This window comes from Mizuhopecten yessoensis, unplaced genomic scaffold (assembly GCF_002113885.1).
Source record: "Mizuhopecten yessoensis strain PY_sf001 unplaced genomic scaffold, ASM211388v2 scaffold8183, whole genome shotgun sequence".
In the NCBI taxonomy this organism is placed as follows: Eukaryota; Metazoa; Mollusca; class Bivalvia; order Pectinida; family Pectinidae; genus Mizuhopecten; species Mizuhopecten yessoensis.
In genome coordinates this window covers 375,545-477,582 of record NW_018407420.1, presented here as the reverse complement: position 1 = coordinate 477,582, position 102,038 = coordinate 375,545, and the positions used below count along the sequence as shown (strand labels likewise).

The 102,038-nt window shown below is 36.7% G+C and overlaps 4 protein-coding genes across 6 annotated transcripts in view; 3 read left to right on the top strand and 1 right to left on the bottom strand.

The window, feature by feature from the left end:
- The window catches only part of LOC110455239 (MOB kinase activator 3B-like), a 24,168-nt gene extending 9,816 nt beyond the window's left edge, over positions 1-14,352 (top strand). The window contains exons 3-7 of the mRNA XM_021505239.1: positions 1,536-1,629; positions 4,801-4,934; positions 9,222-9,337; positions 10,298-10,384; positions 12,143-14,352. Coding sequence (XP_021360914.1) covers positions 1,536-1,629; positions 4,801-4,934; positions 9,222-9,337; positions 10,298-10,384; positions 12,143-12,175 — 464 coding nt within the window. The 3' untranslated portion in view covers positions 12,176-14,352. The remainder of the gene's footprint in view (positions 1-1,535; positions 1,630-4,800; positions 4,935-9,221; positions 9,338-10,297; positions 10,385-12,142) is intronic.
- Positions 14,353-21,290: 6,938 nt separating this feature from the next.
- On the bottom strand, positions 21,291-49,929 carry LOC110455220 (dnaJ homolog subfamily C member 5-like). 2 transcript variants are annotated; one of them, XM_021505206.1, is made up of 6 exons: positions 49,803-49,929; positions 44,977-45,058; positions 44,398-44,454; positions 34,110-34,262; positions 31,437-31,577; positions 21,291-27,068 (listed from the first exon to the last, which is right to left on the bottom strand). In XM_021505206.1, exons 1-6 carry the CDS (start codon positions 49,823-49,825, stop codon positions 26,835-26,837), a joined length of 690 nt encoding a protein of 229 aa, XP_021360881.1. In that variant the 5' UTR covers positions 49,826-49,929; the 3' UTR covers positions 21,291-26,834. The 2 variants fall into 2 exon arrangements, with proteins under 2 accessions (XP_021360881.1, XP_021360882.1); XM_021505207.1 differs by having other exon boundaries at positions 31,446-31,577.
- A 253-nt stretch (positions 49,930-50,182) lies between these two features.
- On the top strand, positions 50,183-83,704 carry LOC110455225 (nodal modulator 1-like). The gene is made up of 31 exons (XM_021505217.1): positions 50,183-50,373; positions 51,014-51,149; positions 52,540-52,640; positions 53,937-54,043; positions 54,842-54,917; positions 55,165-55,242; positions 55,852-55,926; positions 56,628-56,762; positions 57,410-57,499; positions 58,081-58,137; positions 59,019-59,218; positions 60,525-60,702; positions 61,250-61,391; positions 61,950-62,017; positions 62,656-62,719; positions 63,382-63,518; positions 64,147-64,295; positions 64,740-64,838; positions 68,131-68,256; positions 68,717-68,799; positions 69,385-69,544; positions 70,284-70,410; positions 71,854-71,970; positions 72,863-72,990; positions 74,029-74,170; positions 74,599-74,682; positions 75,513-75,623; positions 76,301-76,402; positions 76,651-76,770; positions 78,203-78,295; positions 80,308-83,704. The coding sequence occupies exons 1-31, from the start codon at positions 50,218-50,220 to the stop codon at positions 80,455-80,457; spliced, it is 3,591 nt and encodes a 1,196-aa protein (XP_021360892.1). The 5' UTR covers positions 50,183-50,217; the 3' UTR covers positions 80,458-83,704.
- An 11,332-nt stretch (positions 83,705-95,036) lies between these two features.
- The window catches only part of LOC110455248 (myelin regulatory factor-like), a 119,961-nt gene continuing 112,959 nt past the window's right edge, over positions 95,037-102,038 (top strand). Inside the window, exon 1 of one of the 2 annotated variants that reach the window (XM_021505252.1) lies at positions 95,037-95,198. In XM_021505252.1, coding sequence (XP_021360927.1) covers positions 95,156-95,198 — 43 coding nt within the window. In that variant the 5' untranslated portion in view covers positions 95,037-95,155. The remainder of the gene's footprint in view (positions 95,199-102,038) is intronic. The other variant, XM_021505250.1, reaches the window with a different exon arrangement.

Sequence of the window (102,038 nt, the reverse complement as noted above, 5' to 3'; positions counted from 1 at the left end):
GTCACCAGCCCGGTGTCCCACCACTAGACTACTGTGCCTCCCTTCTGTCACCAGCCCGGTGTCCCACCACTAGACCACTGTGCCTCCCTTCAGTCACCAGCCCAGTGTCCCACCACTAGACCACTGTGCCTCCCTTCTGTCACCAGCCCGGTGTCCCACCACTAGATTACTGTGCCTCTCTTCGGTCACCAGCCCGGTGTCCCACCACTAGACTACTGTGCCTCTCTTCTGTCACCAGCCCGGTGTCCCACCACTAGACCACTGTGCCTCCCTTCGGTCACCAGCCCGGTGTCCCACCACTAGACTACTGTGCCTCTCTTCTGTCACCAGCCCGGTGTCCCACCACTAGACCACTGTGCCTCCCTTCTGTCACCCGCCCAGTGTCCCACCACTAGACCACTGTGCCTCCCTTCGGTCACCAGCCCAGTGTCCCACCACTAGACTTCTGTGCTTCCATACAACTCTCTGTATATGTTGAGTACATTACACATGCATTATGGTAATGATCATGAAGTTTGATATCTATTATATTTATTTCTGTACATGAAGTAACGTACAGAAACCTGATAAACAAGCCTAAATAGCTGTATATTAAATATATTTGGCAAGACAGATCACAGGCACCGTAATATATAAAAGGCATTTAATATCAAACGGAAGGATGAAAAATCTAGGACGACCCAACTTCCTGACTGGAGCGTTGCCTTGGACCTCCAAATTTCTCAAGACCAGGAAAAAGATGGCAGATATATGCATTTTATTGTGACAAGAAATAGGAGTTTTTAGCTGCATGTCTAACTAGACATATATCTTGCTGTAAAACAAAATGAGATCATCATGTATTACACTGTAAATGTCGCTAATTCAATGAGCTCAGCTAAATCTGTCTGTAGATGAGTTATTCCTTAAAAAACTGTACTGGTACATCATCTTACACGTGAACACATAAAGATAATTTTTTTGATAAATATTGTCAATCATCCAAGCGGCATGTATGCATGCATGGAGACATAGATATTCCTGTTCAAATGTGAAGCACAGTGTTGGCAAATAGTGATACCATTATCAATTTATCTGGTAAAACTTCAATGGAATTTTCTTATCCATTTGATTTGTACGAATTATTTACTAGCTGCAGAAATATATAGAAAGCATGGATAGAACCATTTTATCCCTAGTTTACCCATATTTGGACCTTAACAATTTCGTTATTGCTTGACAGTGCTGGACAGATCTTTCTCAGATTTCAGATGTAGGTTTTAACCCTGTCATTCTTAGCTGTTCATGTTAATTATTATTCAGATTGATCGCAAGAACAAGATGGCTCCCAGCTGGCATCCATCTTGGATTGACATAAGAATTCATTACATAAATTCAAATCCTCACCTTAAAAATGCTTAAAACATAATTAGCAGATATATTAACCATACACAAAAAGAAATATTGTGCTGTAGTATTTAATCAGTGGTGTTAACAGTGGGCACTGTTTCTTGTATAAGTGTATAGAGTTATGGAGTATTCTCTTGTTTTTGCAGTGGTGGACTTCTTCAACAGAATCAACATGCTGTATGGTACTCTGTGTGAGTACTGTACGGAACAGACCTGTCCTACAATGTCAGGGGGACCAAAGTAAGTCATGAATGTCGGGGGGACAAAAGTAAGTCATGTCAGGGGGCCAAAGTGAGTCAGGTCGGGGGGACAAAAGTAAGTCATGCCAGGGGACCAAAGTAAGTCATGTCAGGGGACCAAAGTAAGTCATGTCAGGGGACCAAAGTAAGTCATGCCAGGGGGACAAAAGTAAGTCACGTTGGGGGAACCAAAGTAAGTCATGTCAGAGATGGCCAAAGTAAGTCATGTCAGGGGGACAAAAGTAAGTCATGTTGGGGGGACAAAAGTAAGTCATGTTGGGGGGACAAAGTGAGTCATGTCAGGTGGACCAAAGTTTGTCATGTCAGGGGACCAAAGTAAGTCATGTCAGGGGGACCAAAGTAAGTCATGTCAGAGAGGGCCAAAGTGAGTCATGTCAGGGGACTAAATTAAGTCATGTCAGGGGACAGGGAGGGCCAAAGTAAGTCATTTCAGGGGACCAAATTATTGTAAGTAATGTGAAAGAAGGCCAAAGTATGTCATGTCAGGGAGGGCCAAAGTAAGTCATGTCAGGGGACCAAAGTAAGTCATGTCAGGGGGACCAAAGTAAGTCATGTCAGGGGACCAAAGTAAGTCATGTCAGGGGACCAAAGTAAGTCATGTCAGAGATGGCCAAAATAAGTTATCTCAGGGAGGGCCAAAGTAAGTCATGTCAGGCGGACCAAAGTAAGTCATGTCAGGGGACCAAAGTAAGTCTTGTCAGGGAGGGGAAAATTAAGTCATGTCAGGGAGGGCCAAAGTAAATCATGTAAGGGAGGTCAAAGTAAGTCATGTCAGGGGGACAAAAGTAATTCATGTCAGGGGACCAAAGTAAGCCATGTCAGAGATGGCCAAAATAAGTTATGTCAGGGAGGGCCAAAGTAAGTCATGCCAGGGGACCGAAGTAAGTCATGTCAGGGGACCAAAGTAAGTCATGTCAGGGGGACCAAAGTAAGTCATGTCAGAGAGGGCCAAAGTGAGTCATGTCAGGGGACTTAATTAAGTCATGTCATGGGACAGGGAGGGCCAAAGTAAGTCATGTCAGGGGGACCATAGTAAGTCATGTCAGGGGACAGGGAGGGCCAAAGTAAGTCATGGCAGGGGGACCATAGTAAGTCATGTCAGGGGACAGGGAGGGCCAAAGTAAGTCATGGCAGGGGGACCATAGTAAGTCATGTCAGGGGACAGGGAGGGCCAAAGTAAGTCATTTCAGGGGACCAAATGATTGTGAGTAATGTGAAAGAAGGCCAAAGTATGTCATGTCAGGGAGGGCCAAAGTAAGTCATGTCAGTGGACCAAAGTAAGTCTTGTCAGGGAGGGGAAAATTAAGTCATGTCAGGGAGGGCCAAAGTAAGTCATGTAAGGGAGGTCAAAGTAAGTCATTTCAGGGGGACCAAAGTAATTCATGTCAGGGGACCAAAGTAAGTCATGCCAGGGGACCAAAGTAAGTCATGCCAGGGAGGACCAAATTATGTCTTGTTAGGGGGACCAAAGTATGTCATGTCATCAGGGAGGGCCAAAGTAAGTCATGTCAGGGGGACCAAAGTTTGTCTTGTCAGGGGGACCAAAGTAAGTCATGCCAGGGGACCAAAGTTTGTCTTGTCAGGGGGACCAAAGTTTGTCTTGTCAGGGGGACCATAATACATGTATATCATGACTGGGACATGAAAGTTATTCCAAAATTAGACATGGTTAATGGACTAAAGTAAGATTATTGTCATCAAATGTTTTTGTTAGTTATGCACTTGACATTGATATTTAATACAGATTAAGACAAATGCCTTGATAAGGAACACCTTGTGAAACACAATAATGAATTAGATTTCCTTGTGAAGTTTAATTAATCATGCGCTCCGGTCCACTTTCTGACGGAATAATTATAGGGCCTTTAGCACGATGTACAACATAGTAGATCATGTTCAGTAATTAGCCAGCATAACGTAGTTAACTAGATATATAATGACACCATTTAGACAACTTGGCATGAAGGATAACTCATCATTTATGCATATACATGTATATACACACCATGTAAAAATGCAAACAAAGCTTCTCACTATGGTAACCAATTCAAATTTTCTAAAATATTTGTAAATAAATTTTGATAGTCGGTGACGGGTAAATGTTAATTCTAGCACAATTTTTCCTTCAATTTTCACTGGTGCTTCTTGTGTTTGCATAGGTACACATTATACTTCAGAACATGCTGTTATATACAAGGCCATGATCATGATGCATATATAATTAGGTGGCCCCGTACTGATGTATCTGGAATTAATTCTGAAGGAATTACATAAAATATTTGCTTAAAAAGATTTAATAACTGTTTTAGACAATATGTAGTAAATTTGTAATGCCATAAGGGGGTTTATAGTCACGTTTCCCCTTTCTCCTTTCTCTTAAGACATGAATTTCATTTTGATCCATCCTTAGCACTATATCTCAGAAAATATTAGAGATTATTCTCTAATTTCATACCAAGATGGCACTCCTAGTGTGTTTAAACATATTAACATTGCATTAAAAATTGCTTATCACCTTCATGTACATGTAGATGCTTTCCAGTCATCTTGACTTTGACTATAAAAAGTACCTGTAATGAAATTGAAGGGCAGAAAAGATAAAAGATCAATCTTTTGTAGATCTGATAAGGATCCTATTGTAGTGGATGCCAAGATCCTTTTGGGATCTGTGATTTGCATATATAGGATCTTACATGAGTTTCCATTTCATATGAGATTTATGAAACAAATTTGATGACAAGTTTCATAAATTTCATATGAAATGATAACAAGTGTAAGATCCTTTTTATCACATAACCAAAATTTGTGGTATCTATTCGTGTAAAACGACAATTTTCATGTAACCCTCAAATTTAAAAGCTGCCATTTTGACTTCAGTGTGTAAGCCTGTGACGTCATGTACTTGTCATAGGCGTTACGAAACAATTGAAGCTTACAATGCAACCAATCACAGGGCTGATAGGTCATATGACATGGGTTTAATACGCAAAATAATATGACATGGGTATAGCCACTGGATAACACAGTACACTATGTGATAAATGTAATTACTTGCTGATTCAAGAGAATGTTTAACTGGTACCCATAGATCTAGATCTGAACATGATATATCATGGACATTATAAAATGTGCATAATCATTTTTATTTTAGGTATGATTATTATTGGTGTGATGGTATAAATTACAAGAAACCTACAGCCCTACCAGCCCCCAAATACATCTCCAATCTCATGGAATGGGTAGAGGAACAGATCAATGATGAAAACATATTCCCAGTAAAAGTTGGTAAGTATATACAAGATAAATATATATGGGGCAAAGAAGTAATTCCAACAGTGTGGACAAGTTTAGGTTGTCAAATTTTCGGAGCGATCCACTCCTTTATCAAGACACAGTGAAACAGAACAGTTACATCCACATATACATCATATTACAAGAAGATAGAACTGCTATACTATAATTAGAAATATAGCTATTATAAAAAAAAAAACAATAGTGCCCTCGGCTAAAGACAGCCGAAGGCAGCAATTAAAACGAGAACATCGCGGACAAGGAACGCTGATGAAGAGGACCCATTCTTGTGCAAGATGCACTCCACTTGACAACCTAAACTTGCATGTCCACACTGTTGGAATTACTTCTTTATAATATAATAAACAATAAAGGTTACCGGTATATACTGTGAAGTGGGAAATTTTCACTGCAGTTTAATTTTTGCCTTTTTCTCCCTACGTAATAAGAGCGAATTTATCATTACAGCGAATTTAAGAAAACAGCATGATAAATAGAGGATATCTAACAGTGTCTTCAGTAATACCAAATATATTTCACGAGTTGGGCTAATATTTTGATGTCTTTCACAAGTGCGCAGCGTTAAGTTACAAACCGTCTTTTGACAGATCATTTACATATGTATAATTATACACTAACGTATTTTATATATTTTCTGTGTATAAACGTCGTCACATGCTATTGTGCTGTTAATATCTAACAAAACAATGCAGGAAATGTCTATCTGACCAAATGTTACTGTCAGTGTGATTGTCTTTAACCATAATTCTGCCATGTTGGTTTATTTAATTACCTGAATAGGTGTTATACGTATCATATGTATTAATATGAGTCTCATTGTCACTCATTGTGCTTGTTTTTCTTCAAAAACAATTCGGAAAACAGCATTTTACTTGTGATAAGCTCAAGGGAGCTGGTCTTCAAAGGAAGTACTGTAAAAGCATAATATTTCGTTGGGGATTGAGTTTCGTGCAATTCTTGGTTTTATAACAACCACGAAAATAGTAAATAAGCTATTCATTTTATTGCAAATTCATGGTGGATTTACATTTAGACACAAGTCATGATAAACGGTGTAATTATCGTCACTGGCACAGAGGTAAACACTTGTAGCAACAGTGGGTCAATCAAGCATTGTATTTGTAACAGTTATTGAATCGTAACACAGGTAATGTCAGCACATGTCAATATCTATATAAGCTACAGAGCGTGACGGATTTGATCGATACCCATCACATTTTAAGATATTAATTCCACGAAATATAATCCCCACGAATTGGTCCCCATACAAAAACAACGAAATTTAACTACAGTAAATGGTTACTGAGTGTATTAGGGCCCAGCAACAAGAGACCTATTTGGGTTCTATATCAACCACTGTCTGGCTGTCCAGTAATTTCTTTCCTGATCATAGAACTCTAGGTTTGCCAACTGCTTTCAAACTTCACTATGTTGATGATCAATGAAATATATTCACTTTCTTATCCAGATGAAATTTACAAGTTCTGGAATCACTTTCGATACATTCCTGTGTATTAAAAAAATTAAAGTGGACAGGCTTAGTCAGAAAACAGAAATATAGCAATCCCAAATCAATAACGCAGGATATGTTGGCGGTAAACGAGGTGGCAAATGAATGGCAGTAAAGGAGGTGGCATATGAATGGCAGTAAACGAGGTGGCAAATGAATGGCAGTTAACGAGGTGGCAAATGAATGGCAGTAAACGAGGTGGCAAATGAATGGCAGTAAACAAGATCGCAAATGAATGGCAGTAAACGAGGTGGCAAATTAATGGCAGTAAACGAGGTGGCAATTGAATGGCAGTTAACGAGGTGGCAAATGTAAACGAGGTGGCAAATGAATGGCCATAAACGAGTTGGCAAATGAATGGCAGTAAACAAGGTGGCAAATGAATGGTAGTAAACAAGGTGGCAAATGAATGGCAGTAAACGAGGTGGAAATTAATGGCGGTAAACGAGAACGAGGTGGCAAATGAATGACAGTAAAGGAGGTGGCATATGAATGGCAGTAAAGGAGGTGGCAAATGAATGGCAGTTAACGAGGTGGCAAATGTAAACGAGGTGGCAAATGAATGGCCATAAACGAGTTGGCAAATGAATGGCAGTAAACAAGGTGGCAAATGAATGGTAGTAAACAAGGTGGCAAATGAATGGCGGTAAACGAGGTGGCATATGAATGGCGGTAAGCGAGGTGGCAAATGTATGGCAGTAAACGAGGTGGCAAATTAATGGCGGTAAACGAGAACGAGGTGGCAAATGAATGACAGTAAACAAGGTGGCAAATGAATGGCAGTAAACGAGATCGCAAATGAATGGCAGTAAACGTGGTGGCAATTGAATGGCAGTAAACGAGGTGGCAAATGAATGGCCATAAACGAGTTGGCAAGTGAATGGCAGTAAACGAGGTGGCAAATGAATGGTAGTAACCAAGGTTGCAAATGAATGACGGTAAACGAGATCGCAAATGAATGGCAGTAAACGAGGTGGCAATTGAATGGTGGTAAGCGAGGTGGCAAATTAATGGCGGTAAACGTGGTGGCAATTGAATGGCAGTAAACGAGGTGGCAAATGAATGGCGGTAAACGAGGTGGCAAATGAATGGCCATAAACGAGTTGGCAAGTGAATGGCAGTAAACGAGGTGGCAATTGAATGGCAGTAAACGAAGTGGCAAGTGAATGGTGGTAAACAAGGTGGCAACTGAATGATAGTAAACAAGGTGGCAAATGAATTGCGGTAAACGAGGTGGGAAGTGAATGGCCATAAAGGAGGTGGCAAATGAATGGCAGTAAACGAGGTGGCAATTGAATGGCGGTAAGCGAGGTGGCAAATGTATGGCAGTAAACGAGGTGGCAAATTAATGGCAGTAAACGAGGTGGCAATTGAATGGCGGTAAACGAGGTGGCAAATGAATGTCAGTAAACAAGGTGGCAATTGAATGGCAGTAAATGAGGTGGCAAATGAATGGCAGTAAACAAGGTGGCAATTGAATGGCAGTAAATGAGGTGGCAAATGAATGGCAGTTAACGAGGTGGCAAATGTAAACGAGGTGGCAAATGAATGGCAGTAAACGAGGTGGCAATTGAATGGCGGTAAGCGAGGTGGCAAATGTATGGCAGTAAACGAGGTGGCAAATTAATGGCGGTAAAAGTGGTGGACATTGAATGGCAGTAAACGAGGTGGCAAATGAATGGGAGTAAACGAGGTGGCAAATGAATGGCAGGAAACGAAGTGGCAAATGAATGGTGGTAAGCAAGGTGGCAAATTAATGGCGGTAAACGTGGTGGCAATTGAATGACAGTAAACGAGGTGGCAAATGAATGGTAGTAACCAAGGTTTCAAATGAATGACGGTAAACTAGATCGCAAATGAATGGCAGTAAACAAGGTGGCAATTGAATGGCAGTAAATGAGGTGGCAAATGAATGGCAGTTAACGAGGTGGCAAATGTAAACGAGGTGGCAAATGAATGGCCGTAAACGAAGTGGCAAATGAATGGTGGTAAGCAAGGTGGCAAATTAATGGCGGTAAACGTGGGGGCAATTGAATGGGAGTAAACGAGGGGGCAAATGAATGGTAGTAAACAAGGTGGCAAATGAATGGCAGTAAACGAGATGGCAAATGAATGGCAGTAAACGAGATGGCAAATGAATGGCAGTAAACGAGATGGCAAATGAATGGCAGTAAACGAGGTGGCAATTGAATAGCAGTAAACGAAGTGGCAAATGAATTGCGGTAAACGAGGGGGGAAGTGAATGGCGGTAAATGAGGTGGCAAGTGAATGGCAGTAAACGAAGTGGCAAATTAATGGTGGTAAACAAGGTGGCAAATGAATGGTAGTAAACAAGGTGGCTAATGAATGGCGGTAAACGTGGTGTCAAATGAATGGCGGTAAGCGAGGTGGCAAATGAATGGCAGTAAACGAGGTGGGAAGTATATGGCCATAAACGAGTTGGCAAGTGAATGGCAGTAAACGAGGTGGCAAATGAATGGCAGTAAACGAGGTTGCAAATGAATGGTAGTAAACGTTGTGGCAAATGAAATAGGGGGCATTATATTGAGGTTTTACTGTACTTTTTGTGAATGCACATGACAGGGCACTGACATGTCCTATATATGTAAAGTCCCTTAAGCTTCGATACAGGAAACTCTTCTGTCTTGGTAAAATGTGTTTAACAAAGATGATCTTATGACTAACTCTTATCTCTAGTAGTGTAAATAGCATTGTACGTTTATAAACAATGTGTTCTCTACCTTTTACAGGTGTGCCGTTTCCCAAGAATTTCACCCCCACAGTAAAGAAGATCCTGACAAGACTGTTCAGAGTCTTCGTCCACGTGTATATCCACCATTTCGATAAATTACTGGCACTTGAGGCGGTAAGCTACCCTGAAAATTATTGAAATCTTAACAGGGATTTTGCTAGGGCCTTTTTGGGGGGTCTGCAATAGAATAGAACCATATTCATTCTGAATTGAAGCAAAAAAATTAGATCTGCTAAAATAAGAATACCTTATTTGAAGGTTTTTAAGATATAATTATATATTATTAAATTGTTCAACTACAAATAAACATTGCTGTTAATATTATGTTTGTATATTTCAATTTTCAACTTAATACAAACACTAAACCATGTTTAAAATGAGTGGGAAGTTCTTGTATTTCATACTAAAATATTGTTTATATGAAACTAATGGGAATATTATTTATATAATATAATGTAACTTTCCATAGGAAACTGTTTTTCTGGCATGACTATAACTTTGATAAATCTGGAGAGAAAACCACACCTTGCAGGACTTTTATGGGGGGGAAAAAAAGAAAAAAAAAGAAATATACAAAATAAAATCGCCAAGAGTATTTTGAGTGTAATTGTCCAGCAGGCCTAGACTGGGATTTGTACATTGGATTTTTGCTTGTTACACTCTTGCTCTAACCAATTGAGCTTAACCTAGTCAACAGAAATGTCCTCGCCCAACTGTGCTCTAGTAATATCCAAAAGGAAATTAAGGGGAGGTTACTGATTAATGCAGTGTCCTATCCCAGTTGTGCTGTAGTTATATTCAAAAGGAATTAAGGGGAGGTTACTGATTAATGCAGTGTCCTATCCCAGCTGTGCTGTAGTTATAATCAAAAGGAATTAAGGGGAGGTTACTGGTCAGCGGAAGTGTCCCGGCCAAACTGTTATATCCAAAAGGAAATTAAGGGGAGGTTACTGGTCCAACTGTGCTTTAGTTATATCGAAAACAAAATTAAGGGGAGGTAACTGTATTTATGAAAAACTACACTGCAGTGGGACAGGGATCCTGAAGGATTAACTGGTTATTTCTCATTAACAGGAGGCTCATGTCAACACGTGCTTCAAACACTTCTACTACTTTATCAAGGAGTTTGAACTGGTGGAGAAGAAGGAGCTAGAACCACTCGTAAGTATTCCTCTCAGTCATTAATGCTTATAATCGTAACTGGTTGATGAAATGTTTTGTTTTACTTGATTATCCCCTCGCAAACAAAGGGCGAGGGGATACAGTATTCAGCCCATACAAATGTACATATGTATGTATGCATGTTACACAACGTCGAAGGTCAAGGTCACCGTTACTATTTTTAGAAAAACTTTGTCATCGATCTAGCAACTTTATTCCTCAATGGAATTTCATGAAACCCAATACAAGTGTTTGATATGACTATGCTCTGCGTCCGACACAATTTGCCTTTTTCTGCTTCTGGAAGATTTCCATTCCAACATGGCGGAGGTAGCAGGGGCGATTTTGAAATGCGGAGATTGCGGAATGTGTTGCTACACATTCTCCGCGTTTAACAACTGTCGTATTATTATTATGCGTTAAATATGTATGTTTCGCAGTTCGTTATCCAACACAATTCATAGTTATTCAAATGAGGTGTTTACAGAAAATAAGCATAAGAAAGCCGGGCGTTCTAATGGAAGTGTAACGTGTTGGAAAAAAGCGCTGTTCCAAGACCCAACTCAATATTGAAATAAGTTTACTAAAACCTATTGATATATAACATACAGTGCCGTGCCATATATATGGTCTTGCACGTTTTGTCATTTTCAATGGAAACAAAACGATTCCTGATACAATTCTTATCAATGCATTTATATCTTCTAATCAAGCAAGTGTTAGTTCGTTTATGTCTGCCATATTGGAAGTCTTCCGACTGCTGGATTGTCATATATACCCAAAATGCTCATTTCTGAAAGTATCTTCCTCTTCCAGAAGACGGCAAATCGTGTCGGACTTTGAATAAGTTCGTGTTACAGCTTGCTACATTGAAGGTCAAGGTCACTGTTACTAAAAAAACTTTGTAATCCCTCTATGGATTTCTGTAATCCCTCTACAGATTTCTGTAATCCCTCTACAGATTTCAGTAATCCCTCTACGGATTTCTGTAATCCCTCTACGGATTTCTGTAATCCCTCTACGGATTTCTGTAATCCCTCTACGGATTTCTGTAATCCCTCTACAGATTTCTGTAATCCCTCTACAGATTTCTGTAATCCCTCTACGGATTTCTGTAATCCCTCTACGGATTTCTGTAATCCCTCTACGGATTTCTGTAATCCCTCTACGGATTACGGATTTCTGTAATCCCTCTACGGATTTCTGTAATCCCTCTACGGATTTCTGTAATCCCTCTACGGAATTCTGTAATCCCTCTACGGAATTCTGTAATCCCTCTACGGATTTCTGTAATCCCTCTACGGATTTATGTAATCCCTCTACGGATTTCTGTAATCCCTCTACGGAATTCTGTAATCCCTCTATTTCATGAAACTTGATACAAATGTTAGGTATTTAGTACCTGCAACACATTCACGTTTCTGCGTTAAAGGTCAAGGTCAAATACTGATACATCATTAAATTTTCTATTAATTTCCTCATACACATGGCACACAATGTGTGAATGCGAGGGGATTTGTATCACTTGTGATGCCTTATTACGTCTGTTTTGATTCAATCTATGTTATGGACTCTACATTACCGTATTTTACCGGCAATAAGCCCCCCGCCCCCTTACCTTACCTCTTACCTCTACTGTAGACACATTCTTTTAGCCTCATTTTGAAAATAATCCGCTTACCACGGTATCTGATTGATTAATGTGCTATATCAAGTTATATGCCTAATATATACAGAGAATGTTGTCTTTGTTTCCAGCGAGAAATGACCGAAAGGATGTGTCACTGCTAACGGGCCTTCAAGCAGTGGAAAAGGCATGGTAGGGTAATTGCATGCTATATCTCCACTTTGTGCTAGGAGGGGAGGGAGCGGCACCCCAGGGTATAGACAGGAGACTTGGATTCGTAAGACAAGGAAGGAAAAGCATTACAAATCCAAGAGTAGCAGAGAGACAAACCTCCGTCATGGACTTCATAGCAATGCAGGGAATAATATTGACTCATTTTTGTCGTCATCATCATCATCATCATGATCATTATTACAATGGTTTCAACATATAATTAGGTGTTTAGTGGAGGAAACCGTTATGTATGGTCCTCCGAAACCCAAACAGTTACATGCATATATAGACTTCCTGTGTGTGGAATAGACCTATCGCCAACTAACTGACAATTTGACATAACAGATTTCTGGTTCTCATTGATTTGATTATGATGTCATAATCTAATCTGTTAGGATGTCGGCGATCGTGGTGATAGATCAGCTGACAATTACGGATTGTGATTATTTTTGCTAGCTAGACTATTATATTAGCTGTCTAATTTGTTGAGAAATTTTACAATGCGAACACCTTGGTATGTTTATACGTTCATGAGCAGTTATCCCTATATTATATATCATTAATAAATTATGTCATTTTCATCATTATCAGGGGTACGTTCAGAAGCAAAGTCGTTCATAGAGAGTGTTCTGTAGCAAGTCACTTTCAAATTAAATCAAAGGACAAGTAAAAGAGTTTTTTTCCACAAATGTTGCAGAACGCTTTTTGTTCTGAACGTACCCTAGTTCTTAAAAAATAATCTATATTTGAAAATCCAGCTTAACTTTTTTGTCCATACTTTTCCGAGATAAGACTCTTGTTTCGATTTCATAACATAAATTGTATATGCAATTATATAATTGCTTTACATTTGGAAAAAATCTTCCAGTGTAGTATATGGCATATTTTTTTGCTTTTTTGATAGATGGTGGATAACATTTGAATTTGATAGATATACATGTTTTACAGTTTTGTAATAAAACGATATTTCCGCTTCCTGTACTTTGTTATTGCCCCTTTCGTGGTGTCGAAATTCAAACAAGTTCGTCTACCCTGAACCCCAAAACATTTTGATTGTACAATATCTAATGATGTTAAGACTATACATGAATGGTTGTAGCATAAACTGTATTCATTACTTTTTCTATGAAAGCAAAATACTTAAAATGCATCTTAATTATAAAGTTTGTTTCCCTTATACATCAAGCATAAATTAATTATCTTATTACTGTATACTTCAAACAATTTTATCTCAAAAATTTAGAAACATTTAAATTATGTTGAAGAAAATTGGAAAATGGGATCTGAAAATGGGTTCGTTCGGTTTTGTTTAACATCGGTCACACTTCGGGGTCAGGTATTTTTAATGCACATATTTCAAAAGAAAAACGAACATTTCCAAATATTCATCAAGTTCATTTGCTTTCAATTTAGAATATAATTTTGTTAAGTATTCACATTCTCCCTTTGCAAAAATGATAACAACTTACTGTGTCATTTTTAGGTTGATTTTGTTTCTGTCTGATTTACTTAATTATAACATTGCCTTTCAGGCAAATGGTTTTGTCGCTTCTACTTATTTTTTTTCTTCTGATTTTTAATTTGCAGCATATATGACGGCTGGCATTCCTAATTTTGATTAATATTGTTATGAATTTTGTTAATTGTTTGTTAATGTATGTATCCATTTTAGCTGGTCTAAATTTTTTTGAAATCTTTCTGTAAATTGTGTTAATCTGTTGGTATCTGAGGCCGCTGTAAAGCACAGTCTCTTTATTATTGGTTCAACAACATTTCAGATGATTTTAAAAAAGTGCTTTTATTATGCTACACCTGATTGTACATTTTAATTTTCTTTTCTTTATGAATGTGCCAATGTGGTAATATGAGTATGTCATTTGATAACTCCAGATTTTCTCCAATGTCAATATCAAACTTGCTTTGATTTGTGTTAATATTAAATAATTTAATCTTGCTTGCAACAAGCATTTTCATTGGCTTACAAATTTATGTTATCAGCCCATAATGTAAAAAAAAAAAAAGACGTTGCCGTTTGTAACATCGCTTTTGATTTGCTGATACAGCAGCGCAATAATTTCTAAGAGAAAAGAGAGCATCAATAAAAGAGTATTTCCACAGGGATTGTGTATAGTAGATTAAATTATAAGGATTAACTTGAATATATTTTCATGTTATGGAGCTATAACACAAAAAAACGGAATGTACTCTCATCATAAACCGCTTCGCGGTTTATTTAGAGTACACTCCGTTTTTTGGTGTTTTTTTAAGTCCTTAAAAATCCTTAATCCTTAAATTTTATTGATGTGATTAATAAATATCAATTAAGGAGGTTTTTCATGCGATGTCATTTTGATTACAGATCGAAATTCTGTTCAATTTTAGAACCCATCAAAGCATAACAAACTTTTCTAAATCACACATATGCTGATCTTTACAAGAAATTTCCAAAACAAAACATACTATAAAACAGTAAAGGGAGATAATCCAGTGAACAACTGGAAATTTTCTAGTCAACACACTCTAATCTTATTTATAAATTAGAAAAAAACCACTAGTTGCTTTGTAAGTTATTGAATAGGTGTAGAATACAGGACGAGTTAATTAGTTTGTTTGTTTGATAGATGAAAAATATTACTTGCCATTAGAAAATTTCACTTGAATTCTTAAATGGACTGAATCTAATTGTTTTGTAAATAAATCGTTTCGTCCTTGATTTCATAAACATACTGTACATCTACACTGTGTAAATGTTAATGTTAATCATATTTTAATTATTTTTTTGTTCAAGTAAATGTGGAGAAGTCAATTCATATTTAAAAGTATTTGTCCTTCCAAATCCAGCGAAAGGAGAAATCGAAATAAATGAAATTTCTTTATAACTCAGATATGTTTAGTGATATGTCGGGGGGAAAAATGACCTCAACTAAAGTTTCAAAATAAATCTCTTCTGTCTATGGTTAAGTTTTTCTACCCATAACATTTATATTGTATATCAATGTGGTTTAAATTCAGATTCTATATGAGGTTTATGTACTCTTGAGAGGGACTAGATGTTTAAAGAGGGGTAAACCTGGGTCATCTCAATTCCGACATTCCCCCCTCCCCCTCCCCCCACCAAAAAAAAGTTTGGGAAATAAAATCTAACTTTAACCTTTAAAAAAACGTGTTCTGCTTACTACATTTATTAATACATTGTACATCGATGGGATTATATTCAAGTCAGATTCTATGTTAGAAAGATGTACAACTACAAAAATGGAGTTCTGGAGTGGCGTTTATCTAGGATCTACGCTATATATTAATTTCTTTACTTGATTTCATTAGCACTAACGAATTATACACAGTGTAGGTGTTTGAATATACAAACAAACACACAAGTCTTGTACAATGAAATTGAGTTTTAGTGTACAGACTACTTTACAAGCCATCGCTGAGCCTCAGTGTGTACATAGTTTGTAGAATAGTATTATTTCCATGTTCATGTTATGTACGCTAACAGTTTACAATGATTTTATTTTTTATAATCTGTCTCAGAAATTTCCAATTCCAACCGAAAACTCAACATTCAGAAAGTTTCACCCATGATGGTATGCACAGACTATAAGACAAAAGTTTATTTTTAGTTAATATATGTCTTTTTTTTATAATAAAAGCAAATCTTATATTGTATATCAATTATAAATGCAAATGTATTAAAGTAAAAACAGTGTGTGTTAAGATTTTCCTTTTAAGAATGGCAACCATCGTACAATTTCCAGAAAAGCGCCATATAATATTATGTAAATTAAGTGTTTAATTTACGAACTGTTGATCGCACTTGCCAACTTTTTGAAATTTCCATGGGGGAGATTACCTGTGCTCAGAATTTAAAACATTTAAATAAAATTATACATTAAGGGGGAAAATAACACTTCAAATGACATATTTTGAGCTGTTCTTTCAGATATAAATCATCAGATCTTGGAAAATAGAAATAATTTAGCAAATTCACTGGTTAAAAATGCTCAGTTTCAGGGTCTTAAATCGAGAGTCTCCCTCCAAAATAAGGAGAGTTGGCAAGTATGGTTGTAAGAAACATATATTGTGTTAGTTGACAACAGACCCTGAATGTCCATATTTTTCATTGTTATATCCGAATACATTATAATATGTAGTTACAATCTACAAACCATCTCCATAGATTGATCTCATATACCTGTTTAAGACTAATCAACTTTCATACATTGTGTATGGAGAACTATTTTTCGACGTTTTGTTCGTGAATCTTCAACTTTCGATAAATATATACTAGTACATGTACAGTACTTACTATTCAAATGATATGAAAGACTAACACACAAAGAAGGTTCAAAACAAAATGTGGACAACTCCAGCTGTATATAGGATAGAAGTAAAAGGAAACATGTTTTTTCAGTTATTGGAGACCAATATTTGTTTAAAAAGTGTATATATTTGACCTATAAATGGAGGAAATTGCGCGAAAAAGTTCTTGAAGGTAATTTCCGTAAATATTATTGATTTGATTGTTAGGGGGAGGGCAAATTTTGTGTGAATTCCCCACCACCCTCAATTATCTTGGGATAAAATGTAAAATCTGAAAGTGATACTCAATTTCTTTTCTTTTTTGTTTAACGTAAATGGGGTATTTATCATTTGCTTTTGTTTGTATTATGCTTTCTGTTCGTGGGGAATTATCAACTTATTTTGTGTGTTATTTGATTTTCTCTTAATTTTTATACTACTACTCATATAATCAAAGGATTTTGATCACCTCATAACTATGGTCTGAGGACAAGCAGTTGTGAGTTTGACACGGATAGAAATTAAGATCAATCCTGTGTTCACAAAACAGTTCAAGTATTTGGTCTCTTGAATGAGTGTCTTAAAAGTTTTGTTGGAAAGTACAAGTAGTAAAAGATTTGAAATTAATAGTAATATTTTCGTTGCAGTGAATTTAAAAAAATATAAAATGTGATATTTTTTCTAATGATGATATATAGTTGAATTTTACATTACAAGTTCGACATATGAATGGGACTCAAATTTTCTGATTCATTTTTATCCAAGAAACTTTTTGTTTCATCTTGTCCCAATAAACGAGACTCCACTGTATTGCTGCAAAACTTTTAATGTCCTTCTAGGTCATTTGTCCTGAACAGAATGTTAATGAAAATTGTAGCTTAACACTGTAGAATTGTATCCTTACTTAGCTGAAAATCATTATCAGCATTGAGCGGTGTACTTGGTCTAATATTGGAAGTACTTTCTGTTTGTAATTAAGATGTGAGGCTTACTGTATGTTGCCTGTGATAAGCCTTGGTAATAAACCCATTCTATGTTAAACAGTTCGTCGGTGGGCAATGCATGGTGTCATCGTGTTCAGAAAGTTTTGGTTTTGCTAAGTCTCCCAGCCAGAAACAATGCTTCCCCTCAAGTGCTCTATTTTTCCCAAAATGAAGAAAAACTGAGCAATATCTTCCACATTTTAATAAAAGAAATAAAAAAGGCGGTATTTTCCCAGTTCATGTAGGAACATGCTTTGTAAAATTTTGAGAGAAATAAAAACTTATTTTAATTTAGTTCATCGACAGACCCACTAAAGCTGAGATCAGGATTTGTTGATTTCGTAACAGCTGTACTCGTTTTGAGGATAACACCCCCAGGCTTGTTGCAGGTAAAACACAGCAGGTTTTACGGTGCTGTTATATTGTTATACAGGTGCCGCCTGAAATGTTTTATGGTGCTCTATGTACATCTGTTCAAATCCTTCCTGGTAATTACAGTTTTTCATTACCGTAACTATGTATGTCACACGGTTTTCTCATGGGGTAAATTGTACTCTACATTGTTCAAATGTTTTTCTAGAATCAATATGTCATGATATCTAAGTTTCTGATAAAAATCTTTTTTGCATTTTTGAAATTGACTGATTACTGAAAAAAAATAATATATATATATATATATATTCTATTTTGGGCTATTCCAGTACAAAATCTACCCGACCTCAAGGCTCCAAAATAAATCGTGTCTATCCATGGATGGGTTTTCTGTCTAATTCTTAGTATGAGTTTTTTGCAAATTATTTAATGAAATTAAATAGGTGGTGTACCTAAACTAAAACAACATAGAGTCCTAGGTTTGATAGATGTTTATTGGAAGAGCACATAATAGTTATGTATCCTCAAATTATTGAATTATAGTATAAGCTGGTTTATATATAAAAGACTGCTTCATTTGCTTTTATCCAATGTATTGTCAATCGGAAAAAAAAATGATATTAGCCCGGAAAGGTTTTATTTGGAATACCAGAATATTAACACAGTGTATAAAAAATTGTATCTGTTTTCGGATTTTAAAATTGAAATGTAGTATATTTCAAGTTTGATATTAATATTAAAAGTTACTACTGTTAAAATTTACTTATGTCTTCAAATGTCCTGTATGGCAGCATACTTGCCAACTTTTTGAAATTTCCATGGGGGAGATTACGCATGCTCAGAATTAAAAACATAAATAAGGTCACATATACACCTTAGTGAAAAAAATAACACTTTTAAATGGCATCTATTGAGCTGTTCTTTCAAATGAAATCATCAGATTATAGAAAAAGGAATAATTCAGCAAACTAGCAACTATTACTGGTGTATATGTAAGTAACTCAGGTGCCCATGTTGCCACAAAGGTATGTTTGATTTTAATTTTCTAATTTCTAAAATGAAGAAAATTATGGAAAATATATCATCAGTTATTATATTAACAGACTTCAGGTCCCACTCTGTCTGATGTCTTTTAGTAAAGTGCAAATATTGTGTTAAACTAAGTGCCGATGTTTACCACCGACAACTTCTTAATGGATATATAAAGCATAAATACAATGCTGTACTTTACCCTTGATAAGCCCATGGCCAGTAATAGGCCCATGTGGTATTTTTTTATTATTTATGTACATGTAGGTCAAATCTGTCAATAAGCAGTTATTAGGATGAATTTCAGAAACATTAAACTCTGAAGTTGGTGCTCATTTTACTGTTTCTAAAGATTAGGATTTTTTTAAAACTTTTCTACAAACTAGAGGCACAATTGGTTTATCGAGAATACAGTACACTTTGTTGGCCTGAGTTTACCAGTAATGAATATGGTATGCCGTTACAAGAGTTACTAAACCTATGTACAGTTTACTTGTGTATGTCTCTATAGTTCTGTTATGAGTATGGAAGATTTTGTATAAGAGACTGGATCTCTCGCAAGACCACCTCAAGATTTCAGATTCTTGGACGGTACTGGTAACTGTATCTGCTCGTGTAAATAAAATTATTTCAAGGAACTACCGTTTTTGAGAAACCTTCAGTTTTAGAAGCATAACAAGACAGATTTTATTGTATGGTAATGTAGTGCATTGTTATTTAGGAAAGCATATCTGGTAATATTTTCCTGAATGAATCTGTAGAAGTAATTGATGTGCAAAAATATTTGACGTTAATGAATTTTTATCACAGGGACCTGGAATACCTGGGGTCTTTGTTAATTAACAATTATCTAAAATATTTAAAACTGAAGTGTCATAGTCATTAGGTTTATTCTTCTGTGTTTAATTAGGCTCTACCCTATGTAATACACGTGTTATTAACAAATATCATCCAAGACGTTGCATCAAGTCTCATTAGAGATATTACTGTGTGACGTGAATTGTTGCCTTCAGTATTGAAAAGGCTATCTTAATATTTTAATTAATGTTGAAGTTTTAATTAAAAAAATTCTCCCAATGACTGCCTAGGCCAATTATGAGGTCCCTGTGATTATATTTTCATTGCCATCCGTTAACATAGATTTATTCATCAGTATGATACTTACGAAATCTATACAAAACCTTCGACTGTGAAATGGACATAATTTCCCCTAAAAGCTAGATCTGTTCATCATATATGTATTACCCAACGTAATTCATTGTCGATCAAAAACACACAATAAAAATACTTTATCGTTTCTTGACTTTTTTTCTGTTATTTATGAACAAGTTATTGAAAAAAATGATCTTATATTTGAGCTGAAATAATATATACCTGTACAATGTTTAAATACATTTAGTAAAAGATGGTACATGGCCACAGATGCTACACGGCAGTTGAAGCCCACAAATGCAAGTTACAATACATCGTTTGCGAAATACAAGTTTCCGGAACAAAAGTCACATGATTTGGTAATCACGTGGTTCATGAATGGGGGTATGTATACTCCTGGTATGAAGGTAAATCGCTATTAACTCATTCACCCCTGAAGACACATTTGAACTCTTCCAATTCAAAGGTTGGAATAGTGCATTAGGAAACTTCTGGGGTGAATGAGTTAAGCCAACTTCATTGCAGTTTACGATTGGTTAAATTAGTGGAAACAGCTGAAATTTCACATCCTTCATCAAAAGGATGTCTACTGACGTCCGATATGCAGTTCGAAACTATACACCAGTGTTTTTTGCATATTGTTTGAACTGCTGTCATATTAATCGCTGTTTACAGGAATATACATATGCCCCCTTTTCATGTGACATGCATATCTAAAATCCGGTCAAATTGGGAGAGAAAGAGTAGATCTCGAAAACAACACGAGAACCGTGGCCCCTAGATCATGAAATGATCTTCAAGTCAAAAACTGTCTGAAGTTTTGACTTCACCAATCACAGATATCGTAATGAAAATTGATGTCATATGTGATTGGCTAAGCAAATTGTTAAGTCTAAGATTGTTTCACTTTCCCGGGAACCTGGACTCCCAAACTTGAGGCTGACAATTTTCCCAAAAATCCAGTTTCACTATAATTCTACCTACACTCCTACACTCTCTTAGTGCACATTTAAGCTAGATTCAGATATTATAAAAATTCTATGAAGTTGATGATTTCCCCCCCGATTTTCTCCGGGGCCTGTAGTATATGATGTATAGCCTACATCTGTGATTGTACAACATGCCATGTCAGGAACGTCTGTCTTGTTCTTTGTGATGCTCTTCAATCCTCCTTGGAGTATTAACATCCAGCCTTGTGACGGATAATGACTTAAAACAGACCACAACATTGAGGATGATTGCAATTTATTGTAAGGTAAACAAATTCATGAATAATGGACTATCATGTATATGTAATAAGTATATATATAACTGCCCAGCGTAACACAGATACTAGTTACATAACGCTTTAAAATGGTATCTCCATGTAGTCAAGGAAGTTTGGGTGGTCAAATCATTAATCAACTTCAAATGATTTTTTTTTAGAACTTTTGACTGTGCTAATAGTTTGGATAACTTTTTCAGATACAAAAGCATGGAATAATACAGATTTTCTTTATTTCACAAATTAACTTTACCAAAACCAGGGTCTAGGTCTTTTTGCATTTAATGTCTAAAATTCCAATTTCAAATTTTTATATACATTTCATACATGTTGGACTTTCACTTCCTGGTTATCAATTTTTACCTACTGATTATTGACAAGTTTTTTTTAACCAGCTTTTTATTTGTGTACAAAATATTGCTGGTTTCGAAAAAATCTTTTGAAGATTTTTTTTTGTATGTTTTAGAATGTCATACATTGTGTGTTAGTACATTATATACTTGAATGATCATGTACCTTGGAAGAGCAGATTTCACAACCTTTGCTCCAACACAAAAATCAATTATACCTCATCTACTTCACAATATCAAACATTATTTTACACTACTTCTGTGAACAACTTGCAATCTAATCCATATAATATATCTTTGTAATTATTCTTTTTCACTCTAAATGCATTTAACCATTTCAAATACCACCAGATAAAATCGAATAATTTAATTTAAAAACTTCATGATGAGGACTACTATCATATATATACCACTGTTAAATATTTGTTCACAGGCTCAAAAGAATATGTTATTTTTTTCAGATGTTACTGTTACACAGTGTTGCAGTTTCATGAGTGAATAGGAATTTAGTTTGATGTTGATTACGCCAATAAGATTTAGGAACGAAATTCTAAATTTGAAAAATAAAAATTAGCAGTATAGTGGTTTTACATTGTGCGAAGGATATATAGTGCTATACAGATGTTTCAGTGCCCTTAATTGCTAATGACAAGATTATTACACTATATGTATATCAATTAGCACTAAGAATAAATGTAGAGCACAATTTTGATAACCTTTCACCCCATGTAACTTTAATGAACTCTACCATAACTTGATCTGGATGAGTTCATTATGGTCTACGGTGTTGAAAGGGTTAAATCTAGGACAACTGATCTATCACCATGGAGTATATTGAAAAAGTATCAATGATCGACTATTACAAGACATTATCATGTTGATGTACAGGTATAGTGTCACTATCGAAAGCTCATTTTGTACTAGGCCCTGCTGGTACGAAATTTCTTAATTTTTTAGTTCTCAGTTCTCAATTCTCAGACTAAAGTAGGTGCTAATTAGCTGAGAAGTTCCTAAAATATTGACCCATTCTTATGATAAATCTAAGAATTGAGAATTAAGAATTTTGTAGATAGCCAAAAGTGAAGCATATGTTTAAAGTTCAGCATATACTTAGAGTTAAGCATCCAGTATACTTGCCAACATTTTGAAATTCGCATGGGGGAGATTACACATGTTCGAAATTTAAAACATTGATGATATGTGCAAATGTACACTCTAGAGAAAAAATGACACTTTTAAAAGGCATATTCTGAGCTGTCCTTTCAGTAAAATCATTAGATCTTAGAAAATAGGAAAAGTTTAGTAAATTCACTGGTTGGAAATGCTTAAATTTAGAGTCCAAACTCGGGAGTCTCCCTGCTAAATCAGGAGTGTTGGCAAGTATAGAACTCCAAAAGGAATGAAGAAGATTCGTGGAAGCAGGTTTCTCATACATTTTGTTTTTACATACATCAAGGGAGAGTGCAAAATAATTCCATATAACAGCAGTGCTATTGTGAATATTTCTTGTTAAATGGCAGATTTACTTTAAACTACATATATTGATGAGAGTATAAGTGCTATCTGAAGAGAACAATTAATTTGAGAAACTGTTGCCTGTGCGATGTATGTCACAAACATTGAAACAGTGTTACAAGTGATGGGGAAATCAACCAATCACAAACAGTGTTACAAGTGATGGGGAAATCAACCAATCACAGACTACTGCGATACATTGTTACAAGAAATACGGAAATCAGAATCACAGACTACTGCCGAAAATCCAACAAAGAATACATTCTAGGATCTTCTGATACAGCAAATATCTGTTTTGTCCAGTTTAAAACATTTGGGAACTTATGAATACTACAGAGTGCCATTTCCTAATATACAACTGTACGATAAATCCATTTCATTATAAACACAGGAGACACACAACAAAACAGATAACACATTGGCAAATTCTCATGATCTTACTAATTCATAATGACTTTGATGTTTGTGGAAAATTTCCAGAATAAGAAATTCTGGCTTTTTTCCAAATCATTTTTGAAAATTGAACACATGAATGAAAAAATATTGACCATTAACTCATTCACCCCTGAAGTAACATTTGAACTCTTCCAATTCAGAGGTTGGAATAGTCCATCATGAAATTTCAGGGGTGAACGAGTTTAAGAACCAGAGCTGGATTGTAGATTCAAGTGCATATGACTATTTTGAAAGTCATTTTATTTTCAATCATACGTTAAAGATTTTATCTTGAATAGATAGTTAACTGTTTCAGGAGAATCATTACCGATGTAGAACCATTCAAGTATCATCGGTACTGTTTGGTTTGTTTTTTTAATTTGTTTAACGTCATTTTAACAGCTAAGGTCATTGAAGGACGTTCTGTAGTCTACTATCAAATTCTTAACAGTTATACACATGAGACATACACAAATGACGCATTTTGTATAATATTTACAAGATGAGAGTTTTGTAAGAAGAAAAAAACAGATATACAAAGTAAATGTTTATACATGTTTATAGCAAATTTGCTAAAATTTCTTCTAAAAGACAAATTTCGAAATGAAAAAAGAGTATAAATACAGAAAAGATCAATCAAAATCTGATATTTATGAAGATTTTTGAATAGAAAACAAAATTAATGCAACACAGCCAGAACCATGATTTTCAAACACTGACAAACATCAAGGCTTGCTTATGTTAAACTCATTCACCCCTGAAATTCCATAATGAACTATTCCAAACTTTGAATTGGAAGAGTTCAAATGTGTCTTCAGGGGTGAATGAGTTAAATTTGCTCAAAAAGGAATTCAATGTCTAAAGGAAATTTTTTAACATTTCTGCATTCAACACATGAGAATCCATTGCATCACACAAGCTTCCAGAGTACAAACACTCTAGTTTTTCATAACTAAAGTGTATCATGAAACCTCTCTAAATTTGACTTCTCCAATACATGCATCACGTATCGTGAAATTTCTCTCAGACTCGGCCTGAAAACTCACCAACGTAAAACAATAACAGCATCTTCAATTTCTTATTTTCTGACCCAAAAGCATAAAGTTATCAAATAAAAGCACTATGTCTTGTCAAAAACCTCTAATCTTGACTTTTCAAATAAGCACATCACACGTATCGTGAAATTTTTTCTCAGACATCAGCATGAAAACTCACCACCTCAAAATAATAACAACAACAACTTAAATGGTTATTTTTGGTCTAAGAAGAAGAAAATTGAAAATATTTTTTTGGAAAGAACAGTATTTCAATGAGCCAAAACTCTACGGAGTTTATATACTTGGTGAGATCCATTTGAAATACTACTTTACATATATGTTGCCGTGATATGAATGAAATCGGTAAATAAAAGGATTATAAGGAGCATACAAACTGTCTTTCACTCGTCGTTCACACAAAAGCAAGTAGAAAATTAACAGTACACAGGAATGGTAATAAAATGGAATTGCTAGTATTAGGGACGTTTCTCTATTAAAACTCCGTAGTCAAGAATATTTTCCAAAATAAATATAACAATGATCTGTCAATCAAGTTAAATATCAAGATATTTTAAAGGCGTTAATGTTACCATGGCAGTCATGCAAAATTAAAATCACAATCAAACTGACACCCCTGTCCTCCCCCTTACCCCGAAAAAAAAATTAAACAAATAAAACTGGTCCAAATCTTAACAATTGATACATCAGCATACAGTATTTAGGATGGACATGCTTACTTGAAACAGGAAAGTTGAAATCAAAAGTTAAGAAGACAGCCTTTGATACAGATGGCAGGTGCTTCCTGTACCGATTAGGCTCCACTAAAGACTACATTCTTTAAGTGTTTTAACATTAAAACTATTCATAAGCTATACAAAGCAACACCCCCATAAAACAAAAAATAAATCAAATTTGTTTAGCTTAATATTTCTTAAACAATGCCATCAGCTTTTGCATTTTGACCAAATACTCTTCATTTCAAAACTGTTTGCTAATTTTGCAAAGTTTACAATGAAATTTTAAATAAAGGTACAAAATCTTATATATAGCATTTTTTATGATGAACATTTTGTAAATTTCCTTAGAAAAAAAAATTACGAAGAGAAATATTAATTATAAGATGTATGAAAAAACATCTGAAGTAACTTTCATCAATGGAAATACAACAGGAAAAGAGACTGTTTAGTAAAAACTAGGTCTGAACAGATTAAGTAAAATTCAATACAGCAAGTCTTGGTCACTAGAGCTCAGGTATTTATACTCATAGTTAACAAACGTGTTAGCCTGTACTCTACCTTGTAATTAAAAGTGAATTAGTTTAATTGTTGTTTGTAAGGTGTTGGATTAGTAAACAAAACCATCAGTAAACAATTTATTATGTAATGATGAACTATGAATAATATGAGGCAGTGCAAACCACTATAACAAAACACCTTAACCTGACCTTCAGAAAAGGGTCATAAAATTGAAGTGTTAGAATTGCCTTAATCTTCAATTGTTCTTGAACACAACTATATAATCTGACTTGCAACTGACGGACTGACTTAACTCTAAAATCCTGTCCTGAGCCAATTCAATGGCCCATGAATTACGAGGGAACAAAGAACAAGAAAGACAGCTGCTTTTATAATTTCAAATTTCATATTTCATAATTTCATATTCTCAATAATTTTTCGTATTTTCGTTAATTTTCCATAATTTCATATTTTATAATTTCATTTTCAATAATTTTTGCTAATTTGGAAAGTCCCTAGATTTTAAAACAGTTCGATCCTCCCCTAGCCCTCCTGTCTCCATCGTTGATCAAGACCCTAGGTTAGTCACAACATCACATCAGACAGGGCAGGATTTTACAGAATGACCAGCTAGGACTTTGGTGCTTATACATTTTTGGTCCAGGATCTGGTACAACCTGTTTCAGAACACTTTTTGCTGCTTGGCAGTTTTCATGATGGATTATGCTGTTAATATGTCCGCAGACATTTTATTAAGTAATACATATGTATATATAACTGATAACGTCCTACGTTCAAGTTTTAAATGCTATGTTAGTAAGTCTCTCTTACGTCGAGATATTAGCATGTATAACAGTCACTCTGTGGCGACGCACTGCGCCCATACATCCATATCTCCAATCTTAACAGTAAACAAACACCTAGATATAACAAAAACTAGCTGTCGGCCATGTCATCATCAAACAGCGGGGGCCTCTGTCGCGTGTGTTGTTCATTTTGATTGGTCGGTTCAATTTCCTTTCCATCCACTCCGTACGTTGGCTTGGAGTCCGCGTTGAGGCTTGTCGTCTCGTTTGCGTCCGATGGAGGTGGTCCCATCACGATGGCACCGGTCCCACCCTGGGGCTGGGATGTCACAGGGGATTGGTCCTCAGGACTACTGAACTCATCCTGTAAATCATATGTAGGCAATGAGTATATCATTTGATTATATATATGTACACGCAAATGTCAAAGTATGTCACATTTATCGACAGGTAAATAACAGGTGATGGTATGTAAGATGTGATTCCAAGAGAGGTAAATCATGGTGCCACTATGTGTGTCACCTGTCCATTCAAAGTTTTGTTTGTGTTTTACGTCCTATTAACAGCTATGGTCATTTAAGGACGTGCCAGGTTTTGGTGGTGGAGGAAAACCGGAGTTCCCGGAGAAAAACCACCGACCAACGGTCAGTACCTGGCGACTGCCCCACGTCGGCCTCGAACCCGCGACCCAATAGTGGCCAGTGGTAGCAGAATGTCAGATGCCTTAACCACTTGGCCACCGCGGCCCCTTCCATTCAAAGACAGGTAAAATTCAAGTGGCGTTCCCAGAGAGATAATTCATGGCAACACTTTATATGTCACCTGTCCATTCGCAGACAGGTAAATTTCAGGTGAGGGTATAAAAATGTTCATTTCCAAAGCGATATTCATGGTGACAATATATGTATTATGTCACCTGTTCATTCAAAGACAGATAAATTTCAGGTGACAGTTTGTCATTAAGCTGTTCATTCCCAGAGAGGTAATTCATGGCGACACTATATGTCACCTGTCCACTCAAAGACAGGTAAATTTCAGGTGATATTATTTCACTGCAAGTCTTGAAAATCTTTGTCAAGGCTAATTAAAAATTGATATAAAAACTCCTAGGTCCATATTTAATAAATACACAACTGAACTCTAACTGGTCAAATTTTTCGGACTGCAATTAAGAAAATCGACCATGGCATCTAAGCCAATATCATATTTCTAATTTCTTACTGACAAAAGGAGAGGTTGAGATTGTTTTAATCATTTGCATCTTCTCTGAATTCTTCGTCGGCTATTAATTAATATAGGCTGATTAGCATGAGGGATTTAAAGTCCTTATACAAAAAAATTGTAACATTTGAAGGAGAATTGAAGACGGGTGCCTAAGTATTTGAAGATTCGGACAAAGAAAAGAGAGTAAGAATTAGATATAACAAGAGTCCCAACGGGCCTGTATCCCTCACCTGATAACAAGAGCACCGCTAACGGATGCATAATACGCCCGTCTGACCCTATCCAATGGTTCTTGTTTGTTAAATTAAAAATAAGGACAATAACACATGATCTGACTGAACTGTAGACCACTGAAGAAACTTGCACCTAAACTTTAACCAGACAGACGGACGGACGGACGCAAACGCTATACCATAATATGCCTGTCAAATTTCGACGGGCGTATGAAAAATTAGAAGATATTCTTGAAGTGTTTGTATATAGACAATGAATACAGGATAAACAACTGTATAGCAGAAAGCTGTTATGCAAAAACATTAAAACAATAACAAGAGGCCCAGTGGGCAGGTATCCCTCACATGGATATATAAGCAATCATGGGGAAAATGTTCTCAATAAAAGTAACTCAAAGATATTGAGTCTCTTTGGCTTAGAGTGTTCCAGACTAAATGATTGAGATCTCGTAATCCGTACTGAAGGAGGAATTCAAAGATTATTTTCCTGTTAACCTCTACTGAGACCCGTTCTGCTGCTCTTCGGGTAGCCAGACCCTCCATTTATACTGGCTAAATATACCAGTACTGTGGGCTTCCAGGTTATTCAGAATTTTTTTTTTTTTGTTGATGTTGAAAGTAGGTCAAGCGCATTTCTTTGATGAAACTTTGAACTACTCTATCCCAACATGCTTCTTGGCAAACTATCATCACCCTGGCACTTTCTGTTATAAGGAAGAAGTTGTTTAAAAGATTTATACACATTTGTCCCTATGACCTTAAAAGTAGGTCAAGGTCATTTACTAGAGGAAACTTTATACTACTCTATGCCTGCATGCTACTGATCAAACAGCATCATCCAGGGCTTCCTGGACATTAAAACAAGTATCATGTCTTATCACAATTGATATTTACTTCTTACTTCAGCTGCTGAAACCTTATTTTAAAAACATTTTTTTGCAAATTTATTGACAGTGATCAATATTGTGCCTTAAGGTTAATTGTTAATCTACAATTACTCAGACTAGCAGGTAGAATACAAAGGTATAGGATTGGTTATATGTCATATAGATTATGTACATTACAAAAAAATTAAACTTAAGGATCCCTGTACCACTACCAAAAACTGTTATTAAATGTTGGACACAATTTTTTTTCGGCATTACTATTGCTTTGATAAAGTGTTCTGAATATAATCAACAACAGTGATCTGAGTGGAACAAATTCAGCTAGACTGGGGTTTGTACACCGGACGTAAGATTATTACAGTGTACTATATCGCTCTAACCAATTGAGCTACCTGGTCAACGGAAACATCCTAGTCCGACTGTGCTACAGTTATATCCAAATGGAAGTTAAGGGGAGGTAACTACTGTATATAGGAAAAACCAAAGTGCAGTGGGACAGGGATCCTAGTGAAGTGGTACACAGCGAAACCTACTAAATACTACTTAAAGAAGTCTAGCTAGCTAGGCTGGTCCACCTGTTCTACGTTATATGCTGTTCAAATGTTCGAAGTTGAAGAATAAACAAATTGGTCTAAATAACATTTTAGATCAACAATTTCATTGATCATTATAATTTTTCACTGATGTTAAAAAAGTTGAAGAAATGAAATGCAAGTTATATGATTGATACAGGAATTGCAGCATTAGTGTTGTCAATTTAAACCTGAATCCTAAGCACACTCATCCCAAAAGGAATTAATCATCAGAGCTATTTCAGGATCATCCAAATTACTCTTGTAAACAAGATGTGAAAAGACATTTTTAATGAAAACATAAATTATTCAGTTTTTTACAAGATGTTTAAAGCTGCAATAGAAACTTGTTTTACAAAAAGATGGAAAGCTTGTAAAGAAAGAAACTTAACAGTAATAAAAAAAAAAAAAAATAAGAATTCCACAGAAGAGAATTGTGTTGCCTACCCCCAGCATAAGTGATGACTCGATACTATACAAATAAGAAACAAATAAAACATAAACTATGTGACTTTTTACAAAATCTAAGATGGCCACTGGCAGCAATGGTGATTTTAAGATTTGGGTCAATTTTATTGAACTTGAGTATTATAATTGACACTATAGGGATGTGTAGAAAGTTTCATAAAAATGAAAGCATTTGTTGTGCATGGAAACCATGTGACGTGCTTTTTACGAAATCCAAGATGGCCACTGGCGGCAAAGTTTATTGTCAGATTTGGGGTGAAATTGAGCGGTGTTTGAGACTAATTAACCGGTGCAGAAAGTTTTGTGAAAAAAAATCAACGTATTCCTACAATAGTGCTAATGGACTTCCTTAATCTAAACTTTGCTTTTGCAGGGGACACAAAAACCGCCGATTTTGTTTGTTGAGTGGCTCTGCTTTCAACCTGTAGATCAACCTGGTCTCCAAGTGTTAGTAGTTATAGGACCCCGCAATCGCACAGTGGTGGAACCTTGTTAATTTGGACTTCAATACTCAAGGAAATTTTCTTCACAATATCCTTGTTAAACAAAATTTGTTGGTGTCAAAATAGATGATTTTTAATGCCTCTGCCATCAGTCAAACTAGGGACTATTTGCGTTTATACCTAGTCAAGTTTTCCAATTTAGCTAAAGAAAACGCCATCTAACTGAATCAGAAACAAGCAACTAGACGGTTCAACACTATATCAGGTGCACACTTCCCCTCAATAGAAAACCTTGTTCTTGATTCTTCCAGATCAGTACAACAAAATATTCTATATCAGGTTATTTATACGCAACGCAAATTTCCCAAATTCATTCAAAATCTAATTTCCACATTGGATTATTTGTGATTTTATCTCCATATTTATGAAAATCTCCATATTAATTATGCATGACATTTTTTGGTATGTGACAAAAAGTTTTGTTTTGTGGGTTTTTTCATCATTTTTGTATATTTCATCATCTCCCGAAAAGTGAAAATTAGATACTCTAGAAAATATACCTAATATATATATATGGTATTGGTTGTAAGTGCAGGACTCCAGAGAGTATTGTACATAGTGCCCAAGTCACTGAGCCTTGACATCAATGTCACATAGGAAATTTTCCTTAGTCATGTTCTACAGAATGAGCTACAGGGAGATTTTCTCTACCCTAGTCGATAATAAGACTAAGACACATTTCTGATTTTTTCGGCAGAATGAAAACAAAGTCCAAATTAATGAAGTGCCACTGTATGCGAGAAGAAGTCCTCCTGTTAGCCATAGCCTGTGAGTGGGAAGCTGGTTACAGACAGACTGAAGCGTGCTGTATAGGACCAGCTCGTAAACGGTAGTAAGTTGTTTACTTTATTTACATGTAGGTTGGCATACTCTCCCTCCTCATCCGGAGCACGCGGCCTGCACTTTCCGCAGCAGAAGTTACAGCAGCAGCAGCAACAACAGCAGCAGTAGCAGCCGGTGATCAGCCCACAGACAACAAACAACGCCTGGAACGAAAATAGTACAAATCTCATTGTATGTAAACCTACATGTACATACTCAAATTTACTTGTATGTAATACTACATACTCAAATTTACTTGTATGTAATACTACATACTCAAATTTACTTGTATGTACCCTACATACTCAAATTTACTTGTATGTAAACCTACATACTCAAATCTCATTGTATGTAAACCTACATACTCAAATTTACTTGTATGTAAACATACATACTCAAATTTACTTGAATGTAAACATACATACTCAAATTTACTTGTATGTAAACCTACATGTACACACTCAAATTAACTTGTATGTAAACCTACATGTACATACTCAATTTTACTTGTATGTAAACCTACATACTCAAATCTCATTGTATGTAAACCTACATACTCATATGTAAATCACTGCATTTACTTGTATGAAAACCTACATACTCAAAATTTACTTGTATGTAAACCTACATACTAAAATGTACTTGTATGTAATACTACATACTCAAATTTACTTGTAAGTAATACTACATACTGAATGAAAAATTACTACATACTGAAATTCACTTGTATGTATTACTACATACTGAAATTTATTGGTATGTAAAACTACATACTGAATGAAATTTTACGTCATACTCAAATTTACTTGTATGTAAACCTACATACTCAAGTTTACTTGCATGTAAACCTACATACTCAAACTTACTCTGCTCCTTGGCAGTTGCCACAATATGTACACACAAATGTTAGCTGTTATTTACAAGACCATAACTCCTGAATGTGATATAATTACCATTGTGACGACATAAACATTAAATAGGATATTGCTGGTCTCTCAAATTCTAAAAACCTAGGTACAAGTTTTATGAGCAAATATTACAAAATTTAGATATCAATTGATGTAAAAATTAAACAAATATTTAGATTGTAGAATTCAAAATCTACTCCAACTTTGAAGATAAAATATAAAATTAAGATACTGATATCAGTAAATTGGAAAATTAATCAGTTATAAATTTTCAAGTAGCAAACAACATTCTGTTCACGTAATTCAGAGCAGGATAACATGTCAGACATATTGTTTATAAATTGAAAGTGCAACGACTTATATTTTTTGATTTGTCTATGTAAGTAACCCATTACTTTAATATACCACCACAAGTTTCATAAATAGATCTGACCTTGACCTAGACCTATGACCTAATTTTACATTAGGCCAAAACTATAATCTAAAAAACATGTTTCACAAAATTGATATGACCTTGACCTATGACCTAATGTTACATTAAGCCATGACCTTAATCTATCAAAACCATGTTGGATCCATAAACACAATATAGATCTGGCCCTCACCCAAGACCTTATCTAACGTCGGCTAATATGCTTCGTACAACAAATTTAAATGTCCTTGATCATGACCTGTGTCATATATATATGCTAATGGTACATTAGTTATACTGACAATATTGTGTCTGACCTTGACCTATATAACCATACCATACACCAGCCACTGAGACAATATGGTGTCTGACCTTGACCTATATAACCATACCTTACACCAGCCACTGGGACAATATGGTGTCTGACCTTGACCTATATAACCATCCCTTACCCCAGCCACTGGGACAATATGGTGTCTGACCTTGACCTATATAACCTTACCTTACAACAGCCACTGGTGAGGGTGAGTTACATTAGTTGTATTGACAATATCGTTTCTGACCTTGACCTTTATAACTACAACTTACACCCGCTGCTAGGACAATATCGTGTCTGGCCTTGACCTATATATAACTATACCTTACACCAGCTGCTAGGACAATATCGTGTCTGGCCTTGACCTATATATAACTATACCTTACACCAGCTGCTGGTGAGGGTGAGTTACATTAGTTGTACTGATAATATTATATCTGACCTTGACATATATAACAATACATTACACCAGCCACTGGGACAATATCGTATCTGACCTTGACCTATATAACCATACCTTACACCAGCCACTGGGACATTATGGTGTCTGACCTTGACCTATATAACCATACCATACACCAGTCACTGGGACAATATGGTGTCTGACCTTGACCTATATAACCAAACCATACACCAGCCACTGGGATAATACGGTGTCTGACCTTGACCTATATAACCATACCTTACACCAGCCACTGGGACAATATGGTGTCTGACCTTGACTTATAAAACCATACCTTACACCAGCCACTGGGACAATATGACCTTGACCTATATAACCATACCTTACACCAGCCACTGGGTCAATATGGTGTCTGACCTTGACCTATATAACCTTACCTTTCACCAGCCACTGGGACAATATAGTGTCTGACCTTGACCTATATAACCATATCTTTCACCAGCCACTGGGACAATATAGTGTCTGACCTTGACCTATATAACCTTACCTTTCACCAGCCACTGGGACAATATAGTGTTTGACCTTGACCTATATAACCATACCTTTCACCAGCCACTGGGACAATATGGTGTCTGAACTTGACCTATATAACCTTACCTTACACCAGCCACTGGTGAGTGTGAGGTACATGTTGACATTCTCTTCTCCAATTTGGTCGGCCAGGTAGATACCCATAGAGCCATACCTGTCGTAGATTCCACGCTTGGTCGTGTCCGTTAGAACTGTGTGTGCTTTGGCTATATCTTTAAACTGCAAAGACATAAAAAGACAATTTAGTTATCAATAAACATGCATAAAAGCTATGATTTCATACCTCAAGGGTAACGTTGTAGATGCAGCTTAAAGAGTTTAACTCATTCACCCTGAATACACATTTGAACTCCTCCAATTCAAAGGTTGGAATAGTTCATTGTGAAATTCCAGGGGTGAATGAGTTAAATAGCACTGATTTAAGTTATCTCCAATGTAAGGCCATAGAGTTGAGTTGTTAAGTTTTCTTCCTTGTAAAGTTAAGTGTTGGTGTTTTGTCCCATGAGTTGCATAAGTTTGTGGGTTTATTCTCATAAGATCAAGGAATTTTTTTAACTCTGTTGCTTTGATAAAATAATTTGTTAAAAATCCTTACAAGTGACAAACTTGATGTTGATATTGATTGTTAGCTTTAGCACATTCACCCCTGAAATTTCAAAATGAACTATTCCAAGCTTTGAATTGGAAGAGTTCATGTGTGTCTTCGGGGGTGAATGAGTTAACTATTATCACAATCAGAATATCTTAATTATCTGGTAAAACCAGGAGAATGGGACTGGAGAAGATGTATTATTCAGCAGGCATTACTAGTTCTGAAAATCTGACAAAATGTTATTTATTTATTGATAAGATTACATAATGGTCCTTGTAAGAAGCTGCAATATCAATTTTGTGTAGAAATTTCATGCATGAATATTACATGTCCGTCTCAGGATCTAAAGTTTCCACCATTCTATACGCTTACAACAGACAAATCTAACAAGATCCATTCCATGAATCCCGAGGGGACACACAACTGGACCTTGTATTGACCAGCCCCTAGTTTAGAGACAAGAGATCAAAATTAAGGCAGTGAGGCAGGTCCCACTGGGCCAATAGTCACGGTACTTCATTTACCCAGATAAATATTGATAATTTGATATAAGAGAGGACAGACTCTCTTATTCTACCCCACATATTTATACCAATGATGCACCACATGTACATTAGATATGTTCCTCCTGTACCGTACTTGTTCCGGTGAAAAGGGTTTACCGAAACACCTTCGCCCAGTCAAATATTCGCCCTTTACTGGTAAAATCCATGTTCGCCCAGTGTTCATTTCACCTCTCACATGTAATAACTATATATGGTAATGATGTCAAGTTATATCCACTCATATTATGAGTTCGCCCTCATTGGGGTGGGCAAAAAAAGTGAAAATTATCCTGCAGCGAAAATTTCGCTGTATATATCACTTACTCGATCCCTTCCCTATATATACACTTCAACCTGTCCAACCTATGCACTACATGTATATCAGATATGTTCCTCCTGTAATAATAATAATAATAATAGACTTTATTTAAACTTGATTACATATTAAGTCAAAGACTCGTCTCCCATATGGTCAAGCATATTAAAAAATGTACATTATATACAACAAGTACAATATAACTACTGTATACCAAAAAACTCTCACCAAGTCAAATATTCGCCCTTTACCAGTAAAATCAATGATCGTACAGCGTTATTTTGCCTTCCACATGTAATAACTATATGTATGTTGTGCTGTCAACTTATATCTGCTCACATGCTGAATTTACACTCATTGCGATGGGCAAAAAAAGGCGAAAATTAACCTTCGGCAAAAAAATAACCCGGTACACACTACCCATGTCCTGTGTGAATTGGTATTTATATACCTAGTTATTAGAATCAGAGATAATTAAGTAGAGGTGTCAAAAATATTTGAGTTGAAGGTATATAAAACAAAGCCAATTTTATGACATAACAAATTTATTTGGTATTTAATGGAAGGGGGTAATTTTACTATTTACCAGCTAACTACGGTAATGATTGATTATTTTCTAGCTATACTTTAGACTATATTTAACAGGAAGATCCAGAGACTGGAATTTATAGAGGTTCGTTTTTATTTTGTTTGGTTTTACATCTTATAAACAGTTACGGTAATTTCAGGACGAGCCAGATTTTGGTTGTGGAGGAAACCCCAGAGAACCTGGAGAAAAACCACCGACCTGAGGCCAGTACCTTGCGACTACCCTATATACAAGTAAGCCTTGAACCTCAACCCATTGGTGGAAGGCTATTGATCATAGGCAGTCAGACATCTTAACCACTTGGCCAACACAGCCATTGAAAGGTGTTGGTGTGTAAATCTATACAGTGATTTACTAAATGAGAATCCGATCAAAACATGTATCTTCAGTCAGACATTGAAATGAATAGTCTGAATAAATACTTGTACATACAGGGTTTTTTAATATATATATATATATATAAATATATATTAATGTGGATGTCTAAAAGCCTGTACAAAATAAGTTAAATCTCTTCACAGCATTATAATTAATGAGACATACTATTGTGACCAATCCATAATCCCCTATCTTTGAACAAGTGCAGGATTAAAAAAAGGGGCCATAACTCTGTATATACATTTTAGCATACGTCATTTCACCATCCCCAGGGGAAATTACATACAAAATCTTGCATTTTTTTGTAAAAGAAAGAATATTTACGTTTGACATATTCCAGATATAGCAATGAACGCATGGACTGACGTCGCAGGGATGGTGTGCAAACCAAACCTCTTTTCTGGCATTACCGGTGGGGGACTAATTATTAGCAATGAACGTGAAAAATATCATCTTAACCACCTGTAGTGAAGACGTTTAGTTCAGCGTAATGTTAAAATCTTACAAATGCAAAGTACATCACAGGCACTCCCGTGGAAAGTATTGATTTACAATTTGATCTTTAAAGGGGAAATATGTTACAATATCATTACTGCTTATATGTATAATGTAAATCAAATTTGAAGCAGAATGACGGCAAAAGATTACGGACTGTCGAAATTATATATAATGACAGCACCAGCTAGGAGCACATGCGGCCTCAAACAGAAGAAAAGCCCCATATATAGCAAGGACACTTATATGACCAAGCCTCATATATAATGATGGAGGCAAGGATCAGATCCTGGTAATGGGTTCTTATGGTCGTATCTTTGGAGCTTCTTAACTTAATCTCGTTTTTTATGGTAACACACAGAGCATTTCTATCAAACTTACTTTAGGAAAGATATACTTAATATGGATTGGAAATTCTATCAAATATTCTGCTATCTAATTATGTGATGATCACAAAGGATAGCCACTTATCACATAGTCAGGGCTTAAACAAGTTGATAAAGCTTTACTTTATGGCTCAACTTAATATGTCACTGAAAAAAATAAAAATAGATGCACTTGTTTCAAAACAAAAGGTCTTAGGTGACCAAAAAACAAACCAACAACATTTTACAACAATTCTGATATTGTAATCAAACACCCTGTTACACTGAATTTTTTAACCCTTTCACCCCTATAGGTAACTTTAGTAGAATCTACCATACATTTATTTGGATGAGTCCATTTTGGTCTACAGTGGGGAAAGGGTTAACTAGAAATTATACAGAATGAAGGAAGTGTCTTTTCTAGCTTAAACACGGGGCAATTTACCAAAATCAATTACCTATACAGAACTGTACTTCACCGTAACACAGGATAACAGATCTACATGTAGAAAGCTTTCACATTATTGGGTACATGCAGTGCTAAGATGGGAGTTCTGAATATCTGCCCCAATGCATTTCTTATAACATGCATGTCAGTAAATTAATTTGATGTTAAAAGACTTAAAATCATTATTTTTTATTTGTTTCCTTGTAGTTAATTACAGAATGCAATAAATATACAGAACTTCCTTTTTTTTTCAAACAGGAACCTACATGTATATACATACTTCCACTAAAGGAACATGTAACTATATAGATCACTTGTATAAATCACCTACAACCATATAGTGTTAATGATCTATAAAAAGCTCTGATGATTTACATGTTTTGGGATGAGTGTGCTAAAGAACAAAAAGAACAAAATTCAAGTTTTTATTGATAACACTAAGGCTGCAATTCCTGCATCAATCATAACATGCCTTTTAATTTATTTCTTTGACCTTTGAACATCAGCAAAATGATTGATGACATTGGTATTCTAGAAGGTTATTTAGACTAATTTGTTTATTCTTCGACTTTGAACATTTCACTTGGAACAGCATATATAACTTAGAACAGGTGGACCAACCCAGCTAGCTAGACTTCTTCTAGTAGCGAAAAAAGTATTTAGTAGGTTTCATTGTGTACCACTAAGGATCGCTGTCCCACTGCACTGTGGCTTTTCCTATATATACAGTAACCTACTCTCAATTTCATTTCAGATATATTTACTACTGCATATAGTGGGTCCAGGAATCTTCCATTGACAAGGAAGCTGATTGGGTTAGAGCAACATAATACCAGGAATCTTCCATTGACAAGGTAGCTTGAGTGGGTTAGAGCGACATAATACATGGAATCTTCCACCCAAGGAAGCTGAGTGGGTTAGAGCGACATAATACCAGGAATCTTCCATTGACAAGGTAGCTCAGTGGGTTGGAGCGACATAATACCAGGAATCTTCCATTGACAAGGAATCTGAGTGGGTTAGAGCGACATAATACCAGGAATCTTCCATTGACAAGGTAGCTCAGTGGGTTAGAGCGACATAATACCAGGAATCTTCCATTGACAAGGTAGCTCAGTGGGTTAGAGCGACATAATACCAGGAATCTTCCATTGACAAGGTAGCTGAGTGGGTTAGAGCGACATAATACCAGGAATCTTCTATTGACAAGGTAGCTGAGTGGGTTAGAGCGACATAATACCAGGAATCTTCTACTGACAAGGTAGCTGAGTGGGTTAGAGCGACATAATACATGGAATCTTCTATTGACAAGGTAGCTGAGTGGGTTAGAGCAACATAATACCAGTAATCTTCTATTGACAAGGTAGCTCAGTGGGTTGGAGCGACATAATACCTGGAATCTTCCATTGACAAGCTAGCTGAGTGGGTAAGAGCAACATAATACCAGTAATCTTCCATTGACAAGCTAGCTGAGTGGGTAAGAGCGACATAATACATGGAAACTTCTATTGACAAGGGAGCTCAGTGGGTTAGAGCGAAATAATACCAGGAATCTTCCATTGACAAGGTAGCTGAGTGGGTTGGAGTGACATAATACCAGGAATCTTCCATTGACAAGGTAGCTCAGTGGGTTAGAGCAACATAATACCTGGAATCTTCCATTGACAAGGTAGCTCAGTGGGTTAGAGCGACATAATACCAGGAATCTTCCATTGACAAGGTAGCTGAGTGGGTTAGAGCAACATAATACCAGGAATCTTCCATTGACAAGATAGCTGAGTGGGTTAGAGCAACATAATACCAGTAATCTTCCATTGACAAGGTAGCTGAGTGGGTTAGAGCAACATAATAACAGTTTGAGGTCTAGGATTCGAATTCTGGTCTAGCCTGACACTAATATTTTACACTCTGAACAATAAATTTGATTATTTTTTCTTTGTTTCATCTCTGTTTTTCCAAAAAAGTCCTGCAAAGAATATATTTTTATTTTCAGAAATATTTTTTTCAAACCTATAGTACATGTACTAGTCATGCCAGAAAAATAAATTTATTTAATCAGTCTTACAGGGATCTTTAATCTGAACTGGACAATACGATAATTTAAAGATCTGCCACCAAATAAACAAAACCTGCACAATTACATTTATATTAAGTATATATGCACACGTGCCAGGAGGTATTGAATACAACAAGCATATTAAGGTTCAAATATTGTCAAATGCTTTTGACGTCATGGCAGACTGGGGCTGCCACAGTTTCAACCGAGGCCTAATTACTACCTGTATGTCTGTATTCCTCAGTGACACATATCTTTGTGTGCTTTTAGAGAATATAATCAACAAAATAAGCTTGTCTCATTCTTTTTTATGCCTATATCTAGCCAACCATTAATAACTGCCTAGGTGGTTTTTTTTTATCTGTGTAACAGGAGAATTAGGTGAAAATGTAACGACCAGACCGGGGTTCGAACCCGGACCCTACGAACTCTAGACTGACACTCTACCAATTGAGCTACCTGGTCACTGACGATCGACCCAGTCCTGTTCTGCTACATCTGCAACTATAACTTTGCAATATTTTCCTTAAAATCCAGTAATAAAACCGTTTATGATATATAGGTACTTAAGCTCACAACACATTTAACCAATTCCTTCCGAAAATAAACCACCTGTCAGAAAACTAAGTAGGAGCATTGAGCATGTGTACTCCTTACTGACTACCTAAGACCAAAACAAAATCAATTTTGATTCCGCTATCATCCTCAGGAAATATAGGGTAGGTACATGTAGGTAGGTAGGCAAGAGTTTTTGGAAAATATTTTTACTATGCTGATATAGAGCATGAGTTTTACTTTAACCGTGCATATCACTAAATGCCAATAACAAATTTTGGGTAAGATCAAAAATCTAAGGTTGGTATGTTTAATTAGTGGAAACACAGGTTGTTTTTATTTGGCCTAACGGACATATCTTGAACATATGCATTTTTGTCCCCCTTGGACCCCCTCTTTCCTATGTTTCTGTCCCCCTTGGAGCCCCCCAATCCCCTCCTATGTTTCTGTCCCCCTTGGAGCCTCCAATTCCTTCCTATGTTTCTGTCCGCCTTGGAGCCCCCTCCATCACACTATGTTTCTGTCCTCCTTGGAGCGCCTTCCCTTACACTATGTTTCTGTCACCCTTGGACCCCCCTCCCTCCCACTATGTTTCTGTCCTCCTTGGAGCCCCTTCCCTTACACTATGTTTCTGTCACCCTTGGACCCCCCTCCCTCACACTATGTTTTTGTCCCCTATTGAGCCCCCTCCCTCACACATTGTTTCTGTCCCCCTTGGAACCCCCTCCCTCACACTATGTTTTTGTCCCCTATTGAGCCCCCTCCCTCACACAATGTTTCTCTCCCCCTTGGAGCCCCCTCCCTCACACAATGTTTCAGTCCCCCTTGGAGCCCCCTACCTCACACAATGTTTCTGTCCCCCGTGGAGCCCCCTCCCTCACACTTTGTTTCTGTCCCCCTTGGACCCCCCTCCCTCCCACTATGTTTCTGTCCTCCTTGGAGCGCCCTCCCTTACACTATGTTTCTGTCCCCTATTGAGCCCCCTCCCTCACACAATGTTTCTCTCCCCCTTGGAGCCCCCTCCCTCTCACAATGTTTCTGTCCCCCATTGAGCCCCCTCCTTCACACTATGTTTCTGTCCCCTATTGAGCCCCCTCCCTCACACATTGTTTCTGTCCCCCTTGGAGCCTCCCATTCCTTCCTATGTTTCTGTCCGCCTTGGAGCCCCCTCCATCACACTATGTTTCTGTCCTCCTTGGAGCGCCCTCCCTTACACTATGTTTCTGTCACCCTTGGACCCCCCTCCCTCACACTATGTTTTTGTCCCCTATTGAGCCCCCTCCCTCACACTTTGTTTCCGTCCCCCTTGGAGCCCCTTCCCTCACACTATGTTTCTGTTCCCCCTGGGGCCCCCTCCCTCACACTATGTTCCTGTCCCCCCTGGAGCCCCCTCCCTCACACAATGTTTCAGTCCCCCTTGGAGCCCCCTCCCTCACACTATGTTTCTGTCCCCCATTGAGCCCCCTCCTTCACACTATGTTTCTGTCCCCATTGGAGCCCCCTCCCTCACACTTTGTTTCTGTCCCCCCTGGAGCCCCCTCCCTCACACATTGTTTCTGTCCCCCTTGGACCCCCCTCCCTCCCACTATGTTTCTGTCCTCCTTGGAGCGCCCTCCCTTACACTATGTTTCTGTCCCCCTTGGAGCCCCCTCCCTCACACTTTGTTTCTGTCCCCCTTGGAGCCCCTTCCCTCACACTATGTTTCTGTCCCCCTTGGAGCCCCCTCCCTCACACTATGTTTCTGTCCCCCTTGGAGCCCCCTCCCTCACACTAATTGTATTTTATTTACAGGAGCTTCCTGTGTGATCTGCCAGCTCAGCATTCTGTAGATGCCCCATACATATAGCTCCATATATAGCCAGCCTCCGTAACCACTAGTCATGTGAGGTATGAATGGGTATTGATTATTTTCAATGAGTGCTCCTACTTACACACACACACACGTTGTAACCAGCTGCTGAAGCACCAACTCCGTATTACTGCTCACATATCGGTCATTACCAAGCTTTTCTATGGACCAAACACACCCTATATAAAACCTAGATAATGCCGCCGGAACATAAATGTTGGAAAAATTTGTGACGAAATTTACAGAGCACTTCACAGAAGAACGATCATCTCATTCCTTTATTACCCAAGTCTTTTATGTTTGCATTACAGTGGTTTTACAATACTTTTCTATACTAGCAGGGATTTCAATGCCATTTCCTATACAACCGAACCTTGCAGAGAAAGCAGTTTGCAAGTTCTTTACAGCCCGTCATGACACGAAAATGGTCAGTGTGACTATCATGTGAACAATCTGACAATTCACTCATTCACCCCTGCATTTTTTAAACTGGACTTGCCCAGTCTTTGATTTGGTAAGGTTCAAATGTGACTTCAGGGGTGGATGGGTTAAACCATCTGAACACTAAAACTGGACAGACTTCTTTGTAGGATTTATTTTATGAGCTTTGAGCCCTGTACAAGAATTTTGAAATTGAAATGAATCACAAATCACCATAGAGGAGAATTCCAAATGCGTTGAGTCCCAACCAAAAAGTTAGAGAACAGGGCCCGCATTCATAAAAAAGGGTCTCGTGCTCAAAGTCAGAGGCTGTGCTCAAGACAAATTTCTTGTTTCATGAATTAATTAATAAAAAAAACACATTTCTTAAGGATCTGTAAGACTTTTGGAAAGGCTTAAAGCTGTAGTTTGTTTAGTTCAAATACAAAATACTGAAATGCCTGCCATAGAGTAAGCAATGCTCAAATGTCAATTGGATTTCTTAAAATGATAACTTATGAGCAGAAAAATATTAGCAACAGTAACAAAAAAGTTAGCATGGCTCAACAGTCATTTGAATATTTGAAAATAATTGACGTGACGAGAAGACAACATACAAAAGCATTTTGTACAGAAATACTGTACCACTTGTGTTTAGACAAAACATATTTCTCGGGGTTTTTTCAACAGCAGATAAATCAGAATTAAAACCTAACGTTACATTCAATGACCAGCTGTGCCAATGATACATTTGTGACATACAAAAAAGCACATAGACAGCTGATTACAAGGCGTAACATATGGTCGGTATATAAAGTATATCACATCTATACCGATACTTCATAAATACACTAACACAACCTACTATATGTATGTGCTATTTGTTATCAATCAAATTGTGCAATGCAAATTTGTATGTGTACCAGAATGTGCATTACTATAGAATTGATATATATAAGTGTACAGACTTATATATATCTACATCTTGGACCTGATAAGGGTTCCAGGCACGGGCAAATGACAAGTATGCACCTTTATCTGTCAGTTTTCCTCAAAACATACCTGGTTTTATTATCATTTTTCACCCTGGAAGTATGTTATGGACAAGAGTGACCTTTGACCCTTTAACCTCTAGACATGACTGACGAACCTGATCATAACTTTATGTTATCATACTATGGCTTCAACATAAAATAAAATCTGTTCACATCTTCAAGACATATCTTGTACACAACCTTTTAACTTCAAAGGTGGTCAAGTGGTATCTTTGACCGTGACCTTTGACCCGTTAACCTTCACTTTTGAACACCAAAATCTAATCAGGAGTAGAACTTGATGTTACCATATACTACGTACAGTGTATAAACTAAATCTGTTCAAAGTGTTTGTATAAGGCATCTTGTACAGAAGCATTTTACTTTAGCAGTATGGACACACATACAAACTGACGGGACACAGAAAGAAATTCCAAGATACTGTATACCAGGAAATGGTCACTGCACTTAAATTTTTCGCCTTTTTCACCCTCCATAATTAAGGCAAATTTATCAATACAGCGAACATTTGCAAACAACCTAATATACATAGTAATGAAATGTGAATGGCTAATTTAATACTGGGCGAAAATGGATGTTACCGTTAAAGCGAAACATTTTACTGGGCGATATACAGTGGTGCACTGCAAAGAGTTTACACACATATGAATAGTTTCATCAGAGTATATATAACATCCCTATAACGTAATACCTTATCTGCTGCTTCTGGATTGTCCGGATTTTTGTCGGGGTGAAACCGCAGTGCCAACTGTAATCAACAGAAATGTGATTTAGAGGTGTTAAAAAACACATATCTATACTTAATACATATTTATTTAAAAAGGACTTTTTGATAAAACTGCAGACATTTCTGTTGAACAAGTATCCCAATCGATTGGAGCAATTGTATACTGTATATATATATCAATCTGAAGACCGGTGTCCAAACCCTGGTCTGGCCTCGCTGATTTTTTTCCCACTCAAAACACTGTTGTTTGATAATATTTTATTTATTTCATCTCATAAAAGTCCTGCAAGGTATAGTTTTCTTTTCAGAAATGATTTATCAAAGCTACATGTATACCATGCATGCCGAACAAAACAAAACAAACGGTTTCCAACACTTATTTGCAGATTTGGCAGTGTGGTACGAGGATCCTTAAAACTAAACACATATATATGTCTCAGTGATTGATAAATTGTTAATTAATGTATATCTTTTCAAAATTTTGAAGAAGAAAATGTTCTTCTGTAAAAAATCTTACACTTAAATATATATTAAGTGACTTACCCGTCTATAAGCCTTTCTGATTTCATCATGAGTGGCCTCCTTCTTCAGACCAAGCAACTCGTACAGCGAGTTCCCGGACTTCCTGCCAAAAGACAGAACGAAATTGATTTTAGTTTAATTTGTAGTCATCAATATTATATTTCAGAGCAACTTATTTATGGCAAGTTAAAATATTGTATGGCCAACTTTACTGTTCAGTTGAATACTGTCCAGGTACTACCAATTACTGCCTGCCTATATATATGTAGCGGAACTGGACTGGGTCGAAAGTCGGCGACCAGATAGCTCAATTGGTAGAGCATCCGTCTAGAGTTCGGAGGGTCCCGGTTCGAACCCCGGTCTGGCCGTGCATTTTTCCTCTCCTGTTACATATATATTTGAATATGAATGTTGGTCCCTTCAAAACGATTGCAATAAAAATCACATGTTCATTTATTACAACGAACCCTTCACAATATGAAAAGTGTCCAATTCATTTCAATGAAGCGCAACAATAAACCTTGTAAAATTTTAAAGCCATTCGGATCGATATGGTAGGCAATCATCCGATGTAATCAAATGATAATTTCCCATAAGTTAGAATGTAGAAAACCTATGAAGTTATCATAGGATGGTCAGGTGGCACAAGGATATATAGTGCATTTGCTTTTCACCTCGATCAGATGTAAAAAGGTATGGGGGTAACCTGCTGACCACAAGGGTTTTCTTCAGGTGCTCTGGTTTCCTCCCACATTAAGACCCCCCCCCCCCCCAAACACATGCACACAAACACACACACTAACATCTGGGCCAACAAGAGTGATTAATATAAGTTGAAATAACTTGTTTCATAATAGTTGTAAAATAAATAAAGTTTACATTAAACCTATGAAGCTGAATTTGGTTGTCATTATTAACTAAACAACAGGTATTGTAATAATATGAATTGTCAATGGGCACACGAACCATACAACTACACTGGCACTGCCAGTACTCCGCACGGAGCTTCAGCAAAAAGTATTTAACAGGAAGTCAAGATAAAAAAGTACTATTCTGACATTAGGTACAGGGATACTATACCCTGTATATTACCAGTCTGAATAAGCATGGAGAATAGTAGGTACAGGGATACTATACCCTGTATAATACCAGTCTGAATAAGCACAGAGAATAGAAAAAGGTGCACTGCCAGCACGATATAGAACATAAATAAGATTGCTACTATATATGTAACCAAATTTATTTTTATTTTGAAGGAGCGAAGGAGATAGGAAAGGAGATACCATATTTTCCTGATAGCGCACAAGACACTTAAAAAATTGGCTTAAAGTGAAGTGCTTATTTTGGTTTATAAAATGTTAGATAGGATAGAAAAGTTGTGCAACTTCAACGTTTGTTATCACCACAGTACATTAGAACATTCCAGTGTACTGGCCAGAGGAAGTCCTCGAGTCATGATCACCAGACTTTTATCTCGGCTTTAAAGTATAAGTACTATTAATCATTGGGCGGGCCTGGTCAGGACTGGGAGGGGGACAGCTAGTGTCTTTATAATTTCAATTCCTCCCGAAAAAAAGGGAGGTGGCACTTTAGGGGAGAGAGCGCGCTCAAGGTGCTAATTACGGTAATTACAGTAGTCAGTTATTTTGGACTACCAGGGAGGAAAGGTAAATTATGCAAAATACAAAATATGGCTTGCATGAATCAAAACACACAATTTTATGACAAGAGGCCCATAGGACCTGGAACGGTTAAACTGTATCATGTTGCAAGGCCAGGGTTGACATGAATGAACAGTTTGCACTAATATAACCTAGTTAAAACAATGGCTAGCCTAAAAGACACAATCCTTTTGTCGGTTTTTGTTTTACAGCCAAGTATCAACCATTCAAGTAATATTATGTCAATGCAAGGCCACATTCAATATCAGGTTTTAATTTGAATAAAATTAGTTAGTAGAACATCATATGTTGATTCATTGACATCACAGGAAAGCATGTGATTTGTATGATGCATGTTCTGTTCTCCATTGTAACACTTTTACATTGATTTTCTAGGATGGTTGATTGTAATTATCATGTTTATCTAACACTCATTAGTTAATTTCCAAATTCTAAAAGACCCTCGGTAAACCTCATGTCTTTATACAATGTGAAAATTAACTAACTCGAGTTAGACAAACCTGATATCTAAATTGCAACTTGTTGGAAAACCTCTATATCTTGTTACATGTGAAAAACATAAAAGTTCACTAACATACTGGACTATACATTCCAAACTAAGGTGTAGTTTGAGTATGTAGCTATTTATACACTGAAGACTGGGTCACGTCTTTGAAAAGTCAGTTCACCGTGACGTATCTATTGAATTCATACATAAAGGGACGGGCAGACTTTTACTTAGGTTGGTTCTATCCTCCAGAGTATTAATATAATAATTCTGGATTTATATACAGATATTCAATACTGTGGCTTACACAGTTTTCTTTAAGAAGATTGTTTCACATTTTAATTATATTACTACCGTAGACATTCTAAACGATTTCTAAAGGATCCCTGTCCCACAGCACTGTGGTTTTTTGTATACAGTTCTAACATTTACACATAATTATCTTACTATCGTTTTGTACATAATTGGGCCAGGACATTTCTGTGAACCCGGAAGCTCAATCAGAATTGAATCCAGGTCTACCTTTACTATTTTTTTTTATTTTTATTCAGAACACTGTTGATGATCATATTTTGTTAATATTTCATCCTTATTATCTTTTCATAAAATTCACGCAAAGTATGGTTGACTATTCAGAAATGATTTATCGCAGCTATATATATAGTCATGCTGCAAAATATTGTGATTCTTACTTTAAGTGTTTGGCAGCGGTACAGGGATCCTTAAATATTTTTGTTTACATCTTTTAATAATGCCGATATCCTTTTCTGAATTGTGAACAGTCTATATCATATCCATCCTTTGACCCATTCATCCCTAAACTCAAATTTGAACCTTACCAAATCAAAGTCTGGGCAAGTCCAGTTTAAATATGTAGGGGTGAATGAGTTAATGCCTGTATTTCAGTGTCTGTAGCCCTAGTATCTTTAAACATTTAAGGTAGAGCTTGATTACTTTTGTAGTCCATGTTCAGGAACTCTTTTTGTGACTCATTGCAATTTGTTGGATGCTTTCTTTTCTAGAAGAGGTTCTAAACATTATTCTATGCAAGGCCAAATAACACAAATCTTGTGTTTCCGCTTACCCTTCCTACATGTACCCTAGATTTTTGTGCCTATACCCTAAAGGTTTTATCGGCATTTGTAATGATACGCACTGTTAAAGTCAAAATTCCTGCTCTATATATAAACAAAGTACATATTTTCCAAAGTAAAATAAAATGCCTACCTACCTACCATAATATTTTTTAGGAGGATGATAGTAGAAACGAGATATTATATTTTTTGGCCTCAACCTATTGATGCACCTTGGGTGATTAATTTGAGTCAATCAGATGTTGTTACAATGTGTCTAATACACTGTACTTTTAACTGAACAAACGTAATTATGTTCAGTCTGATAAAAAAAAATGCTGTCTAGACGTACATGTATACCAGATTGAGCAGTGTAACATTTGTTTATATAATTAGGAGCAGCCATTTTATCAACGAAGATCGATATATTGCATAATTATGTAATATACATGATTCTGCATGAGGATAAATTTAGAAGTGTGCACAATTCACCTATACATGCACTGTCAAAAAAATATTGCACATCATCTGCACATGGACAAAAAAATAATATAAAAATTATTTGAATTTTACCCGAAAAACATAAGAATTTATACCCCATTTAGATACACACTGTGACATTAATGTGCAATTTTGCTTGATACACTTTTTATCTTGTTAGATATACGGGATTTTACTCCTAACCCAGTCTGTTTTGTCATCTGCAGTCAAATACATGAAAGTGTCACATGAAGATTGCTTTGTCTTTTAAATCCTATTTAAATGACTTTTATTGAGAAAAAAATAGGGGGAAAATAATTTACCATCTCACGAAAACAGACATCACATAAAAAAACGAATATCAGTTTCAATTATAAATGAATTATAGAAATTGTGCAGTTAAAAAAATGTTTTGATTAATAAAAGTTGACACTGATCAACAAAACATACTTTAAAATACAGATTCGAAACATTTGTATAATGATGGGCCACAGTGGATATATTTATTTTCTTATTTTTTTTTAGTTCTCTTTCCTTGAACACTAAATTACAGTACCTGTAGCTATAGGTGCTCCAAAACACATACAAGGTATACGTACCAGCCACTCTAGTTAATTACTTTTTGTAGGACAATTTTTGTTGTATATATTTTTTTAACTGAGTTTTCAGTTTCTAGTAATTTATTTCCATTCATGTTAATCACAATTCTCACTGTTAATAGCTAGGTAAATATATTTCCCTCAGTCAATATACATATAATTTAAACAGTAGTCTCAAGTGGAGATAGTGAAAGTACCGGTGCAATGAATGCTAATTAGGGTTGCTAATTTAATCAATGAATTATATTGTCAAACCAATATAAGAATACATAACATTATTGCGAATTATGCTTTCAGTAGAATGAAAATATATACGATATAAATAAAATCGCCATAGAATTTCTGTTGATCATCATCCTTACTCACAGATGAAGCAGTGAAATATGGACAGTCAATTGATCAGGTTATATTTGGCAGTACGGGAACTACTGTACTAAACAAGCACCTGCTCCAACTATATTGTGACATGAGTCTTGAGATGCGTTTGGATGGTAACAGAATCGTTCCTATTTACTATAATACTTACGAATACGCTCTAGGCCTACTCATCTTGATTTCCTTTCTGTTACAGAAAGCCGGTCACTTGCATTCCATTTTGTAATAATTATAATTTATCGATAACTGAGCACAGTGACATCTAGTGGATCTTTATCTTCCCGATGCTTTGTTTTGAAAGCCAATCTATCAAACGCTCAAATGAACCTTAAATGTGCCGCACACGTGAGCAATGTATTATATTTTAATATAACCAATCTAAATTGATGAACAAAATTATGCCAATTTAACCCTTAAATTAAATCGTAATGGCTGTCAATATCTCAACTTTATCTTAATGTTGGATCGTAAATAAAATAGATAAAATGCGGGTGTGGTCACAATCCGGACTTTCATGTCTAAAATTAGACAACCCGGGTTAACTTCCGCTTTTTAAAAGACACGCGATGAGTACCGGTTCAGTTCCAAACTTGCTTTGTTTTAGCTATATATTATTTATTTTTGTTGCTTTATTATGTCCAAGAGATGTAGCTGCTGATGGTGTATTGGGTTGTGGTGGATTTGTCAGGTCAGATGTCGACATTAACTTTTCTTTGGTCGAGGTAGGTTACGCCCTCCCCCCCTCCACATTAGACATAAGCCCATTTTTTGACCCCACATCTACCCTAAATGTCCAAAATAATCTTCAAATCGTTGTGTTTCTTACATTCCTATATGGCGAAGTTATTCATTAAACTGATCGTGAGCATGAACTGTACATTACAGGCATCTGAATTTGTTATGTATGTACTATTTTCTATGCATTTTATTCATGTTTTGTCGTAATAATAGCTCTACAGAGCTAATGTTAATTGTTTAACATGTGCGACTCTAAATACATCTTTTTGTATCTTGTAATGTACGTGTAGATAAATGTTTAAAAAATATTTTTTTGTCACCCAGTTACTCTACACAATAGAAGAGTAAATACTGTTTCATGTTTTCCCTTTAACATACCAAATGCAGATGAATGTATATATTCTAATGAGTGTAAAAATTAAATTTTACAATAATGATGCAAGTACTTTTATAATCTGTCTGATTTTATATAATGTATAACTAGTTCTAACATAATACATTCAACACCCCAGATATCATTTAGGGGAGGGTATACAATACGACCAACATACCCTCCAATACACTTATACTGGAACTAATAAACAACACTTAGATACATAATAATATTGATGTAACCTGTTCCAGGTGAAGCTGTACACTCCTCATGGCAGCATTAAGTATCAGACGGACTGTGCCCCAAACACAGGCTATTATCTCATTCCTCTGTACGAGAAGGGAGATTTCGTCCTCAAGGTGGAACCACCGGCAGGATGGAGTTTTGGTAACTACCAACTTTACTGAAAATTATATCTCCATATGGACAATAACGTGTGGCAGATTTTAATTGTGCATAGGATCACAGTCGCCTTCTACATATTGCTTTGTACTAGAGGGAATTTCCCTTTAGCTCAATCGATAGAGCAGCAGGCTGGGAAGCTGAGGGTTGCTGGTTCGATCCCTGGTGGGAGCACACTATTCTTTTTCCTGTTACAAATGGTGTCTGTGACCCTTCCTGTGGTGACAGGAAGTGAAAACCTTGGATGAGATATTCAAGGGCGAACACATTTAAAAAGGGAGGAATAGTGATTTCAGTTGTACATAGTATCGTGGTCGCTTTCTAGCAGGGAATTTCCCTTTAGTTCAATCGGTAGAGCGGCAGACTGGGAGCTTTAGACTGTCTGTGACGCTAGGTTCTCTTTTTAATTATTAATTATAAGGACTGTTATATAACATGTGTAAAAAAATCTAAACTTGTATGCATGCATGACTGCCATGTTGAACCATTGACTTTTCCATATCTATATATTGACACAGTCCATGATTGGCTTACATATTACATGCATATGAAAGCACATAAACAAATAATATTTAGATGAATTCATATCATGAAAACAATAACATGTCTGGCCAGTTCCTTGGGAACAGGTTTATTGAACGTTAATTGATCTTGTAGTCTGCATATTTTTCCGATTTCCAGCTCTGGTCGATATTTTGGGAAAGTGTTTTTTTATTTTTCTTATGAAAAAGGATTCATTGGTTTATTGAATTCATTGTTTCATCAATGTATATATGCTAATTGTATTAATTATATATCTATGTACTGTAAAGCGCTTTAGAGTGGCTTATGTTAGCTAGATAGGGCGCTATATCAAATGCTGTATATTAGGTATATTATTGATTTAGCCAGAGAATGGTTTACTAAATGCTGACTTGTAATGTATAGCCATACAATGTATTTTGCTAAAGCAAGGTTACTCTTTTACTTTGATCGGCTAGGTAGAATTTCTCTTTAGCTCATTCAGCAGAGGGTGAGACCAGGTTCGACCCTTAGCGAAGGCATTGAAAGAAAAATGACATCTATTACTTTGGTGCCCATGTAGGGATTCAGAAGAAAAAAAAAGAAAAACCTACTCAGCAATACTTTCACAATAATCGCTAGGCTTGGGACAAGTTCTCTTCTGTAGTGGGAGTGTGTCACCCTGGTACAAAATAATACCTGCTTCCTACAGGCTCGGCTTCAGAAGAATTTCTCTTTTAACTCATTTGGTAGAGCTTAAGACTAGTAAACCAGAGGTCCAGAGTTCGACTCCTAGCAGAGGCATTGAGAAAAATAATGACCTGTTACAAAAATTGTATTTAAATCTTATTTTGAATTACCTTGTTTGTCACAGAACCAGAAAGTGTGTCCCTCAAAGTAGATGGCAGCACAGATCACTGCAGTCTTGGTGAAGACATCAACTTTCGTTTCACAGGCTTTTCTATATTTGGAAAGGTAGGTATACAGTTCTATGAGAGAGTGTAAAATCTGTTTTTTTCGCTCCATCCTAATAATTCTTTCCCAGTTTCAACTTTCACAGTCATGTCACCATCATTATTTTAATTTAGTGATGTTTACTGTGTAAATGTGCATTGATATACTGTATACAGGGAAATTTTCCATGCAGTTTAATTTTCGCCTTTTTCACCCTCTGTGGTGGGAGTGAATTTATCATAAAAGCAAATATAAGTAGACAACATAATATACATAGCAATGAAATGTTAAGGGTGTAATTAACACTGAGCAAAAAAGTGGGGTTTTTTTAATGGGCGAAGGGCTGAAGTTTGTCTTGGTGAATATTTCCCAGTATTCAGTAGTAAAGTTTTCTAGCAAACATGAATCAAATCACTCTCCTAATAACTGATTCAAATTCTTTATAAGTGAAACTGTAGCTATTTCTTACGCTTCTACGACATAGTTGAGGAGTTGTCAAGTGTTTGTCTTATCTGTCTGTCGGTGCAACATCTTCGACTTTTGTGTTTAGCTCCATTACCCCAAGAAAGTGAAGTCCAATAGTAAGCAAACTACATTTATGGAAACATCTTGAGGATTACTACACCAATATGTCAAATGTAGGTCATTGTGACCTATTTTTGCTGATTGTTTTAATGACATTAGTTATCTTATTGCGTTTAGCTCCATTACCCCAAGAAAGTGATGTCCAATAGTAAGCAAACTACATTTATGGAACTTTCCTGAGGATTACTACACCAATATGTCAAATGTAGGTCACTGTGACCTATTTTTGCTGATTGTTTTAATGACATTAGTTATCTTAATGCGTTTAGCTCCATTTCTATGGTTAAAGGTCTGTATTTAGTTCCATTTCAGGTGACAGCAGAGACATACAGATGTTTCACAAATTTTAGATATACAATATATATATTAATTAATTCAATTGTTTCCAAAATCACTATTGTTTTTGGTTTGTTTGCATTTTACGTCCTATTAACAGCTATGGTCATTTAAGGATGTGCCAGGTTTTGGTGGTGGAGGAAAGTTGGAGTTCCCGGAGAAAAACCACCGACCTACGGCCAGTACCTGGCAACTGCCCCACGTAGGTCTCGAACCCGCGACCCAGTAGTGGGGGGCTATAGTGGTAGCAGAATGTCAGACGCCTTTAACACTTGGCCACCGCTGCCCCACATTTGTGTGTTTATTGTTCATGTCAGTGATATTCAGACAAACAAAATTGTGATTAACCTAAAGAAAAGGAAGTTGACATATAAATGACTTTGTTCCTGTCCCTAGGTGGTGAGTAAAGGTCAGGACAAGGGACCAACTGGGATCAATGTTATATTGAGGAAGCAGGGCTCCAGTGAAACTCTACTAACAACTGTCACAGGGGAGGATGGAAAGTAAGTAATTTAATATCATCATTTTATTTATTGTTGTTTAATTTTACTTAACTTAGATGTTTTTGCCTCAAAGATCAAAAGATATAATTGAAGCTTGTATTTGATTTTGCAAAAAAAAAACTCCAAGCAGAGTCGCTACTACATTGTATAAGAGATTTGCAAAGAAATATATATAATGTTCTTGCCTTTTTAATCAATTAAAAAGAATAAATGTCCATATGAAGTAGGTAAATATTGAAAAAATATGATCTAACGACCAACTTCCAAACTTGCAGCTTTCACCTTTCGATTCACAGGGCCTGAAGAGCCCTTTGAAGGATGAAAGCCTAGTTTTGAAGTTGGTCTATCTTATTTTTTCCCTACATATATATATATTGAGTTCACGAAATCAGTGTATATATCATTATGTATCATTCAGGTTAAAATATATATTCATGGCTGTCTATATTCCAGGAATATTTTTTTTTGCTGTCGTTTATTTTCTTCTTCACAATGGATTCTGTCCCCAGGCCGAGACATACCAAAGTCCTTAAAAATGGTAGTTGTTATTCCCTGCTTAACATTCAGCATTTAGGGAAATGGCAATAATTGGTTCACCCATTGTCAGTATAATGTGACTGGGCGGAATGCTGTGCTGGGTGCCTTCAGAAAATTAGTAGAAAATGAAATAAAAATAAATAAAAATGGCAACTTTGGGCAAAAAGGGATTTTACTGTTGAAAGGTGAAAATTTGGCCGGGCGAACATTTTCTGGTAAACTGTATACAGTATTATTGAAAAGTTTTGATGATAATTACAGGTATACGTTTGCTGGAGTTTTACCAGGAGAGTATGATGTAAAAGCATCACAGTCCGAAGACTTCAACTTCCTACAGGTAAGTGTCACAAGATGGTCATAAGTGTCACATGATAGTCATGTGATAGTGTTTTACAACAAAAATATCACATGATATCAGTTTGAAAATTAGGAATATATTACATAGGCAAAACTTCTAATTATTCTTTCAGCTATGTCAGAAATATTGGACATCAAAGGCATTCTGATTGGAAAAGTGGCCATAGTATAAAAGCCATTTCTGCTTTGAAATATAAAAGTAACAGTTGGACTTGAATTTTTTTCAGGCCGAGGCTAAAGTGACAGTTACCAATGACAACACCAACACAGGAAACAGTATCGTCATTGCTGGTTATAAAGTCAAGGTATGTTTATACTTTGTATGGACGTTTTATTGTTGGTTAATCTTCTAATCATGACGTCAAGTAACAAAGCTCTGCGACGTCATCTTCAAATTGTGACGTCATAGTTCATGGCAATTTGTTTCCACAATCGGAAACAGGAATAATGCATTACCAAGAAAAACGTATGGTTCTCTAGGTATAATATCTGAACGTTGTGGGAGAAAAAGGTCCCGAAACTCCTGATGGTTGGTTATATTATCATATTATCTAACTCGAGTTAGTTAATATTCAAATTGTTTAAAGACACAAGGTTTGCTGAGTGTCGTTTACAATTTGAAAATTAATTAACGAGAGTTAGATAAACATGACATTATTATCACTCTTTGGGGAACCCCTCTATATACTTTTCCTAGTTTTAATACAATATGTTATACAAATAGGTTTTGTGGACATGAATTAGACATTATACAATTCTTAACTTTTTTAAGGGTTACACCTGAAAACAGAGGACATTCCGAGATACCAAAGGCTGCAGGAATATGGTTTCCTTCTTTAATATAATTAAATATTTTTACAAAACAAATTGCTTTCTGTTTTAGATTCAACTGATGACATTTTCTATGTTTACAGGGAGCTGTACAGAGCGAAGGAGAGCCAATCAAGGGAGTTAATTTTGTGCTGTTTTCCTCTAGTTTTAAGAAAGAGGTGAGTCAACTTGATACAAATTCAGTATTTGAAGTTAAAAATTATCCAATGTCAGTCATTTTGACATGAAGGAAAAACAATGTTTTTGTTTTTTGTTTTCTTTTATATATGTTGTAATAATGCAAAATAATGGAGTCATGATTTCAAGGTGGTATACAAAAAAAACAGAGGTCACACCATTAATCACACAGGACATCTTCATTTTTGCAGAACAACCGGTTTGTCTGTTTTTAAATGTAACATTTTCGGGTATCCTGGGCGGACCTGCAATTGCTTATGCAGGTCTTGGCCTGAAAGGCTTGCTCAAGGTTGGCCTGAAAGGCTTGCTCAAGGTTGGCCTGAAAGGCTTGCTCAAGGTTGGCCTGAAAGCATAATCAAATTATTGGGTCTTACCTTATTTCATAAATGAACAACTGTGTTTTGATCACGATAAACAAGAGTGTCCATGCTTTATTTGTGGGCAGTATCATAAATGATAATTGACCATATTCGACCATACTTTTACTTCTGTAAAGAATATTCATTCACCAGCATCCCTTGGCTTAAAAGAAACAGAACAAGTTTTTCCTTGTCGATTGCAATTCAGCAAAATATGAATTCAATAAAGGTCACTCAGAATTTCATATTTTTTTTAACAAAAAAGGGACTAGTCTAAATTAGTAATGTTATTGGTGTAATTTAAATATTTTTGTGTTTTGTAGGACATCACAGGATGTGAGAAAAGCCCCCTGAAAGGGTTCACCACAACCGACAATACCTCTCCTTTGTGTTACACATCGTCCAGTACAGATGGAAGCTTCACCTTTCCAGCTCTACCCGTTGGGAAATTTTACATTGTATGTACCATACACTGTCTTATTCATCGCTTTATAGTATTTCTACATTGTGTATATGTATATATTGCTGTCCCAGTCCTATATTTTATCATCTCGATAGTGTGGCCATTATTGTGTTCTACTTACAAGTTTTACTCGTAACTTAGTGTTACTTCATTTCAAAGGTGTTTAAATACTTTGTGAAAGAAAAATTGATTTGAAATAACTAAATATGAATTAATCATATATGTTTCCAATTTGAAGCAAAATCTTTATACTAATAGGTAAAAAGAAGTAAACAAAAAAGCAATAAATTAATGTAGGATTTGGTTTGGTTTGTTTGTGCCTTACATCGTAACAGTTATGGTCATTTAAGGACGTGTCAGGTTTTGGTGGTGGAGGAAAACTGGACTAGAAAAACCACCAGTCTGCGGCTAGTACCTAGCTACTATCCAACGTAGGCCTTGAACCCGCGACCCAGTGGTGAAGGGCTAGTGGTAGCAGAATGTCAGACGCCTTAACCACTCGGTCAGCCACCGCAGCCCAGCAAAATTAGAAATCTTTGTTTATATAATGGTTGTATTATGGGTCATTGTAGTCAGTTGACTTTAATATAGTTTTTTTCTTCCACTGTTGATTATTTTTTATTTATTTTTTATTTTTGACAGATTCCATTCTACAAAGGAGAGCACATCAGATTTGACGTTTTACCAGGGCGACTAGATATAGAGGTTCAACATGGACCGGTCACTCTCAAGGTCAGTGTCAAGGTCACTCAAGGTCATAACGCCCAATTAGTTTCATGGTCATTATACAGATATGTTAGTGTTGTCAGTCGGTTCCACAAAGAACTTTAGTCTTTTTCTAGATGTTTATGCTGTGGCTGCCGTTTGAAAAACAAGAAATATGGGGATGACAGGTGGGAGAGCATGTCAACAGTAACTGCTATGACAGTTTGAAATAAGCCCCAGATTTACCTCGCTAAATCAGCACTTCTTATTCCATATTGTAACAATGACAATGTTACTGGATCAAAAGTAGGAAGTTGAAATCAAAGTTTCAATATACATTCAACCTCTGAAAAAGCTACAGTCCAGACAATCGTAAATTGTACATCCTATAATATAAAGGAATGAAATGCATGTCAGGATCTATAAAAATTTTAATTTGTTTACCTGCAAAATTTGTTTTTCTTGACTTTTTTTTTTTGGCAGGAAACTGTTCAGATTTGTGAGGTTTGACTTGTAGCTTTATGCATCGTATAAAGGGCACAACAATTTGTTAATCCCTGTAAATAACCAAGATTGAATATTTAACATAGAATTGTGTTGTGTTTTAGGAGATATTCCAGGTGGAGGGGTTCTCTGTCAGTGGTCGTGTCCTCACCAAAGCCGGGGTAAGTCTGACACAACAAAGTTCTGACATTGCTTTCTATTTTTCTTGTATACGATTGAGCTTACAGCTATAACATGTTATGACTGACTTTCCTGTAAACCATATTAAGTAACTCATTCCACTTAAGTGATAACTGTTGTTGTTTTCTGAAAATTATTGAAGTTTAGCCATAATAATTATTTTTCTTCAGTGGTAGTTATTAATATTAATTAGTGATAAGTATTGCTTTTATTTTAATTTTAGAAATACATTGTTTCTCGATTAACTTGTTTTAAACGAGTGATACAGTTTTTGCAATAAAAGTATTAACTCTTTGTATTTCTTTGAATAAGTAACATTTACATTACTGTTAATCCTTTACATTTAGCAAGTACTGTGAAATCACTAGTTTTTTGTGGGTTTTTAATTTCGTTTATTTGTAGGTAATTTTCTTCCACAAATTCATAGGTCCATGAAGTAATAACAAGTCCATTATAAAGCAATTCTCTGTTTGAGTAGGTACTCGTATTCCACGAATTCATGTACCCTCGAAATGGTGTTTTGTCAGGAAACCACGAAATTGTGGCCCTGCAAAAAATTCTGATTTCACAGTAACATTTTATGAGCAATTCAAGCTATTGTTTGATTCTGATGTATGTTTGAGTCCTAAATCAAAATTTGACTGCCGTGAATATGTCCTGTGTACATTACCCCCTTTCACCCCTATGTAACTTTAGTAGACTCTACCAAGCATTGATATGGAGGGGTCCATTATGGTCTACAGTGGTGAAAGGGTTAACATGAAGCACTGACTCAATTGCTTGTGTATTGACAAACTTAACTTGTGAATACAAAAAAATTGAGGTAATTCAACTGACCTTTGGCATTGACCTTGACCTTCAGGGAGCAGGTGTGTCTGGTGCGACAGTGCTGGTGGGCGGGAAAACTGTGTCCCGGACAGAAGCAGACGGGTTGTACCACCTGGAAAACATGAAGACAGGGACATACCGCATTCAGATCCAAACCGACAATATCTATTTTGACGAGGTCACCGTTAAAATCACACCTAACACCCCAAACCTGCCGGACATCTTGGCATCAGAGTAAGTGAGAGTAGCACTGAAATTCATATTTAAATACATTTTCCGTGGCAGCTTTGTAATATTTAAAGTTGATGTTCATGATCATTATCTCTCAAGGTTCAAATCATTCCAGATGTTTGGTCAAAGGGCATTTATAGGTCACCTGAAACAAACTCACTGCCGACCAATTGATTGGGATCTCCTTTTGTTTGTCGTCATGTTTAAAAAAAGAAACGGTCATTTGTCAACAATTCACATTTGGTAACACTTCTCAAAAATGCTGAACCTTTTTTTATGAAAGTTTGTCGGAAGCTTTCATAGCTGAAGACTTAACCAAAATTGAAAGTTACATGGATCCCAAGGGCCCTAAGGGGCTTAGACTAAAGGGGTCATATTGGCTAAAATTTCAACAGTTTTTCTTCTCTAGACCCAGATATGCTAGAATCAAATCATCTTTATTGAAAGATTCTATGATGAACATGATTTATCAGAATTTCGTTACACGTGAATCATCCATTTTCCCCTTAGGAGAGGATACAGTGATTGAGTGCAGGAGGGTGGGCTATACTGCTTTCGGAGCTATCTTCTCTAAACTAAGGGATGAATATGAATCATATTTTGTTGGATGCATTATTACTTGGTGGGACTTCAAATTTTGCCAGTTAAAGGGCTGACCCCCGGAAGGGGTTCAGGGGCAGGGCCAAAAAAAAAAGTTTAACTTGGAAATTATGAAGACCCCAATGCCATATACAGTTGCTGAGTATAAATAATTTTATCTTTGACTTATTTATGTATGTATAGGAAATATTGTCAAAAGCGTATTTCTGTATGAACTTTTTGCACAGTGGGCCACACCTTAACTAAAAGATTCCAAAACAATAAGTAATCTCTTAAAATTAAAAAAAATTAGGGTTGACCATGTCAGTACCCTTAGTCTATCGCGATACAGGCAAATAAAACAATTCAAAAGATACATAAGAAAGTATCACGATACGATACGGTGTGATATATTGTTGCAGCCCTAGGTTGTACTGTTTGTAAGAAAGTTCAAGGGGAATAGGATATCACCCGTACGTAGGTATGTATGTACATATGTTGCACTCATTGTCATCGCTCTAGCGACTTCATTTTTCAACGGAGTTTCATGAAACTTCATACAAGTGTTTAGTATGGCAATGCCTTGAACAAGTTCACATTTCAGATTTCTACGTTGAAGGTCAAGGTCACTATTATTATTTTTAGAAAAAAACTTTGTCAGCGCTCTTGCGACTTCATTCCTCAACAGAATTTCATGAAACTTTGTATCACTTGTGATTCCTTGCTACAGCTTTAAGATGTGCGGTAAGATCGTGATAAGCCAGCTCCCGGAAACTCTGAGGCAGGTCACCAGTCAGAGACGAATCATCATCATCCCGCAGAGCAAAAACATGGACGCTTCCTCTGCCAAGGCCGATGCTGACGGGAACTTCTGTGCCAAGGTCAAACCTGGCATCCATGTTGTACAGGTACATACAGAGATTTTGTGTTATTTATGAAATGACTAGGATTATTTTGGGGGTTATACTGTATAAACTGAGGTGCACATAGTTTTTTCGGTATGTATCTTATAACCCAAAAAATAATCCTACAGTCCAAATTATATAGCCAAACATTGCATTATATGACGTCATCATTTTTTGTGTTGCCTGGTTTTTTTTAGGTTATAAAAAGAACTGAAAAATTCTAGCATTGGGGGAATAGACAACAGTTAATTATTTTTTGATCACCTGAGAAGTCTTAAAGTCACAAAGCCACTCGCAACTATCATTTTATAGGTTAATCGGCTTTTAAAAAGCCATATTTCGATTGTATGTACATTGTATTGGTTGTTTTTGTCACTTTACAACAACAAATAACATTATTGTATTACAAATGAGGTGACAGTTAAACCCCTTTGGCCTCTTGTTTGTTCAATTTCAATATCCTGTAGGTAAAATGTGCATCCTGATATTGCTGAATGAATCACTTTTTGTAATAAAAAAAAATTGATTTGATATTTTATCTGTGTTGTAGGTCCACATGACTGAAGAAGAAAAGGCAGCAGGTCTGTCCATTGTCCCGAGTGAAAAGACGGTCACTGTTACGGACAAACCAGTTATGGACGTCACTTTCTCACAGTTCCAGGCCAAGGTCACAGGCACAGTGATATGTCTGGGTAAGGTCAAGGTCGAAAACAAAGGTCATATACCTTAAAAGGGTTCATAACTAGGTCACAGACTTAATGTTTACCAAAATGAAGCCAAGGTCTGAATAACAATAATGAATATTCATTAATGCATATCATTTTGTTTAATTTCATGAATATTCAGTGACAATAATACATATTCATTAATGCATATCATTTTGTTTAATTTCATGAATATTCAGCTGATATTAGACAAAGGCTTCAACATCAGTGAAGAAGGCTGCTAGAAGGCAAAAATATTGGGACTTTGAGTGACATTTGCTGTATTGATCTTTTCTCTCCAATGGAAATCAACTGTCATTTATTATATTGCTGAAATGTCAGTTTTATGATAAATAAATAAAAACAGATCATAGGAATATCATAATTGATAGTACTTCTAACTGCACTTTGATTTGAGCAGTACTCCTTATCAAGGAGATACATGTTAAATATTGGCTTGCTTGTAAAGTGACATGAGTTACTTTGTATAAACATATTAAAATCTGGTCAATCTATACAATGATGAATTTGTATCATTTATTGCAGAAAAGTGTGGCCCTGTAGAAATTTCCTTAGAAAGTGACAGACGAGGAGAAGTGAAGCAAATAACACAGGTAAGGTCAGAGGTCAAATACAGGTGAAAGGTCAGAGAGGTAAAACACAGGTGAGTCAAATGCATGCAGGTAAAGGTTAGAGGACAAACATGTAACATGTTACATCAGAGGGGTAAAACACTTATAAAGGTCAGAGAGGTCAAACACGGGTGAAGTCAAACACAGGTAAATGTCAGAGGACAAACATGTAAAGATCAGAGGGGTAAAACACTTATAAAGGTCAGAGAGGTCAAACACAGGTGAAGTCAAACACGGGTAAAGGTCAGAGGACAAACATGTACAGATTAGAGAGGTCAAACACTGATGAAGGCCAGAGATCTAGAGGTCAAACAGACTAAATGTCACAGAATGAATATGTGGAGGTCAAACACTGGTAAAAGTCAAAAAGTGATTATGTGAAGGTCAAAAAGAGAGGTCAAACGTGTATAGGTTAAAGAGTGACCGTGTGAAGGTGAAACTCAGTCAAAAGTAAAAGAGTGGTGTAGGAAAAGCAAGAAACACTTTCCATTCTAGATTTCTGATTCCCATGTGTTCAGATTACAACTTGACCACAGTTCCTTAGTCAGGAATAAATTCAGAAAAACAAAATTCAGTATTCATGTTTTTGATATGAATATACTTATTATTACACTTCACAGGTGAAAGAGGCTGCCAGAGGGGGAACCTTCCAGTTTGATAATGTCTTACCTGGAAAATATAAAGGTAAATATGACAAACCATATAATAGTTTTCCTAATCTGTGAAAAAAATACAAGAATCAAATAACACCATGAAAGATAAGGAACTGTATTCTCACATCAATACAGAAAAGTCACTTGTAAACTTCAGTTATTGTTCAGAATAAAATGTTCCTGAATGCTTGTTTGTATGTAGCGACATGCTCTGTTACCTTTCAGTATGAGTGACAACACCTACAAAATTTACAATCCGCAAAGAGATGTCTGCTCCTGTATAATGTGATCATGGACATTTTTGCAGTATTGAAAACCTCAGTACCAACATGATATGTTCACGCCATGATCATTCCGCTCCTTATTGGATGATACTATGGGGTCATAAAAATGACTCAGTTGGTCCCCCCCCCCCCTCATCTCTGTTCATTGATTCCTCTTCCCTTTTAACCCAGATGGATTATTTGATTTCATCACCTTCCATTTGTCTTCCCTTGCTAGCACTTTTACGGTTGTTCCAGTTTAAAGGGCCATAGTATGAAAATTCCTTATTTTACGATACATTACGATACTGTAATCCAACCGTTCTTAATTAAGTGATAATAGCCAGGTCGTACATGTATATGTTAGATGTTATTTTTGACTGAAGTTTTTGGATATACATAATAACACTGAGCTGTAATTTTGTGGCAGTGACGCTGCTGCAGGACAGCTGGTGCTGGAAGGAGAAGACACTGGATGTTGAAGTGGCTAGTGCTGACCTCTCGGGGATAGAGTTCACACAGACCGGCTACATACTCAAATGTAGCATCTCCCACGAAATCAAACTGGTAAGTACATGTACTGGGGCAGTCAAACTTTGTTGTTTCGAACTTTGCGGGACCACTGTGAAAAAATGAAAAAGTCGGAACTTTGACTTGCGAATGTTGAACATCTAACATCATTGTGATCCCATACATTTAAGACTGAATGTGATTCTTAAGTGACAAATCACAGGCTAAGAATTTTGTTCTTCAATTATAGAAAAAATAGATTTACAGTAATAAGAATTTAACAGTATATCTTGGAAGTGTTTGGTTGAACAAGATTTCCCGTCAGTGAATGATATTGGTAGTGGATACACAAAGTTAACATTATTTTTATGGCATTTCTTAAAAACTAAATTGTTTTAAAAAAAAATTTGATACAGTAGATGTGCTATTTGCTATTGAAAGCATTCAGGTGTGCAAAGAGTTTCTGTTGTCATAGAAACCAGAAGGGGTATAAGTAAATGGAGCCTTTAAAAAAAAAAAATCAGTATATCAACACTACATGATGGACTACATGAAATGGGGCTTGACCAGGATTTGAACCCTGGACCTCGGATCAAAATTGAGTCGCTCTAACCATCTGAGCGACCTGATCAGCTATAGCTTGACTGAAATATGTATATCTATGTCATCTTTTCATATTTTCCAGGATTTTGCTCATGAAAAGAAGGAGGGAACTGTTGGATCATTCCAGCTAAACAAGGGAACTAACCGATTCTGTCTGGCACAGCCGGGCGTGTACCGCCTAACTCCCGACTCCTGTCATAAGTTTGACAAAGATGTGTTCACATACGATACGTAAGTTTCTAAGCCATGTGTTTACTGCCACTCCCCGACTTTTGTCGTCGGTTTGACAAGGACCTGTTTCTTATGACAAACAAATATCTTGACAATATTTTTCGATACTTATCCTTTATTGACCAGCATTCAAATAACCAAAATAATACAGCTCAATACTACAAATAACTTAAAGAGACTGCAAGTAACCTGCTGTTTGCTTATGCAGAGCAACCCGTTTGTCTGTTTTTAAATGTAACATTTTCAAGATATAAACCCTGGCGGACCTGCAAATATTTTGCAGGCCTTGCCAGGCTTTGTCAAGGCTTGTCTGAAACCAGCTTCAAATTGCTAGGTCCGACCATATTTCTTATACGAACAACTCTGGCCCAACTTTTTCAATCATTTGGATCACAATAGGCGAAAGCAGCCCAGATAATACCAATGTATGTTTCTGTTTTCCAGGTCTAACCCAGAGTTACTCACCTTGGCAGCAGTGCGTCACTTGATGGAGGGCACTGTCACCACAGAGGAGCTTGCTTCAGATATCCAAATCACTGTTGTGTAAGTTCATCACCATCCATTCACATACATTCATTTTATGTCTCAAACTTTTGCTGAAATTTTAAGAATTTCTAGTGTTTCTCAACTCTAGGGCCGATAATTTGTATATCTTTAGTCTGATATTAGTTCTAATTCGATCATCGTTAGTTTGTTGTTTGTCACTGTAGATCATCACAAGTCCATTGTTTGTCATAAATATTGTAGTTCAATAATTCTATAATGAGACCTTCATAATTCCAGTCAGTGACTTGTGTAGGTCCGTTGTGACATGTGTACTTCATTTGTGACTTGTGTTCTTCATTTGTGACATGTGTACTTCATTTGTGACTTGTGGACTTCATTTGTGACTTGTGTACTTCCATTTGTGTCCTGTGTAATTCATTTGTGACCTGTGTACTACATTTGTTACTGGTGTACTTCATTTGTGACCTGTGTACTTCATTTGTTACCTGTGTACTTCATTTGTGACTTATGTAATTCGTTTGTGACCTGTGTAATTCATTTGTGACATGTGTACTTCATTTGTGACTTGTGTTCTTCATTTGTGACATGTGTACTTTATTTGTTACCTGTGTACTTCATTTGTGACTTGTGTACTTTATTTGTGACTTTGTGTACTTCATTTGTGACTTGTGGACTTCATTTGTGACTTTGTGTACCTCATTTGTGACTTGTGTACTTCATTTGTGACCTGTGTACTTCATTTGTGACCTGTTCACTTCATTTGTGACTTTGGGTACTACATTTGTGACTTTGTGTACTTCATTTGTGACTTTGTGTACTTCCATTTGTGACTTCTGTACTTCTTTTGTGACCTGTGTACATCATTTGTGACTTGTGTACTTCATTTGTGACTTGTGTACTTCCTTTGTGACTTGTGTACTTCATTTGTGACTTGTTTACTTCATTTGTGACCTGTGTACTTCATTTTTGATCTGTGTACTTCATTTTTGACCTGGGTACTTCCATTTGTGACATGTGTACTTAATTTGTGAACTGTGTACTTCATTTGTGACCTGTATCCTTCATTTGTGACTTGTGTACTTCATTTGTGAACTGTGTAATTCATTTGTGACCTGTGTACTTCATTTGTGAACTGTGTACTTCATTTGTGACCTGTGTACTTCATTTGTGACTTTGTGTACATCATTTGTGACTTTGTGTACTTCATTTGTGACTGTGTACTTCCATTTGTGACTTCTGTACTTCATTTGTGACCTGTGTACATCATTTGTGACTTGTGTACTTCATTTGTGACTTGTGTACTTTATTTGTGACCTGTGTAATTCATTTGTGACCTGTGTACTTCATTTGTGACTTTGTGTACTTCATTTGTGACTTTTGTACTTCATTTGTGACTTGTGTACTTCCTTTGTGACCTGTGGACTTCCTTTGTGACTTGTGTACTTCATTTGAGACTTCTGTACTTCATTTGTGACTTGTGTTCTTTATTTGTGACCTGTGTAATTCATTTGGGACCTGTGTACTTCCTTTGTGACTTGTGTACTTCATTTGTGCCTTGTGTACTTTATTTGTGACCTGTGTCATTCATTTGTGACCTGTGTACTTCCTTTGTGACTTGTGTACTTCATTTGAGACTTCTGTACTTCATTTGTGACTTGTGTTCTTTATTTGTGACCTGTGTAATTCATTTGGGACCTGTGTACTTCCTTTGTGACTTGTGTCCTTCATTTGTGACTTGTGTACTTCCTTTGTGACCTGTGGACTTCCTTTGTGACTTGTGTACTTTATTTGTGACCTGTGTCATTCATTTGTGACCTGTGTACTTCATTTGTGACTTATGTAATTCATTTGTGACCTGTGTACTACATTTGTTACTTGTGTACTTCATTTGTGACTGGTATCATCCATTTGTGACCTGTGTACTTCATTTGTGACTTATGTAATTGATTTGTGACCTGTGTACTTCATTTGTGACTTATGTAATTGATTTGTGACCTGTGTACTTCATTTGTGACTTATGTAATTGATTTGTGACCTGTGTACTTCATTTTTGACCTGTGTACTTCCATTGGTGACATGTGTACTTAATTTGTGAACTGTGTACTTCATTTGTGACCTGTGTACTTCATTGTTGACCGGTGTACTTCATTTTTGACCTGTGTACTTCCATTGGTGACATGTGTACTTAATTTGTGAACTGTGTACTTCATTTGTGACTTATGTAATTGATTTGTGACCTGTGTACTTCATTTGTGACTTATGTAATTGATTTGTGACCTGTGTACTTCATTTGTGACTTATGTAATTGATTTGTGACCTGTGTACTACATTTGTTACTTGTGTACTTCATTTGTGACTGGTATCATCCATTTGTGACCTGTGTACTTCATTGTTGACCGGTGTACTTCATTTTTGACCTGTGTACTTCCATTTGTGACATGTGTACTTAATTTGTGAACTGTGTAATTCATTTGTGACCTGTATAATTCATTTGTGACTTGTGTACTTCATTTGTGACTGGTGTCATCCATTTGTGACCTGTGTACTTCATTTGTGACCTGTGTACTTCATTTGTGACCTGTGTACTTCATTTGTGAACTGTGTACTTCATTTGTGACTTGTGTTCTTCATTTGTGACATGTGTACTTCATTTGTGACTGGTGTAATCCATTTGTTACTTGTGTACTTCATTTGTGACCTGTGTACTTCATTTGTGACCTGTGTACTTCATTTGTGACTTGTGTACTTCATTTGTGACCTGTGTAATTCATTTGTGACCTGTGTACTATATTTGTGACTTATGTACTTCAATTGTGACCTGTGTACTTCATTTGTGACTTGTGTTCTTCATTTGTGACATGTGTACTTTATTTGTTACCTGTGTACTTCATTTGTGACTTGTGTACTTCATTTGTGACCTGTGTACTTCATTTGTTACCTGTGTACTTCATTTGCGACCTGTGTAATTCATTTGTGACCTGTGTAATTCATTTGTGACCTGTGTACTACATTTGTTACTCGTGTACTTCATTTGTGACCTGTGTACTTCATTTGTGACCTGTGTAATTCATTTGTGACCTGTGTACTACATTTGTTACTGGTGTACTTCATTTGTGACCTGTGTACTTCATTTGTGACTTATGTAATTCATTTGTGACCTGTGTACTTCATTTGTGACCTAGGTACTACATTTGTGACCTGTGTACTTTATTTGTGACCTATGTACTCCATTGTGACTTGTATACTACATTTGTGTCCTGTGTACTTTATTTGTGACCTATGTACTCCATTGTGACTTTTGTAATTCCATTGTTACATATCCTTACAGCTCATTGGTCGAACAAGATATAGTCAACATTGGACCACTGACCACTGCCAGAAAACCACCCAGTACGGAGAAGGGGGCCAAACCTGTGACCGGGCCATTTGTCTACAAGTTCACACACTGGGCAAGGTAAGATCCCGACCAGCAACAGTAACCTCAATCTCAGCACACTCAAAAACACACGAGACATGGTCATTTTAATTCAGTGTTATTTTCTTTTTAGAATTAGGATTGGAATTGACTGCAAATATCTTTTTTGCTATTTGCTTGTGTCGCAGATCTTAATTGTACAAAGAATTACGGTCGCCTTCTAGCTTTACGCTATAGAGGATTTCCTTTTAGCTCAGTGGTAGAGCGTCCGACGAGGAAGTCTGGGATCGTGGGTTAGATCCCTCATGGAAGCACACTATTCTCTTTCCTGTTACAACCAGAAAGATTATTATTTTTGCATTGGGTTATATTTCCCTTATCATTTAGTAAGGGAGGATAAGTTTCAGTTTTGTACATTTTATTTTGTAGAACTATTAATAGGAAGACAAAAAATGGAATCAAACAAAGTATTAATTATTTGTGTTTAATCTGCTTCCAGGTCAGGAGAGAGGTTAGAAGTCAGTGCAAAATCTAAGGAGCTGCTGTTCAGTCCTAGTAAAGCAGAGATCCTGGTCCACGGAGGTGAGTTATTTCCCTTCGTGTAGCCCTGTTCGTGTCTAATTCAAGCATTGTCAATTTAAAGAAGATTACTAATAAGAAACTATTGTATTTATTATGTTCAAAAGATATTATGCAGCTTAATAAAATATTCTTACATTCTTTCAAGATGTTAATTGTTTAATATAACGTCAATGAACAAAACCATGAGAGCATGGATAAGTTAAAACTAGTGGTGTGTTCTCTTGTCTTTTCTGACCAAAAATATATTGAAAAATGTCTAAGATTTGTAAGCCCACTGGTTAATATTATACCATTTAGCTAATTATTTTGAAAATGCAAAGAACTTTTGCTAAGGTTATAATTACCGCCAGTGAGCTTCCAAAGATTTGATTGCTTTTGTTACATAATACATGTAATATGCTCATTATACAGGCCGTTTTTCGATCCTCTGTTATAACTTATGAAGGGAAGGAGATTTTGATGAAAAACGTTTTGAACATTTATACTAATTTTCCATATTGCTCTGTATACTTGCTTTCTGATCAGGTATTACTTTTATCTCTGAGTAAAACATTTGAATTGACAGCTGACTTTTGACTTTGACAGATACCTGTGTTGGGGAGGTAGTCAAGTTTACGGGAAAGCGAGGCGTGTTTATCAACGGTCAGATAAAACCAGCACTGGCTGGGGTCAGTGTGACAGTCGTCGCTAAGGATGATTCTATGGACCCAATTGTCATGGAAACCGTTGAATCAGGAACATTCAGGTAGAGAGACTTGATTACGGACGAGCCCATACTGTAGGGAGTGGTAGTGGCAGAGAACATGTACAATTGTCTGATTTTCTGTTCTGTTTTATATTTATTTTGATTTTTTTTTTTAAATCAGAACTACAAAGTAGTTAAAATGAACTTTTCCTGTTTGACATTTACAAGGAGGTAAGTGATGGAGCGTCAACAAAAGCGGATTCCGTAAATGTAAGTTTAGTTAGTTTACATGTTTTGAATGACTGGGAAGGGTTCGTCATCAGAACTAACTGATGATCCCTCTAATGACGAACCATCCTAGCCATCCGAAACATGTAAACTAATAAAATTTACATTTATGGAATCCTTGGTGTTGATGCCCAAACACTTACTCACCTGTAGTTTCCTTCCTTTGATGGAGCTTTAATAGATTTCTTCGGTATCCAACTCGGAATCCTCCACCAGTACAGCGACCGACCACTACCCTCCGGACATTTGATCTTCTCGCCCAATGATTGTATTAGTGAACCAATACCTTTATTTATTTCCACATTGTTTGACATAAAGTTTTCCTTTATTTCTTTTGAACAAATACTAGGATTCTGTATACAAATATGTGGAAACCAATGGAAAAAGTGTCAACAGCGATGTCCTGTGAACAAGTATAATTTGGTTTTTATATCATCAAAATTAAACAATTATACTGCATCACACACTCTTTGTGAAAGAAAATTGATATATTGACCTTTAAACTTTACAGTGTTGGGCCCCTTCACAGCAGTAAGGAGTATAGCGTGTCCGCCGAGAAGACGGGTTACGTACTGGTCAAGGAGGATGGACAGACTGCCTCCTTCAAGGCCTACAAACTTGGCCAGGTATCTGTACAGGTAAGTTTTGTAGCAGCCAATGAAAATATTGAGGGAAAAAATACTGCCGTGTGGCAAGCTAGCTTTTCCAGTGATGTGGTAGACCCAGCGATGTTGTATATCCTAGGGACTTGCTCAATAGTTGAGCAACATTGATTGTGGGTCAGAGGTTTGATGGTGCCCTCATGCATAATGCATTTGGTGCCAGCGACGTGACCTTGGGGTATGTTTTAAGGACAGTTTCCTGTGGATAGGGAAGGTACATTAGTGCAAAGGGAGCACCGACAAGATTCCACTAAGTCTCGGGATGTGACTTCTTGGAGGGGCAATATCGCATACGTATACGTAGCAGCCAAGGAATATAGGAGGAAAATACTGCTGGACTGGCAGCCTTGCAGTAAAACCCATTAAACTTTGACTGCATTCGTTTATCATAATCGAAAAAGATGAACCAGAGTTTTTCATTTATGAAACAAGGACGGACCTAGTAATCTGATGCTGCTTTCAGACGAGCCTTGACAAAGCCTTGCAAGGCCTGCATAAACATTTGCACGTCTGCCAGGATTTATAACCAAAAATATATCATTCAAAAACAAACAAACTGGTTGAAACAGATATGCAAAAGTGGCTTTGCTCAATATAGTTGGACAACATTGAGCGTAGACAGTAGCTTGATGTGTGCCTCGTGCATGTTACAGTATATACTGATACTACTTTCATGGTAGACCAGTCCTTATATTGAGGGCAAAATTGGGGACACATTTCTTTATAAAAGGGTATAATACAGGTCAGTCTTTTTATAGGGATTTAATAGGGCACCATACCTTCCATAGATCAGGGGTATATAGGGGATCATTCACATATAGTGATAAAAATGGTGATCTTCCCTTAGACAGGGCAAAATAGTGTACTTATCCTTCAGACAGAGGTTGAAATGGGGACCAGTTCCAATGAATTCCAAACAAAGGTAAAATACCTAAGGGACCCACATTTTAGAAGGGATTAAAAAGAAAGGGAAGGGTATTTATCAGTTAGAAGTTTCTTTAAGCATTAAGGATATGGATCAGTCCGATAGTTTGTGCCCCTTTATTAAACCACAACGATAGATATGGGGGTCTGATAAATCTAAAAGGAGGAATTTTGCTATCAGTTGAGCCTGCAATAGTATTTCCAGCCAAAGCATTGGTTCCCTATAATTATATACATTTGGATGTAAAATCCGAACGACAGTAATTGAACCGATATTTGTTGTAAAATGGTGTATGACTGTGTTTTACTTGACTCTGCAAGCCACCATTTTGGGTGAACATCTTTGCCATGTTGTTAGCTAAAATTGAAAGAAGTTTCCTAAGGCTGAAATAGTGACATGCTTACTAAAGGAATTTTCATTTCTTCAAAATCAGAGAAATGAAAAATGATGATGTGTGTAGAGTCAGTTGCTAATAACGCCATTTTGTTACCAAGGTGATGAACGAGAAAGACCAGCCCCTGTCAAACGTCCTCCTGTCACTGAGCGGGGAAAGACAGTACCGCAGCAATAACGTCACCGGCGACAATGGCACCATCAACTTTATTGGATTGGTAAGATAACTGGTGAAAGACTATATTTTTTTTGTCTTCAATATTCATTTAACATCAAAAGCTGAACAGCCCAAAGCCATGTCCTTATACGTTTTACCAAATTGAATGTACACTGGAATTTGGGAGAAGAAAATTGATAAAAAATGAAAAACCTTCATAAGAGACCACCTCTATTAAGATACCACCTGTGATAAGACTTTTTGCCCTACAAAACACCATATCGTGGGTACATGAATTTGTGGATTACGAGTACCCACTCATACAGAGAATTGCTTTATATCAAACTTGTAATTGAATTGTTGACCTTTGAATTCGTGGATGAAGATTATCCATGAAACCAAAAAAAAAAAAATTCCATTGAAATAAGTGATTTCACAGTATTTTGTCACAAATAAATAATGAAATTAATTCTGAATGAATTAGACAAGATGGATGCTATGATATTGTCCTGATGAAACAACCTCACATTTTCTATGTAGTTATTCAGCTCGCCTGGCTTTGTGCATCGTTGATTCTTCAGGGGGGAATTGTCATAATAGAATTGAAGGCAAGCAGCAAGCTATTTGAGTGGTCTCCGGGGAAAAAACCCTGACCGATTGCTAGGCTAATACATGTCCTTGAAGATTACAGAGGAGTGACACCTGACTTTGTTCAAAGCCAGTCAATTTTACCGTTATGCGACTGCAAGATTCTCTCGATGTACCTCAATGGATCAAACTAGTCTTCCTGTCTCCTCCACAAGTTGGCGCACACTGAGCCTTCGATTTTGCTATGACACATTCCAGGGGTGTAGAGAGCGAAAATGAGGGTAACCCCTGGACTATCAGGGATGGGCTTTGTTGTGGTATTCAGAAAGTATATCAAACATGTGTATGTTTTTTCCCTTATGTAGAGTCCTGGCGAGTACTACCTGCGGCCAATGATGAAAGAGTACAAGTTTGACCCTGCTTCTCAAACTATCGAAGTCATGGAAGGAACAACCAAGAAAATCACCATCAAGGGACTCCGCGTGGCATATAGGTAGGCTGAATGTTAAACACACTTTCTTCAGAGGAAATTTTGCTTTGCTGATTTTATGCCCTTTTATGGAAATAAAAAGGGGGAAACTAAATAGTTGGCAAAAGATTTATTAGCATACATTTATCGGATCAGATAGTTTCCCTTGATTTAATGACCTCAAGGATTTCTTAAAATGACCTTCATTTTATTTGATTTCATTTACGTGATTGTTTAATCTTAAGGATCCCTGTACCACTGTCGAAAACTGTAATTATACATTGGAAACTGATTTTTCTGGCATGATTATAGCGTTGAAAAATCATTTCTGAGAAGAAAACCATACCTTGCGGGACTTTTATGAAAAAAAATGATTAAGTTGAAATAATCAAATACCATGGTAACGGGGTAGACTGGAATTTGAACCCTGGAATTCAGAATGTTATACAATGTACTATCCCTCTAACTGACTGTGCTACCGGGTAAATGGTCGTGTTCAGGTCCAACTGCATTACAGTTGTATCTAAGACGATATCAAGGGGAGGTTACTGTATGTACAAAAACGGCAGTGCTGAGGGGCAGGGACCCTGAAGTGATAAAGTCTCTTGATAACTGTGGTTAATCTGATATTATATGGGGTAACAATTTTGTTGAGTTTAAATACCTTTATTTAGCAATTTTTGTTTGACAGCTACTATGGTAACCATTATTAGAGAGTATCAACTGTTATATTTGTTTGTTTGACAGTTGCTATGGTAACTTTTATTTGAGAGTATCTATGGAAATCTTTGTTTGGTAATTGCTATGGTAACCGTTATAAGAGAGGATCTATAGCAATCTTTGTCTGACAGTTGCTATGGTAACCATTATTTTTAATGGTATATATAATAATCTTTGTTTGACCTTGCTATGTGGTAACCGTTATTTGAGAATATCTATAGTGATCTTTGTTTGGTAATTGCTGTGGTAACCATTATTAGAGAGTATCTATGGTAATCTTTGTTTGGCAGTTGCTATGGTAACCATTATTTAACGGTATATATAATAATCCTTGTTTGACAGTTGCTATGGCTCTGTGACATCATTAAATGGAGAACCAGAGCAAGGCGTCATTGTGGAGGCAGTGGGCACGGATAAGTGTGGGAGTTTCCAGGAGGAGAGTAAAACCGAGCCTGACGGTTCATACAGGATACGGGGACTACAGGTAAGATATATTTACACAGGTCATACTACCTTCAGAATTAAAGTTGACTGATTTTCAATTTTAAAAGAATATGAAAACACATGTCACAAAAATATTTATACGAAACTCTTTTTCTGCTGAAAAAAATTCTTGCATTTAAACCATTTGTAGACTTTCGGTGGCAGATTGCAATGCCTTAGATCTATTGTTAAAAAAACCCACTGACAGTGATATAGTCTTAACTTAAAATGATGATTTTCTGACCTGATGCGAGGTTGCCAATATGTCAAACATTTCAAGGGTCGACCTAAGGTCACTGTTGTAAATGTCGGGGACTCAAAGGATTTTTTTTACCATCATCCTAAAAACAATACAGATTAATGAAGTTGGATAAGAGGAATCATTATGCCTGGGACAGAAATCTAGATATGTATTTTTCGTGTTTCCAGCCGAAATGTACCTACACTATTCACCTGAAGAGTGATGTTAACCGACACATCGAGAGAGCGGCACCCAAGTCACAACAGATCACGGTAAGGCTCACGATTCCCTCTTCCAATACCCTGTATACCGCTTTGAATTCGACAGTGTTATTTTCGCATCATCTTCAAAAATAAATATTCTTGTAAGTTAGAATTCATTGAAAAAAGAAAGATCTGTTGTGTCTGCTCTTTTTGTTGAAACTGGCTTGAAAAAGTCAATCTGAGCATATATTTGTCCAAGTACTAAATTAATAAATGTATGTGTAGCCCTCCCGTTCTGTTTCAATGTGCATATAACTTGGTAGAGTACAAATAATCCAATATTTCAAACAGGTACACTCTGTCTTTAGACTCGAAGTAGATCAGACAGTAAAGCCTAGAGCTGGTAACTTGACTATATTCAGGTAGATATTCCGTCTTTGCATATTGCAGAGATTTTTTCTCTTGTGAGCAGGTATTGATTGCTACGTCAGTGCTTTGTGTGAGAAAATTACGTCGTTTTCTCAAAAATTGATGACGTTACTCTCCGAAACAAGTGACGTAACAATCAATACCTGCTCACAAGAGCAGATAACTCTGCAATACGAAAAGACGGAATAGGCCACTTTCGTTGATTGCGATCCAAAAGGTTGAACCAGTTGCACCAGTGTTGTTTGTTTATGAAATAAGGTCGGACCTATTAATCTGATGCTGCTTTCAGGCGAGCCTTGACAAAGCCTTGCAAGGCCTGCATAAACATTTGCAAGTCTGCCAGGGTTCATACCTGAACATGTTAAATTTAAAAACAGATAAACCGCTTGTTCCGCATAAATGAACCGGCCTATTGCCATCATATTAATTGTAACAGTCAGTAAATTCACAGTTTTTTGTATTGTTTGCAGGTGGTGGACAGTGACTTCACCGACGTGTCCGTCATTGCCTTCCGTCGAGTGAACCAGATGGACATCAGTGGGAACGTCATCACACAGGAAGAGCACCTTCCCAGTCTTAAGGTCAGTCAGGGTCATCAGGGGACACTACTCTGGGAGTCATCAGGGGACACTACTCCATTTATCCTAATAAAGATTTGCAGCATTACATGAAAATAAAAGAACCTTTGATAATTTGAATTATTTAGTATGGGTTACAACTGATGAGCATTTACTTTAATATTTCTCATGTATGACCAGGGTTTTTTTTCAACAAACTAAATGCATATTGTTTTCGAGCAAAAGGTTTGGTACTGTAAGGGGAAAATTTCAATAAGCCTATTGGTGATTTAAGTTGGTCTTAGAATGGCATCACACAAATGGTTTAAAGGCATTACATTTTTGCCTCATTAAACTTTCGCCCTTTGCCAAGATAATCTATATTAGCCCAATGTTAAATTCACTTTTCACGTTTAATTCACATTTAATTTCTATGCATATTATGTTGTTTAGTATCATTCGCTGCCCTCTTTGGCAAAAAAGGCAAAAGTTAAACTGTGGTGAAATTTAAATAATCTCCGTAGTAAAATAAAAGCAAGCAGTAACAACCTAAATTTAAGTACAAAAGAAAATTTCAAAAATATCATCTTGAACTTCTTCCCTTAACAAAATATTTTCTGGATGCAAATTCCTGAACTTTGATAAGGTTTGCCTTAATTAGAAGCTTGTTTTGTAAGGAGTAACATTTTTCTATTTCACAGGTTCGGCTGTACCGAGACGAGACTCCCGATTCTCCCATTCATACCGTCAGTCTGGGTACTGTTACATTCTTCTTCCTTCCTTCCCTGCCGATCGACAACGAGGTCAGTATCTTTACCTCAAAATTCAATTCAAAATTTAATTCAAATTTATATCAATTTACATACCACAAGGAATCGACATGCAGAAATCTGTCAGTCTTGAAACAAATGAAGTGTATAGTGGATGTTACAGGCTCCGGGTGGCAATATCCTTTAAAAACTGGAAACTTATGCACCATTGGTTTTAAATTCAAATCCCAGTGCGACATAATAAAATCATCATTATATTAATTTTGATTCTTTTGTTATAGCAATACACCATTAAACTGGAGAGCTCCCTGTCCAAGGCTTCTTTTGAATTTACTTTGCCAACCGTCAACTTCGTGGCCAACACTTCCTATCAACACCACAGTATCAAATTCAGCCCCCTCGTAAGTCATCCAAATACTGTAAAGTCGCTCATTATTTCCCCCCGAGGGATTAGATATGGCTATATTTGCGGTCTGCGGTCACCAAAGATAGCGCAAAATAAAATTCCCAGCAGACAGTATTACCATGAATATAGGCAGATAAAAGAAAATACTTGTTTACCCCTTTTACTGCCGAAAAATGATGATAAATCACCAATAATTCAGTATCAGATTTTACGTTGTTTTGACTAACACTCATGAAATATGTCCCATCACTCAAATATACAATTACCATTGTGACTGCAGTAATTTTACCTTGCAATGTTGCGGGAAATTTCATCTCTGTGAATTACTTCAACTTCTTATTGGAAGAGAAAAATACTGCCTTACTGCTTTATTGACTAATGGCTTTATTGACTAATGGTTGTATGTCTATGAGTGATTTCAAAACTTCCAAAATTTAAGTTTGATAAAAAGGGCTGGCTTAATTTCCAGAAAAGGCTGTAACCAAATCATAATTCATCAGTAGAAGAGATGGTTGAGAATACACTACAGCCAATGAAAACATTACATTTCAGTCCATAGTGACTTTAGAAAAAACATAGAGCTACCAGGAGAATTGTTTTCTAACAAAAATTGATAAGGTAAATTCAAGGAAATGCCATTATCACAGCACTATCACTGCCATTATAACAACATGCCTGTGAGAATAGGAAGAAATGACCAGGCTCCAGGATTTTTAAAACAAAATTTATTTACGTATGTAACCCAGATTTCCACAAGAACCACAAGATCTTCTGCAATGAACTAGCTCTATATCCCCAAGTGTAGAACAAGTTTTTACAAAAATTCTTTTAGATATACTTGTACTATTTTATGGAATACTTTGGAAGAAACCAAACGAACCACAACAAATGTTCTGGCTTTTAAAAAGGCATATCTGGCCAATTATTTTAAAAATACTAGATCATGAATACCATGTGTTACCGGCATACCAAGTAGGTAGGGGATTCCCAATCACTGGGAAACCGAGTACTATATGTATATTTTAAAGTACAATATTTGAAATTATCCCTATGGTTCTGTTTATTATAATTTCCTGAGATAATCCTTATATTACCCTGTGATAAATATATGTATGTATTGACTTGTAATATGCTGTGATATTTTCTAATGTTCTAAATGCAATTCTGTGATATTTAGTGATACAATATAATAGGTTGTCTTAATAATGTATTGTACTATTTAACTACTTTTTCTATTTTATTGTATGTCATATGTCTCTGTATGTGCGATGTGCTGTTGTTTTATGTATGTATATATAATGTGTTTTACAGGGCCATATTGTAAACTAGATGAAAATCTAAATATGTTACCCTGTCTAAATAAAAGAATTTATTATTATTATTATTATTATTATTATTTATGCATTATGTTGTCTTTCTTTTTCCAGAGAAAATCTTTTGACCAAGAGTTCATTCAAGGGACTTCACTCTTCCTTCCCTTTTCATTACTCCTGGCTGCTGCAGTTTATAACTATCAAAAAGTGAGTGTTAAAAAAATGTTACTTTAGAAGCTAATGTTGTAGTTGACTATCAACTCTTTATCTGTGTTGTCTTCAGAACAGGAATATGAAGGAAATTGAGCAAATGCTTATGTTTGGTTTTGGCTCGACTCCTATCTGTCCAGTTTAGAATTAGAGACAGTCCTGATGTCTGGATTAAACATTTTTGGGACAGCTTTGACCAAGAGTTCAATTGCCGGAGGTAATTTGTTACTCGAGTTACTTGAAGGAAACCCCAAAAAGAAACTTTCTAAGATGTGGCCGTTTTCAAAAAAATAATTTAATCATGCAAAGAGATCTGTGGATATATCGTAAGTGTAGCGGTACTGGACTAGGTCAATCGTCAGCGACAAGGTAGCTTCATTGGTAGAGCGTCTGTCTAGAGTTCTGAGGGTTCCTGGTTCGAATCCCAGTCTGGCCATACATTTCCCTTTCTCGTGTTACAAATTTGTCAAGCTTGCCAACCCTTGTTTCAAGCACTGGGTGTATGCTTGACAAGGGGGTGTCTGAACCTGGGTAGAATATAGTGATGACTTCAGGGGGTGAAGACTAAGAAAAAAAAAGAGGGATTAATGTAGGGGAACTGGACAGGGTTGATCGCCACTAACAAGGTAGCTCAATTGGTAGAGCATTCGTCTAGAGTTTGTAGGGTCCTGGGTTCGAATTCTGGTTTGGCCCTGCATTTCTCTCTCTCCTGTTACATGAACATATATTCATGGTTAATTCAGACACCGGGGCCTGGGACTGTTGCCAAATTTCTCCTTGTTATTCAAACACAGGGGCCTGGGATATGTTGACAAAGTTTACCTTGTTTATTAAACACAGGGGCCTGGGCTATGTTGCCAAATTTCTCCTTGTTATTCAAACACAGGGGCCTGGGATATGTTGCCAAATTTCACCTTGTTATTCAAACACAGGGGCCTGTGATATGTTGCCAAATTTCTCCATGTTATTCAAACACAAGGGCCTGGGATATGTTGACAAAGTTTACCTTATTATTCAAACACAGGGGCCTGGGATATGTTGACAAGGTTTACCTTGTTTATTAAACACAGGGGCCTAGGATATGTTGCCAAATTTCACCTTGTTATTCAAACACAGGGGCCTGTGATATGTTGCCAAATTTCTCCTTGTTATTCAAACACAAGGGTCTGGGATATGTTGACAAAGTTTACCTTGTTATTCAAACACAGGGGCCTGAGATATGTTGACAAATTTCTCCTTGTTATTCAAACACAGGGGCCTTGGATATGTTGAAAAAGTTTACCTTGTTATTCAAACACAGGGGCCTGGGATATGTTGCCAAATTTCTCCTTGTTATTCAAACACAGGGGCCTGTGATATGTTGCCAAATTTCTCCATGTTATTCAAACACAAGGGCCTGCGATATGTTGACAAAGTTTACCTTATTATTCAAACACAGGGGCCTGTGATATGTTGCCAAATTTCTCCTTGTAATTCAAACACAAGGGCCTGCGATATGTTGACAAAGTTTACCTTATTATTCAAACACAGGGGCCTGTGATATGTTGACAAGGTTTCCCTTGTTTATTAAACACAGGGGCCTGGGCTATGTTGCCAAATTTCTCCTTGTAATTCAAACACAAGGGCCTGGGGTATGTTGACAAAGTTTACCTTGTTATTCAAACACATGGGCCTGGGATATGTTGATAAAGTATACCTTGTTCATTCAGACACAGGGGCCTGGGATTCATTTACAGTGTACACCCATTTTGATTTATACCAAAAGAAATTGGTTGTTTGTGTCAACCTTGTTTAGTATAGCCACTTAGGGTTCTGCATCTATATCCTATGTAACAGGTATCTATTTCCTCAAAATGCACATCAGGAAATAAACATGGGAGTTTCCCAGAGATATGACTAATAAAATTGTCAAACTGTATGTAACTGACACAATTCTGAGCCCTGTTTTCACGGTTTGTACTTCCTGTGGTACTTTAAGCACTGTGATGTCACCGTTTTAACTGTTACAGATTTTGCCCTATTTGATGCGCCTGCGGTCCCAGGCACAGTCTATGCTGGCCGCCAGTCAGACCGACACTTCGATGTCCGGGACAGGGGATGCAGGACTTGGCTCTGATCTCCAGATGAAGAAGAAGATGAAAGCAAGGAAGACATCATGATAATGTTGGGTTTAGATCTGGAAAAAAAGTTCTAATATCGTTTAGATTTTTATTGGGGTTTTTTGTCTGCAATAAAGTTGATTTGTTTGGACAGTGGATACAAACCCTTCCCCACAGTTAATCATGGTGAAGACCATTGCTGAAGAAATCCTATATTAAACTGTTTAATATATATAAAGAAAACTACAAAAAAAACAAGTCAGCTTATAAAACAAAATCTGTAGATTTTTCTACCAAACTCATGAAGAAATAAATTTACATAATGTTTCCTGTCATACTTACATCAATCAATGACACACACACATTGTCATAATTTTCTAGAAAATTTGTCCTACACACAAACTGATCTCAAGGTCTAAAGTCTGTTTTTAATATTTCTTCTCTGTTTTCCAATCGATTTCGTAGATTTGTCTTCAGACTGTATGTTGTTTAATGGTATATCTGTACCAAGGAGTGGAATGTATCTATTACTATTTATTTTACAACTTGCATTTTTTCAAGTCATTATTTTAAGTAAGGCTGTTAAAATGTATGCAGTTTTTGACGGAGCATAGAGAGCAAAGTATTAGATGTTATATTTCTACAGCAAATTGAAATTCCATTTTATGTGTTACTTTACTGTGAACCCTTTCACCCCGTGTAACTTTAGTAGACTCTGCCATGCATTGATATGGATGAGTCCATTATAGTCTACAGCGGTGAAAGGGTTAATATGGAGATTTGTTGGCTTTGTGGATTTCTCATCCCTTCACCTTCCTTTTGTGCCGCCTGATAACCCTCCAGGACCCCTTCAGGCCCCCTCCAGGCCCCATCCCTGCCCCCTGTTTATCCTCCTGGTACCCCCTGGTCTCAACCAGGCCCCTGATCAGTTCACATTTCTGGTAATACCTGGTCCCCTCTTTGCCCCCCTGTTCATCCTCCTGGTACCCTCTGGTCCCATTTAGGCCCCTGATCAGATCACACTCCTGGTTCTATCTGGTCCCCTCCATATGCCCTGTGACCATCCTCCTGGTACTCTCTGGTCCCATTTAGGCCCCTGATCAGATCACAAATTAGTTTTATCTGGTCCCCTCCATATGCCCTGTGACCATCCTCCTGGTACCCTCTGGTCCTCTCTGTGCCCATTAATCACTTGTCTTTTAGTCTCTGGTCCTCTCCGTGCCCATTAATCGCTTGTCTTTTAGTCTCTGGTCCTCTCTGTGCCCAGTAATCATGCATCTTTTACCCTCGGGTCCTTTCACAGCCCCCTGATTACCCCTCTGGTATTAAGGGTCAGACCTTATGGCCAGCTGTATGAAGTTTGTAAGATTTGAGATAAAGTATGTATGCATATGAATGTTTTGCTTAATTTGTATGCAAGTACCTCTCTGAATGATACTGAAATTTGATTCGAAATTTGTGATTGCTTGCAATACCTTGTCATGATTTAATGTGTTTTACCTAAGTTTCATACCTAGATTTGTGTCCAAAACGGAATGCTTGAGAATTGACTTACCCTAGAAATTGAATAAAATATATTGTGGAAGGAAGGTGAAGTAAGTGCTGGATAATGTTGTTTGATAGTAGGGTAGCTGTGATGTTCAATTTCAACAATTTCGTCTCAATAACACACTGTCTACAAGGCTATTAATACCCCAGCAAGCGTTATCCAGACCAAGGGATTGTCTAGTCTGATGCTAAAGAAACCTAACTTTTGTCATTATAGCTTTACACTATAAAAACACTTGTATATGCGTCAGCCTTCTTCAGAACCGCTGTCTTTGTTTTATATTAGAGAACAACAACACTTCCTTTGCACCAGAAAATATGCTGAAAATGAAAATAAAATCTTCATACTGATATTCAAAAACTCATGAATAATTGAACAAAATAGTAAACACTTTCACAAAAACTTTTTGTATTTTTTTTTGAAACAAGGTTATACTTTGTTTAGGAGTACACTTTTTGTGTGTATGTTATTAGGTAGTACACTATATAGTATATTATAGATGTTGTAGGTATTAAATTGTTGCACATTCCTTTTATAATCAGTTTTTATTCCAGATTCAAGTTCCTCCTGTGTGAAGGGATTGAACTGAGGTCACCTCAACCCGTTTTATATATTGCCAGTTATCGGAACTTACTGCTGGAATAAAAAAAACATGAACTGTTAACTGAAAAAAGGGAATTTAATTAAGCGTAACTTATCATTATTTCGGGATTTGAGATATAGTTTATATTCGACATATGAATTAGACTTTGTCGTATGCATTTTTAACTCATTTACCCCCTGAAGATGCATTTGAACTCTTCCAATTCAAAGGATGGAATAGTTAATTATGAAATTTCAGGGGTGGATGAGTTAATGATTCAGCAAGTGAAATATAAACATGCAGATCGTATAACAGGGTTTAGGGTAGAGCCAACGCCGTGGGTTCTTCAATGGCGGAATAATCTGGTCCTCTGCCCCTCGTCTGCATACTGAAGGCAATTAAGTAAAATGGGTTTCATAGACATTCAGTCACTACAGGCGAAGGAGCATGTGTTTTATTAGAAATAGTTGTGGTTAAATCTATGATCGCTTAATATAACGATATGCAAACTTTTCTTAAAACAGATTCTAAAAGCACAATTCCATGTTTCAAGTTAATTACCTGGTACATGTATTCATAAAACTGAATTTTGATTACACACCATTCATTTGTTTGGATCTTTTGTCTATTGCAAGATTGTGTATAAGATTGTTTACAGAACCTTTAAATTTAGTACTATTTAATTCAGATGTATGTACGTTTGTCTATTTATCCAGTTTATTGTGAATTTGTTAAGGGATATTGTGAGTTTAACATGTCAACACATTCACCCCTGATGACACATTTGAACTCTTCCAATTCAAAGGTTGGAATAGTTCATTACGAAATTTCAGGGGTGAATGAGTTAAAGTGTATGATTTGTAAGCAGGGATACGTTCAGACTCGAAAATATTCTGGTGGGCACATTTCGTGAAGTGCATTTCTGACCTTTTAATTCGAAGAGGGTGCATTGCACTGTACTTTTCTACAACAAATTGCTACAAAACGTTTTTGTTCCTGAACACACTCTATGTTGAATCTGTAGAAGTATGGGGTGTAAAGTACTAGAGTTTCTGGGTGAAATTTAGAGGATAGATATTTTGTACCTGTATGAAGAGAATTTGTACCCGTATGAAGAGATTTTGTACCTGTCTGAAGAGATTTGTGTATTTGTAATAAAAAGAATTGTCCTTTTACTAGATGTGTCTGTGATTTTTATTTTCATCTTAAACACAAGATTATTTTCTAAATTTTCAAAAACTGCAAAGCATTATGGGAAAGTGCCACCATGCTTGTTAACGATGAGAGTCACAACAGGAGGTCAGAATCTTGCCAAGCTTATTTTCCTGCCTGTTAATTGGACACATATTTGACAGGCTCATTTTTTCTTTCTAAAAAGGGTTCATATTTCGGCTATTGCTTAGACTGCATGGCTGTTACTTGGTGTATGTATTTTATTTTTACTCACCTGGCATAAAGATCCAGTGAGATTTTTACTGTTGCAGCATCCATCATCTGTTGTATGTTGTCAACCTTTTTCTTTAAACAACTTCCTGTACAGAACAATAAGACCTGGAGTCATGACAATTTTATGTAACTCTCTAGGATGAAGGGCAAATTAACTTTGTTCCAATATATGTTCTTGACCTTCATTCAAGGTCAACTTCTACTTAATCTTGGTGCCATGAGTAGTGATATTTGAACTGTAGCTTACTGCAGTGAAGGTTTATAACTTTGTACTGATAAATGACCTCACCAATATTCAAGTATCACAGGAGTAAAATGTGTTATAATTTGCTTACTTCTAATGAACAATGAATGATACAGAGAGAAATTATATTTCATCTGAAGCTATCTGGGCTATACCAGGTGTGTTCAAATGAATTATCTTGATTCACATGCAGCGTCATATGGTTCAAAAGTGTTAAAAAATGTCAAACAACTTCCTCTCCAGAACTGCAAAGTCCGTCTGGTTTCATGATATTTGCCACTTAGCTTACATGAGTGATAGCCTTTCCAGTGTGTTCAGATAAATGTCATTGGCTTGCATTTAATGCCACAGAGTTTAAACATGACATCTTCTAATTAACTGCATACATCAGGTAATGGTATTTGCCCAATAACTTGCTGGGGTTAAATGTTGCTCAAATATTTACGTCACAGCTAGAGCCGAATGGTTGCAGAAGGTGATATTTCTGCTTGATCTGGTTAGACTTCATTGATGTCTGTGGTTGTCGCTCATTCCTGGACTTAATTTAGCAAATGGGAACTGTTTGATCTGGTTTCCATCCCTGCGTCTGAAGCAAGAGTGTAAGTCGACAATTCGACATCATCAGATGGTAGGACCCTTCAAACCCATGACGCCCTACGTATACAGTTGGCGGGTCCACAGTACTAGTGGTGATGTTCTCACCGTGTGTCGTTGTGCGACTTCTACTTCTTGTCCTTTCGCTGTTGTCTTGCTCTCCCAAGACCCTGAATGTCTTCCGTCCGTCTTTGTTGAGTATCCCTAGCGCATAGGATGTCTTCATCTCATACTAGGCTGGGAATCCACTGCAATTCCGTTACATTGGGAATAGCAAGGCCTTCCATCCTGTTATCCGACAGGTCTCCTTAAGATCCCAATACTTGGCGCTTTTCCTCTCATGGGCCCCCTCGCATCGCTGTTCCTAAGCCATAGACAGTTCTAACATGATGATTTCTTGTCTTCGGCCAGAGACATATAAAGCCAGTATATACGTCTCTGCTTCGGCTGACCATAGTACCGCATCTGTTCGTAGTGTTGTGTGGATTACATTTGGGAAGACTAACTGCTAGCCAGGGTCTTCTGTCATCTGCCATGATGAACTATCTAGCAGCCTGCTTTTTTTCGCCCGCTCGAACAAACTCGAATACTGTTTGCTGGAACAGGCTGTTTGTTTGGTCTTCTCTCCCTTTCGAATGTATCGTCTAAGCTCCGAGGAACCTTGTCGTGTCTCAATCGGTATCGCCCTTGTTGTAAAGCCTCTTTGCATCCAGACAAGATGAAGGCCATTGTTGCACGATCTCAACACAGCCTGCATCCTGGATCTTCACTCTCCCATCTCTAATGCAAGGAAAACTTCAAACAACTTTCAGAAAAATATATAATGCCTAGATAATACTTAGGATACCTGGTCGGTAGCTTGCTTGGATGAAAAACTGTTAAAAATAAACGATTAAATCCGATATGACAAGCAGCAAATCAGATTAATTACTATATTCTTTGCTAACAACATAAGATAAAAACAAATATTTAGTTGCTTCCTTAAATTAACATGTTCGAGGGGTGCATCGTCTGAGAATAACATTCTTACGAATTGGTTTGTCTCTCTGTCACTCAACTGTCGTCCTTTGCAGCCAATGTGGCACTTGCGTGCCTTTCTTTAAATTTCACAATTTGCCTCTCCATGCCGGTCACTCCCAGCAAATTAACTAATCACTGTCCAAACGTGACTGACCCACAGACCGCAGATCATTGTAGCCAAGCTGAACTGGCGGGTTCCATCAGTAACCCAGATCCATTTTAGCCCGTGTAAAATCCCAATATTATTACCTTAATTCTCCCTTTTACACGACGTCACTGAAGAAATGTCAGCTCAAACTCAACTTGAGGGAGACACGCAGTGTTTTTAATTTGCCAGCCCATTCTTTAATCCCCGTATGCTGCCACAAATGTTCCGGTACTTGATCGTTTCGGTAACCGAGATGTTTTTCAACTTTGAACTTTGTTTTCTTTTTGTTTCATGTGTGTTGCTGATTTATGAGACTATTCATTATTAATCGTCTTTACACAAAAAAAAGTAGTAACGAACCATTCTATACTTAGGTACCGAAACAACGACTAGAATTGTATGTCATGCACTGGTGCTTGTATCTCTTCCTTCCCCTCCCGGGGGTTACGTTTAGTTCCACTGTCACATTCTGTGTCAAAAACCACACTTTATTTTGCATAAAACAGTAACTTATTTATTAATCAAACATATTTATAACATACATATGATTTCAAATAGATGGGAAAACAAACTTCGAGCTTATATTGTTTGTGTAACAGGAGAAAGAGAAATGTAACGGCCATTACGGGATTCGAACATGGGAACCTTCCGAACTCTAGACGGACGTTCTTCCAATTGAGCTACCTGGTCGCCGACGATCGACCCAGTCCAGTTTCGCTAAACCTGGAACTTATCTAGTCCCTAATTTCACCCGTATTTCCCAGTTACACGTTGTGGCTATAAGAAACCACTCCGCTCATTTCGTTTTTCTTTCACCGCAGCCTTCACATTTTCATAGAAAAAAGGCCCTTTGTGACTTTTTCCTTCCTTCATCTGCCCATGCCAAGTTTATCTACGATGTTCTCTGACACTCGTGTTGTATCACGACAGCATGTGGTGTCGATTGTCAAATCTCCAGTATAGCATACTCTTTGAATTGGGGATCTTTCTACTTCTAGCTACTCTTTGTTTCCTACTGCCTTGCTTGGGCTACACCTCACTTGAACGTATGTCCAGGTGAGGAAGGCAATGGGTTCTGTCCCCAGGCCGGGACATACCAAAGTCCTTAAAAATGGTAGTTGTTATTACTTTTTCAACGTTCAGCATTTAGGGAAATGTCAACAACTGGGTCACCCGTTGTCAGTATAATGTGACCGGGCGGAAAACTGTGCTTGGTGCCTTCGGCATGGTATTTCAGTGAGGTAGCACTATAGAGTCGGCAAATACACCAACATATCCTGTCTCCGGCACACATACACACTTGTACGCTTACACAACACACATGGAGGCACGTCCTTAAATGACCTTATAAGTAAATAGAACGTTAAACAAAATGAAACCAAACCTAACTTTCAATGGCGTAAGTGTAAACTCCTGGAGTATCGAGGATGCATGTGCAGAGTTATTTCGAAACCCAAGGGTTTCAACTCTCGATACACATATCTGCTTTGCACCCCTGGAATATAACATGACCAAAAACAAAAGTCACGTGGTTAGTTATTTGATTGGAATAACCCTGACCATGTCGGTCAAAAGCTCCATAGAGCGTATATTATTTGTTTTTAAAATGCCCACCGACTTTAAATAAAATTTGTCTTATCTTATCTTACCAACCGCTAGACTGATACCTGTCCTTTGAAGATTACAGAAGAGCTACACCGAAATCAAATGCGATCTGGTGCCAAGCGATTGATTTTATCTTGTTTTGAAGAGATGGCAGGTGAAGCGAAACATGACTTGGTAGCTGAATTGGTAAAGCGTCCGTATAGAGTTCGTAGGGTCCCGAGTTCGAACCCCGGTCTGGCCGTTGCATTTCTCTTTCTCTTGTTACATAGGATTCCGTAACAGTTTTCAGACGGACGCAATACGGTGACTTCAATATTTCGTCATGGCATATTCCAGGTGTGTATAGAACATTATTATTATGTATGTCGAGAACAACACCCAAGCTTGGGTTTCGAAAATGATACAAAGGTTTGTTTGGCCTGTTAGTACGTCAAACACGGCCTTCAGTAAGATGTCTTCTTGCTGGCATTAGATATTACCACAGTAAGATTGGTCATCATGACATTACTCATTATTCTTAAATATTTTTTTAGTACCAGGAAAAATAGAAAAAAAAATACACTTTTTATGTCAATTTCTTTCATCAATGGATCACGTTCCATCTAAAAAAAATGCTTTTACTCAAAAAAATGAATCACCACCTCTTTTTGAAGGAGCACTTGGTTGAGTGTCTGAAACCGGAAGTTCTCACTAGACCAGGGCCTACACAAAATAAGGACACGGGACCTTTATTTTACTAAATACGTACACGCATATCAAGAGCACAGGACTTGGATCAAGGAATACTACAACGTTGAAGAAAACCCCTGTATTTTGCTGTTGTCTCGCCTTCTCGGGACACAGGACTTTGTAACTGGCTACATAGACTGGTCTCCGTCTCTAGAATTTTTAATTGTTTACATAAAAATAAACTCTAATAATTTTGATCTCTTGGAGTGTCTGATTCTAGAGACTCGAAGTTTTCAAACTAGGAGATGTATATTTTGTAAGTTAGTGGTAAAATGCAGCTGGGAAATTCTTCATAAAATCTTAGGAGCTAGTCGCAAGTTTAATGGGTATTAGTTTCAAGTTTAATTTTTGACCGTCAAGGTTTAGTCTGGAAACACTGTCTCTTTATATGATATGTGTAAAATGTTCTGCGAAATAAAATAGTTTGTTTTCTGCAAGCCGTTTTCGTTTTATTTATTTTTCTAATAACAATCCTATTTTTTAACAAACACGGTTAAATCCTGAAACACTATCTTTTTATATAACTTTTTGTTAAATGCTTTTGCCACGTAGAATAGTTTGTTCTCTTCCATTCCTATTTCTTATGTTAGTCAAAGGAGGAAACACAACATTTGGCTTGCTTGGCCTTAACAAAGCTGCATCCTTCGGTTTGAGGTTTATCTATACAGAAAGAATACAATAGGTTCTTTGTTGACACAATCGTGAAAACAACTCGTATGTCTAGTGTACAACTAGACTGAACGGTCATTTCGTATACAATTTTAATGTTTAAATGAGTATTTTTCAAACACATATTAAATACATACATATATCCACATCTGTGCTCCTGTCTCCATACCTTACAACCTTCAATTCATATTAGCCATAGTACGTAATAGGCCCAAAATGTAAATATACCGTTAGTTTCGACCTGGTGTACAGACCCCAGCTGTGTCCCGTTGCAAAGAACCGGCGCGTGTGTTTAAGGGTGAGTGGGCGTGTGTTTAAGGGTGAGTGAGCGTGTGTTTAATCGTGAGTGGACGTGTGTGTAAGGGTGAGTGGGCGTATGTGTAAGGGGGAGTGGACGTGTGTTTAAGGGTGAGTGGGCGTGGGTTTAAGGGTAAGTGGGCGTATGTTTAAGGGTGAGTGGACGTGTGTTTGAGGGTGAGTGGACGTGTGTTTAAGGGTGAGTGGACGTGTGTTTAAGGGTGAGTGGGCGTGTGTTTAAGGGTAAGTGGGCGTATGTTTAAGGGTGAGTGGACGTGTGTTTAAGGGTGAGTGGACGTGTGTTTAAGGGTAAGTGGGCGTATGTTTAAGGGTGAGTGGGCGTGTGTTTAAGGGTGAGTGAGCATGTGTTTAAGGCGGGGGCGTGTGTTTAAGGGTGAGTGAGCGTGTGTTTAAGCGTGAGTGGACCTGTGTTTAAGGGTGAGTGGGCGTGTGTGAACCCAATAACATCACACGTGTTTAATTTAAACCACTTGAGGGCTTATACCTCTTTGAATAACTTCCTCATACTTGAAGAAATTCGTTAAAATGTCAAATAATTTTCCTTGAGAACGAGTAAATTTTTCTGTTTGAATCGAATCTTTGCAGGAATGCTTAAGAAAGATCGCTTTTTTTCAGTGGAAAATGATGTTCAATTCAGTTTTCAATTATTCGATTTTAGTTACATATAAACGTGAAGGTAAATACCAAAACAAAAAATAAACAAACACGTCTAATTCTAGATAGAGTCAGATCCCATTATATATAACTTAAAGGTAAAATAAAATGCATGACAGTGATAAAAAAAAAAAAATGTGTCTAAATTCTGAACAATATTTCGTTTCTGGTTTCTTCTCAGACCATCGGTTCTCAGTTCTCAACTCAATGACCGCAAGGAGACGGGGTTATGTTAACCCCACTTGACCGGTAACCTGTTAGCGGCGATGGTTATATTGACCACACTTGACCGGTAACCTGTTAGCGGTGATGATTATATCGACCACACTTGACCGGTAACCTGTAAGTGGCGATGATTATATTGACCACACTTGACCAGTTACCTGTTAGCGGTGATGACTATATCGACCACACTTGACCGGTAACCTGTTAGCGGCGATGATTATATCGACCACACTTGACCGGTAACCTGTAAGTGGCGATGATTGTATTGACCACACTTGACCAGTAACCTGTTAGCGGTGATGATTATATCGACCGCACTTGACCAGTTACCTGTAAGCGGTGATGATTATATTGACCACACTTGACCGGTAGTCTGTTAGCGGCGATGATTATATTGACCACACTTGACCGGTAGTCTGTTAGCGGCGATGATTATATTGACCACAATTGACCGGTAACCTGTGAATTGCGATGATTATATTGACCACACTTGACCAGTAACCTGTTAGCGGTGATGATTATATTGACCACACTTGACTAGTAACCTGTTAGCGGCGATGATTATATTGACCACAATTGACCGGTAACCTTCAAGCGGCGATGATTTTATTGACCACACCAGTGGCGTAGCAGTTCTTTTTTCGGAGTGTATGATAACAGAGCGTCCGGGGCGCGTAGCGCCGGAGGAGGGGAACGGTATGGGAGGGACCATAGCTGGGGAAAAGGCTACTTAGCCCTAGAAGCAATCTCCCGTATTCTGGGAACTGCTTTTAGACTTATTATTAACAAGTAAAACCAGACTTGAAGAAGATACTTTTTATTTCTTTCCTTTCTTATGATTGATACGGACGGTCCATATTTATTATATAAAAAAAGAAATTAGTAAAAGATATAATCAAAAATAAAATCTTGTAAATTTCAGTGCATGTATGCCCCGCCATCAAACACAACCAATCAATATGTTTTACAAACCACGCCCCCGAAATGTATCCCGGTGACAGTCAAAGTGGCGTGACTTCTTACAGCTAATCAATTTCCCCCAATCCGATTACACAGATATCGCGCATGCGTAGGCATGCCTTTTGCAGACGTTTCTTAGTCAGAAAGAAGACAAAGAAGACAGCCATGTTGGAAAAGTTTTGGCTACTCGAAATTTAAAAGAAGGAAAAAGTAGTTTACAGGAAGAGAAGAGAAAAGGGCGGTACCAATGCCGAAGGAGAGTAATACTGAGTGTTAATGCATGATGTGTTTTTCCAGTTTCGCCCCGAAAATGTGCTCGGTTTTGTTGATGAAGTTTGCGTAAACTTATCAAAAACGCAGGTACCAAAATTCTGAGCCTTCTCCTCTTTAGGGACAGTAAATAGAGGACAGGCCCCAATCAATGTTCAACAATTACGACCAGGTTCAGCGGTTTCACTGGTGACCGCTTTATTTGAATTCCAACCTATTTTCGATTATTGAAAATACTTCAGATACACAAATTGATACTTTTAAGAACGATGATAGAGGCACTATTATGGAATTACTGTCTATTTAGACATGTTGTATAATGTGAACTCCGTTTCCCAAGACTTATATCCTGCCAATATCCAAAGAGTCTGATGACCTTGGTTCATTCCAACAATGGCGGTCATACGCTACAACAGGGAAGCATTTCTTGTGACCAGACGGAGCAGTTACGTTTATTTGTAACCAAATAGTGCACATCCTTTTACGTAAAAAAGGAGATCATCAAAACATCCCCAATAGTTAGCGAATCATCGTCAAGTCTGCATGAAAGCTATCTTGAATTTATTAGCGTTTGACTTTTTTTCAAACGTTCAAGGATGGATGTAACTTGAGCCCAATCATATTTTAATTATATTGCAATAGAATGTATTTGAACTAAACGATGGATTGAAGTTTGGTAATCGAGGGATGATGTCGACAAGTATCACAATTAATTCATCAATATGTATAATTGTATAGAAATGCCCTTGTCGACCACAAGCGAATGGTCAGAGTTATGAATTTCGCCATGGAACAAGTCTAAATCGACTTTAAAAGATGAGTACTTCATTATTATTAACGTATTCATAATACGACATCTAATATTCAGTTGTTGATATGTATCTGTCTGTACGCCAGTTGTTGTTTTGTATCTCTCTGTACGCCAGTTGTTGTTTTGTATCTGTCTGTCCGCCAGTTGTTGTTTTGTATCTGTCTGTACGCCAGTTGTTGTTGTGTATCTGTCTGTACGCCAGTTGTTGTTTTGTCTCTGTCTGTACGCCAGTTGTTGATATGTCTCTGTCTGTACGCCAGTTGTTGTTTTGTATCTCTCTGTACGCCAGTTGTTGTTTTGTATCTGTCTGTACGCCAGTTGTGGATATGTATCTGTCTGTACGCCAGTTGTTGATATGTATCTGTCTGTACGTCTGTTATTGTTATGGATCTGTCTGTACTCAGTTGTTGATATGTATCTGTCTGTTCGTCAGTTGTTGATGTGTAGCTGTTTGTACGTCAGTTGTTGATATGTATCTGTCTGTACGTCAGTTGTTGATATGTATCTGTCTGTACGTCTGTTGTTGTTATGTATCTGTCTGTACGTCAGTTGTTGATATGTATCTGTCTGTACGTCTGTTGTTGATATGTATCTGTCTGTACGTCAGTTGGTGTGTATCTGCTTAAATATCTGTACATTTTATGCGTATTTGTCTGTTAAACTTTTTTATGTCTTACTTTCAATTTAGTATGGAAGACCAGTACGCAATACGAAATGTAGAATATGAAATACTTATTAACGTGCCAAATGCTTAATGCAGATTGCCAATGCTTAATGTAAAATGCTAAAGATAATAGGTCAAATTCGGATTGAAATCGGCGGCGATGATTATATTCACCACACTTGACCGGTAGTCTGGTAGCGGCGATGATTATATTCATCACACTTGACGGACGGTAACCTGTTAGCGGCGGTGATTATATTGACCACACTTAGCCGGTAACCTCTGAACAGTGACATTATTTATGATGGCCACACTCAAAAATGCAAGGGTAAACTATGAAGAGTTTTGCGACCAGATAAATATACAGCCGAAATAAATACAGAGATAATCTTGACGAACAAGGACGGAACACCTAAACTTTCAAAGATTGGTTCCCCTCTAATTTTCATTATACTTATAATTACTTTATATTTTGAACGATACAAAACAACTTGGTTAGTTTTCTGGTTTCAAAGGATGTATACTTTATTTCTTTTACAACAATTATGAAACACGTTATTTCGACCTAAACGTTCACTCTTGCTGGCGCGGATGTTGGCGCGCGGGGTCTTAATGTGGGAGGAAACAGGAGTACTCGAAGAAAACCCATGTGGTCGGGCAGGTGACTCCATACCTTTTGTCGTCCGATCGGGGAATCGAACCCAGGCCGCCGTGGTGAAGGCGAGTGCGCTATCCACTGCACCACCCGACCACTCTTTCTAATATACAGCGAAGGGGAATATTTTTTAAGATAAGTTCCTGAATAGTCATTCCATTTTTCTGAGAATCAAGGTTGGGCCCGTTAAACGAAGTGTCGTAGAACTACCATTTATAGTCAAACAACTATATCTGTCATCCTATTTATATAGTTTATTCAGCTATAAGGCAATGTATGGCTGTGTTCGTACTTATTTCCTTCAAAGACGAAATAAACCAGATATATGCATTTGTTTTCTGTGCATGCAGAGGCATGGAAGTAGACGCGACAAAGAAACCGCATGTCCCTGGTATAAGGTACAACCAATGGGGTGTGCTTTTGATGCGTGAACAACGATCAGTGTATAATGAGTTTGTTTAAAATATCTTACTCTAATTGAGTATTTTATTCAATCACATTAACACGGAACACGTGATAATATTCCTGAAACATTCCGAAAAATCGACGGGATTCTATCTTTAACTTCAACCTCGACCGTCCGGGTTTTTTTTTAATAAAAAATGCATACATGTGTGAGATTTGTGTGTGACAAGAACTACAAACATATTTATACATATACGTATATTTTCTTCCGAACGTCCTAGTGTATGGCCGACACTGCCAGTTATATGAAGGTATCTGTTATTAATACTTCCAAAATAAATTTCGTGATACCATAAATATCAATTTAGATTGATCTCTTGCATATAGTGTTGATCAGTCGGTTATTCATATAACTGAATAAAATAAAGGAGATAAAATGTTAAAGCATATGTAAGATGACCTCTTCATTTTTTATAAAGGTCATAGGACGCACGCATACTTCCCTGTTTGAGTTCATGACCAGTTCGGCGTGGGCGGGGAGAGTTATCACAAAGCCCAAAAGGTTAAGAAACTCTTCGGAATCCTGCGCATCAAAAGAGACCCTTACAAAATGATAACACTAATGGAAAAAGTTCAGTTCAGTTCAGATTTTTATTTGCTCAAGTTTTATTGCAATTAGTTACGAATGCCGTTTTCACCTGGAGCGTTGGGTTTATAAAGTATATTCATAGGTATTTTATTTTATTTTCTCTCTTATTTTCATTTTTATGAATTCTTCATGTCTTTGGAGAAATTTATAAAAGATTTTTTTTAAACAAAACAGGAAAAGAATGCAACATTATTCAAAGGTACTAAAGCTCATTCTTGAAAAACAAATTATTTAACCAACATCGATTCTCATTACAACTTTGTATAGGTCTTAAAGCAAACCTTCCAACGCTTAAGTACAACAGTAAAAATCAAAGAAGTTGTCAGAAAAATCTGATTACACCATTATTCAATTAAGAAAATCGTTATGAGTATAGTTCATAGAGCGGGCACCTGTTCCACTCCGGTCCAAGGGAGGTAATCGCATAAAACCTCGTCATGTGTCGTGACGTCAGAGTATAAAGTGCAAAGTATTTTACCGGACTGTACGTATGTGAGAGACTGTTGTGTATTCGATGGATTTACAATAAAAACAAAAGACATCAGACAGAATCGTATCCTATGGATGTCTTGGCCGATGAGCAGATTCTACATGCCGAGTTAGGTAAGTTCAACTTTTTATCTAAAGTATGCGGAGCGAGTTGTCAAAGTTGTTTTCGGCGTGTCTATATAGACCTAATACGAGCGTGACGGCTAGGTCCTTTAGCATGCCCCACTTGTCAACTCGTCGTGTTTATTTTTGATGATGATAACAACTTTATATCGTCGTTATTCTATCTTTAATTCATCTTTAACTCTAACAGATTTATTTAACGTTGTTATTATCGTTGTTTTTCACGTACAAATATGATGTGTACGTTGTTTTTCATCAGCGTTTATAATTTAATTGATTAGCATGTTATAGTGAGGATATGGGTGACCTTATTTAATTAGCCCTGTAGTATGTATATAATGGGGGCGATATGTGATCCTGACGTTGGGACATTTAGGAGATCCAGACTTACTCATTCATACACGACATTACGGTCAACACACAGTGTTGCTTCATAAAATAAATATACCGTCCTACAGGTTTTTTTCTGTAATTGGTTGAAACGTCATGGGTCATTTGGGTACACGTTGTAAGCTATGGAATTTTGTTGTAATTTGTTGACATTATCCGTTATTCCGTACACATTTTTGTGAAATACATTTAAATTAAAATTGTGAAATCCTATCAATGACTAATTTGTTTACAGTGAGGTAAAATATATACAGATTAACAAAAACAATGAATTTGACATATACATAGTTGTTTTTAATATTGACTTTAAAAAATAATGTAAATTGATTTATTTCCTTTTTTTCTTCTTAAAAAATAAATTTACAAAATAGACTTAATCCTAATATTATCAATTATTAGTTCAGTAGAAAGTTTTTGGGATATTAAAGTTTTGACCTCATGATTTTCCTCTGGGACTCATCTAAATTTTGAGTGCCAACTGTATCATGTCTTATATATAACATTTTGAAAATGGTGTTCAGGATTGGCCTTATTTTTATTTTACAAAAATCACTTTTACAATAAATCATTTGTTTTCTTTTGGAAGAAACTGGTGCAAAAAATCAAATGAAAAATGAAGGCCTTTCATTAGAACTTTAACAGTATATTTTTGACTCTCCAAATTCAATTGGGCTTATAATTTGACAATTGGATTTGAAAGGACATGTCTATTTAACAAGGGTTTTTGACCCTTCAATTTTCAGGGAAAAATGTTATTTCACTTTAAAAATTGCTATTAATGTAAAAGGTCAACTGAAATGTTCAAACATTTCTTAAACGACCCCTGTTTGACAACATAGCACTTTAAAATGTTATGGTTTAAAATGTTTTGTGTATTTTTACCAATGAATTAAATAAACCTAAAGAAAATGCAAGATGAAGGGGTTTCTGCTGAATTTGAAAAATTGGAAAGAGAATTAAGTTGAAAAATCTTGGGTCTCCTTCCAAAATGGGAAGACTATTTAAGTGTGATACTATATATCATGCTAGTGAGAAATGTGCTTATTAGATATGAGGAAATTTCACCAATTTTACTGTAGTTGACTGTTGTGTATTTAATTACTACGTCATGTAAGGAGGGGAAATAAAGACATTCTTAACAGTCTCCTATTGGTTAAAGTAGTGAAGTAAATAAATGTTTAAAAAAAAAGTTGTTATGAATCTTTACTGCATTAACTCTTGTCATTATCATGTTAATTTTTTTTAAACCACAATTGAAAAATACTCTGATTTATTAATTGTGCAAAAGGCAATTCCCCTTGCATGCATGCATGCAGATACGATAACATCCTGTTCAAGTTCATAATTATGACGATGTCAGATGATGCAACAAAATTTTATACAATTTTACCAAGGATATAAATATTTTAGGATAAATTTTATCACTCCGTGATAATTAGTTTGTATATTTTTGGACTTTTGTTATTTAAGACAATGAAAAAGAGTGAAAAAAATAATTTACATTTCATTTGAAAGTAGAAGAATATGACAAATTGATATGCAAATATGATTTCTTTTTAAAAGTTCTTTACGAAATGTGTAGAACTTCCAGCAAGTAGGCAATCCCGCAAAGGTAAAGAATTACTGTATATTTATATAGTAAATTAACATTTTTAGAATAATTTTTGTGAAGCCATTTCTTGGTGATTTTGATTAAATTTTTGGCACAAATGACAGAATTAAATGTTGTTTCTCCTTATAATTGGACTTTATTTTTTAACGGTTTTGTAATTCCAGTGAATTCAATACATGTTAACATATTCATGTTGCCGGTTTAATAATTGCATATCAAATGTGAATCACAAAAGTTTAGAAATATGTTCAACTACCTGTCATTTGTAAATTTGGTGGTAAAAACAAGGTTTTAGTTATTATAAGAAACTAAATACTGCATTTTATATGTTTTGTCTTAAAAATATTTGTAAAAATTGGTTTAGAAATGGCTTCACAACCATTATGTGGAAAAAGAATATATGTATATTGTATTTTTCAATTTTCTTCAGAATTAATCAATGAGAATCACAGGACTACTCTCATATTTTCATCTTGATTTAAATTACAAAATTAGGAGTGAATGGTTCAAAAGGACTACAGATTGGTATTGCTATACATGACATATATATATTTTTACCATTTTTAAAATTTGATACTCGTTTTTAAGCCCTGAGGATCTATCTGGCCATCAGAAAGGGGAAAATAAGTATTGTCATGGGGCTAATTTTAATGCTGTAATTTACTAAGCCGACCCAATAAACAGAGAGTGTGTTTTGCACTTGACTAAACCAGATTTAAACATTGATATTACAATTTATTTTGTTTGTTAAAGACAGGTTGTCAAATTATACAGGGTTATGCATATAAGGGCAACAGAAGGGCCAAGATATAGATCTGGTTTATACATTTTTTTTAGTTTATACAGGGTTACATAGAAGCATATACGATTGGTTCTTTGTTATTAGTCCAGATTATACAGGTTTTCATATTACATATACATGCCGGCATGTTTTATCTATTAGGAGGCACAGTAGTCTAGTGGTAGGATGCCGGGCTTGTGACCGAAGGGTTGTGGGTTCGAGTCACGGCACGGCCCTTTGTTGTATCTAAATTGAGCAAGATACTTTACTCCGCTTGTTCCAGTCTACTCAGCTGTAAATGAGTACGTGGTTGGGCAGTGCTAGAATTGTTGAATGCTAGCTGTTAGCTCCGAAATGGCAGCACCAGCTGTACATGCTCCCCAGGGAGTTGAGAAAAGTATTGGCTGGTTGCAAAGGCCCTATAGCCACGGATAATAATTTGTGAACCGCTTTGATACGACCTACGAACAAGGTTGTGATAAAGCAGTATATGAGAACCTCAAATTATTTTATTATTATAATTATGTTCCTTTATTATAGTCCAGATTATACAGCGTTACATAAATGCATATAATCTTTGTCCCTTGATATAAGTTAAGATTATACCGGTTTTCATATTATAGAAGGTCTGGTTAAGTCAGGTTTTGTTGTATAGAATTAAAAGCAGTTTTATAAAAAAAAGTGTGTTGATATTAAGGAGGCCCGTACCACTGACAAAAATTATTCGTTGGAAACTGCTTTTTCCGGCATGACTAAAGCTTTGATAAATCATATTTGAAAAGAAAACCATACCTTGTGGGACTATCGTGAAAAAAATATAAAAATTGAAATAAACAAAATATAGTTATTGACAGTGTTTTGCCAGTAAAAAGTATCGAGACTAGAAGGGATTTGAACCCTTGACCTCAGATTGTTATATTGTCGCTGTAACCGACAGAGCTACCTTGTCAACGAAAGTGTCCTCGCCCATATCTGCTACAGTTACATCCAAAATGTACGAAAAACCACAAAATGCAGCCGGATAGGAATCCTTTCAAGGATCCTATCTCGTTGACTTGTAGCCCCAAGGAATGCTCACTACATGTGTTTACAAATTCATTAAAAGATTAATACCCTGAAACCTCTTATTTTTTCTCTGCAGTATATTCGTAATATTTCCTTCCTACCAGAAAAGAAGAGGCTGATATTTAAATTTATATTGTTATAAATAAAAATTCAAATTTGTAAAAACCTTTCAATTTCCAAATAGAAGCCTACATGATTACTCTGAAAGACAATGTAGTCAATACATTACAAAGAAGGTGTTGCATAAAAGGTGAAAATCGGCCGACGATAAGTTTTGAATGTTTTAGTGTAAATCGGCTCATCATTGATATCGTGTAAATTGTAGTGGAGAGATTTTCTATCACGTCATTGATGAAAAGTGTATGTTTCTGAGGTTTGACACTTAGATGATGTCGCCCACAATGAAAAGGATCCTCTGGGATGAAGATCATATTTAAGATGTCTGGAAGACGTTTTTTCAGAATTCTTTAGGTTCAAGCACTCGGCTAGAAAAAGGATATCCGACGAAAAGTACAATGTATTCAAATCTAAATTGTTACTCATACTGGTAAGATTTATGTGAAGGTGTATATGTACATGTAGTATTATTGCATCAAATAATATACCAGGTTAAATTACAAATATTTATATATACCTGGTAATCTATAGAGTCTTGGAGAGTTGTAATCATACTTATCAACCTTTCTTATTTCTCATTGGTGGAAGATATTAATGCTGTATAGCAAAAATATTGTAACTCTCTAAACGGTAGTACATCTTGAGTGACACAGGAAAGAGAAGCGTGCTTCCGCTGGAGATTGAACCCACGATTCCCAGACTTCCTCGTAGGACGCTCTACCACTGAGCTAGAGGGAAATTCCCTCCAACTAAAAGGTGACTGTAATCCTATATGTACAATTTAAATCTGCCACACATTTATTCAAAATGAAAGTTTTAAATGCTGTAGGTTCAGCTGTTTTAAGTCATGTATTGATATCATTTGACTTGGGTCCTATGTGTCTGATATTGAACCAGCAATATGAAATGTAATCTGATGATATATTGACATCATGTCTTCTTGAAGTCAGCATCTGTGGCGAACAAATTACAGAGGAGGGAATAGTTGTACTAGATGTGACGTTGATATCTACTGACTGATGCATTATAATATTGTGTTTGTGTAATACAATCCAGAAAGTTTGGTAATCATATTTGAAAAATCAATTTAGGAAGTATTTTCAAATTATCAATCACACTAGACACTATTTTGCTAGCTGGTACATGTGGGTTATGCAGGCCCATTTAGCCTTTTAAGATTTCTACTGATGGTATCGTTAGATCAACAATGTACTGTTTATTGACAATTGACCAACAGTGCATGGGAAGAATATTGACTTATCATTATTGGGTTTGTGGATCTCAAATACCATATTTGCCGTAATAAGCACCTCTCTGCATTAGGAGGCGTGGCAGTCTAGTGGTAGGATGCTGGGATCGTGACCAAAGGGTTGCGGGTTCGAGTCACAGCACAGCACTGTGCTGTATCTTTGAGCAAGATACTTTACTCCGCTTGTTCCATTCTACTCGGCAAAGGCTCGATAACCACGAATAATAATTTGTGAACTGCTTCGAGACGACCTACGAACTAGGTCTTTATAACAGACACAACAGTCTCGCAAAATGACAAGACAGATGTCAACTCTCCCTATTTTTGAGGGAGACTCCCTGTTCTGGACCCAAAAATTGAGCATTTTCAACCAGAGACTTTAACTATTCCCATTTTCTAAAATCCAATGATTTTATCTGACAGAACCGCTTCAAAGATGCCATTCAAAAGTTTTATTTTATTTATGCCTCTAACTCTGAGCATGCACAGTCGGGATCCCTCATGGAAATTTAAAAAAGAATTGTGATAAAGGGGTATATATATATAACAACCTATGCAATTCCAGAATTCTCCCTGGCAATGTGTCTGACAGTTATTTTGCCTTTTCAGCAACTGACACTGCCTATTTTGTGTTATCAATTTTTCATGCACCCTGGGTGCTTATTACAGAGAAGTGGTATGTGTGATGTAATGTGATCATAGGTGATTCATTTCATAAACAGAAACTTACTATGTTTTTTTTTTTAAAGGATGCTAATTCCATATTCCGTATTCAATGTTGTTTTAGGAAATGATGGATGTACCGGAAGAACTAACATAATGAAGAGTTATAATATACATTTATAGCCATTACTCTAGGGATACACGATTAATTTTTTATCGTAAGTTAATTATGTTTCACGAGGGCTGAGCCCAAGTAAAACATGATTAATCGAGGAGAAACAATAAATTGCGATTCCCTACTGCAAGGGCAATACATATTTCATTATGCCGAAAAAGAAAATCGAAAACAGTAACACAACAGTAGAGATGATCAGGTTAACGCGCCATCGTTGTCGTCTGCTTCCGTCATTTGGATCTAGGTAGTGGTGGCTCTTGCTGATTTTTCTAGAGAGGCTCCGAATAAGGGAAATATGATTGAAGAAACTTGAATGTGTGAGGGCGACATGATGTTTTATTACCCAATCATGTGACCAGTATCATCCAATCAGACGCGCTGTTCAATAAAGACAAGGTATAATAAACTCCCTTCCTGCCCTTAATTTTTTTTCAAGTGAGCTATATATACATTGTACGCTCAACAAATGGCCAAAAGTGAGGCATTGTCAAGGGAGACATCAGGAAGAAGAAAGTTATTTAGAAAGGAGAGAAGAGATAAGGTCCCAAATTTAGTCGCCTCTTAGGATCATGCAATTGGGGGCAGCAGGTACAATTCTTACGCCCTACCTGCAGGGGAAGGCTTTGGGTTCTGTCCCCTGGCCGAGACATACCAAAGTCTTTAAAAATGGTAGTTTCTACTCCTGCTTAACGCTCAGCAAATTAGGAGTGGGACGACTGGTTCGCCCGTTGTCAGTATAATGTGACCGGGTGGGGCGTCCTGCTGGGTGTCTTCGGCAG

Bases quoted from the DNA above. Each gene is read 5' to 3' on its own strand.
- LOC110455220 (XM_021505206.1), bottom strand. From the start codon at position 49,825: ATGAGTAGGCCTAGAGCGTATTC. The intron at 45,059-49,802 runs GTAAGTATTATA...GTCTTTTGGCAG, and splicing joins AGTAGGCCTAGAGCGTATTC to GAAGTCCGGGAACTCGCTGT. The intron at 44,455-44,976 runs GTAAGTCACTTA...TGTTGATTACAG, and splicing joins TCAGAAAGGCTTATAGACGG to TTGGCACTGCGGTTTCACCC.
- LOC110455225 (XM_021505217.1), top strand. From the start codon at position 50,218: ATGAGTACCGGTTCAGTTCCAAACTTGCTTTGTTTTAGCTATATATTA. The intron at 52,641-53,936 runs GTAGGTATACAG...TCCTGTCCCTAG, and splicing joins GCTTTTCTATATTTGGAAAG to GTGGTGAGTAAAGGTCAGGA. The intron at 68,800-69,384 runs GTGAGTTATTTC...TGACTTTGACAG, and splicing joins AGAGATCCTGGTCCACGGAG to ATACCTGTGTTGGGGAGGTA.